The sequence below is a fragment of the Candoia aspera genome, chromosome 3, assembly GCF_035149785.1.
Source record: "Candoia aspera isolate rCanAsp1 chromosome 3, rCanAsp1.hap2, whole genome shotgun sequence".
Classification (NCBI taxonomy): domain Eukaryota; kingdom Metazoa; phylum Chordata; class Lepidosauria; order Squamata; family Boidae; genus Candoia; species Candoia aspera.
Genome location: NC_086155.1, coordinates 70,953,223 through 71,097,401, shown reverse-complemented (window position 1 = coordinate 71,097,401; position 144,179 = coordinate 70,953,223). Strand labels below are relative to the sequence as shown.

The 144,179-nt window shown below is 38.7% G+C and overlaps 2 protein-coding genes across 2 annotated transcripts; both read right to left on the bottom strand.

Annotated features, from left to right (window-relative positions):
* Nucleotides 1–996: 996 nt before the first annotated feature.
* DYNLT5 (dynein light chain Tctex-type family member 5) lies at nucleotides 997–9,287 on the bottom strand. Its single transcript, XM_063300143.1, has 5 exons — nucleotides 9,226–9,287; nucleotides 7,074–7,191; nucleotides 5,295–5,386; nucleotides 2,132–2,256; nucleotides 997–1,453 (listed from the first exon to the last, which is right to left on the bottom strand). Exons 2-5 carry the CDS (start codon nucleotides 7,184–7,186, stop codon nucleotides 1,250–1,252), a joined length of 534 nt encoding a protein of 177 aa, XP_063156213.1. The 5' UTR covers nucleotides 7,187–7,191; nucleotides 9,226–9,287; the 3' UTR covers nucleotides 997–1,249.
* A 13,444-nt stretch (nucleotides 9,288–22,731) lies between these two features.
* Nucleotides 22,732–135,844, bottom strand: SGIP1 (SH3GL interacting endocytic adaptor 1). Its single transcript, XM_063299857.1, has 25 exons — nucleotides 135,834–135,844; nucleotides 134,348–134,506; nucleotides 122,146–122,170; nucleotides 114,333–114,410; nucleotides 110,630–110,686; nucleotides 107,694–107,748; nucleotides 106,621–106,796; nucleotides 100,079–100,090; nucleotides 97,400–97,411; nucleotides 96,424–96,448; nucleotides 92,844–92,895; nucleotides 90,196–90,281; nucleotides 89,152–89,244; nucleotides 79,667–79,741; nucleotides 77,031–77,486; nucleotides 70,662–70,786; nucleotides 68,757–68,883; nucleotides 61,825–61,884; nucleotides 35,159–35,270; nucleotides 33,484–33,639; nucleotides 32,940–33,072; nucleotides 32,571–32,773; nucleotides 25,601–25,665; nucleotides 24,323–24,487; nucleotides 22,732–23,337 (listed from the first exon to the last, which is right to left on the bottom strand). The coding sequence occupies exons 1-25, from the start codon at nucleotides 135,842–135,844 to the stop codon at nucleotides 23,315–23,317; spliced, it is 2,541 nt and encodes an 846-aa protein (XP_063155927.1). The 3' UTR covers nucleotides 22,732–23,314.
* Nucleotides 135,845–144,179: the final 8,335 nt, after the last annotated feature.

The following is a 144,179-nucleotide window of genomic DNA, read 5'->3' as shown; positions in this document are numbered from 1 at the left end:
TTCCAGATGCATCTTGGGGGGGCGAAATGTTGCATCCATTGGCCCACTGATTTCAGATGATGACTGTGACATCACTAATCATAAGCAACACAGGTTTTGTGTATGCCTTACTGGGATTTCAACAGTTCATGCATGAAATTTAAGTCAGCTTCAAATCAGTTGCTATAGTCTGGGATACTTACTCTTTGTGTCCTGATCTTTTAAAATGATGTGTCATGTATTTATTAATGGGAAAATGTAAACACAGATAGCCAAAAGATAGCCATAAATGGTTCCTTGGCATTTTTGATTTCAAATTGAATCTTTAGAATCTTTCTTTTCTGAAAATGTATTATTAGGTTTTAACAGATTTAACAAGTGATTTCTTTACATTTTTTTCTTTATATTATTTAGTTTCAGCCATTGGGTAGGCTGCCTCTTAGGAGGTGGACTTGCTTCTTTACCTAATCATGTCCATATCTAACCATTTTACAAAAAGAAAGGGAACAACATGTTAATTACTAGGGCTATTATCTAATGTGTATAATATAGATAATTTGCCATTGCCTTTCAATTATCACTTGAACATTTTTCTGCAACAGCTAAATTGCATTCTAGTTAAAAGGATTAGAGTACCTTTTGAACTAATTAATAAGTACAAACAAATCTGCTTATTACACTTATTATACACCAATCGTTATTCAAGAATGTACACATAGGTAATTGGATCTCATATTCATACCTATTATCTTATCACAGATAAATCTCAGGGATACTGAATCTTTTCTTGGTAATGTACAGAGGTGCTTAAAAGTTTGTGAACCCTTTTGGATTTTCAATATTTCTGCATAAATGTGACCTAAAATGTGATCTGTCTCCACACAAGTCCTAAAACTAGATAAAGAGAACCCAACTGAACAAATTAGTCAAGAACATTATAGTTGTTCATTTACTTATTGAGGAAAGTGATACAAAACTACATATTTATGTCCTATAATGCAGAAATATTGAAAAATCCAAAGGGTTCACATACTTAAGCACCACTGTATTCCGGACCAAACAGTACAATTCTATGCCAGTAGCTGCAATTGCAACAGTGGTATCTCAAAAAGTGATTATTAATATTTTTGTCCACAGTGATAAACTATTTAGCAAACATAACAATTCCTTGCACATTGATTCATTAATACAACCTATCATGTAAATGTGCAGAGAATTGTAATTCAAAAACAGGATTGAGTTTGTTTTTCAGCTCACATTTTTTGCATCATCATTCAGAGTAAAGTGCATAGACATTTGCAAGAGCAAACAATGATCTATTTTTAAAGGAGTATGAAGAAAAAGTATCACTTGTAGTGTCCCAAAGGCACCTGCTTCCAATCTGCATGCTCTGTTTATCTAGCTGTCCAATATATATAATCACAATAATTTTATATCTTGGTATCATCAGGTCTTTTATCCGAGCTTTTATTACCTAGGGGGAAAAATATACTTACTTAAAACTCTCAGTTACTGTTAAGAAGTCCTTAGAATATAGTACAAATCTGCTTATTTAATCATTTCATTCTAATTACAATAACATATTATTATTTAAATTGGTTTCATTATTCCAAATAATTTAGAAAATCAAGAATAATTGGTTAAAAGTCACAAAAGCTGATTCTACAGTTATTCAGAGGAACTTCTTCCTATGTTATAAACAGGGTCATAAAGTACTGATCTTCAGTTGATCCCTCCCACAACAGTGATGTCATACTCAATATTATGGGAAATATACAGAGGCATATAACAGAGAAAAAGTACATTCTGAATAGCCTGAAAAGTTGTTTGTACTTTCTTCTCTATTCTACAAAAGAACATAAGTACCACTAGGAGCTTCTCAAGAAGTAACTTGAGATATAAAATCATAGCTGAAAAAGGTTGTTTATTTGAACAAGTCCTAACATATAGGCTAACGTGATTATCAAACATTTTTACGGATACCTTAATATGTCACTCTTAATGTTCCTCTGTTGAATCTGGTGCTGAAAAACAGTTGAAACCTCCTTCAAATTAAATTTAAAATAGGTTCCCTCCAATCTACACTGTGGGGTTTCTATAAGGTCTATTCCAATACTGATTTTTAATTCTTACTTTAGTGGTAATTTTGTACCTCAGATATAGTTTTTGTCATTTGCCTGCACAACTCTGCTTCATATTGTTCTTCCTGTAGATAACTTATTACCACATCCTTCAAGATATTATTCACGGCAGTGACTGGAAAATACTTTTTAGGATCTGAGAAGCAGAGAGAGAGTACACAGCATTATTCCAGAAGGCTCTAATGTGAAAAGAAAACCTTGGCATCCATTATAATGATTATAAAGAAGAACCAACAAAAGAATATTTATTTATTTAATTCATGTTCTTCCTTTCTACTCAAATTAAAAGGTGGATAACAATGATTAAAATGGGAAATAGAAAATATGTATAAATTGAGTTTAATATTAATCAACAGTTAAAATTCTGACAAAAGAGATCCTTTTTTACAAATTTGCTGAACATGGAGACAATAGGGGGCTAATGTAATTCCCAAGGAGGTGGATTCCACAGCCTGAAAAGACACAGGAATAGGGCCATCTGGCACATGAAGTTTAGTTATCTTCGCAAAAGGAGAATATTCAGAAATGCCTCTCCTCTTAATGCCTGAACAGATTTACAATCAGACAGGTTGTCCTTCAGACAGTTGATCCTCAGGCTGTTTAGAGCAGGGGTTCTTAACCTTTTTGTGTCATGGACCTCTTTGAGAGTCTGATGAAACCTGCAGATCCCTTCTCAGAAAATTGTATTTAAATGATTAAAATTAAATACATGGATATAGATTGTATTACAAAGAAAATTAATGATGCTCAAATACAGTTAACAAAATATTTTTAAAAATAATATGCAATATAGTAATATGTGGTTCTTCATTAATGCATTAAATCAAAAGCAAGACAATAAATATATTTAAAAGATTGGCAATATAAAATTTTATTTTTTAAAAAGACATTTCAGTGCAAAGATTGTTGTTTAGCTTGAATAAGAAAAGTAAATTGTGGTCTTTGATAAGGCAACATGCATGTCATGTTGAATATCCAGTTGACTTCGATTTTTTTGTTTTGAAAGTCACAAGTGTTGAAAATCCTCATTATTATTATTGTTGTTATAGGGTATAATTTAGATAGTGAGATTTACGGAAGTTAACAAACATTATTGAAGTCTAGACGCCATAGATTACTTTGTTGTCTACATTACCGCATGAAAAGCTAAATTTTAGTTAGAGATTAGTAGGAATAAAATTGTAATTTCTTTTGCATCCATGTTCATGGACCCCCTGAAATCTATCCATGGATCCCAGTTAACAGTCTCTGGTTTAGAGCTCTAAAGTTCAATTCCAATGCCTTAAACTGTACCTGGTAAGAAATTGGCAACCAGTGCAGATCTTTCGACATAGCAGCCTAGATTCTGTTTTGCACATATTGCAATTTCCAAACATTTTACACAGGAAGCCCCGCATAAAACATATTCCAATAGTCAAATGGGATGTAATCCTTACACCGATGTTAGGAATGGTTGCAGCTGTCACACTAGCTATAATTGTGCAAGCATACTCCTTGCCACAGATGCCTTCTGTAAATCTAATGACAACTGAAGATCAAGACATATTCCCAGGTTGTGGATCTGCTCTTCTGCAAGAGGGCAATCCCATCCAAAACAGACACCACCTTGATCCTCAAGATATTTTCTATTTACCATCAGCATTTCTGTCTTGTTAAAATTGTTTCTCCCATTCAGCCCATTATCAAACTCAGAAAATAGTTTTTTTGGAATTGGGTAATAAGGAGCAATAATGCTAGGTATTGTTGACATATTGATGGTACCTTACTCCAAAGCTGTGATCTCCCAAGTGATTGCACGTAGTTGTTGAACAACACGGAGGGCCAGATGTAATGCTTGGAAACAAAACAGGTGAATGATCTATGATTTTGAATGGTAGTTCCCTGGCCCTTCCTTCTCAAAACCAACCAACAGAAAGGAGTTACATTGCAGAAGTGTTGCATGCTTGAATTATTTGGAGCTACATATTTTGCTAGCAGCTTTCTCTGTTAAATGTGCTTTTTGCTGGTCCCTCAGGTTGGATGGCGACTCTATGTTTTAATGAGCATCTCTCTGAAATTTTGAATATGTGACCACATTAAAGTGGAATGCATATTTTTAGTATCTGTAAATATCATTTTCCTACACTGGATGTAGGATGAAACTGTTGCTTTTACAAATAGATTGAATGATAGCATTTTTAAATAGGGTAAAGAACTATATTATTATGACTTAAAAACAAACTTTCCATTATTTTTAGTATAACTATAGATTTGTCAAGGTATGCTACATAATAGTTTTGGGAGATTTTTTAAATCTATTTATTTCCAAACTATATGCATGAAATTATAATATGAAATAATTCCAAATTGACATGTTTGACAGCTCTGTACCAAAAAAAGATTGCCAGCAAATCATTCATAATCTCAAAACCAAAAACCAAAAACCAATGTCTCAATAGAGTTATGAGCTAGTATTTCCTTCCAGCAGATGATTTTCTGAACTGTATTCTTTATCTGTACTGCATCTATGTTTTCCATTCCCACCCAGTTTGAAGCAGAAACAGAAGTCTGTTTTGCACTAAACTGTTTTTTACCCTGTTGAAATTACCAACAAAAGATAAAGCCCGTCTTAAAGACATTACTATTAAGTATTATGTACGATTCCATTTCCACCCTCAAGTCCTGCTATGTTGTATCATCATTCTAGGAGGGGCATTCCTGGGGGCGGGGGGAATGAGCAAAGAATGCCTGGGTGCATGCTACGAGTATATACTCCCAGCAGGGTCACTCAAGGCACGAAGCTCATCCCAGCTTCCCAGCTAAAGTGAGCAGGCACCTCTATCAGGCAGCAGTGATATAGGAAGATGCTCAAAGCAGATAATCACTTTAGAGGTTTATGAGTTTGACAGTCAAATCTGAAATTGACAGAACATGCAAGCAAGATATACTGCTTGTGATTGGAGACTGGAATGTCAAAGTTGGAAACAAAAGGAAACAGGATAGCCCAGAAACAGGAGAATTATATCTGGTTATGTGATACCTAGGAAGTTCCTACTGCTAGGTGCTACCACCTTTATTAAATATACTTGTTCAGTCATCATCCTCAGTCTTCCATCAGTCTAGCCCTAGAGAATACAGTAACTCCTAAACATCTTACATGTGGGATTAGACTATCAATATGAAAATTATACTTACCTAATCGGTATGTGTTCTCCATCTGAATAGCTGGACGCAGACTATCCTCTTGGTGGCCAGGTTCATCCATATATGAAACTGTACTTATAGAGCTAAACATAGTAACCAATAATAACTGCATTCATTGCCATATTAATAAAAAAATTAATAACCTGTGAAATACCATCTAGGAGTGCAGGAACTAACCGAGCAGGGATTCTTGATATGTTAAGCCCCACTGATTTTGTAATGCACCATTTTTAGGAAGACATAATATTAAGTACAGCCTTGATATAAGAATTAAAGAATTACCCTCATACTCAGAGAAGTGTGTGGGGTGTGTGTATGTGTGGGTGGACCAAATGAAAATCCTTCAGAATGGTTGCCTCCATTCTTTGGAACAGCCTCCTCTAGAAGTGTGGGCAGGTCCTGCCTTGTTAGTATTTTTAATATTTTGTAAAGAAGTAAAAGCCATGTTATTTCACTGAATTTTGGCCCTAGTTGATGTGATTGATGGCATCCATCACATGTTTTTAATTAGAAGATTTTAGTTTCAGACTGGTTTGTAAATTTTGCTTTTATGCTGCCCAGAGTCCTCAAGATTGGGATGGGTTATAAATATTGTTAACTCAATCATTCAATAAGTTAGAGGTAGGCGATTTTTATTCTTCCATATGCTGTTGGGCCACAGTACCTGTTACCTTTCACTGGTAATCATACTGACTTGTGAGATGAGTTCAACAATATTGAGAGGCCAAAACAGATGATAGTACTCACAGATAAGCAACATCACAGAAATTGGTATCGAGTTTGAATCATTTTCTGCGGTACTACTGGCTACCTAAACATTTAAACAAATCAGGCAGTGCTATTAATCTAGGTATTATGCTCACCAGCTTGGAGGTGAGTACAACTAGTGGAAATAATTCCTCACTTTTTATGCATAGGACTGTGGGCTACAAGCGTACTCATGTCCTTGGTGAAAATACTGCTGTTCCAAAGAACCATAGCAGCAAAAGGGTCTTTAAAGATAATCCATTTCCTGTTCAATACAGTGTTACAGTGTAGGATGCTTCTATAGCTTCACTTAAAGGAAGCTTTTCAATCTCTGTTAAATACTTCCGATGAAGAAAACTCCACCATCTCACAAAGAAGTCTATTCTACTGCCAAACAGTTCTCAGGAGAAGGACATTTCTAATGTTCTAAAGCCAAATACACTTCCTTGCCATTTCTACCCAACAATCTTTATCTTACCCTCTAGAGCAGTGTTTCTCAACCTCAGCTACTTTAAGAAGTGTGGACTTCAACTCCCAGAGTTCCCCAGCCAGCAAGGGCATCCAGGCTAGGGAATTCTGGGAGTTGGAGTCCACACATTTCAAAGTTGCTGAGGTTGAAGAACACTGCTCTAGAGCAACTCTGACATGCTTTATTCTTTGCATGACAGTCTTTTAGTTATTTGAAAACTGTAATCCTGATTCCCTTCCATTCTTCCTGCTTCCTCTTCTTTTCCAGTCTCCTCCTGCAACAGGAGCAGGATTTCTGTGCCTGCCCGATCATGGCAGAACTTACGCTATGAAGCAAATGTAGAATCCCACATCATTCTCTCTCTTCAGTATGACTCTCAGAACAGGACAGCTTCTAAAAAATAGCTAAATGTAGGAATTCTCAGCTATCACCAGGAACTTCCATGGCTAAATATAAAATAATTTTAATCTCACTTTGCCCAAAGGAAATAACCCAACAGAACTCCCAAAGAATTAACAGGATGAAAAGTCAGAATATATAACTCTGCTACTTACTCTTTGTTTCTTCCAAGGAACTCTTTTGCTCTGATCTCATGGCTCCCCAAAGAAGATATGCTGCCTCTGTTCTTGGCCAAACGGGTGGCTTTATCCTTCATGACCTCTGACATATTTACTAGACAGGAATTACATTTTTAAACCTAACATTGAGCTGAAAAGATACTGGCAGCTGATAAATGAATGCCCATTTTACAAAACCAAGTAATTGAAGAAGCAATTATAAATGTACACTGCAACAGCCCTTTAAGTCTTTGGGAAGAACAATTATGTTAATTACGGAATTTTTTTCTTTTGTAACCTGCAAAGTGGAACTGAGAACCACCTATGATTACCAGATGTAGATTCACAACTCCCTACTTTTCAATCAAAATGACAGGAAAAGGGCACTAACAGGAATCAAGAGTACTTCAGAGAAGGTTGTTATGGCATAATTCAGGGAATCAGAATCCACACTTATTAGCATGGCCAATAGTGCAGGGTCCTGGGAGTTGAAATTCAGGAAAATCTGGTAGTCCACAGGTTTTCCAACTTTGGAGTACTTGTTCTGCTGCATTATTTTAAGGAATGTAATGTGATGGTACTCTCCTGACCCTCCATCTTCCATTGGTAACTTCTTACGTTTTCTGCCACTTCTGCCTTTTTTTTCTTCTCAAACTCCATTAAGGGAGGGAAGAGGAAATTGCTGGTTATACCTTTTGGCTAGAGTGCCAGGAGAAACCTAACCCACCCATTGTTTCTTTATGTCATGGTTCCTGTTCCAATGTTCCTGAAACATCGCAACGAGTTCCCATGCCATGCTGGTGCTGACACATGTTGTACAGGAGGGGGCTGCTACTGTTCCTTGGTGCCAGGCAGCAAGCTGGATGATGCAAGTCTAGAGGAATGCACGTTTGGGCTAACTTGACTGGCCAAGGACGTTACCCCAAAACCGCCAGCAACCCTTAGGAACACCTGCAAGGGGATGGAATTATACTGACTTTGGGGGGAGGGGTTGAGATTGCTTGTGAATTAATTGGGAGAAATCCCGTGCTTTTGGTATTCTCAGCTTTGCCTGTGTTTCTGCATACTATTCATTATTAAATTAGATATCCACAGAATACCTGTGTGAGTCTGATGGTTATTTTGAATAGGCAGTCTTTACAACTTCTGGGCAACTCAGAACTTTCTATGATGTGGTCTATGTGTGCAAATTGCAGCCATATAAAACAGCTCTGGGGCAAAAAGAAAAGGAAGGCATCCAAAATTTTTCAGAAGTGTTAACAAGAAGGCTCAGATATGAAGTTTGCTCTCCATCTACAGAAGTGATACAATTAACTCCTTTTGCTTCCTGGCAGGACAGGTGCTCCCTTCAATAGGTATGACAGAAAGAAAATCCAACAAGTGACAAGTACCTTAAATCAGCAACTTCATTCTGGGGAAATCCCACAGCCAGTTACACTTCTATCATACATTTAAGTGTGTTATCAAGGGCCTTTTAATACTATAAGAAGCCACAAGTTGAACATTCAACTCATGCTCCATCCCACAAACTCTTCTCAGGAGACACCTTACTGATTTTTTTTCCCTTCTGTTTTTGTCCATTGAAGTCAATGGCTCAATAACTGTGAATGCCTGGAGAAAACCAAAATCTTGACATAAACAAGTGGTAAGTTTAATGCCTAGTGAAATGAAATCAGCGATCCATGAAATTATTTCAAGCGCCATATTCTACTTTGAATTAAGCCCCCAACCATGTCCGGGGTCCGCAAAAGTAAAAAGGTAACGCTTTCCCAGTCGAGTCCAATTTCTACCGATTGCCTGGAGAGATCTAGGTGTTTTCGTGGAAACGGTGCACAAGTGGTTTGCCATTGCTCTAATCTGGGACGTTTTTCGGTTTCCCAATTTCCGTGTAATCGCACCAGTCGAACCCAAACCAGTGCCAACGAAAGCCTAGTCTACCATATTAACCTGATTCCGGGGTTCCCTCAACCATGAACAACAGCTTCCCTCCTAGAGTCCCCTAGATGCCTACCCAAAGCCGCCATATTTCGGCTGCAAATATCCGAACGACCACTAAGTGGCAGAAAAGTGAGAAACAAAATTTACTCCGTGCTGCATTTGCTGGTTATCCGGAAGTCTGCGCCTGAGATATGATAACCGTGGTTCTTACCGCTCTCGCTACAGCAGCCTGGCAAAGCCGGAGATGTTGCTGGTTTCCAGGGCGACAACTTAGCCCCAAGATAGCTGAGAAGGAAGGGCGGCCGTAGCGTTGCCCCCGCCTCCACGAGCGGCCGTGCCGGAAGGGAGCGGAACGACTCGCGGCGGGGGAAAGGAAGGCGACCACTTGTTGCTTCGCGCGCCCGTCCGGAGGAGGAGGAGGAGGCTGCTGCCCGCTGGCTGTGCGCAGCGCGCAAGAACGCGACTAAAGAGCCAGCGCTGACGAGCCCCAAGCCGAACAGGAGATTAGAGCGAAAGTCCCACGCGCGCATCCTCCTCTCCGGGTCCTTCCTGAGCGGCCTCTTTAGACGGTCTGTTTCCCAAGTTGAGCGCTGGTTCCCGCTCCCATTTTCTCTCCCCCCTGCGGAGCAGCTTCCTTTCGGAGCCTTGCGCGCTCGGGGTTCTGGTTGTGTTTTAAGAACGCCGGCGGGACAAGGAAAGCGCAGCTGCCTCTGCCTTCCTCCAGGCTCCCCGGCAGGGCCGCAACTAGGGTGTGTGTCACCCGGGGCAAACATGGATTCCTCGTCCGCTTTGGCGCCCCACCAGCCGGCGCCCGGGGCACATGCCCCGGTTGCCCCCCCACTAGTTGCGGCCCTGCTCCCCGCACCCGGTGGCTTCCGAGTACCTTGGAGTTCAGCTCCCCTAATTCCTCAGCCAGCAGTCTTTTGGCCACTGAGGAAAGCTGCTTAGTACTTTGTTGGCCCATGAGGAGACCTTGGCTTCCTGGGGATAGGGAGGTACAGCATTTGGCTAATAACTGGTCAAGTCAGGCTCTAGTTGATTTTAGTCTTCAGCTATAACGTGGGCTGGCCGGGCTTTAAATGACCATGCTTTGTTCATTTGTGTAGCAAACGTTTCTCATTTCTTCCTCCACTGCCATTCCATCCCTTTAGGTAGCCTTATAGCAGAGTGGCTAAACTGAAACTTTTTGCCAGCCCTGTTCATTAATACCTGAGAACATCATAATTACAGGTTTCCTTCTGCTGTCAGGATGCTAAGTGCACTTCCTTGAAAGCAAACACCATTTTCTTTAATGAGGGGTAATAGAGATTTTAAAGTACAAATCAGAATGGATGTCTGTAACCGCAGACTTGCCCAACCAACTGCTACTGTACCACAGAATGCTTTTTAAAAGAGGAAGGTGGGATTAAAGCTATCTGTCAGACCTTCAGGGTAGACCAGACTAGGAAACCAATGCCATGTCAGTCAGTACTACTTTTATTGAAAGCTTTAGTAACAGAATCTTGCAAGTATGAATGTGCTTCCCCCTTCCTTCCCTTTATCTTTGTGTGAACTAGGGAAGGGCTTGTCTGGCACGATTACTCACATTACATTCTTGGCCTCAGCTCCGACCCCTTTATCTGTCTGTTGCCCTGGTAGTTGCTCTTCCTCCTGCCCTTCAAGGCCATTCTCTCTGCCCAATACACCAGCACCATCTGCACTAGCATTTGCATGTTCAGGTTGGGCTCTGCTGGGCTGCAGGGCCCTAGACATTGGCCCTGAGATACTGTTTGAATTGCAGCCCAAGGCAGGCATATCAACCTTTTCAACGTAATGCTGCCCTCTGAATGAAATCAGTAACTTTCTATTAATGCTAGAAAACATTGTTTTACCACTTGCAGCTGCTGTATATGGCAAAGAAAATAGAGGATGTGACTTCAGTTTTTTAATTAATTAATTTTCTTTTGTTTATATCCCACCACAACCCTGAAAAACTCTGGGTGGAGAAAGCATACAGTATAAAAGAAGGAACACAGATTTGATATTAGTATATATCGTAACATGATGGGCTACTTTCTTTCAAATAAGCTGGTGACTCTTAAATATTTTTCAGGTGGGTTTTAAAAGTGTATGGTAGCTACTTTTGCTACCTTATCAGATAGACAAGCAGGTTGCCTCTTTTTTAAAAGCTTGGGGATGCATTTTATGCTCCCAGACATTCATTTTTATGGATAAACCGCAAATGACACAGGCTCCCTCCCCCTCCCCCCCACAACTTCATTGAATCAATCAATATCTGCAGGTATATTGGAGCTTTCTGAAAGAAAAAAAGAAGCTTGGCACATTCCAGAGAAATTCCATAGTTGCTTGTGTTTCAATTTATGAAAATCTTTTAAATACTTGATAGAATGAGATTACAATTATAGATAATTGCCCCTTCTGTAGGAATACAGGTGGCCAAATTTTAGACTGAAAAATGTAGGTTCTTTTGGTCCAAGAGAATACAGTTTTTGGACACTGAAAAAAAAGTTTTGTTAAGCTCCATCTATTGTTTAGAAGGAAATTTCTGTAAAACAATAGGCGTTATGATAATCATTGTTAAGAACACTATCATATCATAGATAGATACATGTTTATGGTCTGCATCATTAAGACTGATTTTGGTATAGGAAGTAAACTAAAAGGAATCCATTTTTTTCTACCTCCGCTCTATGTTTTTAAGGGGCAGTTCATGAAATGCATTCTATAAGTTGTTCAAGGACTATTATAAAAAATGTTGGGAAGCTGAAATTAAAATGGAAAGTATTTAGAAAAAGAGGATCCCTAATCATTTGGTGCATGGGCATGAGTGATTTTAAGACAATGGATGAAATGTTGAAAACTTTTTAGTGATTAAGGAAGTTGGGGGAAGAAACCCTAACATAGTGAAAACTGGGTGCACATGAAGATAATTTTAAGGCCTAGATGAGTTTTGAGGGGGAAAAATGGACTGGAACACAAAACAGATTGCCTATCACTCAAGGATTTTTTCCCGTATGTGCCATTGGATGTGCCCTTATCAACTGCATGGAGCTCAGTGAAAACTAGTGCTAGTACATTGAAAATTGCAAACTACTCTGATTGCTCTCTGGCCTCTTGAAACCTCTTTCCTCCTCTTCCTACAATGGAAAAATGGATGGTAAAGTTGATGGAGTTGGCTGAGATGGCAAAACTGACAACTTTGATTAGAGGAAAAGACATTGACTAATTTTATGGCGAATTGGAAGCCCCTTTTTGACTTTTTGCATGAAACAGAAAAGAATGTAATTATGATATATGGATTTGACAATAATGTTAGTTGACAATAGAAGAAATGGAAGTTATGTTGTAATCTTAGAGTAATGTGAGTTTTACCTATTTCTGTTGTAAAGGAAGTTGGGAGTTACTTTTTCTATTTCTGATCTGTTCTTTTTTTTCTGCACTTCTGTTCTCTTTATTAGTTTCTGTTAGATTTTATCTCTTTGTTTTAAAATTTAATAAAGTTATTATTAAAAAAACACTTTTTTCTTCTCTGTGTGTTCCTGTGTATTTCACATTTTTTTTCATTGGAGAGAACTGGCTGACCACTAGACTCTGACTTCCCAGTTAGGATTTCACACTTATTTAGCTACTGTTACTGAGCTCCTGAAAATGTGTATGATTTGCTTAAGACAAAGTGAAGGAAAAGTATGTTGGGTTTACATTGCCTTGATTACCAAAAGGGTTATCTTGCATGGCTTAAGTGTTATCTGCTTCTTCTCCCTCCATGTGAGGATTGAAGCAGACTATGAAACCAGTAGGGTTGCGAAGAAACATCCCAACTGATGTGCTGTCTGGGCTGGTGATGGCATGTCTCTCACATTGGCTGATCTCAGAAGCTAAGCAGGGTCAGGCCTGGTTAGCATTAGATGGGGATCATCTGGAAATGCCAGCACTATGGGCTGGGCTGGGAAGGTAAAAAACCATCCTGAAAGAAGGGAATGTATCTACCTACTGATATGTTAGTACCTTCACCATAGCAAAAAGCTCCTTTGATAGTTTTAACACAGTGGAATCACCTGTCTCTAACACTACTGAATGGATACTGTCAGAGCCCAGGCCTGTGACTGCTTCCTCTGCCAGGATGAGGAGGCAGCCTCAGACCTGACATGAATGTGCTATTCCAAAGTGATTCTGCCTCAAATAAAAAGCATGTTTAATTGCCAGAGCTTTTGAAAACCAGTGGGGGAAGAGTAATGCCAGCATCTTTGTAATACTCTTTGGAGCATCATGTGTTTCAGACACCCGTAAAAACTAATTGTACATTAGTTATCATTAGTGTCACCAATATTACTAATGTTAAGAGAGTATTAAATAGAACAATTCAAGTAATGCAAATCTGAACAAACAAAAAAAAGCCCAAACAAAATGCAATTTTTAGATTTGTCATTTATTTTCAAAGGAAAAGAAAGTCACATTTAAATTACAGCTCAATCGTTATTTAATGTTCTCCTTATGTATAGAATTTCATAAAGTTTGTTCTGAAATGGAGACCCTATTTGTATAATATGTATGATAAATAATTGCATATTTTGGGATTTTGTGAAATGGATGTTTAAGGGAAATTATGAAGAAAAGCCATTTATAAAAATCATTATTTACAAAAAATAGACATTTGTTTTCTAATCTATAAGGAAAAGAAACATTGAAAATATGTGGTTTTATGATTATCTTCAACAAGTCAATACAACATTCATATTACCAGTGTCAGATTCAGAGCTTTGCTGCATGGTCTCTGATGCAACAGACTTTTTCTACAATTTACAGTTTTTCTCTGATATCATCATGTTAGCAGCAAAGTTTCATCATAGACGAAGCAGTAAACAGCCAACTAGACTAGAAGGATAGTGTATTTCATTTCACACAAAGTCTGAGATGTCCAGACTTAAACTTCAATGTTTAAAAATAGACGTGTATTTTGTGTCCACAAATATCTATGAACAGTTTATACACAGGTTTTTAAAATATAAAATGATACCATATGATATCTGATAAAACACCATGGAATCTATTTCAGGATTCAGATATCCTTTAGAATTAGGATCCAGGATCTGCAAATGCTCAACTGCATGCCAGTAAATAATGCTTTTGAACATACAGTGTACAACAGTTTTAACAGGACTGAAGTTTAGTATCTAGTTTTTCTGAGCCTTTAATCCAAAATACATGCATGCCTACAGTTTATCAGCCATTAAAACATACCTTCAGAAAATTAGCATCTTCTAATGCCCTAGTATGACTAGTGGGCTGAGGTGTCCAACTGTGTTTTTTAGACCCACAGATTGAAGGTAACCGTTCCCGTATACACATTAAACTGAATCATTGATCACAGTTATGCACTGTTTAAGATTTTAATGTCGCTAAAGGCTGATTTTAGACTTCCATAGATTGCTTGGTCTGCACTGAAATAGTGCTCACAAACCTTTTAATAACATCAACATTAATCAGTGCCAGTGTGGTGTTGGACTGGTACTGAGATTTAGGTTCTAGACCACTTTTACCTACAAGAGTCCATTGGGTGACTTCAGACCAGTCACAGTGGTGAAAGTGGCATTGAGTGTAAGCTCCACGCCTTTGGTGGGGGGTGTGATGTGATGAACATAGAAAAGAGGGCTTGTATTGCAATGCTGCTTGTGTTATTCTGACACACATACCCTGCCTTGCTCCCCCCATGTGGATGTTGATGCTTAAGACTGTTACAGGGAAAAATGGGAGGAGGGATGTCATGTATGCCACCTTGAGCTGAATGAAAGACGGGATATAAATCTAATAAGTAAACATGCTAACATTTGAAGTCTAAAAGAAGCAACCACCTCCAGCCATAGAAAATCCCTCTTGCCGCAAGAGAGAAATTGTTCTGAGAGATTTGTATTTCTAATGATGCTATGGGGCAATTGCGGATTAGTTTTAGATGGTTAGTATCACTGGAAATGGCTCTTGCATCAGTTGATTAAAGAAAAGTATGTTGCTTCCACTGTCTGCCAGGAGTGGAGTTGTACACGAGGAAGCAAAAACAGATGATAGTGCATTCTGAAGTAATCAAACATGTTGGCTATCATGATAAGTTACCATGGTAAATTTCTAAATTAGGAATTTAAAATGGGAAAATTGGACACAAACTGCATATTTAAAAACCAATGTCTGCATTTCAATATATTGAACTGACTCAATACCCAAATAGATCTTAAACATGTGACTGAGACAGTATTATTATGTTTACTTTCTTTTAAAAAGTTAACTTTTTCTAGACATTGGTATTAACTTCTAATTATGTAAATGCAGAAATGCTTGGGTCCAGTTAAATTACTGTGAGGATGGAAAAGGACAGTGCCTCCTTGCTATTCATTAAAACATCTGTATCTTTTTTCAGGCTTCTATTTGAGCCGAAAAAAGGTGCTGCTGTTTTAACAGGCACATTAAACCACACGGTTTTCATGATTTGATTCATGAAGGAAGCCATAACCTTTTTCAGGCTGACGTGGAAGCTTGTAAAAAGATGTGCATCCTTTAATGAATAGCCAAAAGGTGCCATGGTTGCTCAAAATCCAAGTCACTTATTTGGAATCATTTCTGGAGCATGCACAGCCTTAGTAGATAAGATGCCCTCAGTTTCTCTAACCCAAGATGCACAATCTTGAGAATGCCCCCAAATACTTCTGAAATTTGCCACAGGATTGGAATTGTAATGAAATAGGAGGAAATGATTAAATACATGGGAAATAATCACATAAACTATTATTTTCATTTAATTAAATTTAGGTCAAATTAATGCCTAATTCTTTGTCATGGCTCTGCCTACTCCATAGAAAGCAACTGCAGCATGCCTTTCAAAGGTTAATTGCAGACCTTACCTCCTTTCAAAGAAGCTACGTGCCACTGCTTTAAACTTTTAATTAATATATTTATTTCAGTTTTCTAATTAGCCTGTTTAAAAATATGGATCCATTTTATCGTAATCTAGCCATTAAAAAATATCAATCTAAAGTAGAGATTATTTACTTATTTCTTACGCTGGAAGTATCTTATGAAACAACATCAACACATTTGTATTGTGATAATAAAAGGTGACTTTCCCTCCTGGTAGCTTCTTCAAGATAGCAATAGTAGTAGGGTTGATTAATAGGCATCAAAAGAGCCAGATTAACAAGATCCAAGTTAGATTGTGCAGACCAGGTTTTTTAAAAAAAATCCAGGAGAAGACTCTTTGTGGCACATTGAACACCACTTATGAAATGCTTCTTACAATGTAAACAAATAATCAGGTAGAGATTAATATTAGAGACTATTGTCATTAACATTTGATATTCATTTGACCAAATGTATATCTAACAAATATTCTAGTTTCAGGTTTCATTTACCTTCTTGCATAATGAATGAATGAATGAATAAATGAATAAACAGATATATTTAATAATTTGAATTTAGGTACCCAACTCTTGGTTGTGTTCAGGTAGTTGAGCGAATTGCAATTTCAGAATGCACTTGTCTATAGCTCTGATAAAACTCAGTGCAGCTAATTTTTTTTAAGGCAAACAGAAATAGGTCCTAATCAATTAATATTTTTTAACAACACCTTCTGTGACATACCATTTCTATAACCAGTAGCTAAAAACAGGAAAATGGCTTGCTCATAAATTCAGTGATAATGTTCATAAATTCAATGATAATTCAATAATAAACCCTAACCCTTCATGTCACATTTTGGATCATCAATTAAGAAAACAGCTAATATAGAATACAAATAAATTTCTGAGCAGACAAGCCTTCAACCCCAAACTAAGTTCTTAAATTATGGATTCCTTAGCTAATGTGCTTGCATTCTAAGAAATGTCTTCCGCACAGATCAATTAGATAATACATAATTCATAAACATACATAAAATGAGCATTTGGTTTCTTTATAAACTAGATGTGATGGTTGACATAATGATAAAAAGTAGTTCATGTAAGTCTCTGATGGAACACCAGGCAGAAGGATTACACTCACATATAACACATACAAACACCCTCAACAGTAGGTACATTTTATTTTGTATGTTATAGAGTAGATGTTTCCATCCTCTGTAGGAGGAACTATCTTGACACAGGGTCAGGATATCCTAAGATATATAGATATATAGCCTTTTCTCAGTCTCACATCCTGAATATGTATTGGACTAAAGCTCTCCAGATTCAGAGCTAGCATTGGCAATGACTGCTCTACCTAGGAATCAAAATAGTAAATCACACCTGGAGAGTGCCAGACTTGCAAGATTTTAAAACTACTGGGAGAGTGCATACCCAAGAACAAGATTGGTTCACCATGTGTATAGTCTACTCACCAGGATCAAGAAGAAAATTCAGCTTACTATTTTATGAATCCCTACTATGTACAGGAACAATTGAAACACACATCCCTTTGTATACAAAGATGATTTCTTTTTGCAAGGTACTTTAATACACTTATTAAAGCTACACACACACACACACACACACACTGTGTGTGTGTGTGTGTGCGTGTGTATAGTCTCTCATCCTTAAACAATTAAAATATACACTATCTGAAATGCTACAGGTGCTCTGCAGATGATATGAGCAGTACTTGAGAAAACTCACTGCATGGCATAGTGAGCAAAAAATTGGCTGAATTACTTCTTAAAATGAAAGCAATTTATTCAAACAGAGCAGGCACGTCGCCAAAGAAATTAAATTAGAGGAAAACATTGATGCGTGCAGTAGGTAGCAAAAGAGAGTCAGAGTAAAATAATGGTTAGGGTGCTGAACTAGGGACAGAGAGATCCAGGTTCTAGTCCTTTCTTAGGCACCATAGCCAGCTAGGAGACCTTGGGCCAGTCACTCCCTCTCAGCCCTAATCAGTATCTGGCTCTGCAACAAGCTAGGTGAAAAACTATGCCTCTTGTCCTATCATGATTGATGAGCTTTGCTAAGCCGTCTCAGTGCAAAACCAGCAAATGCTGCAGCTAAGTGGGAGAAACACTAAGAGCAACAACAAGTAGGGAGCAAAAAGACCTTTTATATTCCAATTGCTTTCTTAAATTCACAAGGAAAGATAGGTCCACCAGACCTAGATGGCTACCTAACTAGTATAAATGATACTCATTTTCTAAATGGGCCTAAAACCAATTTTACCTTTTCCTGATGTTACTGAAGCAGTTTAAATTAGCATAATAATTTTTGCTGGCTTGGCTTTTAGAGGAAGCACAACCTCAGTTCTCTCTCTTCTCCTATTCAACATCTACATGAAACCGCTGGGTGAGATCATCCGTCTCCATGGGATGAGGTATCATCAGTATGCTGACGATACTCAGTTGTAGACCTCCATCCCAGGTGAGGTAAGTGATGCTGTAGCTGCCCTTTCCAGGTGCCTGGGGGCTGTAGGGGCCTGGATGGGGAACAACAGCCTTCAGCTGAACCCTGGTAAGACAGAGTGGCTGTGGGTTAAGGGCTCTTCCGTATCTGGGACTTTGTCATCTTTGGTTCTGGATGGGGTTACACTGCTGCAGACAGACCTGGTGCGTACCTTGGGGGTCCTCATGGACTTATGACTCCTGCTCAAAGAGCAGGTGGCAGCTGTGGCCAGAAGGGCCTTTGCTCACCTTTGGGTTGTGTGCCAGTTACGCTCCTTCCTGGATCGGGAGGCCCTTCGAACAGTCACTCATGCCCTTGTTATCTCCCATATAGACTACTGCAATGTGCTCTACATGGGGCTACCCTTGAAGAGTATTCGGAAGCTTCAGCTGGCCCAGAATGCGCCTGCGCAGGCTATTTTTGGCGCCCCTAGAAGGGCGCGCATAACACCTTTGCTACACAAGCTGCATTGGATATCAGTCTGCTTCTGGGTCCAATTCAAGGTGTTGGTTATCACCTATAAAGCCCTACATGGCACGGGACCAGGTTACCTAAGTGACCGCCTCTTCCCCGTTTCATCAGCCTGCCCCCCCCCCCCGATCATGCAGACAGGGCATGCTACGGACCCCGTCTGTAAAAGAATTCCATCTGGCGGGGTCCAGGAAGCGGGCCTTCTCTGCAGTAGCACCCGCCCTCTGGAACATCTTGCCCCCAGAGGTGAGATTAGCCCCATTGCTCCTAGCCTTCTGGAGGAAGTTGAAGACCTGGCTCTGCCACCAGGCTTGGGGCAGGGAGGAGAATAGTCATACTTGGGGCTGGCTAGTGCCTTGAAGTGCCCCTCCTATACAATGACTGAATGAAACCATAGCCATCTGGATTTTATTATATTTGGTAGCTCTGTGAAATTGTTTTATAGTGTATTTTATATTGAAATTTTATCATATATTTATTGTTTTATATTGTAAACAGCCCAGAGTTCCTCCGCTTGGAGAAGATGGGCAGTGACAAATTTGATAAATAAATAAATAAATAAATTTTGTATAGAAATATTTTTTTAAAAATTATTTCTTCCATACAAAGCAAACTTGAGCCTGATCCTATGGATATTTGCAGACAGTCCCACAGATCTGCTATGAGACTTTCTCCTCATTAAGTGTGCATAAGAGCATGGCTCTACTTACAGCTATAATGACTACGAGATCCATTTGACAGGTTTTGCACACAATATAGGCAGTTGCTTCTCATCATAGCTTGCTTAAAAGGCATACTAAATATTTGATTTTTTGTTTTATGAAGCAGGCCTTCCTGAATATGTGTTTTATGAAGATGACTCATCTATCTGCAGCACAGAGTTTATATATCTGTATGCTTTCCCTGCTGATTGATATTCTTACTTTTAGCTAAATATTTCCCAATCTTGTCATCAGTTATGAAATATCAGGATGGATATAAATGGCAGTTATAACCTGAATTGGGTTAAAAATAGTTTACAAAGTCCTTCCCAGTTTTACAGATCTCAGTAAGCCTTCAGCTTAGAATAAGATCCTGTAGTAATCATTAGACTGTGGGGCTTCAGGAGTAAAATATTCCCATTTAATCCATAGCTTTGTTCACATAAAGCCAGGAGAGGGATTTTTGTAAGGAATAGGTAGTATCACTAAGAAAGAGCAATAGTTAAGTTTTTGTCTGTTGTTATGTTGTTACTAAGGAAAAATTACTTTATAGCTGCCTTTTTATTTTTCAGTATGTCCTTTTCTCTGCTGAATAACTTACTTTCCAGATTTTAAAGGCTGATACATTAGATCTGCCAATTTCAGAATGCCCTGCCAGTATAGCCACAAACTATGCTGGGTAGGAATTCTGTGGAATGGACATCTGGAGGGCACCAGGTTGGGGAAGGCTGAGCTAAGCTAAACTTCTGCTTGAAAGTTTACTTTTGGTAAATAAGCCCAGAAACAGGTTACAAGCAGAATTTTAAAAAAGAAGCTGTCTTACATTGAATGATTCATATTTTTAATAATCCTAATTAATAATTATAATTGTACTAAGGAAACAGGAATCAACAACAAAAAGCCTGTAGCTGTATGTGATGAAACAGGTATAAAAATGAAGATTCAGTAAGAGTTTGACTATTAGGACCTGGCAAAATAAATTGTACTCAATTGTTGAGTCATTGTTGAGATGGGCAGTGGAAAAATGCGATAAATAAATAAATAAGTTGGCTGAAGATTCATTATTTTCCTTTTTTCAGGAGTAAATCAGGACTTTCAACAGAAATATCGGCGAATGTATTTCTGGCGTTTAACCTGCTAAGTGTGACAAGTTCAACCCTAAGACTTTTTTTTTTTTGGCTGGGATGCTATTACTTTAGATGCAATATAAGGCCTATATTCCAAAGCAAAAAAACAAAAACAAAACCCAACCCTACAAATGATGTTGTTTCTAACATCTTTCTTGGAATCCATATAATCTTTCTGATCTAATCTTTATGTTTCAGACATGGCAAATTCCTTTGATTTAAACTGATCTTCCATTTCATATATTAATCAATGGAGAGTTTAAAGATTTTCATTCTCCTTTATTAGCTGTAATGTTATATTTTGGAAAAATGGGGGGGAGGTTCTCCACATTTGAAAAACTACTTGCAAGTAAATTCTTGCCTTTGCATAAAATTAAGCTTTTAGTTCAAATCAGAATGCATGAAATTTCACTAATTAGGAAATGCACAGATATCTGAAATGACCAATAGAGACCTAATTTCCTGGTAACTGGTATGCACTGTAAAGCAAAAACAAAACAAATCCAGAGTAGAAAAAATCTCTATTCATTAAAGAAGTAGAAACATGCTTCCCTTTGTCTAGCTTTTGTGATACTGAGCAAAAAATCCTAGCAATAGGCCAATTTCACTTTCACAGGAAAGAGCAGACTTAAGATGTATAAGAATGCAAAGTATAAACACAAAGATAAATTTTCCATTTCAAACCATGCAGAGCTCTAGCAAAAATCAAGGTTTATCATATTTACCAGTGAGACAGAGAAGCCAGTGAAGCCTAAGGAGGGAAAACATTTTTCTGGATTGTATATTATACTTTCCACAAAATTAGCTCTACAGTTTTCAAATACAAGACTCATACCAAGAGGAATGAACAAAAAATGTATTTGATGTATGTAGAATTTCAATTTCTGTCACTGCAGGATATATATTTTCCATACTTGATGATAAACAAATATATTCATGTCCAGATAGAGCCTTTAATTTTGTCTGCTTGTTTTAATGCAGACATAGCTGTTTGTCAAGCACAGCTATTTTCACATGCAAGTGAGACAGTTGGATGCCAACCTAGTTACCCACAGTTTATAAAAATACTAGTTGTAAGCACAGAAAATAGCAGAATAGATACTCTGCACCTCTTTACAAGGACCTCTCTTATTCTTTATTCCTACTGTATTCAGCTACAATTTGAACTACCAAATGAACTAATAGGTGGGCAGCAGCTGTGCATACCTAGCATGTTAGCAATGGAGAATCCAAACATTTTGTTTTTTAAGCTATAAGAAATTATTCACCACTGACTAGCAACTTGAAACCTATTTGGAGTAGAGTATCCTGGCATTTAAATAACGGAAACAAACATCCAGCAGTATTCTTGATTATTTTGTCAGCCAATGGCTTATTTCTTTCCTTTTTTAGCTTTCAAATACAGATCGGCCTGGCTACAAATCTTGCTATGTATCCTTTTCCCCCACAAGTAAGTTAGAACCTAACTGAAGAACAAAAAGTTGCTCAGAGCCAGTTTTTGGCATACAAGTGGTCCCGTAAAAATAAACAAGCACATCCATGAAATCAGAGGCTTGCTCAGGTAAAAAATAAAGCAAAACAATCACCAAGGATTTCTCTTTACCCCTAGTTATTTTAGTTACACAGTCAGCTTCCTCTTGCACCAACCTTAGTGAAAACAATGGGAAGTGCCATGCTGCCTTTTCTGTGCTTTCCTTCCTTTCTCTAGGCCAGGCTCCCCCAAACTGGTGCCCTTATGGCAGCTGATGCCCAACGTATCTGCCAGGCACCAGGATGGGAAAGGCTGCCTAGAGGTTGCATAGCAGGAGGATTTCCAATCCATTGTGCTCTTCCTTTGTCTTCATGTTCACTCACGTTAGACTAACAACAAGAAACCGCTATCTCAGGACAAGCTTTATCTCAGCCAAAGTTTCTAACAGTTATCCAAAAGCTTCTTCTTTTTTAAACTTTAAATCGTGTTCAGACATGATGGGAATATGTAAAAATGTTTGAAGTGAAAAAATACATTGGTACCATAATCACCTCAACATTTACTCTGAAGTGTTCTGAAGTTAAACCAATTAAATAGTTAAAGACAGATCTTTTTATTTATGTAACTATACTTGTATGACATATGCTACAGGCTGAAGAAATAATCAATGAATTGTAGGTCAGCTAATTTTTATGTTCTTTCTGAGGCACTCCCTTTCTCACAGATGTTAGTGTTGTGTTCAAATTGTATACATTGGCAAAATGCATCTGCCTCTGAAAGCTTGTCTCATTCAACATTACTACTATTAAATTTATATACCACAGTTTATATTATGCCCATTTGTTGAACGATAAAATGCTAAAACTCAAGTGTCTAACTGCCAAAATACAGCCTTACTAGAATGAGTACAATTTACAAATACAATAATTACAATTTAAAACATGAACAATATTACATCTAGAAGTAAATACTGTAGGGCTGATCAACATGGCATTTTCTGAGGGAGAAATGTTGAATTGCTGATGCTTCCAACAGAAATGTCCTGAATACAGGATTCAGTTAGTTTCCCCTCAACAGCATATAAAAGCCATCCAACCACTGCAGTTCTCAGCTATATGGATTTTCAATATACTTGCATATACTTCAATTAGTTATCTGCCAGGTATTTTCCTGTAAAAATGATTAAAGACACGTAAAAATTAAAGTTTATGACAGTTGTAATGCTTAGATTTAGTTGGTGTCATATATTATCAATTAAATTATGAGAATCAACGTGAGGCCTAAATAATTGATGAGACCATTATGAAATATGAACTCAATTGCACAGCTTTGTGGTGCAAACTGAACAATTATGGATTTATTTATTTATACAGTTTTGAGGCTGACCAACTCCAGATGTCTCTGGGCATCTTACACTTTAGAAAAGAAAGAAGCAAAAAGTAGAAAAGCAGATAATATCTGTCTACTGGCCGGGGGCGGGGGAATGATATGCATCAAGCAAAAAAGACTTAATCCAATAATAAAAGGTCCATTTTTAGCACTAATAAATGTCTTAGATAAAAATTGCCAAGATGGGACCTAAGTCTGTATTTCTCCACATGGTATCTGTCCTATGTGTTGACCAACATGTAGTTACCACACAACTGGAACTACAGTGGAGAAGATTGGCCCGGTTCTTGATTCAACAAATTATATAAAATTAATATTTTAAACTACTGATCCTGGTTGAAGCATATAATCAACCAACTATCTGACAATACATTGCTCTTTAAATCTTTAGTCAGCTACTTCACCTGCTTAACAGGCTTAGGACAAAGTGCACGAGAAGACAAAGTGGAAAATAACCAGGAAAGAGAAGTTGTAGTTTGCCTGCACATGTGTAGTTCAGTGGAATTTGAATGACTTGATTTTCTTGGTTGAATTATAAACTAAAACATGTGGCTGACATTATCCCTGAAACCTTAGTTGGCAGATTGGCCATGAACCTTCTAACACCTGGAAGACTAGCTGCAAATAACACTGAAACCGCACTCATCACCTCTAATAATCCAGTTTTCATCTTGCTGATACACATTTCCATTATTTAATAAATTATTATTATTATTACTACTACTACTACTACTACTTTGGAAAAGAGAATTTAGGTTGTCCTTACCTGCTGCAAATCTCTTTTTAATAAGTGAGAAACGATACCCAGCTCCAACAAGTTCGATATCACAGCTGGACAGAGTGCTTCCTTCGCTGGTGAACTGCACAACCAGGGGTGAAGGTTTGCTTGGTCCATCAGATAATTGGAATCGTGCAAGCAAGGAACCCACCCCTTCAGACAGAAAATTCATCAAAGTACATTAATATAGAAAACAATAGAAGGCTTATTAGCAAGATAGTGGTGTACTGAAACATTTTGTTAGGTTTGGATTGCATCTTATTCCTTTCACATCATGAACTTATACTCTGAGATGATTGAAGGTTGAAAGTATCTGGTAAACTTTGTTTTGAGGGGATGACATGGGTCACTTAAAGTAGTCAAACTTTAAATCAGCTTATTACAAATCAGACTTTAAGCCACCTGAGCCACTACTTGAGGAATTTAAACTGCTCTAAATTGCAAAATGGCAGTATATTCAATTAACACATCTTTTGAATGCACAAGTTGTCCCAGATGCACTGACTGAATCTAAAACTCTTGTATTAGTATAACTATTAGAACATGTTTTAGTTATACCCAAACCTGCATCAAATTTTACGAAGAATAAAAGTTACTACTATGGTAAATTTAGCTATTTTTGAGAACTTTGGAATGAGCTAGAATATTCAGTATCATGGAATCAGTGCGTGGTTCAAAAATATTAAAAATATCTCTTGTGAGGTTAAGATAACTGTAATTCAATGAAAGTTTATTTTTCATGTCTATTTAGGCACTCTCATAATATTGGCTTATCCAGTTAGGGTTCTGTTTTGGTTTAATATTAAAAAAATGTTATTTTTGTGTTACATCTGAATATGTTCTTTAATTATATAACAACAGTTTGGAATCTATTATTATGTAATGAACTCTGGCTATATTGTTCATGAAGGATAGCAAAGACATCACTTGTTTGATGTTGGAAAGAGAGTTATTTCAGACTTACAATCTTGGTCTAGAGATCGCTTCTCCCTTTCCAGTAATGACCTCATCCTCTATGAACACAGTGGAAAGACTGAAGAATGTTATTCAATGTAAACACATTTAATGATTTATTGCAAAATTTGTCTGACATACAGTATATTGTTTGTATGTAACATATATTTTTCTATGTTTTCTCTTCAAATCTATTTCTAGTTGAATGCCTTAACTATTAGACTAATTGGACCTTGAAAAGATATGTGTGATTACAGAAGGAAAGATGAAAGAGAAGGAAGTTTTACAGGGAATATAAACTTGTATTATTACCTCCATTTTCAGATTTTTGTGAAATATCAGGAATTCTCCACAATATCCTTTGTTGTTCAGCATTCCTAAAAATATGAAAAAATTGCTCAAGATAAAGAACACTGAAGAACCCTTCCAATGAAATTCTACAATACACAATAAGCAAATTTAATTATCACCCATCTAATTCAATTCTATTTATGTCATATTTTCAGTTAATTTTTGCCTGAATAAGAGGCTATACACAAAATGTTTGAATGGGACATGTTTCAAGCCTGAAACTGATTGTTTTAGCTATTCTGGAAGTGTTCCTTGCTCAAAATGGCCTGGTTTTAAACTCAGAATAGAGGTGTTTTCATCTTAAAATACTTCCAGAATGGTCAGAACAACTTATTTAAAACTTAAAACATTTTGAGTTTGAAATGTTTAGCAAGCCTAAAATGAGTATGTTACACTTGTATATAATTTGTTTTCTGTATTTTAAGCTTAATATTAAAATGCTGAGTTAAGAATTCAGGAAGTTCCATACCCATTTGCATTCTGTACATATATCTGAATCAGTAACTCCTGATATAAATAGGACCATAGCAGATATGACAACAATAGACCCATTCTTGTCTATTACTTTCCTGCAATTAAGTCTACAGTGAGATTTGCCAAGGGAAATCTAAAAAGAAAAGAGATGGATAGGTAGATAATCCTTTCTGTTTCCACAAGGACAAACCCTATCTTATTTCTCAGCAATCTGTCTGCTAATGTGTTTTTTCCCTTGCTGACGCATTGGGAGAAGCATTTTTAAAACACACACTCATCACTGCTACTAACTATAAACTCTTTAAAGCAGGGACCAAATATAAAAAATCATATTTTTTCAAAAATAGGCTTATATTGGAACCTCTAATGTGGCCCTAAGTTGCCTCATTTACCAACATCGGTAATGATCAAAGTCAAATGATCATTACTATAGCAGCTGGGAAACCCAATGTTGATGAACTGCAGTTCCCAGGAGCCCCAATGAGCAGCCCAATTTGCAGGATGCTAGGAGTTGCATTTCACCAGATCATGGTTCTGCATCCTTGAAATCAAAGGAATGGGAATATCTTGTTTTCTATCTGTACTAAATATTTGGGTAATCTTCTCATACTGAAGCTTTTTAGAAATATTTGGCTACAGTTCCCATCATTCCCAACTCACAGGTGTTTGGACAGATAGGAAAATTGGACAGATAGGAAAACCTGGACACCAAGTTGGGGACAGCTTTCTCCAAGTGAAGGGGAAAATACTGGTTTTATGATTAAGAATTTGGTGGGAAAAAGCCTATTAACCTAGCTTAGACTTCACTTAACATTTTTTTATCCATTCAATTGTGTCTGATTCTCAAAGACTGCCTGGACAAGTCCCTGAAGTTTTCTTGGCAAGGTTTTTCAGAAGTGGTTTGCCATTGCCTTCTTCCTAGGGCTGAGAGAATGTGACTGGCCCCAGGTCACCCAGCTGGTGTCAGGCCCAGCCCAAGAACGACAAAGAATCAGTCCAGCCAAACTCCAGCTCTTTATTTGCTCACACCATGTGGACAGAATCTTGCCAGTTTGAAGCCACTCCAGCTCCCTAAAGGGAAATAACCAGGGGAAGTTCTAGAGCGGGGCTATTCTGAACCTCTCTGTTTTCCCACAACCAATTCCTGGACTATGTTTCCTCTTAACTTGTTCCCCTTCTTGGAATGTGCTCCCTCCTTCCTGAGAAACAGCAGCATTACTGAAATCCACCACAGCTGGCTTCGTGCCTGTGGAGGGACTAGAGCTCATGGTCTCCAGTTTCTAGCCTGATGCCTTAACCACTACACCAAGCTGGCTCTCACTTAGCATTAGTTAGCCATTTAAACCTGGTATCTGCTGATGAAATGTGATCTTGGCTTTTAAAATCTACAGACTTTGATGATGAACACATAAGGCATCACTTCTGAAAGTCCGTCCCCTTTCCATATAAACGTTACATTAATTTGTTCTCCTAAGCTTTGCCATATTTAGAGAAAAAACACATCAGTTTGCTTTTGTAAGACTCTTTCTGTATTTACAAAAAAGGGACTTTCCTGTTTTCTCTGAATTACATTCTTTATCCACACAGCAGATATAGGGGTTGTCCTAAAATGAGGCTTCAGCAAAGGATCATTACCTTGTCGTGGTGCTGGAGCTTGAGCAATGATGCCATAAGCTAAACCGTGAAGGGCCACCCAAGACGGGAAGGTCATGACAGAGAGGTCAGACTAAATGCGATCCTTGGGGAAGGTAATGGCAACCCACTCCAGTATTCTTGCCATGAAAACTAAATGGATCAGTACAACCAGAGATATGTCAGTATACCATCGGAAGATGAGACCCCCAGGTCGGAAGATGGTCAAAATGCTACTAGGGAGGAACAGAGGATGAGTTCAACTAGCCCCAGACGTGATGATGCAGCTAGCTGAAAGCCGAAAGGACGGCTAGCAGCCGATGGTGCTGGTGGTGAACGGCAAATCCAATGTTCTAAGGATAAACACACCATTGGAACCTGGAATGAGCCAGGGCAAATTGGATGTGGTTATTGGTGAGATGTCAAGATTAAAGATAGACATTTTGGGCATCAGTGAACTGAAATGGACTGGAATGGGCCACTTCACATCAAATGACCACCAGATCTACTACTGTGGACAAGAGGACCACAGAAGAAATGGAGTAGCCTTCATAATTAATAGTCAAGTGGCTAAAGCAGTGCTTGGATACAATCCAAAAAACAATAGAATGATCTCAATTCGAATTCAGGGCAAGCCATCTAACATCACAGTGATCCAAATATACGCCCCAACCACAGGTGCTGAAGAAGCTGAAGTAGAGCAGTTCTATGAGGATCTGCAGCACCTACTGGACAACACGCCTAAAAGAGATAATTTCATCACAGGAGACTGGAATGCTAAGGTGGGCAGTCAAATGACACCTGGAATTACAGGTAAGCATGGCCTGGGAGAACAAAACGAAGCAGGACATAGGCTGATAGAATTTTGCCAAGACAACTCACTCTGCATAACAAACACTCTCTTCCAACAACCTAAGAGATGGCTTTATACATGGAGTTCACCAGATGGACAACACCGAAATCAGATTGACTACATCCTTTGCAGCCAAAGGTGGCGGACATCTATACAGTTGGTAAAAACAAGACCTGGAGCTGACTGTAGTTCCGATCACGAACTTCTTCTTGCACAATTTAGGATCAGACTCAAGAGATTAGGGAAGACCCACAGATCAGCTAGAGATGAGCTCACTAATATTCCTAAGGAATATGCAATGGAGGTGAAGAATAGATTTAAGGGACTGGACTTAGTAGATAGGGTCCTGGAAGAACTCTGGACAGAAGTTCGCAACATTGTCCAGGAGGCGGCAACAAAATATATCTCAAAAAAAGAGAAAACCAAGAAGGCAAAATGGCTGTCTGCTGAGACACTAGAAGTAGCCCAAGAAAGAAGGAAAGCAAAAGGCAACAGTGATAGGGGGAGATATGCCCAATTAAATGCAAAATTCCAGAGGTTAGCCAGAAGAGACAAGGATTTATTTTTAAACAAGCAATGCGCGGAAGTGGAAGAAGACAATAGAATAGGAAGGACAAGAGACCTCTTCCAGAAAATTAGAAACATCGGATGTAAATTCCAGGCAAAAATAGGTATGATCAAAAACAAAGATGGCAAGGACCTAACAGAAGAAGAAGAGATCAAGAAAAGGTGGCAAGAATATACAGAAGACCTGTATAGGAAGGATAACAATATCGGGGATAGCTTTGACGGTGTGGTCAGTGAGCTAGAGCCAGACATCCTGAAGAGTGAGGTTGGATGGGCCTTAAGAAGCATTGCTAATAACAAGGCAGCAGGAGACGACAGCATCCCAGTAGAACTGTTCAAAATCTTGCAAGATGATGCTGTCAAGGTAATGCATGCTATATGCCAGCAAATTTGGAAAACACAAGAATGGCCATCCGATTGGAAAAAATCAACTTATATCCCCATACCAAAAAAGGGGAACACTAAAGAATGTTCAAACTATCGAACAGTGGCACTCATTTCACATGCCAGTAAGGTAATGCTCAAGATCCTGCAAGGTAGACTTCAGCAATTCATGGAGTGAGAATTGCCAGATGTACAAGCTGGGTTTAGAAAAGGCAGAGGAACTAGGGACCAAATTGCCAACATCCGCTGGATAATGGAAAAAGCCAGGGAGTTTCAGAAAAACATCTATTTCTGTTTTATTGACTATTCTAAAGCCTTTGACTGTGTGGACCATAACAAATTGTGGCAAGTTCTTAGTGGTATGGGGATACCAAGTCATCTTGTATGCCTCCTGAAGAATCTGTATAACGACCAAGTAGCAACAGTAAGAACAGACCACGGAACAATGGACTGGTTTAAGATTGGGAAAGGAGTACGGCAGGGCTGTATACTCTCACCCTACCTATTCAACTTGTATGCAGAACACATCATGCAACAAGCTGGGCTTGAGGAATCCAAGGCTGGGGTTAAAATCTCTGGAAGAAACATTAACAATCTCAGATATGCAGATGATACCACTTTGATGGCTGAAAGCGAAGAGGAACTGAGGAGCCTTATGATGAAGGTGAAAGAAGAAAGTGCAAAAGCTGGCTTGCAGCTAAACCTCAAAAAAACCAAGATTATGGCAACCAGCTTGATTGAGAACTGGCAAATAGAGGGAGAAAATATCGAAGCAGTGAAAGACTTTGTATTTCTAGGTGCGAAGATTGCTGTGGATGCTGACTGCAGTCAGGAAATCAGAAGACGCTTAATCCTTGGGAGAAGAGCAATGACAAATCTCGATAAAATAGTTAAGAGCAGAGACATCACACTGACAACAAAGGTTCGCATAGTTAAAGCAATGGTGTTCCCTGTAGTAACATATGGCTGCGAGAGCTGGATCATAAGGAAGGCTGAGCGAAGGAAGATCGATGCTTTTGAACTGTGGTGTTGGAGGAAAATTCTGAGAGTGCCTTGGACTGCAAGAAGATCAAACCAGTCCATCCTCCAGGAAATAAAGCCAGACTGCTCACTTGAGGGAACAATATTAAAGGCAAAACTGAAGTACTTTGGCCACATAATGAGAAGACAGGACACCCTGGGGAAGATGCTGATGCTAGGGAGAGTGGAAGGCAAAAGGAAGAGGGGCCGACCAAGGGCAAGATGGATGGATGATATTCCAGAGGTGATGGATTCATTCCTGGGGGAGCTGGGGGTGTTGGCGACCGACAGGAAGCTCTGGTGTGGGCTGGTCCATGAAGTCACGAAGAGTCAGAAGCGACTAAATGAATAACAACAACAACCTAAAATGAGGAAGCAATTCAACAAGGTAAGGTCCTAAGCAATACATATGGGTCTCAGGATTTTATGTAATAATGAAGCACTCACTTATATCCAAATGCAGGGATTTCAGAACAGAGGCCTTTTGAGTTACTGCAAATGCAAAATAAGTGATTTTGGTGTCCTTCTATTCCCCCATCATGCTGACTTACAGTATATATAATACAGTATTATGTAAGACTACTCACTTAGATTTTGTCCTATGTTTGTTTTAACCACAGTATTGTAATTTGGCAGTATTTTTAATTTGTAATGTGATGACAGCAATCAACTGACTGATTTCCATATAAATTAAGCTAAATTGCATTATTATCTCATCTGGTGTGGAGTAGTGAGTAATGTTGAACTGGGAGTGGGAGGAATTCAGGTTCAAATCTACCCTCAGCCACTGATGATCACTGCATGACAGTCACTACCAACCCAGCCTATCTCACAGAATGGTTGTGGGGGAAATGGGAAGAGGGACAGCTACATATTCTGCCTTGAACTTCTGAAGGGAAGGCAGGATAATAGATAAATATTTCTTATAAATAATTAAATAGAACAAGTTCTAATAACAGTGTTTTATGCTGAATGTATCCGTTTTGCCTTATCAGGAAATATCAGGGCACGTGGCCAAAGATTTCAGTAGACTGGAAACCAGTAGGTGTAGCTGCATAAAATTTTCCACTACAAAGCATCTTTCGACAGGCTGTGCATGCTTTGAACATGATTTGGAAAAAGTGCCTCAGATCTCACACATGCACGAGCACAGTGCCTCTTTTTTATTCATTAAAGCAGTGTTTTTCTCAGGACCCTCTCTCACTTTTAAAAATTACAGAGGATCCCCAAAGAGCTTTTTTTTTTTTGAATGGGTTATACTTATTGATATTTACTATACTAAAAATTAAAATTGACACATTTGCTGCTGCCATCACTTCTCATGATTGTTTGATGGGATTTAATATTGTATTATTTTTCAGCATAGGCCAGCAAATAATTTTTATTTCATGGACCCCCTCAAAGGGTGTTGGGGGACTCCCGGTGTCCTCAGACCACACTTTGAGAAACACTGCATTAAAGCAACCATGTCTTCTTTGAGGCTTCTGCACAAATCTGAAAAAAAAAGAGGTGGCTGTTTAAAAGTTGCACTGAAGCAGTGGCATTTTTTTTTTCCAGGCTTGTGGAGAAGCCTGGTAAAAGGCATGGCTGCACTAATGAACTGCAGAGAGGTGCTGTGCTTGCACAAAGTCTGAAGCACTTAATAATAATCTATTAAATTTATATGCCACCCAGCTCCTAGTGACTCTGGGTAGTTTACAATTATAAAAACATTTAAAACCAAGTAACAATACAAACAATACATTCAACACAAAAATACCCCCCCCCCAAAAAAGGAACAGAGATGAGTTATCCCCTCTCTCTTTCTCATCATATACAGATATACATATACTCAAAATGTTAAATACTTATACAAAGTTGTGCCACGGTTTTAATAAGCATATAGTTTGCTATAGTTTGCTAATACTATTTCAGGCTCCCCAAAGGTTTTGCTCAACCTCGGTTACCAAGAAAGTACATGGCTGGAATAAGGAAGGATCAAAGACCACCTCTGGTTCATACCAAATTGCAGGTGGAAGCACAGCTTGTAGTTTTGTCACTCCACCATCAATGGGAACAAGAAACTGCACATTGTTTAAAGCTACTGGTGTAGTCATTGCCTCTACATTATACTTGTAGTCAATGCGTAGATCTGTGCTTGTAGGTTCACACCGCCAGTTCACTGCAAGATTCAGCGGAGTAGATTGAATACCCTGGGCTGATACCTTGTAAGACAGAAAGAACATTTAGTATCTGTAAGAGCCAACAGAGGGAGGGAGGGAGGGAGGGAAATCTAATGTTTTCATGAACACCTGAAAGGTTTATGATCACGCTGTAACTATAGACTCTGTGTTAGGTTCCCTTTCTGCAAGATCAGAAAGGATGTCATACCTGGTATTTAAGCATATCCACATTATAGTATGTTGCTTGTGGTTTCTGTTCAGATACTTTCTTCAAGTGAGTCATCAGATTTGGCATGTTTACCCAGAACTCCTTTGTGTTGGCATCGGCTTGTGTGCTGTCACTGCATTATTTAAAATAGGAGGAACACATGCCATTTTCATCAGTATAAAATATGTGTCAGTTTTGTATTAAAATTATACTTAATTCCAGCTGCACAATTTCTCTTTACGCCAGGGGAGATAAATGCCACAATGTGTGATCCAGTGGTTTAAAGAAGATGGGCCTATGTCACAGAGCCTTGGGGGGGCAGATTGCTTTCTTCTGGGTTTTGAAATGGGTGTGGTTCATGCTTTCTAAAAACTAGATTTTAACTTAGTTTGGTCTGGGAGTCTTTTCAAAGAACAGCAGAAGAAAAAGGTTTAAATACAACTTAAAAATCAATAAATCAACAACCTAAGTCATAAACATTTCTCATGCAAAAGTTGCACAAATTACTATTTCCTGTAAAAAATATTTTCACAATGATATTTACCAGCAAAGAAGTTGAGGATTTGGCAAAACATGTTCCAATCTATTGTAATTTGTCACACGAAATGTTAGAACAGCTGGAGCTGGGTTATTGGCAAAATGTCTAGTAATTCCCGCAGGAAATGACAGCACCATTTCTCCAGTAATCTTTACTATGCATCTTCAAAATCAAAAGAAAGGCAGACAGAGGAAAAAAGCACACAAGTTAAGCACAACTACCCAGTTTTGAATCAAAACATATGTATATATAATTTGATTTCTTATTTTCAGCATATTCTATTCCAGCTTCAAGCAGCCATATATAACTAATTTATCATACCCTCATTTGGGGCCAGGAAAAGTGGTGTTTAAACAAAAAATGTTTGTGATATTGTTAAAAAGAATGCAAGGACTTCAAATATGTCAGAAAGACAAACTGAATTACGTCCACAATTGTCATCTTAAAAAATTGTTCTACAGGTAGTCCTCTACTTACAACCACAATTGGGACCAGAACTTCCATCACTAAGCGAGGCAGTCATTAAGTGGGTCATGCCTGATTATATGACTTGTTTTGTTGTGATCATTAAGCGAATCACTGCAACTGTTAAGTGAATCACGTGGTCATTAAATGAATCCAGCTTCCCCCATTGACTTTGCTTGTCGGAAGCCAGCTGGGAAGGTCGTAAATGTTGATTACATGACCCTGGGATGCTGCAACCATCATAAATACATGCCAGTTGCCAAGCACCTGAATTTTGATTCCGTGACCGCAGGGACGCTGCAACAGTCATAAATATGAGGACTGGTCTCAAGTCACTTTTTCCAGCGCCATAGTAACTTTGAACAATTGCTTAATGAATGGTCGTAAATCGAGGACTACCTGTACTACAGAGTGCTTTAGAAAATTTTAAGAAAGCAAGATCAATGGGTAGGAAAAATGTATGAGGCTATATTCTTTGATTTATTATGTTCCTCTGAATTACATGAATTACCTTAGCATGAATAGGACTTATATATGCTATAAAGATGAAAATATACACTTAAGGTTATAACATATGGACTGAAGTAGCCCTATAATATATTTATGCTGATTTTGGTGATTCTGAAAATGTGGTACGAAATTAAGGAAACTATCTCTGGGTTGAATCTAGAGTTGCATAGAGTAGAATTTCACTAAATGTACTTCTGGGGGCAGAAGACCGAAGAAGAAATATGTTACTTACTGCCTCCTTCCACTTGCAGCTCCTATGCATTGAACATTTACTCTGGAAGATTTCCTGGAGTCTCTGATAGCATTGGGGGGTAGGAGAAAATCTCTAGAACTATTCGTTCTCTCCTTCCACTCATGGGGAACTTCATAAAGTACTGTATATTAGATCCTAATCTGTCAGCTCTGGACATTGTTATTGTATATATACAGTAATTCTGACAACATGGATAGCATTAGGAAGAATATAATTTAATCTTGGAAGCTGAAACTATAATTTAAAGGGCTCTCTCTTTCTGAAAAACGCCAATGTCCCATTATCATTCCACATTTATTCACTAACGTACGTGTCAGCTGAGAGTAAATATTTTCTCTAGATTTGTTGCTGTATTTTCAACATAACTATTCCAGAGGAAGTGGATAGTATAAGACCAATCCTGAATTGCCAACTAAATGGGAAAAGGAGGGGAACAAATGGTACAACACTTACTTGTTAGGATCAGCTCCTTTGAAGTACGCATTAACAGTTTCAGTGAAAGCTGCAGCTACAGGGAGAGTGTCTTGTGCACCCATTGTTAAGGGACTGGGTCCTCGAGAAGAGCCTGCAACCAATGAAACCCAGACAGTCTTTCTCTCACTGAAACCTTTTTTACTTTTTTCAAATCAACATTAAAAAAAGATAAGAGGTGGAGTTGAAAGGTAAAAGCAAACTAGTTGTTCTATCAAAATGTCAGTCTACGGATATATACAATATTTACACATTTCTTTAAACAGCAAAAGCCAATGTGATTTAAACAAAACCAAAACAAGAGGAATATTTGACTGATTGAAACATTTTAAATAAAATAGTCTTTTGTGTGGTTGTACAGTATGACATGACCATTTGGGCCATTCATTTGAGGATCCACGTAATGGCAGTCTAGTGGTAGTTTAATTTAAGATCATAATGATCTACTTATAATGGACAGCAGAATAGTCAAAGAAATGTTGCTTAAACGACAATGTATGCGAAGGAAAAAAGGGGGAGTCAACAAGAGAAAACTTTAGGGACAAATGTGTGCTGGTGGCTCAATGTGATTAGCCAAAGAAGACTGGATGTTTAATTGATCTGATTATAATGTCCCTAAACATGGGAGAACGACAGGAGAATGACAGGAGGGAACCTTGGCTGGAAGGAGGAATAACCACACTAAGAAAGGTAGCCTGTATTGCCACTCCTTCCCCTTCCCCCAATTTAAAACAAGTGCAGCACCAAGGTAATGGTATGTGGGAAAGACCTTGGGAGATGGGGTGAAGAGATTCTGTTAATGTAGCTTTGCAATAAAGTAGAATTAGTGTATCTGGTTGTTTTCCTGTCTGGTCTACATGGGAAGGCTGACATCAATCTTGCAAGTCTGAAAGTACAATTCTCCCTGTCTCCTTTACACACTGAGAAATTAGGGAGGGTCTCTTCTGAGCCTCTTGTCCAGCCCACTATCCAACTGCTGGCTATGCCCTCTCTTATCTGACCATTCCCTAGGCAGCATTTCCCAAGGTCTTTCCCACATACCATTACAACCAAATTGGCTGAGTTTAGTATATGATTCTTAAAAAAGGAAAAATACTGTATATTCCAGGGGAAATTATTTGAGACCAGCAATTGTGCTGGTGTTTGCTATGGTTAGTTTTTGTTTTGTGAACCTCTGAAATAAGCTTGGGAGACATAAAGAACTGAGAGCTGCCTTCATCAATCTGGTGTCATTTAGTTTATGGCTAGAAATCTAGAAATTGAAGTCCTAGCATATCTGGAGGGTTTCCAGTTTGAGAAAGGCTGATTAAATAATTACTCATATGTATTATACTAAAAGGACATGTATCAGATGCATTATACATAATTGGAACTTTTTAGTAATAGTGTCTAAGCTATAAGCAATTGTTGGCAGCTAAAGTCTTAGATGAAATAAATGAAAAGCACTAGATACAGATACAGTTTGCAGATGAAGTCCATATTATTTTCCTATTATGTTTGATTTGTTACTAGAACAGTGAGAAACTGAAGGTCACATGTTCCCCTCCCCTCCCCTCCCTGGGGTACCAATGATTGCAAGAAAAAAAAAAGTGGAATTTTTGTGTATTCGATCTTCCACACAAAAGAGCAGCAGGGATTTTGTGCCCCCATTAATTTTTGTCTAAGATATTGCTCAATGAAAATGGCAAAAGATGAGAATGCTATTAATTGATAGTCTTCTACAAACCACATAAGCAAGAACGTGCTCCTTCTGGCAGCCTGCACACATTTTAACTTTCAAAGAATACACTGGGATAAGCAGAAGCAGAAACCTATTCAGGAAGAAAACGTATAGGTTTATTCAGAACCCATTATGGATTTTGAATCCTTGCTAATGATCAGGAAAAAGCTATACTATGATGTAAACTAAAGCTAGAGGATGATGATGTGATACTTTATCTAGGTTGGGTTCAAGTAAACTGACATGGCAGTGAAATAGACCTGAATATATTATCCAGTTGTGAGCAGGTGTTTTGTGTGGAGGAAGTGACCACGTTTAGTAGTCAGAGAGCTTCGAGATTCAACCCAATATTTAATTGCTCAAGAAATTTTCAGCAAGCCTAGGTTGCACAGAAAAAAGGAAAGATCTGTGTGAGTGCCTGTAAGAATAAAGAATAAAGCATGATTGCTCATTTTTCATAGGAATGTAACTCTTCTCTACAAGTTGGAAATGCTTCATGCTAGCTACCTATTAGAGTTGAGCAGCAGATGTTGCTGAGAAGTACTAAGCACAAATGGGATGCCCAGATTAAATCTGTGGCTGTGTGAACATGTCACAGCTATCTCTGCAAAGCAACCCTCCAAAACCTGGGAACTATGAATCCTTCAGCTTTACACAGTGATGCAGAAAGGTAGTAACTGAAAGCTTTCTAGATCACCATCTGTTTTACAAGCCTTTAGAATACAGTTTAAATGAATTCAGAATACTTATTTGTCTTTACTATTTTCAGATCTACAGGTAGTCCTCACTTAAAGACCCTAATTGGGACTGGAATTTCTGTGGCTAAGCAAAGTGATCATTAGGTGAAACATCATGTGACTGCACCACTTACTGATGGCAGTTCTGGTAATCTCAGTCGTGACTGTTAGGTTAGAACTGCTCCATTAGATGAGGATGTCACGCTTCTCCTGCCCCTGCCATGCTCACTTCCACTTCAATTCCCCCCACCTGCCTTTCTGCCCATTTCTGCCCTTTTGGCTGCCCTGCACTCTACCATCATCACCTGCCCCTGCCGCCCCCTGCCAGCCCCCTCTGACCTTCACTGTCTTCTTCCTCCCACTGCTGATGAGGCGTGCCCAGCCAAGGCAGCTGCTGGCCCTTTATGAGGCTTTTGCAAGGCTATGCGAGGCCTCCCCAGGTCTCTCCGAGGCCTTTCAAGGCCTCCATGCTGTCCTATGAGGCCTTGGGGAGGCCTTGTGAGGCTTCATGAAGGGCCAGCAGCTGCCTTGCCCAGGCAAGCCTTGTCAGCAGCAGGAGGAAGAAGATGGCAAAGGTGAGCAGGGGCTGGCAGGGGGCCGCAGGAGTAGGTGGTGATGGTGGAGTGCAGGGCAGGCAAAAAGGCAGAGATGGGGGGAGATAGTCAGGTAGGGGGAGTTGAAGCGCATGCTGTGGTCATAAATGTGGGTGGGCTGCCAAGCACCTGAATTTTGATCACATGACTACGGAGGCACTGCAACAGCCATAACTTTGAGGACTGGCCTTAATGACCATTTATTCAGTGCTGTCATAACTTTGAATGGTCGCTGAATGAATGGTAGTTAAGCAAGGACTACCTGCATGCACCTTATAGTCTGCAGGAATATTCCAGGGCCATGCTTTGGAAAAGGATTTGCCTTAAACAAACAGGACATACTAATAAAAAATAGATTGAGTGCTCATTGTAATGTATTTGCTCATTCTGAATGGCCAAAGGAAGCCATTGGAGATATCTGTAAACCAGAATAATTTGCCATTAGTGAAGATCAGCTGGTTTATGTTTTAAAGGAATTGTCCTCAAATCAAAATATTTACATACTGTAAATATTGTTCTTTTCAGCAAAAACCCATCTATTTACTTTTCTACGTACATTATTATACACAAATTAAAAGATAATTTAAAATAACTTATTTGTTCCTTTTTAATAATAATCCTTCTTCCCAAGCTCTTAGTTAGAGCCCAAATCATCAGAAAAGACCCAGTCCAAAGACTTTCTTTGTTGGACAGATAGATAATAATGTACTGAACTGATTTGTATTTTTGTCATGCAAGGGAATGGAACAACTGGACCTCAACAGGCATTAAGACTAAAGTAAAAAGTAAAAAAATTTGGCCAGATCCTTGTCCCACCACAACTATGGACCACCCACCACTTCTTGAATGCAGGAATAGATACCATCTTTCACCAACTCTCAGCACAGATACATGCCCTGCTGATGTCACATCACAAATACATGCCCTGCTCATGTTTTGAAGCTCTCCTTCAAAGCTATTATTTCTATCCTGAGCAATCTTAAGGTCTTCCAAGTGGTTGGTCTATCACACTTCATTCCAATCTAACATATCCCCAGCACCACTTGGCTACAGCACCTTGCATGCTCCCCACCCCCCCAAGACCTAGTCTCTGCTCTCTGTGGCCATTTCATCCTTCAGCTTTCTTCCTGTTCTTCCAGTTGATTCAATGATGGCCCATAAAGGGGATGAAGTCCAGTAAAGTCTTCTGGCCACCATGTTTTCCCTATCTTTGCAAGATACCTTTGTTCCATCTTTACATTTCCAAGTGACCATAATTTGGTTTTTGCCTGGGCTGGTTGAATCATACCCGTATTTCTTTCCCACCCTGTGTCCACTGTATTGCAATGGCTCCCTCCTCCCATCTTTTTTAAAGTCTTTAAGCTGAAGTGTGGGCATCTGGAATAAAACTACAAAGTTTCAGTGAATGATATTTCTTTGCTTCCATGAATCTGAATCATCAGTTTTTCAATGCCACGAAGTTTATATGGCCCTATATGGAATAAACAAAGGAATCACCTGGTATAGAGATCAGGGAGCTGACTTTGAGGGAAATAGGCAGGAACTGTTATATAAGCAAAGAGGGCTGAAACATTCCTTAAGTCCTGGGAAACAAAGTAATATTTGGAAAAGACTCAGGCAGGCTTCTCCTTGATTCATTGGGATATAACAGGATGGGGAGGAAAAGCACAACCAGGCTTGCATGATTCTGTTATTAGAGCCTATCTCAATGAAGTATTCATGGAGAAAATCTGTCTGATTGCTAGGAGTTGAAAAACGACTTGATGGACATAATCAATCAATCAATGAATCAAGTGCAGTTCTAGTCTTGCAGGGTTGATTTTCTGGTCTGATCTACCCCGAAAGGCTGACACTTGTTCCCATTGCTTATTACTGTAGCATCAGAGCAACAATGGTACAATAAGGGCAGGGGGAGGAGAGAATAGGTTTGTGTTCATGTCAACTAAGAGAACACGGGAAGGGTTTTGAAAACATCTGTGTGTGTGCAAACATCTGGGAAAAGCACAGGAATAGAACAGGGAGCAGTAAGGAGGAAACAAAGGAAAAGGGTCCTTCCCACAAAGGCCAGACAATGAGGCCTTATGTGCACAAATGAAGAGGGCAAGAAGGAGGGGAACAATCAGGTTCTGTGGTACCCCTAGACTGGTCGAAGCACCAGCCTGATCCCACTGCCAAACCACTGCAATACAGAGTGGAATTTGTCAAGCTGGCTTCAGGAATGGCCAGGAGCAGCGCAGGAGACAGGCGGCTCAGACTGCAATGTGGAATTTTGTCTAGTTCATTAGGAACTATAGTAAGCAGATAGAAGTTGCTATATTATAAATTTATAAACACTTAACACATGCAGCAAGCAAGGAATTAAACCTTTTCATTTAATTTCCTATGGATAGTCTTTTATCTTTTTGAATCAACTCCAGTTTACATATATATAGCCTTCTATATTTGACCTTAATAACAACAAACATTAAGAATTGTAACACGCTTTTATTAGTTTAGCACCCTTTTTGTATTATTAAATGTATTCCTATTTATTGCCTGTATTTTTAATTACATGTAAAAAGGGGAGGAAATATTTATTCAGCATGTTTATAGGGGACAGATGAATGTCAGATTATGAGACTGAAATAAGCAGGTCTAAATAAACAGGGGAACAATTTTTAAGTAAGAGGAAAAATAACAAATATTGAGGGCTTAAATTATAACAACTCATCGTTCATAAAAAGGTTACAATAGCTAATAAATACAATATCACAAGTTCAATTCAGCTTTCTGTCTGTCTGTCCCTCTCAGTGTAGTGGTTAAGGCACTAGGCTAGAAAATGTGAGACCCTGAGTCCTGAAACCATCTGGGTGACCCTGGGACAGTCATTTTCTCTCAGCCCTAGGAAGAAGACAATGACAAACCACTTCCGAAAATTTTGTCAAAAAAACTGCAAGGACTGGTCCAGGCAGTTGCCAGAAGTAAATACTAACTTGGAAAAAAAAACCTCTTCAGGTACCTAATGGCATATAGTGCAGGAAATAGAATATATTTATCTTAAGGAGAAAATAGAAATGAATTTTTGGAATGCACTGAATTGTGTTGACTTTGTACTGACTTGAACATATTGTCAAAACACGGCAATACATCTGAAATGACTCAGGTCTGTTTTAATATTTTTCTTGGTACACATGCAGACAAACATTTTTTTTAAAAAATGTATTCAGTGCAATGCTCGTCTAAAAACCAGCATTCTGCCAATTTGTCAACATTTGGATCTGAATACCTTGTTGAATATGCTACTTGCAAATAGAATCAGGACTTTTTTTCAAAAGATTAAAAATGTTCTGAATATATTTCTGTGTAGAAATCATGAGTAACAGCATATGGATACATCTATTATGTAAATCAGTTTCTAGTCTGTGTCACTCTTCTCACCCAGATGCACAGATGTGTCTCAAAAGTGGAAAGCTTCATTTTCCAGAATAAATGCATGCAGAACTGCCATTTAATCCAGTGCATTTATGTTTCAGGATAAATATTACTGTCTACTCAATTAGCATTAGTACACAAAATATTTTATTATATGTCATACTGCAGAGATTTCTTGAGAGCCAGTTTGGCATAGTGGTTAAGGCACCATAGAAACCAGGAGACTGTGACTTCTAGTCCTGCCTTGGTTATGAAGCCAGTCACTCTCTCTCTTTGGCCCTAGGAAGGAAGCAATGGCAAACCACTTCTGAAAACGTTTCCGAAAAAACTGCAGGGGCTTGTCCAGGAAGTTTCACGGAACGAAGACTGACTTGAAGGCACGCAAAAAAGAGATTTAGTCCTGCTTCTCCCAAATGGCTATGAAACTTTGGTGTTGACATAATTTAATAGGCAGTTGGCTGTGGGTTATTTATTGAATATGCAAGAAGCTAGTGATATAAATAATAATTCCAATGCTGCAGAGAGCAGCTTTTTTCTCAGCAATTCACAATGTGTCATGATCACTCTTGCATTTTAATCAGAAGTGAGCCTGCTTGATTGAAAAATAACATAAAATGGCCAAGTGAATCATTCATTTTAGTTCTAACAGTCTTGGGAAAAAAATCCATCTTTAGATGCACATGTCTGCAGAGGTGGCTGTATTTGAAAGAACTACAAATTTTCTGATATTAATCAAGATAATCATCTCCAAATGTATGATGGAAGCCTTCCTAAGGCAGGAAACACATTCTTAGCTCCCTGAGCTCATTCCTGATTGAACCATACATTTCCTTTTCCTATTTCTCATTGTCCTGTGCCTGACCCATTTTTTTTTTCCTTTCCCCCCTCGCAAAGTGGAGAGATTGCTTAAACAAGCTGTCTCTTCCTGAGTGGCTTTTCTCTGTGGCACAGCGCTTCCTAATAAGTGCTAACCACAAATTAACAAGCTCTGCTCTGTGACCTTAGTTAATTAATTAGTACCTCTGGTGCAGCTGGCTGCAACCTGAAAGTGACAAGACTGTAGTAAGTTACTAGTTGACATTTTTGGCTTCCCGACTGGCTCTGGGCTCATAGCCGCAACCATGCTAGTCAAACATTCCTTTCAATGAGAAACCTGTATTGTGTGCCTATTTACTCATGTGTAATCCCTTCCTCTTCAATGAATGTAAATACAAACATTAATTTCCTTCTTGTTAATCACCCCAGTGTCAGGGTGAGCATTCCAAAAGACAGGGGAATGGGGGAAAGGGCTGTAAGATTTGCCCCGCAAAACCAATTTCCTCATGAGTTGAATTCCAGAGACCATCCTTGCCACTCAGACCCACCGTGGAAGATCAACAAAGGACCCCTGGCACTGTAAGTATATTTGGGGATAATTTATTAATAAACTTTCTTCAAAGTTTGTTGCCATTCTGGCATCTCCCTTGGTGTCCTTGTTCTTTGTATCCATCCTGCAAATTCTAAATTAAGCATTGACGCACAATTTAGTGGCAATGCTCATGTTTAGTTTTCATTCGTTAGGGAGATGTACACTGGGTTGTACATGACATTTCAACTTTGAAATGCCCTTGACCTTTTAATATTCTGAGCTTGAAATAAAGCATGACTTTGGAACAAAAGCTTGGTTATTTTGTGGGTGTCATTTCAAATGTTCTGATGTGTTATTGTTGTCTTGTGGCTTGTGATAGGTTTCTATTTTTCCAACCTCTTTCCAGCCTAGTTAGTCTATTAGCAGGGGCTGGTTATGCCACTTCTACTATTGGCCTAGGAGGAATGGGACACTGTGGGATTCGAGCAGTATTTCTCAACTCAGCAACTTTAAGATGTATGGTCTTCAGCTCCCAGGAAACACATCTTAATGTTGCTGAGGCTGAGAAACACGGATTAGTGTGTTGAGAGGAAGGCAGCAGTTAAGTGCAGACACAGAAGAAATCATTGTTTGCAGTTATCTGGAAAGTTACAGCTGTTCTTCAGAAATCATGGATTTGGGGACAGTTTTAATTTATTTGTCAGATAGATATCCTGTTTTTCCTTCAGGAACTCAAGGCAGTTTTTCTATACAATAAGAACCCAGTGAAGTAGAAGAGGTAAGAGCCAGTGAAAGGCCCAAAGTATCCAGGAAGCTTCCATGGCTGAGGGTGGATTTTAATCTGAGTTTCCTGTGGGTCAGGGCAGGTTGAAGTTAGAATTGATCTGGTTCGGAGAAAACAATGCATGTGCTATATTTAATTTTGCAGACAGGTAATGCAAAGGTATATGTGCACAGGCTTGCACTAATAAGCTTAATAAACAAGTGTGGTTAATGCTGTTGAAGTAACATCTACTGTTGGTTGATCTGTTTGAGTTTTGGTATGTGTGGGTGCATCCTGCGAGTGCTCTTTGATCTTGATGTTCTGTTTCAGAGCACATTTAAAGCTGCAGAGTTTCTGTCTCGGTTTGTGCTGATTCGATGTGATTTGGGATGTGTTTATGCACTGTGTGCAGGTTTTTGAGGCTGGCCAAGTTTCATCCTATTCTTTAAGTCTTTAATGCTGCTCTTGCATAGGGCTTATAGTTCTGTTCTCCAAAACTCTTCTCTTGTTGTGTATGTGTTCCTGATTCCAACTCAGCATATTCATTCTATGCTACTTTGGTGTTGTTGGTGAATAATTCTGCTTTTTTTTTCCTGTACTGTGCTCAACGTCTGTTTTTTAACTTTTGCTGACTCACCTCTGAGTTAGTGGGTTTGCTTCTTTTCTTGATCACTATTTGGCTATATCCGTAATTTTTATTTATTAATACAACTGTTACTATTTATTAAATATGCCCAGGTGCAAAATTACTTTTAGTAATTCTTTGAAAACAGGAAAAAAAATCCATAGCACAGAGTGTAATTTAGCTGACTTGGCTATTTCTGCGTATTCTTTTCTGGGAGAGATGTGGATTGCCTGCTCCTGCTAAGTCATTAAAGCTGCTAAGTAAATTGTAATTGAAAAAATGTTTGTTAGATAGATTAGTTTTCTTTGTTTATGTGCCTATACGCTGTGTGGGCTAAGTGCCATGGGGATTAATTTAACAAACTGAAACACTCTCTCTGTTGAGAAGGGAGGGGGCTTTCCTGATTACTGATTCAATCAATTCTATTCCTCAATGGATTTTTTTAGTGTTTTGAAACAATTTTTAAAAATAAACTAATTGACATTATTATTATTTTGCAATTTGGGCATTGGGAACTAGTCATCATGAACTGTTCCTTATCTATTCCTGCAGTACTGAGGTGAAAAACAAGGTAGACAATTCCTTGTTTTGAGAATCTATTGGTTCCAGTGGTTGGAATATTCAGATAGTTCCAAGTTTTGTTCCAGCAGAGTGTAGAACACTTATTTTGCTAGATATCAAAGTGGGTCCGTATTGTACCGAGTTCAAGAGAAGACCAAAACATTTTATGCTGATTTTTATTCTATAGGTGTTATACCTACTTATTTGAGACAACAGAGTCAAGATTAATAATGGATCAGTGTCCAGAAGGGTAATGCAAAAGAGGAGATTTCTATTTTTCCTGCATCCAAAACCAATATTTGCAATTATTTTTCAATTCATCCTATATAAAAGAATTTTGAGAGTAATAATTCTGATGATTTTTTTTTTACTTCTCTTTTCTGGAAATCCTCTTGTCCTTTGATGATTATGGAATATAATGCAACCTGAACAAATCCTCCCACATCTAAGGAAAGAGTAGAAAGTATCTTTTTCATCTTTTTCCTTTCAGATAACTTTCCAAAACATGCACAATGTAATTATTTAGGTTGGAATATAGAAATACTGTATGTTAGAAACCTTGAGATTCTTGATCACTTATTATTATTCTAGATCCAGATTTCAGTTTTATTTCTCTCTCTCTCTCTCAGATTCTGTTCTATTAGAAGTGCAGCTACTGTATATATGTGCAGATAAGTTGAGAATTTTAAGTGTCACCCCCCAAAATGAAAGATTTAAGATTATTTGGTGCTTCTCCTGATACACCGTTAAACCTATTGTTATAGCATGATTGACTTTCTTAAACTTTTCTATTGCAAATTTACTTACAAATAGCTGGTATAAAGGACTTCAGTGCAGTGGTAAATAGCCCCAAATCAGTTGAACAAATGGCTCATAGCCTTGTTTCAAAATTAATTGAACAGAAAAGAGTTTTGTATATCAAATGTTATTCACTTCTCATATGAAATAAATTCTGAATTTACATGCTTCTATTCTCTACTCAGAGACTCATACTATAAATATAACTTATGTAATTTATTTAACAGCAAAAGAATATTTGATTATTCAGGTGTCTTAAAAATTAATTTCTATTTTTTAAAATAATAAATTCAAAAACTATTCAAAATCAATACACCACTGCAGATGCTTTAAAATATAATAATAATATAATAAGATATATTATGGCCAGGTCTGATTTTTTCAAGAACAGATAGAATTGAAATACAAGCTTAAGTTGAATAAAAACATTTATTTGTATAACATCTGAGTACAAAGCTGAATCTGGAAGTACAATACTTCCAGATTGGAAATCTGATTTTTGGGGGAGTACTATCTATCCCAAAGAAACTGGAGTTAAATTTCAGAGTCTACCTGACCAGGAGTACTTCTATCTTGTATTGATTAAATTTCAATTTGTTAATTATTATCTAGCCTATTCTGAGTCCAAGTCATAAAAAAGTACTTTGAATAATTCATGGGTCATTAGCTACACACACAGCTCTTGGCTCAATGAAAATAGCACCATTTACACATGCAACATACAGATAATGTACAATATTCTCAAGTCTTTAATGCTGCTTTTGCATGGGACTTGTAGTTCCATTCTCCAAAATTCTTCTCCTGTGTGTGTATGTGTTCCTGATTCCAACTCAACAGCTGCTTTGGGTAAAAGTGCTATGCAGAGGCACTTAGAATGTGATTGTATGTCACTGTTAGGTAAGAAGTATGTCTGTATATGTATCTGGTTCTGGTTCTGGTGGGAGACAGATTTACCTGTGATCAATAGCACAGCATCTGAAAGACATTTTCACTTAATGGACATCTACTTAAAATCCATTCATGTAAGTTATGTATTTCAGATAAGAAGGTGGCAGTCAATACATTTATACCTGCCTTTCTATTAAAACATTCAAAGTGATTTACAGTGAATAATAAAAGTTTATGATATAACAGTGATGATACAAAAGAATGAGAATGAAAAAGGGACAAATAAAAATAATTCATTTACTATTTTATACTGTTACATAATGGCAATGTGGAATCATCAGCACAGGAAGAAAGTTGGGGAGAGAAAAAGCTAATAAGGGATTTTTCTAGCAGGTTAGATGGAAGAAACCCTCATAGGCTAATTGCTAAGAGAGGAAGTTGTGGGATAGCATAGGTGTGCCATTTCTTAAGTAGGTACACCAGGTACCTAACTTTCATAATTCCTGTTAGAGTGGCCAACAAACATGATGATGGATTCCAACTCATCTGGAAGGTATAACTATGAAATGGTCATTCCTCTCTCTTTCATTAAAGCAGTTTTCAAGGAGAAGCAATCTCGACAGGCTCCATCTTGTTGTTGTTTATTCATTTAGTCGCTTCCGACTCTTCATGACTTCATGGGCCAGCCCATGCCAGAGCTTCCTGTCGGTTGTCAACACCCCCAGCTCCCCCAGGGACGAATCCATCACCTCTAGAATATCATCTATCCATCTTGCCCTTGGTCGGCCCCTCTTCCTTTTGCCTTCCACTCTCCCCAGCATCAGCATCTTCTCCAGGGTGTCCTGTCTTCTCATTATGTGGCCAACGTATTTCAGTTTTGCCTTGAATATCATTCCCTCAAATGAGCAGTCTGGCTTTATTTCCTGGAGGATGGACTGGTTTGATCTTCCTGCAGTCCAAGGCACTCTCAGAATTTTCCTCCAACACCACAGTTCAAAAGCATCGATCTTCCTTCGCTCAGCCTTCCTTATGGTCCAGTTCTCGCAGCCATATGTTACTATGGGGAAGACCATTGCTTTAACTATGCGGACCTTTGTTGTCAGTGTGATGTCTCTGCTCTTAACTATTTTATCGAGATTTGTCATTGCTCTTCTCCCAAGGATTAAGTGTCTTCTGATTTCCTGGCTGCAGTCAGCATCTGCAGTAATCTTCACACCTGGAAATACAAAGTCTTTCACTGCTTCTACATTTTCTCCCTCTATTTGCCAATTATCAATCAAGCTGGTTGCCATAATCTTGGTTTTTTTGAGGTTTAGCTGCAAGCCAGCTTTTGCACTTTCTTCTTTCACCTTCATCATAAGGCTCCTCAGTTCCTCTTCACTTTCAGCCATCAAAGTGGTATCATCTGCATATCTGAGATTGTTAATGTTTCTTCCAGCAATTTTAACTCCAGCCTTGGATTCCTCAAGCCCAGCTTGTCGCAGGATGTGTTCTGCATACAAGTTGAATAGGTAGGGTGAGAGTATACAGCCCTGCCATACTCCTTTCCCAATCTTAAACCAGTCTGTTGTTCTGTGGTCTGTCCTTACTGTTGCTACTTGGTCATTATACAGATTCTTCAGGAGGCATACAAGATGACTTGATATCCCCATACCACTAAGAACTTGCCACAATTTGTTATGGTCCACACAGTCAAAGGCTTTAGAATAGTCAATAAAACAGAAATAGATGTTTTTCTGAAACTCCCTGGCTTTTTCCATTATCCATCGGATATTGGTAATTTGATCCCTAGTTCCTCTGCGTTTTCTAAACCCAGCTTGTACATCTGGCAATTCTCACTCCATGAATTGCTGAAGTCTACCTTGCAGGATCTTGAGCATTGCCTTACTGGCATGTGAAATGAGTGCCACTGTTCGATAGTTTGAACATTCTTTAGTGTTTCCCTTTTTTGGTATGGGGATATAAGTTGATTTTTTCCAATCGGATGGCCATTCTTGTGTTTTCCAAATTTGCTGGCATATAGCATGCATTACCTTGACAGCATCATCTTGCAAGATTTTGAACAGTTCAGCTGGGATGCTGTCGTCTCCTGCTGCCTTGTTATTAGCAATGCTTCTTAAGGCCCATCCAACCTCACTCTTCAGGATGTCTGGCTCTAGCTCACTGACCACACCGTCAAAGCTATCCCCGATATTGTTATCCTTCCTATATTCTTGTTATCTTCTATATATTCTTGCCACCTTTTCTTGATCTCTTCTTCTTCTGTTAGGTCCTTGCCATCTTTGTTTTTGATCATACCCATTTTTGCCTGGAATTTACATCCAATGTTTCTAATTTTCTGGAAGAGGTCTCTTGTCCTTCCTATTCTATTGTCTTCTTCCACTTCTGTGCATTGCTTGTTTAAAAATAAATCGTCTCTTCTGGCTAACCTCTGGAATTTTGCATTTAATTGGGCATATCTCCCCCTATCACTGTTGCCTTTTGCTTTCCTTCTTTCTTGGGCTACTTCTAGTGTCTCAGCAGACAGCCATTTTGCCTTCTTGGTTTTCTCTTTCTTTGGGATGTATTTTGTTGCCGCCTCCTGAACAATGTTGCGAACTTCTGTCCATAGTTCTTCCGGGACCCTATCTACTAAGTCCAGTCCCTTAAATCTATTCTTCACCTCCATTGCATATTCCTTAGGAACATTAGTGAGCTCATCTCTAGCTGATCTGTGGGTCTTCCCTAATCTCTTGAGTCTGATCCTAAATTGTGCAAGAAGAAGTTCGTGATCGGAACTACAGTCAGCTCCAGGTCTTGTTTTTACCGACTGTATAGATGTCCGCCACCTTTGGCTGCAAAGGATGTAGTCAATCTGATTTTGGTGTTGTCCATCTGGTGAAGTCCATGTATAAAGCCATCTCTTAGGTTGTTGGAAGGCTCCATCTATCTCTTGTAAAAGCCTGATCTTTCCCTGCTTAAGGCATTGCATCTAGTTTGAATACAATTAAGATAATAATTATCCCTGGGTAATCTTTAAAGTTCCAATCTTTTTCATTTTAGGGGATTTCGTTGCTGATTGCCCAGCCACGAGATCTAAATAATCTTCCCAGAATCTGCTATTGCATTTCCATAACAAAATTCTTTCAAAGTTTTGACATAGGTAGCAGCTTTTACGCTTTTCAATGTTAAAAAGAAATATTTTCAATCTTGGCACAGTCTTGTACATGACTGAGATAGCTTAGGTAATTTTTATTTTCAGAGCCACAGGAGAAATGTTTTCTTGTTTATCTATTGGATCTCTCAAAGCTAATATTATTTGCATGCCTTTTAGTTAAAAGCTCTTAGTTTGTTTGGGTAACCCTTTCAATTTCACTGGTTTTGGAGAGAGGACAAGCCACAAAGTGTCATTAGTGGAAGTGGCGCCTTAGCTTCACAGGATCTGATGTGTAGATATCCAAGGAGCTTGGTTTCTATTTAACATCTATATGATATTGCTGCCTCCAGATAGACAGGCTAGAACCTAATTATTTCATTAAAACATCTGTGGATCCTATCTTATGTGGATAAATGTATTCAGAGCACAATAGTGGCTCAAAGCTTCCTTGCTCTTGTAAAAGTCATATATTTTTAACAGCTGCTCTCTAATTAATGGGAATCTTGTCAGAAATGTAGGAACATATATGGTGAGTCAGACCATTAGTTAAATCAAGCACAGTACTGACTACAGTGTATAGATTCTACAGAGAATGTGTGTAGTCTGAATAGAAATAAGAGCTAAAACATTAAGCTACCACTTTTCCTTAAATTATTCTGCAACCTTTAAACTACATCAGAAATGGGCAGAGTGGGAACCTCCAAATGTTGAAGTCTGATTCTCATCAATTCTATGATGAGACATGATGGGAGTTGCAGGACAACTCTACATACTATACATTTTGCTAATATTGCTCACTCTGATCTAGCACAACGCATTGAACGTAAGACTGGATGTAATTTATAAGCTGTGATTTTCTCAATATGCTGCTGCTTCCCTTCTAATGACCATTGGAAAGTGATGGCACATTCAAACAGCTTTGGATCACAGCAGCGCTGGCTGCCAATAAACTTTATACTTTTTCAGCTTGGGATCAATGTACTGCAGAAAGGGTTTTTTTAAAATCCATTCAGTCGTGTCTGATTCTCAGAGACTGCCTGGATGCTGGCTGTTTTGTTAACCTATAGCATAACCTTCAACAAAACCACCAGTGGTTGTGCTGCCTGAGAGGAATGCCAGTCCAAAAAAGAAGGCTGCAATACTGTAAGGCAGTGTTTCTCAACCTTGGCAACTTGAAGATGTGTGAACGTCATGCTGGCTGGGGGATTCTGGGAGCTGAAACACTGGTGTAAGGGAATGAAGAGAGTCTTCATTTGTCAAATTATTTGGTTCTCCCTCTTTGACTACTGATGATTACCCAACCATTTATTCTACAATATTAATTGCAAAGACAAAATTATCTTCATCATCCCACCAGAGATGACTTGTCATTGTTTATTGCTCAAGTTATACATTCATTCCGACAGGGACGCGGTGGCGCTGCGGGTTAAACCGCTGAGCTGTCGATCGGAAGGTCGGCGGTTCGAAACCGCGCAGCGGGGTGAGCTCCCGTTGTTAATCCCAGCTCCTGCTCACCTAGCAGTTCGAAAACATGCAAATGTGAGTAGATCAATAGGTACCGCTTCGGCGGGAAGGTAACGGCGTTCCGAGTCGTCATGCTGGCCACATGACCCGGAAGTGTCTATGACAACGCCGGCTCCAAGGCTTAGAAACGGAGATGAGCACCGCCCCCTAGAGTCGGATTCGACTGGACTTTACGTCAAGGGAAACCTTTACCTTTACTATACATTCATTCCACCATGCTATAGTGCATTCTTGAGCATCTCTTCTCTAAGGTTCAAGCCTAACTGTCCCCAAATAATTAATCTGTTTCCAGTTATGAAAACAGCCTGTCCAATCATTTAATCATGTCTTTAATCCAGCATTTGATCTAAATAGTTATGGACACTATGGCCTTAAAGAGAGGACCTTCTGGACTTATGGAAGAAAGGATCCAGAATATAACCCTGCTCTGTTTGGTAAGTCAACATCTTCCTCCAAACCTGAAGATGTCAGAATAACTTTACAATAAGTAGCAGAAAGAAATAATAAAAAAAACACAAGGCTATAAAAAGAAACAATACAAAAAATCCCAATCTTAGCAGGAACAAATCTATGCATAACCAGCAATTCCATTATTCTTCCTCTCATATTTTTTCCTGAATAAAAAGTAGCTTTGGTAAGCTAACATTGGATATGAAGGGAGAAGTTTTTTCTTGACCAGCCTGACCCTGTCCCTGCATACCCCATACCCAGGCATAAAGCAGCTGTGGGCAGATTTGAGTACATAAATACAGGTAGTCCTCACTTAGCAACCACAATTGGGACTGGCAGCTCCATTGCTAAGCGATGCAGTTGCTAAGTGAAATATCACACAATCATGATGGACTTTTGACATCACTTCCCATTCAGTCATTAAGCAAGTCACAACAGGTCATTAAGCAAGACATCACGTGACCACAACTTGCGATTTTACTGCCAGCTTCTCCATTGACTCAGCATGTCAGAAGCCATCTGTGAAGCGCACGGGATGCTGCGACGGTCCTAAATGCCTGCTGGTTATGAAGTGCCCAAATGTTGATCATGTGACTGCAGGGATGCTGTGATGGTCATAAATGCGAGGACTGGTCATAAATTTACTTTTTCAGCACCGCTGTAACTTTGAATGGTTGCTAAACAGGGCAATCATTAAGTGAGTTCTACCTGTAATGCAAAAATTAAGACATCCCACCTAAATGTTGCCTATCTGCTACCAACTCCAAGTTCTCATTATCATTGGTTACTTTTGGATTAAAACAAAATGAAATTTAAGGAGAAGAATTACAGAAGTGTCCATTATACATAATTTTGACTTTAGACAATTAATGCACAGCACAATATAATCTACTTCTATATATTCTGTTTTTCAGAATATATTAATTTCATCTCTGATGATGCTAAATCTTTTACATGTGAACAAATTTAATTAATTATAGCAGTCCAAATGTCTTCCTCGAAACCTGTGCTATCAATACAGAAGGTATTGCACCAGTAGCCGGCTACAACTGAAACAGCGGAACTGAATAGCTCATTAACCACTAACAACTGTCTTAACCCCAAACTCTCTACAGAAAGTATTTCAACAAATATGAAAAAGCAATCAGCTAAATGAATGATCAGTTCGAATCATTCAGGATACCAGCTTCTGAAAATGAAACTAATGAAAAATGAAAAACCACATTTAAGGCCATTTGCTCTCTAATAATACAAATTTGAAATTTTATTTTTTTACATTAGTATGTTTTCATTGCCAGTGGCCCAGTTAATTAATGAATATATATATTATAAAAATACCACAAGCTAAATTTTGAATCCTTTCAAACCTCAAATCATTTTCTTATCATTACTACTTGAGCTATGCACAAGGGGAGAAAAACTTATCAAATTTGGTTAATTTCTACATCTCCCCAAATCCAAAAATGGAAGATGCTTTTCTCCTACTCTGAAGCTCCTAAACCATTTCTGTACATATCTATTTCCTTATAATAGGCCAAAGAAGGCTCCAATTGTTGACTAAAGCATCCTAGACACATGGAAAATCTAGTTATTATAATTTCTAAAGATATTGGAATTGGAATCTAGAGTCTAGTTTATGGAATTATGCACAGCAAATGAAAACCAATATTTCTAAATAAATGAATCAGTATCTACGTGGTATAAAATGCACATAATATATAGCAAGCTGCCATTTACATTAACATTTTTTGTGTAATATGGGGGGGGGTCTAATATCTGCAGTTAGTGAGATTAACAATCGTAGCAAAACAAGAGGTATCAGAAGCATAACTTTTTGGAATGGAGGAATAAAATTTGAAGAAAAAAAATCTTACACTTTTGGATGATATATACTGTAGTAGCATTTGAATAGCCATGCTCCTAATGGATACAAATGCCAAAATATAAAAGTGTTTTTGTACTAGTGTGCTATTTACATAAAAAATACAGTCACAAATAGCATAATCTCCATTTAATGGGATTATAATTTAATACTTGTAAGGAATAGTAAGGATTCATAAGGAAAAGACCAAAAATAATTTAAGACAGGATTTTCAAAACCAGCAAAGTAGGCATTCAAAACAGAGAGCAAGCAGTACAACTCACATTTTCTTTAAACTAAATACAATCTATCTCATCCTATATATAACAGTGCTTTCTTTCATGAGAATACATTTTGTACATAGATTAAAACCACAAATGTGGATTCTCCCACTCTCTCTTGACTTCTGTTCAACAGATAATGTTATTTGTTAATGATAGAAAATTCTTCCAGTGTTGTAATGTAAATGTTAATAGAATGGAAGAAAATGAAAACTTGCAACAAAACACAAAAGAATGTTCAAAGAGTGAAACAAATTCTGCCAGTACACTTTTTTCATCCTTCCTGATGGTACATCTAGGACAATTACAAGATGCTACTTCAGGTTCCCAATCCTGTTAGGCTGTGCAGAATGTTACGATGATCAATGGGCATAGTGTTAAAGACTACAAATTATTTAGGACAATTAAAAGGGGTGTATTCTGTCTGTGTATCTGTCCACCAGTATAGCAGATAATGAGGGAAGGCAGCTATAAAAAGAGTTTTATAGTACACTTTATAGTCCTTCTCTCCACATCTACTGGCCTCCAAATAAGACCAGGCATAACATCCCTTCATGGCCCCCAGTCTCCCACTCAAAGATTCTGAAACTAATAAATCAACTGAAAAGTGGGAAAGCCCCTGGCAGCCCCCAAAACCACGTGAGTTGCTGAAAGAAAATGCTGACAGGTGGGCTCCAGACCTAGCCTTCCTCTTTACCCACATCAGCAACACATTCCAGATGCCAGGTGAATGGAAGCAGTCCATAACTCTTCCTATTCCTAAGGCAGGCAACAGTACCAATCCCCTACATTTCTGTCTGGTCAGTCTACTGAGGTGTAATCAAAAAGCTATATGCCCACTTTTTGTACGTACTACAAGCTGCTGGAATAGGAGAAATTCCTGGCAGATGAGCAGGCAGGATTTAGAGAGGATAGATCTAAAATGGGCCAGTGCACCATCTTACAATTCTTAACAGAAAAATACACACAGGGATAGCAACACCCTTTATACATTGCTTTTATAGATCTAAAATCAGCCTTCGGATTCCATCCAAAGAGGCAGACTCTAGGGGAAGATCACCCTGACATCTATTGACTGACAGCTACTGTCACTAATCAGGATGCTTGCATGAAACACACTCACCAAAATTAGGTACAATAAAGCTGGGTATCTTACTGCAGACAACCCAATCTGTTGAGGAGTGAAACAGGGATGCATTTCAGCTCCCTGTTGTTTAATATCTATGTAGACTCTGGCCACTGCTCTTGCTAAAAAAAAAGAATTTCACTCTCCTAAGCTCAGGGATGGACCTTTGGAAATGCTGCTGTTGACTGCCAACACAGCAGTTCTCTCATTTAGACAGGTGGACCTTAGGAGAAGTTTGCGGACCTTAGCATAATTCTGTGGGGAAGAAAGGCATACTATTTATTTATTTAATTTTTATCCTGCCTTTATTACTCCAAGACTAACATTATGGTTTTCCTGGGAAGGATGAGGCAGTACAGAACTGAAACAACCACTTTTAAGCATGTATAGCTTTTTATTCACCTACCTGGAAAAAAAAATTAATTTGAAAAAATTAAGTAGTGCCAGCTGGCTGAATTTTAAACCTAGGCTTCCCTAAAAATTGCAGGTACTTAACATAGCTACAGAAATCTTTCCTTGCTGCCAAGGTAGAATATCTATCCCTCTCTCTCTCTCTCTCTCTCTCTCTGTCTATCATCTCCAGTGCAATAGGTACCTGTGGTCCTCTCTAGATATTGAATTCCTCCTCCTAGCATCCTTATTGACTGGCCATACCAACTAAAGCTGATGGGCATTGAATTTCAACAACATACAGTACACTGGGCTACAGATTACACTTCCATTTAATATTATTTTAAATTATTCACAATAATTTAAAACATTTAATGTATTTATAAGATTTAACCTATAAGATTAAATATCAAATGAATTTGTGTTCAGTTCTGTGCCATAATTTATAATATTTGTGAACAGTTAAAAGTCAAAGCAAGTGACAGCATACAGCTGACCTTGGCTGATCTTGAAAAAATTCTAAACAGGATCAGACTGGTCAGGCCTGGACGAACCACTACCAGGAAATCCCAGGGCTGCAGACAAGATGGGAAATTTTAAAAAAAAAAGTGACCATGTGGCCACTAGGACTCAAGTCAAGATCATTTATATGTTCCTACACATTAGGTGGTGGCATTGTTCTCAGGATACACTGGAGAATAGTAAGAAACAGCAATAACCAAGGAAAAGTGAAAATATGCTATAGAAGTAGGAGCCAAGAGAAATAATGGTGTCAGAAATTATCCAGGTTGTGGGAAGAATGAATATTCAATTTATAATGTTCTGCAGTATGTTCTATCCATGAAAATCAGTACTTTTGGCTTAATATTGGGCAGAACTATTTCAAAATAACTGCATATCATGATCATATATTATATAAAAGTTAATTAATTACCAAAGAGATTGCTAAAGGACTTACTGATAAGATTTATACAATCCATGAGAAAGAAAGAGTAATAGATGTTAATATGTTTTCTACTACAGATTAAGGTTACTATGGTAACTAATCATTTTTGGCCGGGTAAAGAGGTTGAATTTAATTGTCCTCTTTTCGGATGTTAATTTTTGCACCTGGGGAGAAGAACTTGCCTGAACTTGTTTTAGTTTCAGTTTCCCTTCTGTGTAGGCTTGCAGAGAATATGCAGCTGAGAGAAATCTCTCCTTTCAGCAAACAGCCTTTAAATATGTTTGTTTTCTGTAAATAAAATTATTTTTATAGAAATGCCTGGTGTGTGACTTCTCTGATCTCTCCTGGGCCAAAGGCCTTCTAAGCACTCTGCCAACAATAGATATATATGATGTCTTAAAGTTTTCCATATATTAGTATGCATAAAGATAATTTTTGTATGATATTATCAATTGTCTTCCATTACTATATAGGAAGAACAAGTAAAGAGTTAGAGATGAAGAGGCTGGCAAATTCAAACCTGGGACATATAATAAAGTCTCATAAAGCCACAGTCTGTAAGTCTACTACATAATATAGTATGGTAAAGTCCACCATAACCACAATGGCTGCATTTGAAGAAAGCCAGATTAAGAATGTTCAATATATTTTGGATTGCATTTTAAAGCAAACCAATCTGTACTGTAATTTCTCAATCAAAATGTAATTTTTAAAAAGAATGTTGTGTTAAAGTATTCAATTAAAAAAATCCTTCCTAGAGGTATATCAAATGTTATTTATATAAACATTTGTATATCTATATGTTTATTTATGTAAAAGTCAAGTCCATACTAAGTACATATTTAATTTAAAATATGTCCAAAAGCATAATTTGAACTCAGAAGGAGTTTCCAACCTTGAATTGGTATGCTAAAGGACACAAATGGAAAAGATAGTAACTGATTCAAAGAAGATCAAAGAAAGATGGAAGGAGTATACTGAAATACTGTACAGTAGAAATGTCAACATCCAAGATACCTTAGAAGGTATTCCCTATTTACAGTACAAGGACCTCTAGTACCAAAAGATGAAGTTATTGTAGATCACCACTCTGGTCATTATCAAGTCAGAAGACTACAGGAACTGATGGAATACCCACTGAAAATGGCAAACAACCGAAGAACAATCAGCAAAGTTTCTAACCAAGCTATGGCAGCAAATCTGGAGAATGACACAGTGGCCAACAGATTAGAACTGATCAATCTACACTCCAATACCAAAAAAAGGAGACTTTAATAGAGTGTCCAAACTACTGTACAATATCCTTAATTTCACATGCTAGCAAAATAAAGCTTAGGATCATCCAACTCACATTAGAGCCATACATGGAAAAGGAGATGCCAGATGTTCAACCTGATTTTAGAAAAGGAAAATGAGATTTTATTGCTGATGCATGCTGGATAATTGAGAAAGCCAAAGAATATGAAAAAGAAGTCAGTATGTGCTTCATTGATTATAGAAAGGCCTTCAATTCTGTCAATCATGTCAATGTGCTCAGAAAAATGGGAATCCCAGAACATCTAATTGTCCTCATGAGAAACTTATGACCACTGTATTGTGGTCAGGAAGTCACAATACAGACAGAACATGGTGAAATAGACTGGCTCCAGGTCAGCAAAAGAGACAAGGCTGTATACCCTCCCCTTATTTATTCAACCTATATGCTGAATATATATTAAGGGAAGCTGGATTGGAAGAAGATGAGCATGGTTTTAAAACTGAAGGAAGAAATATCAATAACCTGCGCCATGCTGATGACACTATCGTGATAGCCAAAAATGCAAAGATCTGTAAGTTCTAGTAATAAAAGTTAAAAAGCAAAGTGAAAAAATAGACTAAAATTAAACATAAAGAAGACCAAACTAATGACAACAGGTACAGCAACCAGCCTTAGAACTGACAATGAAGATATTGAAATGCTAGATAGCTTCTGTCTTTTAGAATCAACCATCAAGAATAAAGGAAAAAGGCTCAAGAAATACATTGCAGATTAGCACTTGGTAGAGTGGCCATGAAGGACTTGGAAAAGATATTCAGTTGCTGTGATCTGTTTATACCTTCAGAGAATAGTGCAGACAATGGTATACCCTGATACTTTATGGAAGCAAAAGTTGGCCTTTAAAGAAGCCGGATAGAAAGAATATTGATGCTTTTGAACTTTGGTGTTGGAGAAGACTCCTGAGAATACCAGGTTAACAAACAAATGGATCATAAAACAAATCCACCCAGAGTTCTCACTTATCCTACTTTGGACACATTATGTGAAGACCCAGCTGCTGGAGAAGGCTCTAATGCTGGGAAAGGGGGAAGGAAAGAGAGGAGGACGATCAGCACCAAGGTGGATCAACTTGTGTGATGAATGCACAGTGGTACAGTAGTACAGTGGTGATGACCTGATGGGACAGATCGTCATGGAGAAAATCTATCAGTCACTAAAAAGTCAACATCAACTTGATGGCACATAATCTATCAAGCAAAGCACCTCAATTTTTGCATGGTTTTAAAATTGCTTACTTTTCCATAATGTCCAAGGCAATTAAAAACAGTACCATTAAAAAAACCCTCACATTTTCAGATGTGATGTCAAGGACACTGTCCTGTACAGTACATTTTATATTGCATTCTACTGCATTTGTAGCACTAAAGCACTTTATAATTATTAAGCAAGTTTGTGGAAAGTTATCAAATATTTCAACAGTTCAGGAAGCTAAGTTATCATCAATAACATATTCTCAGCCCAGCTTCTATGAAAAGAGTTATAAAGGAAATGAAAATCTTACCCTGAAAGCTATGTGTATGTGATGTTATTGTTTTGAAAATACAATAGGAGATCCCAGAAAGAAAGAGCTGATGAGCACAGGTAGAAGAAGGAATACAGTGATATTGTAATTTTTTTAATGATGGTATATGCATTGCAAATTCCTGTTAGAAACTTTAGCCCCAGTCCCTAGTAGAAAAAATATAAAAATCTGAGATTGCCTGCAACCACCACCAGCATGAATTATTAAACATAATGGAAGATAAGTAAGGAGGCAAATATGGATACTTGGAAATACTCTAATTTGCAAAACTTTGAAACACTCTCAAAGGATCAACCATGCATATGCAAGCACAGGAACAAATTTTTAGAGTGAGATCTGCTGTAAAGTGAACACATGGAACACTGTACCATATCCACCAATCTGCCTCTGCCTCTATCTTAAAGGCTGAAGCCTTGAACATCTGCTAAAACAAAATGAGAATATGACCATTTTAAAGTTAGGTAGGGGACAATATGACAGGAAGCAAGGATATGGGTGCAGATTGACTCAATGTCTGAGTGATTGGAAGAAATGCATGCATTAGGCAATTAAAATTCCTGTTCCATAGGGTTTTCTAGATCAGCACAATCACTTTATTCTGAATGGTTTCCAACCATATAAACTACTGATCACAGAAGGGATATGACATTTATGGTTAGAATAGCTGTACTATGTCTAGTAAAGGTAAAGGCAAAGATTTCCCTTGACATTTAGTCCAGTCGTGTCCGACTCTGGGGGCGGTGCTCATCTCCATTTCAAAGCCGAAGAGCCGGTGTTTGTCCGTAGACACTTCCGTGGTCATGTGGCCGGCATGACTAAACGGAACGCCGTTGTCCTAACAGCCAGGAACCACGCTGAGACAAGGAACAGGTCTCTAGTGTTTTATTGCTGCTACATAACAGGAAAATCCTAACAAACTGAAGAAACGTGGGAAAAACCCAGACATATAAACCCCAAAACTTAAGGCGGGCCCGATCTGTGTCTCTTGGAATGGCTACCTAATTCCTCAGTGCTACGCATGCGCTTTACAGCCTGGATGGGAGCCCCCTGCTCGCCATCCTTACTCATGACAGCCGTTACCTGCCCGCCGAAGCAGTACCTATTAATCTACTCACATTTGTATGTTTTCGAACTGCTAGGTCGGCAGGAGGATGGTACTATGTCTAGGCCTCTAATAAAACACTGAGATGGTTTCCTGTAAGTCAGAAGACTGAAAGTAACAACTATCTGCAATCAGCTTGATTTCTTAGGACAAGTTTAGGCAGAGGCTTATTAACTAGGGAAAAAACCCTTTTTCATATATGTTATATTTAGTGCATAGACGAAAGAGAAATGTTTGATTCCTAAAGCAATCAAACTGAGTTGTTTTTCTTGTAAGTGCATCACAAATGGCAAATTAGATGTAGCACACACACGGAATTACTCAATATTATATTTAATTCATCTTATGAGTTGTTTTTCCTCCATGCCAATATATATTAATTCAATTTTAAAAAGAAAGCACAGAAGAATTACAAGATTTGTCACCAAAGTGACATTCCTCTGCAAAAGTTAATTGGCTTGATACTAAAGGTTCATAGAAGAAGCAATTGGATCCAACAGAACTTCTGCAGGCAGTCAAGGGAAAGTAGTTTTGTCAGTGTCCCTTCAGGCACCTTCTTCTATGCCATCTAAGAGAAGCTCCAACATTCTGGAGCAGGACTTTGTGGAGCTGCAAGATAAAAAAATTGGAGACCCACCAGTACCAAATATGATGGCTGAAATTCTGACTGTTGAATTCTGGATCCCTACAGTGTACATTTGTCTAAGATTTTTTTTAGTATAGATTGAGAAAGTATGCAGAACTAGTATATACCCCATGGATATGATAAATATATAAATACAAGATGTCATAGATTAAAGTTAGATGATTCCTGTTCCAGCTACAACAAAAAGAAATAGGTTCATGAAATGAAACATTCATTATAGGCAAGATGTAAATCTCATTAATAGCAAAGCTGGAAAAAGTCATACATAGATTAAAATGATGAGACTCATTGGACAATGCTAAAGTATAGATGGGGAATACATGATTTTTATAAACTGAACAACACTTAGATTACAGTAAAAGAAAACTATAAATTTTACTCTGAAAAAAATGCTAATGTACGATTCAAGCAGTTCATTAGAATCTGAGGAAACACACACACACACACATTCATATTATTCTGAAATATTTTATTAACTGGGAGATTTTCAGTAAGATGGCAGAGAAAATTCTACAAGTAGTAATAAAAAAATTCTATCTTTGTGTATATAGTGTAATGACTATAAAATGCAAAATTTCTTGCAAAGCATACTAGAAGCCCTGGTTGACAGAGTCAAGTTCCTTGTTAATCAGTAACTGAAGGGTTTTTTTAAAAAACTGTATAATAGCCTCCCTTTTTACCTTTATATGAAAATAATTATAACAATTGAATGGACATGGTAGTATAAACCCAATTTGATAATGATTCTGATTGAGCCTATCCTGTTACCTAAGTAGCCATAGCATTAACTATACTGAAAAGTAGAATGGGTTTCTTTACTTGGAAGAAGCCAGTGGGCTTCTATTAAATAATAAGGAGAAGGACGTTTGAAGTTCCAAGCCAAGATGCTATGTACTACTTACCTTCAAAAGTCAAATAAAACTTTCCTCTGTCAAACCAGACGAGAGAAGGCTGTTCATTCTCTGTATGGCCGGGAGTTGAAGCGGAATGGGAAAGGTTAAGGAGAGGGAGAGAGAAGCACATAAGTGTGAGTCACAAAGGCAGGTTATTAATCTCACTACAGGGGAAGAAGAGGTGCTGCAAGTTGTTAATGTGCAAGAAAAGCTGGAGAGGATTTTAATTGACAGTGTTCTTGTTTTGTTTTGGGAAGAAACAAAATAAGCAAGTATGGAATCCTTCTAGATGGGGGATAACAGTGAACTGCTGAAAAGGTGATTGAGCTCTTTTCTCTCACTTGGTGGGGTATAATATCAACGTCTGGTATCAGTTTAATGTAGTTTAGTTCCAGTAGCTTTGAGTGGAATTTGCCATTTATGTGTCCTTTCCCTTTGAAAGATGATGCTGCAATCTTGGAAAGTTCTTCGAGCATGAAACATCTGAAAATGCCGCACCAAATAATGTTGCACACATGTCTTAAAGCAAAGATCAATCGAGGGGAAGCCTAAAGAAATTGCTGGGGATACATGCACAATTTTTGAAGCTAACATATACTGTAATTCTGATATTATGGATCTTCAGAATGGATGGCCTTCCCAAGGGGACATTAAAATCTGGCTCAGAGTTTTCCTAGTAGCAGTGCTTAACTGGGATTAATAAACTGGTGGGCAGAATTTCTGTGATGCTGGATACATGCATGGTTTTATCCATCCTTTTACTTTATTAAAATTCCAAACTAAGAAACTTTTTAACAGTACACGTCAAAAATTAACAGTTTCTTTGATGTACACCATTTAAGGATTCAGGGAACATAACTACTGGAAGTACATAATTAACTTCTACTACTAAAGTTAAAGCATATCTGGCCCTGAAATTCCTGGAAACAGTGTGTGTGTGTGTGTATCTGTCTGCCTGTCTGAGTTCTTTGGAAGAAGAGCAGGGCATAATAATTAATTTTTTGTGCATAATAGTCCTTAATACGTTTTATTATTCCTGACATATTAAAATGTTGTAAGTCAAACAGTATGTCACCACTCATAAACTCATTGTGGAGAAACTATCATGCAAAAGACTGTATTTTTATGTGCAGCATGAGTTCCTCTATATCAGCTATGCATTTAATGCATTTGACACTCAAGGCCCATGAGGGTGGTAGTGAAGAAAGCATTCAGGTGACAATGGCTTGGATTTTAAATCCAGTTTTTTAAAAAAAAACAACAATAACTGTGCTCGTACAGTACCTGCAGGTGTTTCACAGTGCCTTGCAAACATGGGCAATGTGTCATTATAAGCATCATCTTCCGAAACCCACAAGCAAAAGAAATGCAAAAGAAAAACAATGAAAACACAAATTCTAAATGAAAACTAAGTAGCTCCTTATTAACCAAATCCACAAATATTGCAATAAAAAAAAGATCTTACATAGAAATGATGGATGTAACTCTTTTATTATCAAAATCATATTCAATACTACTACCAACACAAAAACAAATACAAGAAATGACAAAGTAATGAATGGAATCTGTGCCATATTCTTTTGGGCAAAGTATAAACCTATGGGATAATCTTTAGAAACTAAGAGAACAATTTTGGTCTAGTGGTTAAGGTGCTGGGCTAGAAACCAGGAGACTGAGAGTTCTAGTCCTGCCTTAGGCAAGAAAGCCGGCCAGGTGACCTTGGGCCAGTCACTCTCTCTCAGCCCAACTCACCTCACAGGGTTGTTGTTGTGGGGAAAACAGGAGGAGGAAGGAGTATTAGGTATGTTCGCCACCTTGAGTTATTTATAAAAATAATAAAGGCGGGATAGAAAATAAATAAAAAATAAAAAATATATGAGAAAATAATATAAGATTGATAAGTGTAAGTCTCTGTGTTACTTAATATTACTCTTCATTTCAAATGAATGTGTTGGCAAACCCTTCAATTTTTTAGATTCATAGAATTTAAAATCTTGCCCTTCCCATCTACTCCTGCCTATTGCAATCATACCTGATGATATGTTACTTATTTTTATCCAAAACCTTAATAAAATTGTATTTCTCTGTTTTCAAGTATTATATTTCATTCAATCATTCTTACAATTTGAAGGTTATGTCCCAGTGCATATCCTCCCAAATCTGTTTTGCTGTAATTGGGAGTAACTTGCCTGTTTGTGATCCTACTGTAGTGAAGGCCCAGCAACAGGGGGACCTGCTCCAAGGGACAAGTTCCCAGCATGTACTTGTGAACCCTACGTTGATTGTTCAAATGAACGGCCCAAACTAATCTTTGTACAACCAAGTTTGGCTCAACAGTAATTGCTACTTCATCCCCATAATGGAAGCTGCCCATCGTGTTTTTGCCTTGAGCTAGAAACAATTATATGCTAAGCCATTATATGCTAAGCCATTCACAATATTCAGCACACCTTGTGACATTATATGCAATTGGCTAAGCCCATCCCATCTCATCCATTTCCAGACTGCAATATCAATTTTGACAGCAATTTTGACAGAATCAACAGGCTTTTGGGGTAAATGAAGCTTTCAAACCGGCATGGTAAGTATACCCTCTTGTTTTTAGAAGATAGGGGACTAAATTCCATTTATTTTCTTCCAAAGCCAATACATTCTGAAAAATTCCCTGTTTTTTTTTAATATTATAGGAAAAATTGAAGGGAGATTGTTAAAATTAGGATACCTGTGGGAAATACGGTCCTTCCCTCCGTCCCTACTCAGGGAGAGCATGGGGAGAACACAGAATTTGAAAATTTAATGATTGTTTTCTTCATTTGTAACAATGAAACAATTTTTTGAGCACGGCCACAGACATCCAACAATACCAAATGGACAAAACAGGTTGCTATAATACAAAGAAAAAAAACTTATATGCTTGCATTCAATAACACATTAAAAATAGTCTTAAAAATAGTTTGCCTACAATGTGATCATTCCTATGGCTCTCTCTAGAAGAGAAATACAGATTCAACATATTTCAAATATAGAAGTTGAGAAAATAAATTACATTGTGTTAAATAGATCTAGTTGGAGTCTTATTTTAATATTCTGAGCATAAACAGTGCTTAGCTATTTATTCATAACACATAAGTAATCATTAAACACAACAATGATGATAAAATAGGAATCAATATAATTTCTTAGCCATTTTCTTGTGTAATTTTTCCTATCATTTTGTGCTACAACCTATCTATATCCCATTATATTTTTGACAAAATCTCCAAGACTATTAATCTACTATAAACACAACCACTATATTTTGGTAATTTTAATTTCTATAGAAGGTTTCATTAAATATACCTAAGGAGTTCCACTAAACATAGTAATTATTCTAAGCTAAATTGTACATGGTTAATTAATCATGCTTTTGTTTTAACTTTATCAAGGTCCTGCATATTATTAGACAAACAACAACACAACAGAAGTGGTCTTAAGAGAACTTCACCTTTTTACTTATTGTGACTAACTAAAGATTGGAGTTTGCAAGTCCATTGAAAAGCTTTAAAAGTGTACAAAGACTGTAAACATTTCTTTGTTAGACAACACTTTCCTGATATTGCTTGAATTATATTTTAATTGTTGCTTGAACAATCAGGATTTTTTTCAAGTATGGAACTTACAAGTTGGGTAGACTCAGTAAAAACTTGAAAAAATGCAAAATATAATTATTTCTGCACTTTCCATTTCTCCACATAACAATTTAAAGATTAATCAGTTGAGTAACCATATTTCATAACAGTCCAAGAATCTAACTCTGATATAGAAGATTCATTTTCCCTACAAAAGCTGCAATCCAAAGTCAGTAGAAACTATTAATTATATTTTTAAAAAGTAAAACATTTTATGTTACATTTTTCTGAAATATTTCACACTGTCAGAAATAGAATTCCAAAGAAACATAAGCAGAGCCATACTTCTAATCACCAAAGTACTGTATATGACAAACAAACTGTTTTTCTTCAAATGATGTTTGTGTTAAGTAAAGGAAAACTATTATTTCAGTGGAAAATAGGGTCCTTCCTTCTAATCTACTAACCCTTCACAGATCAAGACAAATTCCAATTTAGAGGTTTCACAAATCTCTGAAAGACTGATTTGCAACTTTAATTTTTGAAATACTCTCACTATCTGAAGATTTGACAGCATGCTCCTTAAAAACTATACTGAGTAACATCAATTTCTGACAAAATGCACTAATACATGGAACATTCAACTTCACACAGAGTACAAGCATTTGAGTCACTGATGACAAAGCCTATTAAAGACCACAGTTTGCAACATTAAATGAATTGCTATTCGTTCCAATGATTATATAGACTGATAAAATGCTTGCCATTCTATTGACCAACAGCAAATAAAAACAAATGAGATAAATAAGAATTAGGAAAGAAGTCAGAAAATTGCCTCAAGTGATCTCCCCAATCTCACATGACACATAATAGGCAGAAGTAAATGAAACTGAATTTAGATTTTTCAGAAAGGCAACAAATATTTAGAAGCATCCAATTAAACGTTTAACAAGTTATTAATTGAATGCATGCTCTAGCTGAAAGTAAATTCATTTCCTAATAACAAAAATGAATACATAAAATAATATTTTAGAGTTAAAAGATAAACACTTTCTGTAAAAGGGAAATCATGGTATCATATATTCATCATTTAAAGAGAAATACAAACATTTCAGTTCATTCTGATTTCTCATATTGTCAAGTTTGGTTTATTTTGAAAGACTGATTTCAATCAGAATAGTCAGGTAGACAATTAGAATGCCTTTTCCGTCCACATAGACTAGAAAAGAGTTGAGAGAAAATTGAGGTAAGAGGGGCATAGAACAGGAATGCTGATAAAGCACAGATTAGATTGATACTAGAACGGGTCCAGAAGTATGTAAAACAACAGCAAAGAAAAGAAAGCAGCCTAGCAATAAATGAGAATTAAACGTCACAAAGTTGTTGTGCAGAAGAGCACAAATGTAGATGAAATTAGAAGCAGGTCAAGGGGCAAATCTGAAACTTGCAGCAGAATGAACCACATCTGACACAGAAATTTTTAAAACAGAAAGGTTTGCAAACGAAATTGAGCATGGCAGTGGGAATCGGAATATATGATCCAAGAAGGTGAGAATGAAGACGAAAGTGAAAGAAGCAGCAGCAGAAGAGGACAGGAGGAACAAGAAAGACTAAACAAACAAACAAACAAAAATGAATAAAACAAAACAAAAGGAAAGGATAAATAGAATATTTGTGATTTTAACAAGTACAGTCTACCTTCTACTTAGGGAGGAATAATATTTTCAGTAAAACTCCACATTTCAAATTCTTAGAAAGTTAAATCAGAAATATTTTCAACTGCTTTTAAAGTTTTGTTGTTATTCAGTTTCAGCAGTTCAAAATAAAAAAAAATAGTTCATAACATCACTTTTTTGACAGTCAATATATAGCTCGTTCCTGCTTTCTCTATTAAGAATAATTATGTATTGCATTTTCTTCATTTATTTAGTATAACTATATCTAATTTAGCAATGATTCCTACAGTTATCAAATGGTCAGGCTGCTGTTCTTTTTTTATAGCCTCTTGGGCAAGTATAAGCCTGGCACATTCCAGATTCTTTCAGCTACAAATACTATACTCCTTTGCCATTAAAACTACAGAAGAGAGATAAAATCAAGAAATATCTAGAAGGAACCAAGCTGTCTACCTTACCAAACTAACACAGGGCACTTTCAGACATTGCTACCAATCAACTCATGGAGCAGATTGTAACCTTCACCAAACAAACAAGCTCACTGCTGATGAATTGCACTTTACTTAGATTGGGCTTCCTCCACCTGTGGTCATGATGGTCTATCCAAATGAGGAGTTTCTCCCTGCAGGCAGCAAATGGTGGCAATCCATGTGTTATCTTTAACTGGGCACCCCAGATGGCCAAAAGAGGAAATGCCTGGCAACTCCTCACTGCCCAATGTCTACATTCCCAGTAAGGTGGCAGGGTCGAAGAACATGATAAAAAGACCAAAATCCATAAATAGCCTGACAAGGTATATGCCACCATGATGACAAGATGAGAGACTTCTTTTTTGGTTTTGGAGGGGAAATAGGATTTCTTTGATGATTTACAACTAAGGGGCAAGAAAGAGGCTCTTGGATACTGGCCATCGTATTGACCCAAAAGGGCATGTTCTGATATGCTGTTAGTTTTCTGCAAATGCTATAGACCTGTGGCACAGGGAAGCTTACAGTATGGTAACATTAACAGACAGAACAGCCCTTTCAAGTTCTGTTCCCTTTCAAATGTAAAATCAGAATACTTGGGTGATACAAAGCTGGTTTCCCTTTGTTCCTCCCTCTCTCTCTGTTAAATTGCCAAGATATTAAGGGATATACATGGCAGTTCTATACATACACATGTTCTGAGTATCAGAAAGCACCTTGTTCAATCCATAAACAGTTTCTTCAGGTAAAAGGTATGCTAGTTTTAACTAAGAGCTTTTTAATGGAAAAATCTGACACTGCCTGAGATCTATTCCTCTCCTGCTCTAATTCCTTGCTGGAAAACCTCAGACATAATTAAAAATGTAACTTTCTGAACTTCATGTAATTTGTATGTTGGCTAGGTGTTCTGTCTATATAACCTAGGGGAAAAAAGTGGATTTGCAGGCAGGATATGAATATGGTCCTCTTTAGATCCTACTATCCTATAAAGATATGTAAAAATGTAGTGGTCCAAAGAGAATCACAGTTGCAATTCTCTGTTATGGAGAGTGTTTTTCTCTGCTTTCATTCAGCGTGATCATGACAACGAAACAAAGAAAACATAACCAAAATAAAAGGTTTCAGGCACCAAAGGATTTAAGCCATTCTGCTAATGGAAACTATTGTTCAAAAGAAAAAAAAATTGTTACCAATTGTAGGAGTAGTAGCTGCACTCAAGGAATTGGTGGATGAAATAGAAGAGGTGCTTTCAGCACGTGCTAAAGGTGCTATTGGAGGAGGACTAGATGAGTGAACTGGAGGGCTGAAAGGTCTGGACTATAGATAAACACAAACAACATTAAAAATATATACAATAATCACTTAGTGAACCCACTCAAAAATATCCATAACTCTACATAGTCTTAGATTTTGGGGAATATCAAGAATTAATCCATACACATTATGTAGATGCTTACTCTGATTTTTCAGCAGCCATTTCCTGACTACAACTGATTGCAAGTTTCATCTTTGATTAATATAATCTTTGGTTTGCCAGCTCTCACTCTTCATCCAGGAACAGGGTGAAGCCAAAGATTTGGGCCACTTTTGAATGTTTTTGTTTTGAAGACTGGGGAGAAGTGAAGAAGCACAATGGAGTTTTTTCTTTCTTAAGGGGTAAAACCCTGCATCCATCCTTAAAATCCCTAAACCAATGCCAAAATCATGTCTGGTTTTATCCACTTTTGAGAGGCCAATAGCTGACAGAAGGTACATATTCCAACCTGATCTATAGGTTCTGGATTCAGACTTGCCATTCAGTAAATGGGAGTAATAAGGACTCACCTGACAGGAGGCTGGGACTAAATTGTTAGCTGATTTCCCTTTCCCCCACAGACTTCAACTCCATCTCCCATGCTCTCAGTAGTCAGAGAACAGTTTTTCAAAGGAGCATAGTGTCCTGACCTGCTGGCTTTCAGCAAGTTGTAAATTAACTAGGCATTTTCAGTTAATTTGCAAGACAAGCTGACAGTTTAATTCAATCTAAGTTCAGCCCTAGAATTCTGTCTTAACAAACTGGATTCAAAGGGCAAGATAGGAAATCAAGAATTCCAGCAGAGAAAGGGCCCATGAGAATTGGTTGTAATAGAATTTTTTTCCAGTTTTAACTGTACTTGGACAAAGATTTAATGCTATGAGCCTTCAGATGCCTATCAGTTCTAATTTCAAGTATATATATTACTTGAAGGGCATATATTACTTATAAAAAACCCTGCTCACGCTATGCGCTTCTCCCCACAGATATGGACTTTTCTCTCTAACCTCGAGCTCTGTGCCCAAAGCCAATGATGCTCCTGAGGGCTGGGTGGTCTTGTTTTTGGTGTCTCTGGGGGCAGAGGTTAGAGTAGTGCAATCTAAAGTAAACCTTATAGTGTACTGAATTCTGAACTCTTTGTATCAGTATTGCTAGTTGGGCTGGACTTCTCTGTATCAGCTGTCTAATAATCCCTTCCTATTCCTCCTCCTTATAAAAGGAGGAATCATAGGCTGGAGTCACGACAGATAGGTGAAGATGTTTTAGCAAAAGTCACATCCCAGCTCCATCTTTCAGCCTGTTAAGTAAGTCTGTATCCAATCCTATATTTTTAGTAAACATGAGAATAACTTGTGGAGAAATAGTTTGCAAACAGTAGCAACTGTGATTCACTTGGAAGAATAAAGAACTATAAATTATTATCACTTCTTTGCACGACAAATGCTTGGTAGATGTTCTTGCTAAATTAAGAATTCTAAGAAAAAAGCTTCATGAAAGCCAACAAAACTAGCCCACAATTTTAAATTTAATTTCATTTTAAAAAATCTATCAGTATATTATAATAATCTTCTGTATAGTTTCAAATAAAAGCAGAAATCTAGCTAGAGACCTAGCAACCATAATTTGTAATATATTTTATTTATTTACTTAATTACTCTCATATACCACATACTCACAACAAAGCCAGCCCACAGTAGTTAATATGATATTTGTTCATATCTACAGTATTTAGCTGCTCCATAATAGGTAGAAGACATCCTAATTCAGTGTAGTTAGCAATTTGTAAAAAAGCAAAACATACCACATCAACACCTGGCTTTCCTGGAGGTAACTTTGGGCGTGATGGGGGTCTAGGTGGCGGTGGCGGCGGAGTAGGGCTGCTGCAAGATGTCAGTGGGGTTGCAGGGCGAGCAGGTGATGATGATCCTGAAAAAATGTACATTATTAGTATGGTATTAAGCTGTTCTCATGGCAGTTCCCTCCTACCTTTGATGAATATCCCACAGTATGGAGTAGTCAATCAAGCTAAACAACTGCAAAATCAGCTTTGGATTTAGATCAGGGGTAACTGAGTAAATATGCACATTCATATATGTGGACAGAAATCAGATAAAGTCAGAAAGTTGCTAACCAGATAGGTAACCATAAAATGGAAAGGCTTATTTCTTTGTTTTTGTGCCAGTGTAATTTTCACATGTACATGACAATAAATATACTTTGGCTATATTTGCTTCTGCGGAAACCTTGTGAAGTTTAATTAGAAAGGAACACTGGTTGAACTGCACCCATTTTAGATTAAATGTGGCTACTCAACATTCCAAAGTATTGCCTCCTTTCTTTAGTATTAACTTCTAATAAGTGTTCTTGTTCCAAAAATACAATAGGGGATGCTGCAGAAAGTAACAATGATGAAACTAGATACAGTGCAGACCTACGCATAGTTATTTAGAAATAAATCCAACTATGTTCAGTTGCATGTTCAAATGGATTTGCAACCTTAGTGAATGGTAAGGCAAAGTAAAAAAGAAGTATAAAAAGCTGGCAAATCAGAAAACATCCACAGATGACTAGAATCATGAAAATCTTATGTCACTCTTTGGAGAAAAATGCATGTATTTAAGAAACTGATATAATTCTTACTCCTTCAAGGTAATTTTTCCCAAAGTGTCAGACAATTTTCTGCATTGCCACTGACAATTGTTAAATAAGCTGTTTCATTTATAAAAGAATAATACTGAAACTGATTAAGTCACATGCCAAGGTAAATCCAACTACTGTACAATTTCTTATTTTTATTTTTTTTGCCAACAGACTAGAATGTCTTTTTGAAACTTAAGTATATGAGGTATCTTTAAAAAGTGGCCTAAGAGAACTACAATATCATATCCCAAATGGCTTTCAATGACATCTGAGCTATTACTTATGATTGGTGACATCAAATGTGTGTTTTAATTGGAAGAATTCATGCTGTGCCTTCTTTGTACTCTATCAGTATTCTTCCTGGAAACTAGAACAATTGTAGCATGGGAGGAATCCACAGCATGGACTCCTTGTATACACTGTGAGCATACAGCAGTGATTAGTGAGTACCACAGGAAAGAGTTGTGATGCAGTTGCTCTTTATGCTGCCAAAGGGAGCAATAAAAATGGGCCGTAAAACTTGTAAGGATATATATACTTATGATACTATCCATTCCAGCAGATAGTACAATATATTTCCCCTTTCTCCCAAGATGAAAAGTACATACATCGACAATAGTTAAGTGATAGGGCTGTGCAAAGCATTTGAAAGGGGTGCTTTGTCAAATGTGTGGTGTGAATGAAGCACCCCTGCTTGAAGAGTTAAAGCCGCCACATCCTCCAGAAGGCTTGGAGTAACTGCTTGGAAGGATTTGCCTTACTGTCTGCAGGTACGGTACGCATGCGTGCAATGTCACTTTGTGGGCAGTCTCTGTAGAAGCATTGCCTGTACATGCATACAAATACCCAGGCAGCTAAGACAGCCTTCAGAAGGAAGAGTTCACTTTAATACTTTGAGGAGGAATACTTGGCTTGTGTAACATACTTTGCAAAGAGCCCATTTTAAAAATGTTTGGCACAGCCCATTTAAATGGCAAAGGTTTATTTCAAGTGAATAAAGAAAGGAGGTCCATATTCAACCAATCAGATTTTTGTTGGGTTTTCATAAGTCCTAAAGTGAACCCTTTAGTGTCAAACAAGACATTCTTGTCAGGAGGTTGATTTATCCTATCAGTATTAGTGAGACTTATAAGCACTGACTGATCACATGCTTCATGCAGTCAGTAAAACACTCAGCTGCAAGGAGAGGGTAGATGGATGGAGCTTTAAAATACAGCACCATAAATTATTATGGAATGGTTGTTGCATCAATAATGTCCCATTTGCTAAGCGTGCTCTGAATATTTCGCTTACCCAAGATAAGGTTTTGGGAAAACTCTGACAATTTAGTTTATTTTTTAGTGATCCCATACTGCTGGAGTAGGACATTCTTTGCTCTGAAACTACCCTTCCTTCCTTCCTTCCTTCCTTCCTATCACAAAAAGTATTTCTGAAAAATGATTACACAAATATTAATTCTGTACTGCTGTACAACTCAGGTTTCTCTATTAGTGATAAATGAAAGAAAGAGGGAATGTATAGTGATGAACCCATGCTATGAAACTGATGGAACTTTTATAAGAATACATCTATCTTCTGGAAGCACCAAAGGAGCTTTATATTTAAGGGATGATATACAGTGTTGAAAATGTTTTTACAAAATCTTCAGATAGCTCAATTTTCTAAAATATAATATTTAGGATAGAAATCACCCTCAAAATTAAAACAAGGAATGGACACTTTTTAATAGAACTATCAAATCAGTACCCATGTAATATGTTGAGATTGATTTGACTGACAACAGAAAAGGCATTATTTTGAAACTTCTGATCCAACTCCAATCAATAGTTATGATAATTTTGGTGGTAACTGACATTTCAAAGGGCTAGGATGATTGTTCACCACCACCACCCCACCATGTTTTCTGGATGTGCTTGGTTCTTTTGTTGTTGTTGTTGTTGACTTGGCTTTATGGTTCTTTCCTATCTTTAATTGTAAGCTGCCCAGAGTTCTTTGTAGTTGTGCAGCCTCAATCTAATCTAATCCAATCCAATCCAATCCAATCCAATCCAATCCAATCCAATCCAATCTAATTTCCCTCTCCTTCCCTCTAATTATTAAGCAAATGTATTCATTTTTTATGAGTACTTAACATATATTGCAGAATTCAGAATCACTGGATTAAGTTGCATTATTTTTAGTAGGACTGGTGTCTGAAAATGCAGACCTTTGCTCCAATTTAATCTACACATGAAAACTTTGTGCAAATCTGTTGTGGTAAGTACACAAGAAGAAACTTCCTCAATAGCAATCAACTGTGTCCTTGAAAGTGCCCAAACAAAAATACAACAACCCCAAAATATATTGTGAGAATTGATTTTAGTTACACAGGAAATGAATTTTGAGAGAGGAAGGAGTTTGTGTCTATAGACCCATTTCTGCCTTAACTGTATATATAAAAACTGTAAGAGATGCTAAAAGCCTGATTAACTTCAGTCTTCCAGTTCCAGTTGCTCGTGGAAATAACAAGCCAGATAGATAATGCACAATCTATTTTTACACTTGCTTTTTTTTGTTTAAATATGAATCCTAGATTTCTGTAAACAGATAATAATGCAATTATTTTGTCAACTCATCCCAGGGCTAACTTGTATTTTTCAGGGAGAACGACTTAATCTGAATCAACTATCAAACTTCAGGGAAATAAAACAGTTCAAGGAATAAGAGAAGTCTTTTCCCCCAGATGAATTTAACTTTGAAAGGCTGATTTCTGATTTTTTGAAAATAGTTTAAATAAAAACGGTATTTCTTCCATCTAGGGCATTTCAAACTTTGCATAACAGTTTTCTTATTACAATGCTAAGCTGTACAAAAATGTTTGCACTTACACATCTGCAAGCAAACAACCAAGCTCAGAGAGCACCAAGGGCTCCACTGTTTGCGCTTAGACCAGTAGTTATTCATTCCATCATCCCTCAGTTGGTAGAGTCTGCAAGCTTTAAACTATTCCATTAGTCACTTCTAGAATATATAATGGAGAGCCAGTTTGGTCTACTGGTTAAGGCTCCAGGCTAGAAACCAGGAGACTGAGAGTTCTAGTCCCGCCTTAGGCATGGAAGCCGGCTGGGTGTCTTTGGGCCAGTCACTCTCTCACCTCCCAACAGCAGGCTTGGGTGACAAGCTGGTCCATCAATTCCTCTTGCAACCAACGGATCAACATTTGGTTGATCCAAAAAAAGGCAGACCCTGCACATGCGGGAGAAACTCTAGGAAGAAAAAAAAAATCTGGAACATATAATGCCATTCCTTGCTTTAAAAGGAAATGGTAATTTTAAAGAATAATAATAGCATTTACTTTGTTTGCTAAAAATAGTAATGATGAAATTTGCTATTAAGGAAAAAAAAAATAACAATTGAGGATTTCTAAGACCCCTAGACATTTTTTTTGCCTAAAAATAGGTTTTGAATACACTCCCTCTTTCTATTACCCTCTCTAAAATCCCCCTCTTGCCACACAAGCCATTTTCTTTGAAAATAGGGATTAAGTAAGTATCAGCAAGGAGGGGTTATCTGAGACAAAAGAGAATTCTTCAGTCTCATCTTAACGGAACACATTGCTGATTTCCTATCAGTAATTATGCAATATATAGTTTTCACTTCCTTCCAAAACTGAATTGGGAGCCAGAGAAAAACACAAAGCATATGTTGCCCAAAAGAAGTTACTTGACACGGTCAAGAAATTATTCCCATGTAAGTGGTCTTTGGACAGTAACCTTTGTTTCTAGTTACAACGGGAGATTGTTGGTTGTAGAAATAATAGGATGCATGTTTCACTTCCATCCTTCATTTTTTTTTGGTAAGCTACTTCCAGAATACATTAGGAAACATTAGAAAGTTTTAAAAGTGTAGGGAAAGCAGCCCAAAATGTCCCCCCCGCCACCAAGAAAAGCTTGTTTATTGTTGTACTGAAAACTATAGAGGACTGTACCAAGAGTTTGTCATTTGGCTATTACATTCAAACCCAACTTAAATGTAGCACTTAAAACTGTATGTGTTATTTTTAAAAAAGTCACTTTAAGGGAGGCTTCTTTGTGATGACAAGAGGAGATTTAAATCCTTTTCTATCCTGCTAAATTCCTGTGGAGCGCCTGATAATCCTAGAATAGCTAAAGATATTTTGTCATCACAAACAACAGGAGTTTTCACTGATGTCATTTGGGGCATCTAGAAACCACAGCTTCAGAAGTGGATGAATAGACTTCATGGGGACTAAAATAATTTGCTATGCTACCCATCTTTGTTTCTTGGGCCACTATAATAATCTGCTATATCCATATTTTTGCCTCCAATGAAACAGCATTATGTAGTATTTGCTGTTGGAGTTATTAAGATTAAAGTATGATCTCTCTTAAATTGAGCTCAACTCCTGAGGACTATACGGACCATGAGTTTTTGTCACCCCCCCCCCAATTTCAAATCTAGATGCACAGTGAAGCGGGAAAGAGAAAACTCGCTCTTTCTCTGCTGATTAACAGTATAACTCTTCCATACCTGTTGGCTGATTTTTGGGCTGCTTTTCATGAAGGGTTTAGTGCTATTCTGGAATAGCGCCAAACCCATGTTTAAAAAAAAAGAGCCTGTCAGCTGATATAAGCCAATTGCCAGGCCCCTTTTGAATGCCAATCAAAATGTGCATCCCCCCACATCCCCATCCCATGTTAAGTAGAGCGACTGGTAGATGTTTTTCCACTGGTTGATGATGTTTGTTGGGAGGAGAGGAAAACAAAACCAAGGCTGTCCACCAATCCCTGTCTTTAATGTTTCCTGTATCATTTGCTGGCACCATTCTGTGGCGGGAAAAGGATCACTACAGTGGATACAGGCCTTGAGAGAAAGAAATCTTCCTTCATTTAAGGACTTAATACATACGTATATGCTTATAGTTATGCTTTCTATAAGAAGCATAGGAAGTATTTCCTGGACAAATGTGATCCTTCCTGCTACTGTTTAAGTGATATCAAACTGTTTTTTCATGACTACTGATCATAGAAGTAGCCAGTCCTGAATCGTATAGACGAAGGGGGAAAAGCCTATTAAACTCCTTTTTTCTGCAAAAAGATCAAGAAGAATCTGTGGTAACTTGACAAAATATGAAGTCTTTGGTTATGTTTTCCTCCCGAAGAAGATTGCCAAAAGTAAAATAAAATACTTCATTTCTTGATTCAGAGCTTTGATAAATTTAGAGCATTCCTGATTAAAGATAGTACATTTCCACCTTTACTTGGTACTTAAGACATAAAGCTCTCCATCAACAATTAGACATTCAGCAATGGTAGGAAAATAAAACATACTGTCAAGGATTCACAGTTAAGTTGGATCACAAGAGCACGGAATTAAAAAAAAAGGCCACTGGGCACAGTACAATCAAACAAAAGGGAATGATTGATGCTAAAAGCAAAAAAAACAACAACTAAGTAGCTAAAAGGCTTTTGGGTTCACACGGCAGCATTCATGGCCACACTGAAGCACACTCAAAGCTGTTTAGACATACCACTGGTGCTTCCTGTGCCACCGCCAGAGCTGGGTCCGGGTGATGACACCACTGTCCTGTAGGTAGGAGGTGGAGGGGGAGGTGGTGTTGCTCTCTGTCCCACCCCAAAATCTTTAGGAGATGCTGCTGGTGCTAAGTTATCATCTTTAACGTGGGTCTGCTCTGAAAATTTCTTCTGAACCTCTTCTAAATTGAGTGGAGATGGAACATTGCGAGAGATTTCAGCCTCTGGAGGCTCATCTGGGATTTCTGATGCCACAGGTGGGGACACCACTTTTTCCCTTGAAGTCACCTCTGGAGTTACGTTTTCCGGGGACTGATCAGAAAAACTGATCCATTTATCCGCCACGTTATCAGCAACAGACGTGGGGGATAATACTGGGCCAAAAATGCTGTCCAAGTCATTGATTGATGGTAGTTTGTCACTTTTGACCTCTGTTGCTGTCTGGTCATTTCCTGTGGTCAAAGTAGTTGATTTCAAACTTTAACATCAACTTGTACAGTTAAGTTGTATTAATGCTCTACTTATGTATGGGGCTTTGAAAATTAGCTACATTCTAGCACAAAGACATTTTGATAACATATTTAAAAGGTGCTTTTGAGAACATAGCTTGTGTACAGGTATCCATATAACATGTGAAATGTATGGTATACTTATCTTTGAAGTACATTCCATGTAAATTGCATTCTTCTTTCAAAATCAAATATCAAATGTTATATATTGATAGAGAAAATTACTTAGACAACTCAACTGACACTGTGACTTTATTACTAAATATTAGAAGAAACCCAAAATTTAAACATGGTGAAGTATGTGCACATATGAACATGTATGCTGAAAATACTCCATAATGCACTGGATTATGTAATATGCATTGTGACATTATTTTAGCAAAGCAAAAAGAATATCATTCATAATACATTTCTATTCTTGAGTTGAACTATCATTAATGCCCAATAAATTTTAGTAAATGTAGCAGAACTTTTCACAGCAAATGTGTTAAGGGACAGGAAAAGATTTTTGCTGAAAAAGGGTTTTGTAAAACATTGTATTAAATTAATGGTTGCTATATTCAATTAACTGTTGCATTACTAATTTGCAGTGTTTTGGATAATCTGAAATTAAATAAATGCTTTCTAAATTCTTTTCCTTCTGTGAAAGAAAATGCTTAAAGTTCAGTATATGTGTTAAGCCCTGTAATTAGTCATTATCCAACAAAAGTTAAGCAAATTTAATTCCCAATGACAACAATAGATACCCCCCCTCCATTTTACCAGAAATGGTCACAATTTTGCAAATCTGCATATCTAATAGAAAACAATTCTAGAACTATTTTCTTTTCATAGAAAAGGGGAAGAATATTCCATATGTGAAGAGCTCTGGATCGCAGATATGTTCATTATTGGAACCTAACTTTTGTATATATAACTCTGGTATATATAACCAAAATGCCAAGTTTCTTTAGGAAAGCAAAATTATATTAACTTTTCATTCAATCCCCCACCCCCATTGCAGTATTCCAGATTGGAGAAGGCTACATTTGAGAAACATGATCATTAAATATTTTATTATATTTGTACTCTACTTTTCTTTCAAAGTGTGCCGCACAAGGGAGGTAACCACATACCATAGGGCTTGTAAATAAAAATGAAATGTTGATGAACAGAGAAAAAAAACTCTAATTCAAAATGTTATATATGTTTGTAAAGAAATGTTAAAAAACTGAGTTTGTATGCATGACAAAAAGTAAATGTTATGCTCCATATGCTGTTCATCTGTTCAGAAGCCATCTTTGGAGTCTATGTATAGGTATATATACCTATGAATCCCAGATAATCCTGGTTGGCACCCATTGTTTCCCAGTGAGAACATATAGCTAAATGTTCATTTGCAGTATTTCTTTGAGCCACAGTGGCTGAGATCCTTAGTTTTCATCTAAGATTCTCATTCATAAAATAGGACTTTCCCACCCACCGTTTTGCTCTGCAGCTTCATCATTTCCCAGGGATGGGGACACTTTGAAAATAGTCTGAGGAAGGATTTGTAAAGATTAGTTCCTCCCTTGTGTTACAGAGAAACAGCTTATGATCTTTCTTCTTCCCATCAGATCCCACTATCTTAATTACATTAAATCACTGTTTTATATGAACTGCATAATTCAATGCTATTTTCATTGTACAGCAAGACCTCTTGTTGATAACAAAAGAATCCCTAAATGCATTGAGTTTCAAGACAAACATATTTAAGTTTCCCAACTTCTTTTCTTATACAAAACTGAATCTAGTAAACAAAAGCCTACCGATAAAATTGCCAAAAAACATTCAAATTATGTTTAATACTTAATACAGCATAGGTAACAGAAGTATTTCAAAATTTCAAGGGTTTTAGAAGATAATGCATAATGCTTCATCAGATTTTTTATATCTAAAAAGGAAAATCTGCTTAGAATATTTGGTGAATGGAAATATTAAATGCATAGGTATTATGTATGCATAATATTATTAAGAAATGGTTATGACATTCAGATTCAGTTCATATTAAAGGGTCATAACGTATACTAAACAAGCTCATCATTATTTTGCAGCATAATATACAGGTATTACACATAGTAACTATCTGTGTCAAATATTCTTACCTACTCCAATTGTTAAAGGAGAACCAGTGTGGGGAGGTGTAGCTGGAATGCTTTTGGGTGGAAGTGGTGGAGGTGCTGTAAAATAAAAGGAATATTTTAAAGAAAAGGATGGACAAAGCTCATCAACAAAGAAATTGATAATTCAATCTCATCTAGAGATAGCTGCAATCTAGAGAGTTCATTTCCACTTGTGCAAGACTACCAGTTGTTACCTTCTGCTTCTACCCCTTAAATAACATTCCATAATTTTTTACAGAGTATCTGTACCATCAGAAGTGTTTCTTTGTGGGGGAACAAGGGGAACAGATGTGAAGCAAAAAAGTTATGTTCATTAGTAAAGTACTGTTCATGCTTTTACATATGAACATACGGAATCCATAAAGCTAAGTGTTGTGCAAATTCATTCTTTATGTCTAAGGCAACTTTCTATAATTTAATTGGCATTCAGCTTTGCTTGGACCACAACATCAAGAAAGCTTAACCTGTTCAGTTGAGCATTCTGGTGTTGCGGTCCCAACATGTTGAAGGGCTACTAACTGTGGAAAGCTTTATGAGAGTCAGAAGGAGAGAAAGGGAGGGAGGGAAGACAACAAGCAGAATACAAGGGGAAAAAAAAAAACCTCCATTCTGGAGTCAAATGTAGTTCCATTATTGATATATAAGAAATCTGAAATTTCAATAAGAAAATTAACTGGGCTTTTACGTCAGAGGAAAATGGCCTGTAGCTATTTACTCAGTTGATAGTTAGCACAGCTTGGTGTGTTTGTGTGTGTGTTTGAAGACAGCAGGATTGGGAAAAAAATCAGAAGTATCAACAAAGAAAAGGCTAAATTCCTAGGGACTGCAGAATACTACCAAATATTAATTGCAGATCTGTGTGAAGTTGCCTTTGTGCTACAAGTTAGGGCTACTTTTGCTATTTCAGCATAGAATAATACGTTAATCTGTTAGATGGTGTTTATGGATCAATTGATGTCTTTCACATGAGGAATATAAGAATCCTGTGTTTAAAAGATTATGAAAAATTATATATGTTATTGATTTAATACTTGAAAGAATAATTTGAATAGAAATATCATCTCAGAGAACAAAACAGTTTGCTCAGTCTTCAGCTTATTTCATGACTGAGCCCCCCTTTTTTTTGGCATCTTGCCAATTGCCAGTAATTGTGTTGTAATTCTCAAACAAAATCTCAGTAGGCCATATAAGACTTTTTTCTATATAAGAAGATTCCAAAAGTCAAGTTTTGATATGGGATTTAAAAACCTCTCTGAGTTTAACACTGTAGATCAGAAGAAGAAGCAGGGGGTTAGTTACATTTACTGAAGGCAAAAGTAGGGGGGGGGGAGGTTCTAGAGTGTGCTTTTGTCTAAATTAGGCAACAACTGGTTCCTGAGCTGAGATGGCTGGGGCAAGCTGACCAATGTGAAATGGTATGTGAGAAAGACCTTGAGAACCAGGGCGAAGAGATGCTGCCTAGGGAATGGTCAGATAAGAGAGGGCATAGCCCGCAGCTGCATAATAGGTGGAGAAAGAGGCTCAGAAGGGACCCTCCCTAACTTCTCAGGCTGTAAAGGAGATGGCAGGAGATTTGTACTTTCAGACTTGCAAGATTCTGTTAAGGTAGCCTTACAATAAAGTAGAATTTGTCCTAACAGCCAAGAACCACGCTGAGACAAGGAATAGGTCTCTAGTGCTTTATTACTGCTACATAAGACAGAAAATCCTAACAAACTGAAGAAGCGTGGGAAAAAAACCAGACAGGTAAACCCCAAAGGTTAAGGCGGGTCTGATCTGTGTCTCTTTGAATGGCTGCTTAACTCCTCAGTACTACGCATGAGTTTTCCCCCCTGGATAGAGGCCCCCTCCTGCTCACCATCAGTATTCATGACATCACCCTCCCCTCCAGATTCACATTCCATTTCAACCCCCTCCCTTCCAGATGTCTCATAAGAGTCCATCTCCCCCTCTAAGCTCCCATGGGAACTGGGCAACGATGGAAATTCTTCAAAGGAAAACTCCTCCAAGGACGAATCAGTGCTGCTCTCCAGGTCTGATAACGCTTCTGGCCCAGGTGGCTGCTGCTGGAAAATAGCTAGATAATTAGAAGATTCTTCCCCCCTCCCCCTTGGGAAATGCAATCCCGAGGTGGAGGGCTGCGGCTCTCCCTCCTCCACTGTCTCTGGCCTCAGAGCCTCAGGCGGGGGTGGAGGTTGCCAACTTACAAACTCCTCTGCTTGGGATTCCTCTGTTTGCTCAGTCAAGTGAGGAATATCTGGTAGAGTGCGAGGCTTGGGCTTGTGAGGGAAAAGCTGATGGAATCAATGAACCAGCGTTGGTGCATGCACATCTCTAGCATTCTCCCACGTGCACTCTTCCTCAGGGTACCCTTTCCAGTGTATGAAATATTGGATGCCCCTTCCCCTCCTCCTAGAGTCCAGAATTTCCATGACTTCGTATTCCTCCTCCCCCTCCACAATTACTGGAGGGGGGGGGGCATTTGCGATCATAAGGTACTTGGGGGAGGGTTTTTGGCTAGCAAGGCTCTGTGAAAGACTGGATGGATTTTCATGGATGCTGGCAGCTTTAAGCGATAAGCCACTGGATTTATCTGCTGTACCACAGTGAAAGGGCCCACAAACTTAGAGTCCAACTTCTTGGAGGGCCTGGTAGAGGTCAAAAACTTGGTAGAGAGCCACACTTTGTCTCCTACCGCAATTGCTGGCCCCTCTTGTCTGTGAGCATCTGCAGCTCTCTTGTAAGCACTCTTTGCCCTGTTCAGCTGCTCCTTTAACAACTCCTGTGAGGCTTGTTGCTCTTTAAGAAAATCAGCCGTGGCTGGAACGGTTCCCTGCTGGGAGGAGGTGGGCAACACCTGAGGGTTAACCCCATAGAGTGCTTGGAAAGGAGACATCTTGGTAGAGGATTGCACAGAGTTGTTATAAGTAAATTCTGCCATGGGGAGCAGGGCTGGCCAATTGTCTTGCTGATAAGTGGTGTAACACCTGAGATACTGCTGTAACCATTGGTTAATTTTCTCAGCTTGCCCGTTATTAGCCGGATGATGCAATGATGATAGGTGGATCTGGACCCCTAATGACTGGAAAAGCGCCCTCCAGAACCTGGAAGTGAACTGAGGGCCTCTGTCACTCACCAAGTGATTTATCATGCCTCTATACCTAAAAACATGGTCCATGAACAACTGCACTGTGGCTTGCGCAGATGGGAGGCCCTTGCAAGGAATAAAATGCACCATTTTTGTGAAAAGATCCACCACCACTAGTATGGAAGTCAGCCCCTGGACTGGGGGTAAATCAGTGATGAAATCCATGGAGATTGTATCCCACGGCCTACTGGAGGTGGGATAGGGGTTGCAAGAGTCCTGTGGGCTTCCCTGGGAGAGGTTTGGCTCGTCTATAGGTCTGACAAGAAGCCACGTAGCCCTTTATGTCTGCAGTCATCCTAGGCCACCAGTAGTCTCTCAGAGCTCTATGGAGAGTTTTGAAAACACCTCCGTGGCCTGCCGTTTGATGGTCATGGCAAAGTCTCAGTACTTCTTCCCTCAATGAGGGGGGAATGTATAATCGCCCGCTATGCCAGAGGATTCCTGCCTCCACATTAAAGGGGGAGGCAGTGTCTTGCGGGCCCCTCTGGAGGTCATCCATCCTGGCCCTGGTATACGGGTCCTGTTGCTGCTGAGCTCTGACTCTTGTAAATAGGTCCTCTGCTTGTCTGCCTGCTGCTAAAATCTCTGTCTGGTTCCCCCTCATAGACTGCTGAAAGTTGTGAGGTTGTAATATAGTAGCCTGCACCTCCTGGTGAGTAGCAGGGGTTGCCTGAATGGATCGAGACAGGGCATCTGCCAAACAGTTCTGCGCCCCGGGAACATAAGAAATAACAAAATTGAAACGGGAGAAAAACTGGCTCCATCTGATTTGGCGTGGGGTGAGGGATCTGGTGTTTTGTAGAAGCTGTAAATTCTTGTTATTGGTGCAAACTTTCACAGGAAAGGTTGCACCTTCTAGCCAGTGCCTCCACTCTTGAAATGCTGCTTTAATTGCTAGCAACTCGTTGTTAAAAACATCATAGTTTCTCTCTGCTGGTGAGAGCATGCGGAAAAAAAATGCACAAGGAAGCAATGTATTCTCGGTTTTGTTTGTATATTGCAATAAAACCGCACCAATGGCAATATCTGAAGCATCTGAATGCATTATGAATTGCTTCGTGGGATCAGGGTGCTTTAAAAGTGGCTAGGATGCAAAGAGTTGCTTAAATTCTTGGAAGGCTGCTTGCTCTCTCTCCCCCCAAATGAATTTTGATCCTTTCTTCAAAAGCTGTGTGAGGGGTTTAGCCCTGTCACTAAATTTATTTATGAATCTCCTGTAAAAATTGCAAAACCCTAGAAATCTTTGTACCTCTTTCACATTTTGGGGGGGTTGCCAAGAGAGAATTGCCTGGACCTTAGAAGGATCCATGGATATGCCTTCTCTTGATATTTTATAGCCCAGGAAATGTAATTCAGTTAAATCGAAGGCACACTTCTCTAGCTTGGTGAACAGCTTGTTCTCTCTCAGTCTTTGTAAGACATTACGTACATGGGTTACATGAGTTGTAGCATCGTCAGAGAATATTAACGTGTCATCTAGATAAATGACTAGATACTTATCTAGTAAATCAGAGAAAATTTGATTCATAAATCGGGAAAATATGGCTCCTGCATTAGACAAGCCAAAGGGCAAAACAAGGTACTCAAATTTACCAAACCTGGTATCGAAGGCAGTCAGATATTCATGCCCCTCTTTCATCCGGATCAGATTGTACGCATTCCTGAGGTCCAACCTAGTAAAAATGCGTGCTTTCTGTAAGCAATCCAGCAGATCAGATATTAGTGGGAGTGGGTAATTTTCTTTTACCGTGAGTTTATTGAGGGAACTGAAATCGTGTACCACTCTCATGGGTGCCTCCTGGTTTGCCGGTGGCAACGGGTCAGGCTTCTTTGGTATGAAGAAGGTAGGAGCAGATGCTGGGGAAGTAGATGGTCAGATGAAACCCTTTTGGAGATTAGAATCCAAGTAATCCTTTAAGGTGGCTAGTTCCTTGGGGGACGTGGGATATTGTTTCCTTGCTGGAATCTTGGTTCCTGGTATCAACTCAATGGTGCAATCACAGTCCCTATGGGGGGGGTAGTGCTGTGGCCTCTTGTTGGCTGAAAACATCTGCGAAATCTGCATACTTGGCTGGCAGCTGGACCCCCCCTGCTTCCATGGCTTCGTTGGTTGCTGGAGAGAGGAGAGCGGCTTGAATCTTATGGTGCTGGCATTTCTTAGCTGGGAAGGAGATTGCTCCCATAATCCAGTTCAACAATGGGTTGTGGATCTTCAGCCAAGGTGTGCCCAGGACTAAGTGATGCAGTAACATAAAGTTGGATCCGCTCAGTGTGGTCTCCCGTTGTTAGTTGCAAAGGTTCTGTGAAACTTCTAATTGGCCCTGCCTTGAGGGGCTGGCCGTCAATGGTCTCAACTTCTATGGGACGTGGCAATTCTATGGTTGGGATGTTGAGGTCTTGTACAGTCTGTACATCAATAAAATTGGTGGAAGCTCTGGAATCCACGAGGGCCTCTAGCTTGACCTGGTGCTCTGGGTTTACGTGCATTATGACTGGTAAGTAGTAAAAGGATTGCTTGGAATCCTCGGAACGAGCCCTTCTTAATTGATTGATGGTCTCCCTGCTGAGCTCTGTGGACGGAGACCAACGGAGTTTCCCTGGTTGGAAGTCGAGGTGGAGGTGGCTCTTGGTTCTGCTGCTTGCCCTGGGGCTCTTACGGAATTTGCTTGGCTTCTTGCTGGGCAAGCTCTCACCATGTGCCCCTGGACTCCGCAGTAAAAACAGAGGGCTCTCTCTCTCCTTCTCTGTCTCTCAGCCTTGGAAATAAGCCTCCTGCTTGCCCCGATCTGCATCAGCTCCTCTGGTCCTGAGTAAAGAGATGCTGTGGAGAGAGCTGGAAATCCTGGAAGCACCCTGAGGCCCCTGTTTCTCCCCAGCTGCATCTGTCTGAGCTCTTCTAGCCTGGCGTCTATGACCACAGACAGCTGATATAAACCTTCTAGGGTAGCTGGTGTTCCCTGGCACACTAATTCATTTTTAATTTCTTCATCCAGCCCCTGTTTGAATTGGTCTTTCAAGGCACTCTCATTCCAGTCCAGATCTCCTGCTAACAGCTTGAAATCAGCAATGTAGATTCCCACTCTCTTGTTGCCTTCCTTGAGCTTCTGAATTTCCCGGCTGGCAGTGACCTCTCTGATCGGGTCGTCAAAGTGTGCTCGGAACCCTGCCAGAAAATTGTGGTAGTCGTTGAGAATTGGGTCGTTGTTCTCCACCATGGGAATAGCCCATTTGGCTGCTGGGCCCTTTAGCAGACTTAAAATGAAGGTGACTCTGGTTCTGTCTGTGGGAAACTCTGCCAGTCTGCTGTCGAAAAACATTGTGCACTGTGAGAAAGGTTCTCAACTGTCCTGCTTCTCCTCCAAACTTCTCTGGTAGACTGCCCTGGGATCTCAAGACTACTGGCAGAGCTGCTGCTACTGGCACTGGTTGTGGGTTAATTGGAGCTGGTTGCTGTAACTGCTGTAGCATGGCTGCTTGTAATGTGTTGATCTGGAGATCTACTTGCTGTTGATGTTGTTGCAATGCTGCTGCCAGTTGTTGGATGGCCTGCCAAATTTCCTGGTTCTCTGAAGACATTTTCCCAAATGTCTTCCTTTTTTTTTTTTTTTGTTCCTCCCTCTTTCAATGGGAGTAGGGAGTTTGTTAGGATTGATGTCCTAACAGCCAGGAACCACGCTGAGACAAGGAATAGGTCTCTAGTGCTTTATTACTGCTATATTAGACAGAAAATCCTAACAAACTGAAGAAGCGTGGGAAAAACCCAGACAGATAAACCCCAAAGGTTAAGGCGGGTCTGATCTTTGTCTCTTTGAATGGCTGCTTAACTCCTCAGTACTACGCATGCATTTCCCCCCCTGGATAGAGGCCCCCTCCTGCTCACCATCAGTACTCATGACAGAATTAGCTCATCTGGTCGTGTTTCCTGTCTGGTCTACCTGGGAAGGCTGACACAATGGGAGGCTCAGAGATGGCTTCCCTCTGTGTGTGGGGTGATCTCCTCCTCCTCTTCTCTTCAAGGGGGGAGCACTCCCTGCCTCATGTTTCTCCTTGATGCTCCTGTGCTGACAGTAGCAGGTGCCTTCAGTAGGACTCTGCCACTGCTCAATATGCTACCCAATATTTCCCACCAAAAGTCACGTGGATAGGCCCCCTACCCTAGGAAAAAAATTAACAACCAGTCCTCACCAGCTGGACAGAACTGAATAGGTAGCATCCTGATTTTCCTGGACCGTTTCTATCCAGTGCAACTGCATAAGCCAGTTAGCTACAAGAAGAAACAATTGTGACAACTTGCCTACATCCTTTTCCTGAAGAAATGGAGCAGAAGGAAGCTGAGATACCCAGCTAAGGAAGCATTAGCCTCAAGAAGCTGAAGGTCCACGCTGAGTGAGAATAGAAGCAATGCATTCAACCTGATATCTTTTCAGTGAATCCAAGAAGAGAAGAAGTTTAAATCTTGTCCTCTCTGTCATTCTGGGACAGTGGAGTCAGAATTACGGAAATAATTAGCATACTGGTCTATGAGTTTATTTTGAAAAGAGAAGTTAGTTGAATTGTTTTCTTAAATTGGGAATATACATTAATAGGGAGACATAGAGATTATTATTAAATAATATACATTTTAAAATGAACATAGCCATTTTTATAAATTTGTCTTCTGTTTTTTGATGAATTTCTCTTCTGTTTAACCTCCTGATATGTAATATTGGTAGTGTATTAAGAAGAATCTTTGACTGAAGCTGTACAGTGGCATGGCACGTAGAGATGAAGCTTTAGTGATTTTGCAGTATTTGCCAAGAAAGGATAGCCTTATCATACACAAATTAAGAAGAAACTATGTGGGATTTAATATGCTTGATCTTCAGTTTCTTCCTTGCTATTTTTTTTAAGTTACTACTCCACACTCCTTTTAATATTTTAATGAATGAATGAATTAACTAGGCTTATATACAGCTCCAACTGGCAACTTACTATGAGCAATTTACAGTTCTACCATATGTAAAACAATGAAAAATAACCAACCAAATGAATGACATTCCATAATAAAATATTCCTATGCTGAGTAATCATAAAGACCCATATAAATTAGATGTGCTTACACAGAAGGAATTTCTCTTAATTCATCTCCCCCTTAAAGGTCTGCTTAAATAGTTAGGTTTTAGTTGACATCCTAAATCACAATAATATCGGAGCAAGTCAAATCTCTGGGGAAGATTTGTTTTCAGAAAAGGGGGTTAATGATTGAGAAGCCCTGCCTTCATAATTCTTATAATAATTTTTAAGTCTTTACAGTAAAACATCCAACCAAAGCATAAAGTGCTTTTTAAGCATTTCAAAAGGTCATACTTAAGTGTGTAATCATAATCATATTTATTACAATATTTCTATATTGCCCCCTACCAAAACTACTCAAGGCAATCTTGTGGAAAGAATGAATGCATTGAAAGAAATTATCAGATGTCAATCACACTACGTGTGCTTGCTGCAATCTAAAAGATGCTTAGGATACATTTCCCAAACTGGCTATGGATTATCTCAGCTGCAAGTTATATATCCTGTTACTGCTACTTGTATGTAAAAGGAGAATAACTCAATTTTGCACCCATTCATTGTGATATATGAAACATGCAGTAGACACTTAGGATGACTTCTGTAAACTTTTTATGAAAGACAATTTCATATTCCATCACCAGTGTAACTAGCTTGTATTAAAAAGTGTAACAAATTTTATTCAGCTTTTCATCAATCTTTTGATTTTTATTAGAGCTTATATAGCTATTGCTTACTATACTTGTGATCCAGTTTGGTGTAGTGGTTAAGGCATCAGGCTAGAAACTGGGAGACTGTGAGTTCTAGTTCTGCCTTAGGCACGAAGCCAGCTGGGTGACCTTGGGCCAGTCACTCTCTCTCAGCCCTAGGAAGAGGCAAGGGCAAACCACCTCTGAAAATCTTGCCAAGAAAACTGCAGGGACTGATTCAGGCAGTCTCCGAGAATTGGACACAATTGAACAGATTAAAAAAAAAAGACTGTACTTGTGGCTAGGTGATTGTCTTGCTGATAGGGAATCAGATTTGGGGTTACAAATGAAGATAAGGAGGACAATGTTTGTTCTCTCCTAAGAATAAAAATAAAAACTTTCTCCATACTGAAAGGTGAGTTTTCATTGCACAACTGAACTAATATCTCTGTTTCCACAACAGTATAAGGAGCCACAACCCCTAATTTTATTTATTTCTATTTCTGTATTTCAGAATTTTTGAATTACAAGACCTCAACAAATAGAACCATTTTTTTCTGCAAAGAATTATTTTAACTTACTTCCAGATGGGAAGGGTCGTGATGGATTTGGAGATTCTACACTTGAATCAGCTGGCTGCACAGAACCCCAAACTTCAGGTTGATCTATCGGAACTGAAGCCACAGATATATAACAAAATGCATATAAATCTAGAAGTAACACAAGAGCTTGATTCTTCTTCTTTTCCAGTAGCAGTTTAACTGTGAACTTTAGAAATTACTGAATTACAGCAGCTACTTAAATAAAACAAATAAAAACAGATTAATCCAAATACTATTTTGAGTGTCTGTTTTGCCATGAACATGTGCAGTACAATACTGGGGCTAATGGCTTCCTGATGTATGCATCCAGTACACATTGCTCATTCATCTAATATGGCACACATTTTTAAAAAATCAAAATACTTCTTAATAAAAGGATTCAAACAGGAGCAAAAAAGAAACTTAGCACAGATTTGATTCCATGTTTTCTTAGGTTAGCAACTGAGCACCCCACATGAGCATAGATATACTCACAGTAAGAAAGAAACAGCTATATTTGCAAGGGGTGCATGGGGACAGCACGATGAAACAGCGTTGCAGCGCAAACCCCACCCTTTCCATACCTGCATCAAGATGATGTGTGCATGTACCAAAGGGGCAGAGCTTGGGGTAAAATTTTGCTTTTGTTATTCTGAATAATGCAGCAAAATCCTGTGAACACCCATCTGCTTTTATTTATCTTTTTCAATTTTGTAATCTGTTGCACATCAGACACTTTGGCTAGGCACAATATATTAAACAATGTATCTACTGATTATTTCAGGTGAACCAGCCTGATACAAAGACTACAGAGAGTATGGTGTGGGGTTAAGATATTGAACTGGAACAGGTGAGACCCAAATTCAAATCACAGAAGTTAATTGGGTGACTACCGGACAGTCACATTTCTCAGCAAAATAACATAAGGCTATAGGAACAAATTGAAATAGAGAGATGACTAGATATTCAACCTTGAGCTCATGGAGGAAAGGCAATATATAACTCTAATAAATAAATAAATACAATTTAATAACTAACATTTACCTTCCAACTTCTCTTCCTCAAATGCAGATTCTAGGGGTGGACCAAATAATGGTGCTAGGATGGCAGGGTCTTCTGAAGCTTTTTTGCTACAGGACAATTGATTACTTGATATCAGTAGACATGACAAATGGATTAGATTTTTTTAAAAATTCTTCTTTTCCAAGACAAGGTATCAAACTTTGACATTGCTTGTTATAGATCCGCTAATTTTTTACCATTGCCAAATCTACATAAGGAAAATATTAGTACAGTTTCAAGGTTATACTGGAAAGTTGTCAATGTGGCCATTCAATGTTCAAAATTTTATATATGAACACTATAAAATCTTATATGCTGAAAACAAATTGGGTTCTTGAGTGCTAATCTTTAGGGAATCAAAGAATATCATCCATATTACCAGGCTTGAATAGTACCATGATTTGCACAAATGCAAATGAAATAGCCAACTTATTGACCCCCAATAGCCACTAAAGACTAAGCATGCACACTGACCGAAAATTCTAAGTGTTGGGGGAATGGAATAGAATACAGTATGTCTATAAAGAGTGCTCCCTGAATAGGAGTACTGTTTACTGCATTTTATTTCATGTTATACATGTTACTTTCTATAGCTGTAAAGGGAAGTTTGGGAACCAGCTTTTGAAGTGCTTAAGTTTTAGACAAATGGAGCTCAATTTGACAGAAAATACCATTGTTTCTGGTTCCTCAACAGAAGCAGAGAATCACTCTGAGATACTCAAGGATACTTTGAAAAATATTCCTTAATATTTATAAAATAGCACCCAGCTGAGTTTCAGTTCTGGAGATCTTACCCAGAGCCTTTAGAATACTGTTCTGTTTCTTTAAACATACAGACACACATATACACATACCAACCAAAGATAAAAAAATTCTTCTCATTAGTAAAAACCCAAGGGCTAGGGAATAAAGAAATATTGGAAGCAGCATTTCACAACCAGTAGTGAAAGTCGCTATCTTAAAAAAAAGAGAACCTTATTCAGTTTGTTTGTTTGTTTACAACACAACAGACAATATCATTTAATTTGTTATTAAAAAATTCAGAAATCAAGGGTCAACAGACCAATCAAAGCATACCATTCAAATATATGAATATTTTATCCAAATAATATAATGCGCATAATATTACACCTTTTTGTATGATAATAACCATCAGGATTACAGATATTAAAAGGCATTTTGTTATATCTTCTATTCAAGGATATCAGGATGATAACATAATAGTAGCAAGAAATCCTCTAAAATATATCCCAGTATAATATAATAAAGCAAGAAAACATCATAAAACAAATCAAATGCCTAAAACCTCGATAAGACACTAAAGAAATCTGCCTGATATTTAAAAATGTCTGAGCACAAATAACATTTCAACAGATAATGGCACTAATGGCAGTCAAGCTTCATTTCCCACTGATGTTCCCACTTCTATTCTACATAAAAAAGAAATGGTTTACTACTAAAAAAAGAGAAAGATTTCTGCCTAGCTCCTCTGCAACGAGGTTATGCTGGCAAAAGAATCTGGAACAAAGACCTCAGAAGATCTATACACATGTTGGGATAGAATTGGAATTTAGGGGATAAAAAACTCTCCTCACAATTACTATTCCTTAAACTGAAGAATAAACAATTTGAAATGGTGTAATGCATCTACCATCTGAAATGATTCAGGCAATTTAAAAAATCAAGATATATGTCCCAATGTTTAGCTCTACTCTCTATCTACCTGTTGTGATAGATTGGGTTAGTTAATCATCATCTGTATATTTATGTATCAGTGACTATAAGATTGTTCATGCATTTGGTCCACCGCAGCAGATCGGGATAAAAAAAAAAAATATTTTTCAGATATTTTGATTCAAAGCCATTTGGCACCAGTCATTCCTTGTGTTTGATCCTGGACATATTTGATAATCAAATTATATGAAGGAAATATTTATCAATAGTACTTTTCCTTTTGTAAAACACTGCTGGTATAATTCATTTCTCTCTGTCCAATTTTCTGTCTTAATTAATAGATAATAAATTATACATTTTAGGATAAATACTCAGAAAACACAATTTTAAATAGTAAGTGAGTAAAATAACAGATAACTATATTTTGAATCCATTTTACTTTGCAGGGATCATCCCAGTGGTACTAGGTTTTCAATCTTTGGAGTGTTATTATGGGTATTAATAATAACCATAAATAGCTGGAAAGAACTGGGCCCCAGTACTGTAAGTTTTGTTTACACATTTCTGCTGATAGACTGTCTTAGCATGATTGCCAGATAATATTATCAAATTATCATATCTGTGTAAGTTCACAGTCTGATACAGGTGGATATCCTCCCCAGATCTGAAAAAGCTAGAGAAACAAGTGCATTACAGCATTCTTTTCATACTCAAGAGTCCATACTCCAGATTTTTGTTACAAATAGAAAGGGAATGCCATTGTGCATATAGAGGCACATACAGGGTTGAAAATTGGCCTTAAATTAGCTGAGAGTTTATAATTTTTATACATTTTTGAAGGAAACAAATGTAGAGTTAATCTTTTAAGGCAAAAGCATAAAGACAATAATCTCTCAGCATATGTCCATTCTGGGTATAGGAACTGTGCATCTTTAGGGGTTCAGTTTTACACTAACCTCAGAAGCTCTGGAGTAGGTGTTGAACGCCTGGGTCTTGCTATCTCTTCACCTATCACAAAATATACATTGAAAATTGTTTTCTCAGAGTACAGTGTAGACGGATTGCCTGCACAATATTAAATAAAGTCAGCTGAACATGTGGCATTTGTGCTGATCTGGGATCAGAAGTATACCCCTTTTCCTGTAATATTGTGGCTTCTGTAACCCTTTTGCAGTTGAGGCAATTAATTTTGGCTCAGGTGTGGTGCAGGAGTTATTACTGCAAGATAAGGAAGTGCTTTCTTTCTTTGCTCATAAGGCAAGGCTAAGGACAGGAAGTATGGGCTCCATGTTTGGACAACTGGAAGGAACACTAGTAAAACTGCTGCTGTGGGAAAGGTTACAACAGCCTTGGAGAATATTAGGTTACTATTTAATATCTCCTCCGATGGGAAGAGATGGGCGGGGACAAATTAATTAAACAAACAAATAAATCTATGATCATATAATCAACATTTGTATAATATTAAAAATACTAATGAAAAGTTAGGCAATCTGCACTTTTCTACTTAATGCATATTAACACATAATAAATCAGGCAGAAACCTAACTGTGACCTCTTAACGTAATAAAAGATTTCATAAATCATTTCACAAATGCTGAAGAAGCTGAAGTAGAGCAGTTCTATGAGGATCTGCAGCACCTACTGGACAACACGCCTAAAAGAGATGTTATTTTCATCACAGGAGACTGGAATGCTAAGGTGGGCAGTCAAATGACACCTCGAATTACAGGTAAGTATGGCCTGGGAGAACAAAACGAAGCAGGACACAGGCTGATAGAATTTTGCCAAGACAATTCACTCTGCATAACAAACACTCTCTTCCAACAACCTAAGAGACGGCTTTATACATGGACTTCACCAGATGGACAACACCGAAATCAGATTGATTACATCCTTTGCAGCCAAAGGTGGCGGACATCTGTACAGTCGGTAAAAACAAGGCCTGGAGCTGACTGTAGTTCAGATCACGAACTTCTTCTTGCACAATTTAGGATCAGACTCAAGAGATTAGGGAAGACCCACAGATCAGCTAGATATGAGCTCACTAATATTCCTAAGGAATATGCAGTGGAGGTGAAGAATAGATTTAAGGGACTGGACTTAGTAGATAGGGTCCCGGAAGAACTCTGGACAGAAGTTGGCAGCATTGTTCAGGAGGCGGCAACAAAATACATCCCAAAGAAAGAGAAAACCAAGAAGGCAAAATGGCTGTCTGCTGAGACACTAGAAGTAGCCCAAGAAAGAAGGAAAGCAAAAGGCAATAGTGATAGGGGGAGATATGCCCAATTAAATGCAAAATTCCAGAGGTTAGCCAGAAGAGATAAGGAATTATTTTTAAACAAGCAATGCGCGGAAGTGGAAGAAGACAATAGAATAGGAAGGACAAGAGACCTCTTCCAGAAAATTAGAAACATTGGAGGTAAATTCCAGGCAAAAATGGGTATGATCAAAAACAAAGATGGCAAGGACCTAACAGAAGAAGAAGAGATCAAGAAAAGGTGGCAAGAATATACAGAAGACCTGTATAGGAAGGATAACAATATCGGGGATAGCTTTGACAGTGTGGTCGGTGAGCTAGAGCCAGACATCCTGAAGAGTGAGGTTGAGTGGGCCTTAAGAAGCATTGCTAATAACAAGGCAACAGGAGACGACGGCATCCCAGCTGAACTGTTCAAAATCTTGCAAGATGATGCTGTCAAGGTAATGCATGCTATATGCCAGCAAATTTGGAAAACACAAGAATGGCCATCAGACTGGAAAAAATCAACTTATATCCCCATACCAAAAAAGGGAAACACTAAAGAATGTTCAAACTATCGAACAGTGGCACTCATTTCACATGCCAGTAAGGTAATGCTCAAGATCCTGCAAGGTAGACTTCAGCAGTTCATGGAGCGAGAATTGCCAGACGTACAAGCTGGGTTTAGAAAAGGCAGAGGAACTAGAGACCAAATTGCCAATATCCGCTGGATAATGGAAAAAGCCAGGGAGTTTCAGAAAAACATCTATTTCTGTTTTATTGACTATTCTAAAGCCTTTGACTGTGTGGACCATAACAAATTGTGGCAAGTTCTTAGTGGTATGGGGATACCAAGTCATCTTGTATGCCTCCTGAAGAATCTGTATAACGACCAAGTAGCAACAGTAAGAACAGACCACGGAACAACAGACTGGTTTAAGATTGGGAAAGGAGTACGGCAGGGCTGTATACTCTCACCCTACCTATTCAACTTGTATGCAGAACACATCATGCGACAAGCTGGCCTTGAGGAATCCAAGGCTGGAGTCAAAATCTCTGGAAGAAACATTAACAATCTCAGATATGCAGATGATACCACTTTGATGGCTGAAAGTGAAGAGGAACTGAGGAGCCTTATGATGAAGGTGAAAGAAGAAAGTGCAAAAGCTGGTTTGCAGCTAAACCTCAAAAAAACCAAGATGATGGCAACCAGCTTGATTGATAACTGGCAAATAGAGGGAGAAAATGTAGAAGCAGTGAAAGACTTTGTATTCCTAGGTGCAAAGATTACTGCAGATGCTGACTGCAGTCAGGAAATCAGAAGACGCTTAATCCTTGGAAGAAGAGCAATGACAAATCTCGATAAAATAGTTAAGAGCAGAGACATCACACTGACAACAAAGGCCCGCATAGTTAAAGCAATGGTGTTCCCTGTAGTAACATATGGCTGCGAGAGCTGGACCATAAGGAAGGCTGAGCGAAGGAAGATCGATGCTTTTGAACTGTGGTGTTGGAGGAAAATTCTGAGAGTGCCTTGGACTGCAAGAAGATCCAACCAGTCCATCCTCCAGGAAATAAAGCCAGACTGCTCACTTGAGGGAATGATATTAAAGGCAAAACTGAAATACTTTGGCCACATCATGAGAAGACAGGACACCCTGGAGAAGATGCTGATGCTAGGGAGAGTGGAAGGCAAAAGGAAGAGGGGCCGACCAAGGGCAAGATGGATGGATGATATTCTAGAGGTGACGGACTCGTCCCTGGGGGAGCTGGGGGTGTTGACAACCGACAGGAAGCTCTGGCATGGGCTGGTCCATGAAGTCACGAAGAGTCGGAAGCGACTAAACGAATAAACAACAACATGAAAAATAATGCAGTGAAAATATTTTCATTAAATATATGTATTTTTATTAGATACTGTACATGACAGTACTCCATGAATTGTGATTAATGTTTCACTTATACCCAGAGAAGTATATATTTTGGGTCCTATTGATCTGGCTTATGCAATCAGCTAACTGCAAATTCTCCATGTGCATTTTGATTTAAAATGCCTCATTTTAATTTGAGACCATCAAAGATTAGATGTATGCATTCATATAGAATTTCATAGCGGTATGTAGAAAAGTGTCCTCAATCTGTTTTGAGGACTACATCACTAACTCTGTGAATACAATCTTTCTTGTGAATTAGCTGGGGCAGCTATTTTAGCATATGAAAATTTTGAAAGAAATCTATTCCGTCTATGCATATTTACCAGTTTAAGTCCAACACATTTTTAAAATGATACTTACTAGATAAGTTCCTCTTAATTGTACCCTAAAATTAAATACAGAAAATTACAGTTTAGAATTAAAGGATTGTATTTACATAAATGGAACATTGCTTTGTTTTGAAATATTGAATGGCCATAGATGAAACAAAATATACATTAAATTGGGTTCATACAGTACACTTCGTGTGTTTGTGCAGTCCCTTTGCCAGTTTATTCATTCACCCACATTCATATAAAAATGCATTTTGAATAGAGGTGAATAGTAAGTTACAAATGTATTACACAAGAATTTCAGATTGTTTTAGAACAATTATCACGCACACTCAATTTGCAAAAAAATCCTGAACCTAGACAACCTGTTTACTGCCCTAAAGCTAGATTATACATTCATAAAATCCCATTTGCTTGTACATTGGCTTATGTCTAAATTTTTTTAAAATAAAAACCTAGACTGTAATATTGAGGAAGATAGAAAGAAACCATAGAAATAGAAAATAGAACACTCTGAAAATATGAAAAAGAAACAGTGCGTGTATGTGTGTGTGTGTGTGTATAAACACACACACACATGCAAAGGTGTTCTTGCATGCCCTTTTGATACCTCCTTATATCAGGATAGATGGTGACAGTAGATTGGATCCAGACTGGTTATTCTGTGACACATCCATTCCTGCATGTGTTTTTCAAGACTGCTCTTTTCTCGCTTCCTATTCTTTTCAAATCACATCCCATGGAATATTTTAACACCAGAAAATGAGGCAATTCCAAGGAATAGGGATGATCAAGAAGAACCGAATGATTGTGAGTGCAGTAAGGAAGGTTCTAAAGAGAATGAAAATCGGAAATATTTCTTAGCCAACCTGATCCTTTCAAAGCTTGGCAAGAATTGCTATCTCCTAAACACTCTCTGAAGGATATGTCAGGCATATTCCCCAAATAAATTTAAATTAATCCTATGTTAAATACTACAGTTTCAACATGAATACATGACTTACCGGGCTGCGTCTCTGTGATCAGCAAAAAGGAAGAGAGAACAGACACCTAGTCAGAGAGTGAAAGATCAGTAGTAAAAAATGGCTTTGGATGATATGAGATCTTCTAGCTTCATAAAATGTCAGTTTCAAAACTATTTTTCTTCAGATAGTTCTCTTCCCAATTCCATTTAAGATCTTGGGCCTGTTTAAAGTTCATTTTAAAAATCCTCTTGAAGCTGTTTGCAGGAACAACATCAAGAGAAAATCCAAATTTGCTTATTTTATCCCACATTTTTATTGTTAAAAGCAGTTATAGATCTAAAATTAACTAAACTTAATTAAAATTCAGATTAATTAATCAAGAACCATATCCTCTTTCTTTATAGGATAGGGTTTTATAGGTCTTGGGCAGCTCAGGAGACTGGCCTTTTAATATTTGCAATTACTTCCAGTACTTATTTGGAAATCTTAAAAATGTCTCTGGTTTTTGCTTCCTTTTCATTATCAGTAGGGACAGGGAAAAACTTCACTGTTGAGGGAGGCATATATTGTCAGCTTCTTGTTTTTTTAAAGAATTGGCAAGTATTCCTTGTGTTGGAAAAGGGCAAACTATGGATTAAATATTCTTCTACCTTTTCTTTTTTTCTGAAAAACACAGAGCACACTTTGGATATTGGCAATGCTCATGTATTCATATTATTTTCTCTGGGCTCCATTTAACAGTACAGTAGCTATGCTATCAAATAATGTATATAAAACACTGAGTATTTTGAAAAACTTAAACCTACAGCAAAATAATTCTTAAATGACTGATGGTTGGCAACAGTGGAACTTTTACCATGCTGTTTTCCCTTCAGCAACCCTGTTTCAAAGAAGCTATGGTCCTCACTGGAAGGGCAAAGTATCTATTCTTCTTATCTTTCTCTTCCAACAAACCCAGTAGTAGGTTCATTTCTATTGTGAAAACTGAGTAAGCTTTTTTTTTTCATGCTATGGAAGGAAGGGCCATGCAACAATGTTTGAGAATCTGCAAAACTGAAAAGTCTATCAAATCTCAGAATTGAATCTTCCCAAAGTGCTTTACCGGATTAAACCGGATTAAACCAATTTTGAAAATAAGAATGGGAACTGTATTAATCAAAGTGACCAGAGTGGTTGGCTCAGATAATTCTGAGATTTGATAGACTTCAATTTTGCAGATTCTCAAACGCTGTTGCAGCTTTCTTTCCATACATGATTAAAGCGGAGAGGGCTTGCATAGTGGGATTGGGTGCTTAATACTAACAGGAATAATCAACGAGATTTATACAGGTCTATCGGAATGCTTAGGGAACTGCTGTTCTGCTCTTGATGTGTTCTGTTAGAATTTGTTTACGCAGGGCCAGATTTGTTTTGAAGGAGAGAAACAAAAAGAAAGGAGATTTATGGTAAAAATCTGGTTTACTCTTTGTTATGTGATGTTTTCTTTTCCCCCAATACATAACCTTTTGCTTTATCATTCCTTATGTCTCATTGTATTAATCATATCTGTAGATAAGTTGTTAGTCTCTGTGTCCAGTCTGTCTGAAATTCTTCAGCTCACTGAGACCCCTATTCTCCCAAAATAGGGAGAATCTATTATTTCTGTCTCTTCACTTTATGAGTGTTTTGAGACCGTGTGCTTTGCTTTCAGATTATTCCATATAATACAAACTATCCTTTATAACATATTTCTTATATACAAAATAGTGATAATACATATTTCTCATACCTTTTTAATATTGTTGCATCAATATGAAACGTATCGTTCCTGGAAGAGTCTAATTTTGCCATTGAGCCATGCTAACACATCTCCTAGTCTAGAACAGCATGTGTTTATGAGCGTAGTAAACTCTTCAATCTTTAGTAACAGCTTTTTTTAAAAAAATAATAATTTGGAATAGGACATTTGCTGCATGAATTCAATGCAATTTCTCTATAGGTTCTTTCCTGGACAATTTTGAAGCTGCTGTGCCCTTTCATTTCCTTTCCCTCCTACCTCTGCCTTTAAGGACATTCAGTAAGAATATTACAACACTTTATTGTGTTGAACCTTTGAACCTATCTGGTTGAAACTCTGCATGCTTAATATTCTCTAAAGGATCTCCTATTTGTGCTATTTTCTTCCATTCTCAATGGGAGATTGATGATACTTTGATGCTTCCCCATTATACTGAATGGATTTTATCTTTTATCTTCAAATCTTTTATCAAGCTGAACCTCAAAAGTTCAAAATGAATTTTGTTGCCTTTGAATGTCACATCTCAAATATGAATCTGATCTTGCTAACTACAAATCTTTCCCAACCTCCAATTTATTCCAACAACTCTATAAGGTAAGTTAGCTTGAGAGGTGACACCTGGCCCAAGTGACCAATAGGTCTGCATGGATGACATGGTTCATGTTTCTTCAGGGAAAGCATGTGGTTCAAGTAACATGCAGACATTCTCTACTCTTAAATTCCCATTAATGTTACTGACAATGTGTAGGGAAGAACTGTGCTTACTACTCTTCCCAAACCTGTGTTTGGTTTCTTCCTTCCTGTGAAATGACATGAAGATGAACAACCAGACAGTACTACCCACCCAGATACTACAAAATGTGTGTGTGTGCGCGCGTGTGTGTGTATTACTGTTTACATCCAATAAAATGAGAGTATTAGGGAATAAGAAAAGTTCTTACCGGACTTTTCCTCTGCAAAATGCATTAAGGTAAAGAAGAGAAAAAATAAGCATTTTCCACTGTACAATCCATAGGGAAAAGTAATGAAGACTTCATGAAATGACACATTAAATATTTTATAGATCACTCCTAAAGACATTTATTCAGAAATCTTTCAAAGTTAATTTTAATTAAATTTGGTTCCAAAAATTCCAGTGAAGATAAATTTGTAACGATGAAAAAACTAAAAGTTTTAATACCATACACAAAAGAGAAATTCAGACAGATATGAGCATTAGTAATATGCATAGACTATGCATGCTTATTCAGAAATAAGTTGTAGTAGGATTAAAGAGGTTTGCTATAAATTAGCCTTTCCTAGCCTGGACATTTTCTGAATTTATGGTCTTCAACTCCCAGGATGCCCAGCAGTGGCCAAGGTTGTGGGAGAATTGTGTAAGAAGATGTTTACACCTCTAGATAGTGCTCAGAATAGGGAGGACTATTTTAACATAAGTTTGTATAGAATTATAGCATTAAAACATTGCAAATACCCAATTACTCATTATTGACATACACTGTAATATTTCTCAATTAATGTGTAATTAATTAGCTTAATTACTAATTAAAATCAAATAAATGTGATGGACACTAATGATCTTCTGTAACCCATGAAAGAGACTGAGCATGCTTTTATTATTTTTGTGCTACCTTATCTGCCGCTGATTAATCAGAAAAAAATTGAATTTAAGATGAGTTCAACTGTTATCCATGCATTGTTCTCAGCTTAAGCAGGCTCAGAATTTATGCACGTCTACTCAGATACAAGACATACTGAATTCAGTGAGACTTGCTTGCAAGTAACAGTGCACAGTTTTGGAGTGAGAATCTATTACACAATTTAATTGAGAAGAAAACTTACTGATTATGCATTAGAACAGCACATTTCCTTTGGTCATCAAATAGAATCCAATTACAATTCAACAGAAGGCTCTAAATACTAATTCCTCCACCAGATACAACACATGAAATCTCTGCTGCAGTCTCATTTTCAGTCCACAACTATCTGTTTGCCATCTGCTTAAGATATGAGATGAGTTAGTTGAGAAGATAGTTCTTCTTTGCCAGAACACCACAAAAGGGTTTAAACTAAACTGTTCTTTTCTGTCATATATCAAATCCTAGCTATTTTTCCCATTCTTTTTACTTTTAGATACTGCAATATCTTAAAAAATGTTACTTTTTCTGTGTTTGAGCAGATGGCCATTGTCAAAAGTAGACTACAGGGTACAGCAGAACATTGCTAAGTCTGTTAGAGTAAGTAGGAAGAATGGAGGGAGGGAGGGAAGAAGAAATGGTTACATAGCCACAGGGTAAAATAGGGCACTTTTGTCTTTTCTTCTTAACCTATCAGGGCTGAATGGTTTGGGCATAAGAATTCTCAATGATGAAGTAATTTTTTTCTAAAGGTTGGCAATAATACCATCTCACAAAGATTATTTTGTTAACAAATCACCTTAAAGAACATATCTTTGCCTCAGATTAAACAACAACAAAACCCCATAAGAACATAAAAATCCACTAATCATGTGAAATACATGAACAGCCCCTCCACATACACACTCATCACAAAAACACACACCATCATCAGGTTTTCTTGGTCAAAAAAAATAATGCGTCACCTCATCCCAAAAGACAAAAATCCAGTTGCTTATAATACCTTATTGTTGGGCTAATCATAATGTTACAAAGAAGAGCAAGAATTGCTATTATTGCTATATTTAACATGTCTTTGGTAACATTTAAAGTAAACCATGCACATGCTATAGCCAGTAATTCATGATATTAGAACAATGCATGTTCGAGGCAAAATTTTAAAATTGACTTATATTTCTTGTTATCCACATAATAAATTCAACAGCAACAATGCCTGAACATAGTTTTAAAATACTGTAGCTCTTCTGCTCTCTAATCCTCATTCAGAAAGACATGATAAATTCCATTATAGAAAGAAGATTTACAGCCAACTGATATGGTACAACCATCATCCATATGTCCACCTCAACTCATATAAAGTGGGGATGGATTCTTGTTTAATAACAAAAGGAACAGAAGATATGCTTTGCACCAGCCTTTACTTTTATGTTTTAACAGGGCAAATGTTCTCCATTTCTGTCCTAATACTGGACAAAAATAGCTGGAGTAATTTCAGTTCTAGTGTTGGTTTGGCTCTACTTCTTTTCAGGTGCTGCTCTCTGGCAAGAAACAGATTAGCAGTGGATTTTCAGCTCATGGGCCACCTGAACCCTGGTAGCACCACTAATAATCATATATTCAGGAGCATGAGAAGCAAATGCTAGTTACATAATCAGCTCTATGGGGCAAAACAACACTTTGGATTACAGTATTTCATCTGGCTCCAAATAATACACAGCACTATGAAATTTAAGTTGGTTAGATCCAGACCTTTGTGAATGACATGGCTCTATTTCTGAAAGAAACTAGCATCTAGAAAGGCTTTCTGTTTGATAAAAAGGTGAGATGATAATTTTTGGACATTTCATATTTCCCCTACTGTATTTTTCTTATGCTGGTTTAGGTAGCCTTTCAACTCTCTGGAGCAGTTTTAGAGGAGGCTGCAGGGAAAGGAGAAATCAGCAAAAAAGTCTTCCTTTTTCCACATGTATGAAATTCTATTTAATGTATATCTGGTCTAAACTCATTAGTTATACATATGAATGATACAAGCACACTCTCCCATATATATATTATACACTATATATTCATAGCGTGTAATTCTTTCTTGCTAAGTCAACTAAAAGTAAGCTGGCTACTAGAGAGAGAGAAAAAACAAACCTCTTCTGAAATATTTTTAAAAGGGTGTCCTTTCTCCTGAATTGTACTGCAACAGTTAGAATCAGCATCTATACTCATACAGTTGTGAAGAAGAAAACTGCTCTAAGAAACAAAAGAAGTTCTTTAAAAACCTCATCATATTCTGACTGGAAATACCAGAAAATATAAGGATTTCAATCCATCAAAGCAGTTTAGCGCTTGCCAATTTTTCTCATATGAACTAAATTTCAGCCATGAAACTAAAGGACGTTCATCAGTGTTATCAGTGATTTGGGGAGTAATCAATCCAATTATTAATTAATTAGAATTTATTAGCCGCCCAACTCTAATTGACTCTAATCATGGATTGATCACATTTTCTTATAAACAGTGCAATAGAAAATGGAAAAGGTGGCACCAGAGGATTTCTTACACAGAATGTCCAGTTATGACAATACAATATTGTCACAGGGAATTTTCAGTATGACAAATTCTCTAATCAAGGTAGCATGATGGAGAACAACTCATAGGGACTTTAGAAAAACCCTCCTTTTTGCCAAAAACAGAATTCCAAAATAAATGTATAAGGTTTTTGCACATAAGATTGAATTCAAATGCTGCTAACTAAGGGATGTTACTTCTATTAGTCAAGAAATTATAGCATTTTGGTTTAAAAGCAAACTATGATTAGCTTATCATACTTTGTATGATAAGCTAATAAGAGATTTTAGCTTATCGTACAAACAGATATATACACAATACATCTCACCAATATAAAGTGTACCCCACTCAATTTAAAGGAATGACACTATATATTCTAGGTTTTCTTTTCCGTAGTATAGTTATAAAGCTATCTAAGTTACTCTTTTCAGCATCCTGTGTTCATGAAAAGCATTACAGCTCTAGAAGCCTCCTTTAATTGTATGGAATCAGTTGATTAGGAAGCTGTATTCTCTTAAATGTAACAAAGTCATCATTCTGATTAACAGCTTCCATGTCTTCCACAGTCCAGGAAATGAGTGTTACAAATCCCCTCTTGAACTTGATTTCCATAAACTACAATATAACACACTGTTGTCTCCGAACCCAGCTGCATCAGCCTTGTGACTTCATAATGACTGCAATGCTGATTTACTGAAATAAAGACCACCAAACTACACACATACACAACACATAAAAGTCGGAACTTCGTGCAGTCATAAATTACGAAGACATAGATGTTATCCCAAACACTACGTTTCAAACAATTTGCATGATTTTAGTTTAGCCAAATTGTTTCCAGCTCTGTATTACAAGTATGTTGGTAGATTCCATGTTAAAGCCAAATGATAGAAGAAATGCAACTGCTAAAACAAAGCCATATATTTTGTTCAGCTGGAAATTCAAAAGCATTATGCAATTATGTCACATAGAACATTATTATTTACTACTAATCATTTCTTATAAATTGTGTTACTAATAGTACTCAGGGACCATTTGTGGTAATGTTGCAATTATCCTCTTTTTATACTGCAGTATGCATCCTGTCATGCCTTTTCCACACAGAATGGTAAGGATACTACTATTTTGAGTGTGATAAACTTGTAGACTTCCAATTCATTTACATAATTTTTGCAAAGTGGGAACACTATTAAAATGGTTCATGTCTAAAGTAGATATGTAAGTATCTACCTGATGAAAAAAAATCACCCCACTGAGACATTCTTGAGGCAATTAGAAGTTAACCACCAGTGTGGGGTGAAAATAAGTACTATTTAGTGTTTAATGAATTAATCATCAGATGAAGCAGAAACAAATCCCAGTGAAAAGTCCTGTGTCAATCTACTATTCTACTAGCTCTGTTTGGACAGGGAAACCTTGACTGGCTGTAATATAGTTCATGCTCAGGTGTCTGCCAAGAACAAACTCTCTGTAAGAGGGTGTTCTGACACAAGACTACTGGACCTATACCTCCCGTTCACAACTGAATCATACTTATTCATGTGCCTTTTTCCAGGATGTCAGCCATGTGCTGCATTGGAGAAAGAGGGCATTACTTTGAGGAAGAAGAAAAATTTCTTAGGATGAGCAGACACCCATTTCTGAAGATGGGGTTCTTGATAGTGATAGAGTCATTACAGATACAGAAACCTGGGTGTATGAGGAGCATGTGGGTCACTTGGCTACCTGATGTAAGGGTGGAAGGCTATCGCATGCCATCTAGATAAACTTGACAGTGTTCAGAAGTGGTGATCATGATGCACAACTCTACTAATGACACTGACACACTACCAATGTTCTCATGCAATTCTGGAAGCCAAATGTACTGTTGATAGGTAATTGGAAGTTGAAAGGCAGGACCTCTAAAGTTGTTTTCTCTAAATTGCTACTTATTCCATGTACAGGGCTAACTAGATATTTTAAAAATTCTTAATTTTTAAATTAATATCAATGGTTTGATAAGAAAATAATGTATGGAGTTGGATATCCAATTTGTTAGGGACAGAAAACATTTTGGGATAAGCAGTAGCCATGCAAAAGGGACAGTTTCCACCTGAACCAAAACGGAATAAGATAATTCGTGATTAACATGAAAAAGGTGACACTGCAGCAGCTTTTAAGGTGCCCCCTATAGGCAATTTCATCTCCAGTTTGAGATGAATCTCTTTGGAATCGAAGAGAGAAAACTAATCACCCACATGGGGTCAGTAGGTAATAGGCCACAAGCAGAGAACATATAGTCAGCTAGAGTGACCAAATAGTTATATGGAAAACATGTGTTCCTAAATGTACTGGGATAGGGACAAAGCTAGCACAGGAACACAAATGGTCTCTACCTCAAGCCAAGATGGGAAAACTGAATGCTTAATTTTAAAGGAGAACAGAGATACAGAAGTCGTAACAAAAACCACAGAATACAGTCGTCTCTGAACACATAAGCTAAAGAAAGGACATACTGAGACAGTGCTATGAAAGAGAATACCAACTCACTCTAGACATTTCCAACAAATTGGACTTCTCACAGAATTTGTCTGGCTGAAAATATGAGGTCTTGAGAATTCTTCTGATGTTAAACTTGTAGGAATAAAGCTTTGCAATATTGAAGGTAAAAGGTATTATTCAGGTCCAAGTGACAGAGTGATGCTACTGATTACTCCTGCATCTCATGAAGACTTAGATCTCTCATCTCTGACTTCTGCAAATTTCTAATGATGTTCTTCATCTCCCTATCCCTGGATCCCTTTTGGTCCACCCCCAATTTACAATAACTGGTATAAAAACAGGGAGAGCAAAAAATTCAGCCCAGTGTAAAAAAAGTTTAAAATCCAGAGATTTTAATTGTGGCCATTGCAAGACTATTTTGAATACATAAGTCATTGATAAGTGGCCTCTTATTTCTCCTGCAAATGCTTTTGAAAATACTTTTTAAAGTATAGATCACATCCATGCCATTTATTCATTTCAAAAACCATTACAGCAGCATGCACAGAAAATTGCTGTAACTTCTTTAAAATGTTCTTTAAAAGAGCTGTCAAAAATGCCAAGCAGCTATAGAAGTCACAGTATTTTTGTTAACCGTAACTTGAACCTAAAATAGTTTCTAGGAAGCCCTGATGCTGTGAAATACTTGACAAAACCAAGTTTTGAGGAAATGAATAACATAAACCAGTTGTATGACCACCTGGAAAATAAGCAAAATACAATTTGGGAATTCTAATGAAGTAGCAAATTAAAAATACTCTGCTTACCACTGGAGAAGGTGAAAGTGCAATATTGCCTATAGAAGCTTTCAGTTCATCAACAGTTGCTGCACTCTTAAGAGTGTCTTTAGATTGCAAAGGTTTAATCTTAATATTGAATTTCTTATGTGCCTCCTCTTCCTCTTCAGATTCACTTGAAGAATAAAAGTGCTTTCCTTTGGTAGGTAGATCACAGTTAAAGAGAAATGCAATCAATCCATAGACTACAATGCAATATTATTCAGTTTCAGGATAGACGTATAAGGCATAATTTCTAAATGAATGGCACCATTCCAGAGGTCATAAAATACATTTCAATTCTACCCACTGAAGTTGGAAACAAAGCTCAAAGGAGCCCGAGAGAGCCTTGGATACAGGTAGTCCTCAACTTATGACCATTCATTTAGTGACTGTTCGAAGTTACGACAGTGCTGAAAAAAGTGACTTACAACCGATCCTCGCACTTATGACCGTCGCAGCATCCCCAAGATCATGTGATCAAAATTCAGATGCTTGGCAACAGGCATGTATTTACGATGGTTGCAGTGTCCTGTGGTCATGTGATTGCCATTTGCAACCTTCCCAGCTGGCTTCCGACAAGCAAAATCAATGGGGAATTGCGTGATTCACTTAATGGCCATGTGGTTCACTTAACAACTGCCACAAAAATGTTGTAAAATCAGGTGTGGTCACATGATGCCTCGCTTAATGACTGCACCACTTAATGACAAATTTTCTGATTTCTATTGTGGTCATAAGTCGAGACATATCGGTATGGCCCATTGTGGAGAGCTGTCTATTATGGGAGCAGATGGCAGCTGGAATCAGGCAACCTCTTACCGGTGGCACAATACACATTTGCAAGGAACCAAGGACTAAAAATGATGACGACATTGGATTCCCACACTTCCTCCTTCTGCTGGCCTTTAAAATAATTATTGCTCAGTATCAGAGAATGCAGACATTGGGAAGATTACATGACTGAATTTTGAGAAGGGGCTGGGAATTCTGGAAGTTGTAGCCAGCTCATTTGGGAGCTACCAACCTGAGGAAGGAAGTTGAAAATTAAAAATAAAGGATATAACCTGGTTCTTCTGGTCTGATGCTGTATCCTTCTTCATCAAGTTCAGGTGAGTTCTGGTATGGCAAGTACAGTGAAGTATTTAGAACTTGCAAAACATAAAAATTCTTTCCTTTTTCCCCTTTTCCAGAAAATCTCATTAATGAGGCCATTTATCTATTTATTTCAAGCATTTATAAGGCCACTTAATTCAAACAATTGTGTACAACAAAAATAAACATCAGAGAAGAAACCAATCATATATTATTAAAAAGTAGTCCAATACATAAAATGGCGAAGCAATTTTTTCTATTAAGCATTTGATGTATGTAATAGTTTCCAATGGTGAGAGCTTATCCAGGAAGCTATTCTTGGCCATATTATAAAATAGCTCTATTAACTGCTGCAGTTTCTGCATAGAAGGAGGAAGGTGAACATAAATCCTTTGATTACACAAAGAACTAGTCAATAAAAGAGAATTGCATTTGTAGATTTTTGGGCCACCCAATTATGGACTTTGCATTTCTAGTTCTTAATGGGGTTGCACTTCCCTAGACAGAACCAGAATGCAATTTGAGGGTCCTCCTAGACTCCTGGCTCCTTCCTGAAGAACACCTCTGCACCCTTTCATCTTATCTGTCTTTCATGCTTTAGTGACTGTTATTTGGACTGTTGCAATGAGCTCTATACGGGACTACCCTTGAAGACCATTTGGAAGCTACAGCTGGTCCAGAATGTGGCAGCAGGTAGTTATGGCTCCACCTCAATAAATCCATGTAATACCACTACTGTGTTAAGTGCACTGGATACCAGTGGGTTTCCAGATGTAAATCAAGGTGTGGTGGTTATCCATAAAGCCCTACATGGCACAGAAATTGGTCATTTGAGGGACCATTTGTCTCCAATTATTTCTGCTCAACCTACAAGATCTGAGAGAGTTGGCATATTCCAAATCCCATCAAATAAACAGTGTCACCTGATGGAACCCAGAAGCCGTATGCTACGGAACAGCATCCCTTCCCTGACCAAGATTTAGCTGGCCCCAACCCTGTTAGTCTTCAAAGACTTGGATTTTCTTTCTGGCACTGGACCACCCAGAGACACTCTGCAAGTAGGTGGCCACATACATTACATACACACACACATACATACATAATTTTACTATATGTCATTCAATTTATAGACAGTATATATAAAAATAATATTTTAATCCAAACATCTAACCTCCTAAAGGATATCTTGCAAAGTAGTGTTAATATGCATCTATAGTGTTTGTGATGCACAGATATTTCTCTATCTAACAAAATAAAGAATACACACAGGGATAAAGACATATAGGATGAGGGGTTAAACAAAGGGACATACTGTATCTTGCCTAATTCAGCTCTGCAAATACTAAAGTAAAAATTATAAGCATGTGTATATAAATGTTTAACTTCTTTTCAATTTAAGTTAACATTATTTCAGGAGAAATTTTAATTTCTTCTATGTGGATGTCTTTCATACTAGCAATATAATCTGTCTGAAACTGAGCTCTCTGTAATTGCTTTTTAATGTTTTATATATTTCATTTTCAATTTGTCTGAGACAAATTTGTACAATCTAATTAACACAATGATATAAATATATTCTAGCATAGATATGGAGCCACTGTTCAAAGCAAGGGGGCTTAAATAAGCAAGCTTTTCTGCTTCTGCATAAATGCACGGAATTGAGATAGGAGACACACCTACAGCAACAGAAAATACATGAGCAGAACAATCCAAATGGATGTGATGGAGAACACCACTTCAGCGCCTTGCTGGTTTATTCTAGCCAGGGCTAGGGTGGATGCATGGATTTTCTCTGCAGTTAGGAAAAGGAGCTCACATACGTGATTGTTAGTATGTCAGCATTAGGAATTTGGAGGACAGCTGAAGATTGCTGCCACAGTGAATAGGAAAGCTTTGACATTTTTTAAGTGCACTTGTTTATATTGTTTTAGCAGTCCACCTCCCCTCATGCAGCTTCCCCTCAAACAATTGTTTTGCAGGATTTTTTGTTTCCAAATCAAATGGGCCAAATGTTTACACATATATGCACACAAACCTCATAAAGCATAGGACAGGGGGAAGACTAGCAATTTATTTTATTTTCTGTTTCGGCAGAGAAGAAGGGATATTCTTTACAGACATGCATCTGATGAACCGAGAAATGGACAAAGTCCTTAGTTATTTCCAGCTTGGAAGGATAACAAGTGAGTAGTGATCAGTTGGCAGTTTTCTTTGCTCAGCTTTTGGCCAGAGAGGTGAAGCAACAGTCGGGTGTTCACTCACAAAGATATAAACACGACTGCACTTGTACTGCACTGATGTCCAAATAGATCTTAAATCAGTGAATACAACTCAAATCAACCCTGGGCACATTTTATACTCAGTTGAGTAGGGATGGGAGACAGAAAGCTGATTACCCGGAAAAGTCCTACATTTCTGCTCAGGTGAAGATAGATTTATTCATTTATTTGGTAAATGTATATAGCCACCCATCTTACATATGTGATTTCAACTCCTTCTAGCCTTAGGTTTTGCTGGAGGGCTCAGAAAGTAGTTGGCCAGCAGTTTGGGAAAGGATAATCAATAGAAATATTCAGTTCAGGACCCTCTCAATATGTCAATAGGTGGAGATTATTAGCAAGGGCAAAGATAGTGGCTTATCTCTTCTGTACATAGCCTATTATTTTCAGGGAGGGAAAATCCAGGCCAACTGTAGGGATGCATCAGGTAAGTGGATGTATCAGCAGCATACTTTATATTCAGGTATTGTTACTAATTTTGTGCTGACGTGATAGGGTAAGATAAAAATATAATTCATAGTCACTATGACACAATAATAAGCATGCAAACAAGTAACCAGCTGTCACTTAGAACAAAGAACATCTTAAAGGACTGCTGTTAAAAGTTATTATTATTTTTTACTTACATATCTTTCCCAGTCAATCTCTGAATAAAATCCATTTGGAGCACCATTTGATCTCTTCTGAAATATATAGTTTAAACAAAAGTTTTTGTTTTTGTTGTTACAAGAGGAAAAACATCAAAATGCTCTAATTTCTTAGAAGTCATGAAAAAAACCAGTGTTTTCAATGGGGAATGCCCCAAGACCTATCACTCCATCATTAATAACTAGAAAGGTGATTCCAGGTTCTTTACTTCTCTTCTGGAAAGTAACTTTCCGTATTTGAACTCCTGAATATTCAAAAGCTGAGAACCAGAGTAGGAATTGCAAGGAAATATGATAATTCTCATCAGGAAAGGACAGTATAATGGTATAAAGACAACTATGCAAGGGATGATAACTCAGTGGCAAAGATCCCAGATTTAGTCCCTGGCACCTCCAGTTGTAGGGTCATATAGCAGCCTTGTAGATGTCTTAGCCTAAGACATTGAAGAGCTGAAGTCATTGAGAGAAAGAATGCTGAGTTTAATGGACAAATAGCATGGCCTGGAATACAGCAGTTTCCTAGGTAACAAATAACAAAGTCAAACAGATAAAAGCAAAGAGTAAAATAAATATTCTGTATTTAAATTTAGTAAATTTTAACATTAAAATAGAAAGCTCTTGTTATGTTTTATTTCCAATGCCTTGAAAAGCAAAGTTGTCACTTGACCTAATCATATCATGAATCGCTCACAAAACCCAGCAAATCACAAAAATCACAAAATCATTGGGGAAAAACAGCTTCCTAATGAAACCACAGAATCACTGATTATGTGAGTTGGAAGAGATGTGTTGGTTGTTGGATTACTTCATATGTCCCTATAGTTTGAAACAAAACTATCGACGAGCACCCTTTGGATGTAGTAGTTCAATGAATTGCCAGGCCACTTGACTGAGATATTGTCTAGCCCATATTTATCTATTTAGCATTGTCAAAGGTATACTACATCCACAACATTCCCTTGTTCTACCATACTACTTACTGCCATAAAACAGATACATTTAATCTGACATGGCTTGTTTTGACAGATCCATGCTGGCTATTGGTAATGATAGCATTCTTTTGTAAGTGGTCGCAGAGATGCTGCTTGACAATCTGTTGTTCTACGTTGCCCAGTACAGATGTAGTTTCCTGGAACCTCTCTCTACCCCTTTTTGAACAATGCTTTTATCTTGGTTCTTTTCCAGCCTTCAAGCAATGGTTCTCCAGGAATCAGAGTCAGCAGTTCTCTGCTGTCTTGGCCCTGAGACTTGAATTCACTTAAGATAGCAGTTAAGATGAGATTCTTATTATGACTTTATTAATCCTAAACTGTATCCTCCCCACTTTCCCCAATCATATTAGAAATGTCTCTTTCTTCTGATGCACATAGAAGATACTAAGCAGTCTGCCTTCTTATTCCTATTATTATTACTACCCCACCTTTCCCATGAAACAGATCAACAGCTTACTTGACTATTCCTTTACTTCAGACATATCTGGAAAACTCATTTGAGTATATTTTGCATTCTTGGCAGCCCCATTTCATTCTGAGATTTAGTCCTTCTGATTTCATCTCTACCATCTCAAGCTATCAGTCGGTACTCCTTTGTTACAAGGCCTAGCTCCCACTTCCTACACACCTCCTTTTTGTTTTTCAGCTTATCAGTGAGCTATTTACCCACAGAGGCCTCTTAAACTTTTCCCGTTTTTCTTTCTCACCAGGTATGTTTGGGTATGTGCTTTCTGTAATTTGTTTTTCACGGTATCCCATCCCTCTTCAACTTGTTAATCCTTTAAGATTCAAACCATGATACATTGTCCACCTTTGCCTGAGTTCGTGATAGTCTGCCTTCCCAAAGTCCAATGTATGGACTGACTTCTCTCACATTTTTCTCTCCTAAATGTCTTGGACTCCAATAAAAGGTGGTCACTTTTTCCAAGGGGCATGACATCTTTAGTCCACTGACCAATTCCTCTCTACTGGTCAGACATGCATACAAGATAGTAGAGCCCCTTCCAATTTCTGAAAAATGAAACTATTAGCCAGAGACCTCAGAAAAATTGTATGTGGAGACCCCATTCCTATTCATGTTGATTTTCCAGTAGAGCTCACGATAGCTGAAGTCTTCCTTTTCTCTTCTAAGAACTCAGTAAGTTGATTAAAAAAGGCATTAATCCACATCTTCTGCCTGGATCAACAGTCCATGGTAAAATCCCACAACAGTGTCATGTTTGTTACTGAAATATTTTCAACTTTCATAGTCAGGGAGATGACTGTCTTCCCAGGCCTAGGGTTTCTCACACAGAAAACCAGTCCACTTTCCTTTTCTTTTGACCTACTTCTTTGAGTAAGTAATATCGTTCCAGTTCTATCTTCTAATCATGACTCTTATCTCATCATGTCTCTTTTACACCTATCAAGAAATATTAGCTTTCCCATGTTAAGATTCCTAAATCCCCGTTTGCTACATATGCTCTATGTACTGGTGTATAGACTCTGGAAACCAGGGGTATCACAGTTTTGTGGTCTTCTTGCCATGTGTTGAAGATTTCTGAGGACCCTTTCCTGCCTTGTACCTCCTCTATGGTTTTCTACAACCATGTTCCTGATGCCAGTGCTTCTTTGCTTGAGCTTGCGCCTGTCTCCCACTCTAGTTTAAAGCTCTCTTGATAAGGTTAGCAGGGCTCTTGCCAAACAATTTTTCTTGCTCTTCAGAGGTGTAGCCCATCTCTTTCCAAGAATCCCCTAAATTAGTGATGTAAGCTATGGCCTGGAAATCTAATACTTTTTTTTTAAAAGCACCATCTTTTTTGTCAGCTTCTCACTTCCAGGATCCTGTTTTCTCCTCTTGTCCCTTGACTTTCAAAAGTGGTTGCAAAATGATTACATACTTACACAGATGCACACATTTCAACGTTATTGTTCAGAGTTTAAGGAAAGTTCAATAATGTTTACAGCACAAGAATCTTTAAGAAATGAGAGCCAGTTTGGTGTAATGATTAAGGTGCTGAGCTAGAAACTCAGGAGACTGTGAGTTCTAGTCTGCCTTAGGCATAAAAGCCAGCTGGGTGACTTTGGGCCAGACACTCTCTCAGCCCAACCTGCCTCACAGGGTTGTTGTTGTAGGAAAAATAGGAGGCAGGAGTATTAAGTATGTTTGCTGCTTTGAGTTAAATATTAAGGCAGGATAAAATAAAATAATAATAATAATAATAATAATAATAATAATAATAATTCTATAATATTTAAAAGTTTTTTGCATAAGATGTATGGAATCATCATGCATAATTTCATTTCAGAATATGTATTATTAACATAATATAGCTAGGTTTTTTTTAATTAATATCATTTTTAAGCCAAGCTTCACAAACAAGACAAATATTCTGTTTCATATCTAAGTTACTTGAATCAACATCAGTTAATCCCCTCCAAAATCCTTCCATTACAAAACACTAATTAGGTATGTATATGAACATGCAGTAGAAACACTTAAGAACCATGTGTGTGTGTCTGTGTTGTGTAAAAGTGAAGAGTTAGGCATCCTATCTAGAGCACCAGTGGTGAAAGTACATTGAAATAAGTAACATGTGAAGAATATCAAACATGCATTGGTGTATTTTAAAGAAAAACAAAAGTCCTGCAGCTTAAACATTGTTCCAACCAACCCACTTGAAGCTTTAAGCCAATATTCACATTCTTACCGAAACCGATTTTCCGCCTTCCTGTGCACATTCTGGTTTGCTATTGGAGGATGGATCATGAGGATGAGGGCTGGGTGGCTGGAATGGATTTTGTTTTTTATAGAAAAAGGGTTAAAGTGTTTGGTGGTTTAACTTAAAAAAAAAACACATGAAACTACATGGAGTAAGCAAGCTGAGAATGCACTTTATGAAGGCATTATTTGCCAAAATGATGTTGCTATCAGCAGACTATTTTGGAACATACAGTAGCACTCCATTCAGCAGAAATTAGACCTTGTAAGGGAGTTCAGCTGACAGTTATCATGATTTTAAAGACCATCTCATAGTCTATTAACAGAACATTATATTGCTATGTATTTCAAAATCACACCTTCCCCCCCGCTTTAATCCGTCAACAGCCTTTTCAAGTTTTGTATTTCAATGCAGAATAACTTTTGCAATTCAACTGGACAGACCAATCTTAGGAATAGTTTAATTAAGCAATTATTTAACTATCCAAATGGAATGTGATCCTAAATTCATCCTGTTTTGTACAAGAAAAAGATCAGTAGCATTTTGAAGCTAAATAAGTTTTGAATAGTTGCAGGAAAGACGGTGTTTGAGGAAATGCAGCCTCTCCTTATTACGCAGTTTCTTAAGGCTAGGGTCATAAAAATGTTTTGCCATGGATTGTATTGGGTGACACCAAGGTGGGACAGAATGTTGAGAGTTTGTCTCGTAAACAACAACAACTTACTATTCTTACCTAGGGTCTTGCATAATTCTTCTTTTCCTATAAAAATGCCCCACTTGCTCACAGCAGTGCTGGGCTCTTCATCCAGGAGCCACTTCTCCTGCAGTGCTTCTTGGAATGATCATGCACTTACATGATCAATTAGGGAGCACAAAGGGAGAAGCCGTGTCCCGAAACTTGCAATTAATCCTTGATTTTACAAAATAAACATCCCTCCCTAGATTTAGGATTATGTACAATATCAAACTTTTAATCTATGGACAAAATTCAGCCTTCCAGGGCTCTCCATCCTGCCACCATGAGCTCTGCAATGGTTCTGCGTGCTCATATAACAAAGTGTTCCATTGTGGCCACCCTAAAGACATGTCCAGCTTCACACATACATGCCTCCCACTTACCATTACATGTAAGGATGTGTGGGTATATGGACAGGTGACAGGAAGGTTGGTAGTCCATTGACTTTGGCATGTAGCCTCCATCATTATAATCAGAGTAAACGTGTCCCACAAAGCAAGGAAAGTTCTTACACCACTTTATGAGAACTGAGATTTAACACATATTCCATGACCATGGAATAACTAATAATGTCATTTGAAAGAATGCAAAATTATTATATAAGAATAATCTTCAGCTTCAGGCTTCAGCAGTACTAAAAACCAGAAAAAAGAACTAGGTGTCACAGTGAACACACCAGGCTAAGGGTAGTAATGGTGAAGGCAGAGCCAGGAAACAGAAGGGAGAAGTTATAAGGAAGTTGCATACTGGATAGTTCCCTTTGTTATTTTAAGCTTTCCCGAAATAGGATTTTGCTTGAAAATGGAAAGATGGGGGGAATGGAGAACTATACAAAGACATTATCAGTATGGCTGATTTAATGGAAACCATAATTGTGTGAGTCAATGCTGGTCTATGACTGTAAAAAGATGTGATTTGATTTGAACTGTGTGAGTCAAACATGGAAAAATCATGATCAGGTTTCCTTTTTGTTGTTGTTAAAAATCGTCTACTAAGCAAAATTGCAGAAAGTGGGAAGGAAAATGGATCAAGACGGAGTAACGGCAGGGGAGATTTAATCTTTTCCCCCTTTTATTTCCTCAATATAAACTGCTTCTCTCCCCAAGCCGCTAGTAAGACATGGAAAGGGCAAAACACAGATACCAGAGTGGGTATCTGTAGTGGGGATAAGGAGGGCAAAGGACAACACATCTGTCATGACATCCTCATGCATCTTATCTATTTGCATCGAACACTGAGATCCAAGAACACATCTGTGTGACAATGTCATGGTCCACATGCTATTTCTGATGTTGTTCTGGGTTGTTACAAAACCTACGGGTTCCACTTTCAGAATGACACAGGAAAGCTGGAATGTGTTTAAAGAACGAAGGGCTGTATTTTGTCTCCTCCATGTCTAATAGCAGCTCTAGGAAACCAATAAACTCTTCCTTGTGCCTAGATCAGTGGTTCTTCAACTGGGGGCAATTACTCAAGTGGGTAATTTGGCATATCCTGGGGATAACAGAGCAATTCGTAATTGCTTGTTTGTGAGTTGAGGAACTGGACTGGGACTGCTACTGTTGAGATGCTTATGTAAAACAACAGAGCCTGGTTTTTTTGTGAGGGTAACGGTATCATGTTCACTGTTTCAATGTGCACTGTACATCATAACATTTCACATGCCATGGTGCTGACGCGCATTGCTGTTGGGAGGGAGCTGCTGTGAAACCTTGTGCCAAGCTCTGTATCTACGTTCATTTCAATGGAATGTGTTTGGGTTATGTGCTCTGCTCAAGGACTTTTCTGGTGGACCATCAGAAGCCGTTAGGAGCACCTGGGATTGTGAGCCTGGGAAGATTCTACGGGGGAAGGGATTTTGTTTGTACTGAGGGTTTTTTAGTTTGCATTTGGCGCGCTTTTTCCATTCTCAGCTTTCTTTGTGATCCTGCATACTATTCTTTAATAAATCAGATATCTTTATGATCCTGTTTATGAGTCTGATGGTGTTTTAGAATAGGCAATCCTTATATAAAGCTGAGAATCACTAAAGTTGTACCGTTAGCTCCTACCAAGATTAGTTTCTTGTGAGGGAAAACAGTTAACGATGGCTGAATCCAAGCTCACGACCGAGAGACTTGAGGAGCCGACTGGCGTGATGCCCGAGTCAACGGTCAGGAGCGGAGAACTGAGCCTCACCCCAGAACCTTCAGGTTTCCAGCAGGATTCGAGTTCCAGCCCTGAGGTAGAGGAATCCGACGATGGGAGAGCACGAGAGCAACCAGCACCCAGCGAATCGCCCACAGAGTTGATCACCTGGGACGAAATGGGAGAACCCCAGCCAGGGACGTCCCAGGCATCCTGGAAGTATCGGTTCCCGCTGACCCCAAACGTAGAATCTACCACGGTATCAGCAGGGAGACAGCTTAACACGCGAGGGAGGGAGGAATCTCAAACCCTTGAAAGGCTAAGACTGGTAGAGGCCAAATTAGAATCGATGGAGTACATGCTAAAAAAACTGTCTCTGTCATGGGGGGGGGGGCAGCCGAGACGCGAAGGAGATTCCAGCTCCACGCAATCATCCTCCATCCCCTCACCTGGACCGCCAGCGGAGTGGGGCCGGAGATGGCACCGGCATGAATCTCCACCTCGCAGAGTTCGACCATCAGTGTCCCCACCCCGAGGAGGAAGAACTACTGTAACCTGGGGCCCAACCACTCAAGCAGCCGCTAATTCAGCTCCAACAGGAGCGGGGGTGAAAGACTTTTCTGTCAAGTTTGATGGGGATCCAACTAAGTTGTCTTTCTTTCTCACTAATGCTAAAAGTTATATGAGGCAGTTTGGAACATGCTTCCCTTCCGAAGAGGCTAAAATAACTGCCATTGCCACCAAGCTGAAGGGACGAGCGGCTGACTGGTATGTTCAATTAAGTGAGGCTGACTCCCCTGAGCTTGAGGATTTTGAGGAATTCATGTGGGCGTTAAAGTTGCATTTTGAAGATCCTCTAGCCAAGGCAAGGGCTAAAAAGGCACTGAAGGATCTTACCCAGGGCCAACTGTCTGTAGCTGATTACACCCTGGAGTTTAAGGCTTTAGCTGGGAAAATCCCCGACTGGTCTCAGTCAACCTTAATAGAGCGGTTTAAAGAGGGGCTCAACAGGGACATCCTGCAGTAGGTGTTGTGTAGAGACGACCCAGAGACGTTGTACAAATGGATCTGTCTGGCCGGCAAAGCTGAGCATGCCCAGCATACCTACATGCAAACCAAACGACCTGAAAGACAACCAGCCACCATGAGGGGACCCCGAAGTGCCGCAACTGCTACCCGGCCAGGCTATAGAGCCTGGGAAGAGGAGAGAGATCGGCGCTATGCGAGGGGTCAGTGTCTCCGATGCGGAAAGGAAGGGCATCGAGCAGTTGATTGCCCAAAAGCCAAGGCTGGAGACCGAGCGGGCAAGCTGCCGGCCAAATCGCCGCCCCCCTTGCAGCGGATGACAGCAGCCAAGGAGGCAGCCGACACTGAAGAAGTACTCTACTTCTTGGGAGAGGCTGAAGACGACTCTAAAGAGCCGGCGGGAAACGCCAGCCACCTGCCATGAAAAGTTCCTGCGGGCAGGTGGAGGAAGATGGGCGCAAGGATTCTATGGTGAGTGCTGACTGTCCCACTCTAGCAGTGAAAGTGAAATTGGGCTCCTGCACAAAGACTACAGAGGTCTGGGCTTTAGTTGACTCTGGGTGTTCCAGGTGTCTGATTCACCCTGATCTGGTTGCTGCTTTGGACCTTCCTAGCTTCCCCCTCCAGCAGCCTTTAATCTTCACACAGTTGGATGGTTCAATGGTGGAGGGGGGGGGGGCGGCGACCCATTTCACTGGAACTGTCGCAATGCAAATGGGCAGCCACCGTGAGACTTTAAAATTTATAGCAGCACCTGTTGGCAACCCCTTGGTAATTCTGGGGATTCCCTGGTTGACCTATCGAAGCCCACATATAAATTGGGAACACAGAACTTTGACTTTTAAGGATGGGTTTTACCAAGCCCCTACTGCGGAGAGGGCTTCAAGAACGGGGCCTGGAAGGGCTGCAATTGCCATGCCGCGCCCTAGTTTGGCATGTTTAGAAGGCTTGCCTGATCTATACCAAGATTTTGCAGACGTCTTTGGAGAAATGGAAGCAGATCAGCTACCCCCCCATCGGAAAACTGATTGTGTCATAGAGTTGATTTCTAACGCTCAATTGCCCAAGCCAAAAATTTATCCAATGACTCAGAAGGAGCTTGGGGCATTACGGGACTTTATCGACAAAAATCTGTCAAGGGGGTTTATTGAACCTGCAAACTCCCCAGTTGGGGCCCCTGTGCTATTCCAGGAAAAGAAAGATGGCATGCTTCAACTCTGTACGGACTATCGGGGGTTAAATTCCATCTCAATATGCAACAAATATCCTCTGCCGCTAATGAAAGACATGTTAGCTCATTTGTCAAAAGGCAAGATTTCCTCCAAGCTCGATCTTCGTGAAGTCTATTTTCACATCCGCATACGAGCTGGAGATGAGTGGAAAACTACTTTTAATTGTCCACTGGGTTCATTTCAGTACAAAGTCCTCCCTTTTGGGTTAGCAGGGGCGCCCGGGGTCTTCATGCAATTGATTAATGAGGTATTACATGATCATTTGTTTAAAGGGGTCCTGGTTTATTTGGATGATGTGTTCATTTACACTGAAACCGAGGAGGAACACGAACGCCTCCTCAAACAGGTGTTAAGTAAGCTTAGAGATGCCAAGCTTTATGCCAAGCTTTCCGAATGTGAGTTTCACAAAACCCAACTTGACTATCTAGGCTATAGGGTATCTGACAAGGGCATTGAAATGGACCCTGAAAAAATTCAGGCGATTTTAAGTTGGGAACGCCCCCGCACCCAGAGGCAATTGCAAAGTTTCCTAGGGTTCAGTAATTATTATCGGCAATTTATCCAGGGGTTCGCTGCGATTGCTTTGCCCCTCACTGACTTGCTACGTACCAAGGGTTTGGGGGAGACACGCAAGGTAAAAAACCCTGGGGCAGTGCTGAATTGGACGCCTGAATGCCAGGCAGCATTCGAGAAGTTAAAAACCCTTTTCACTGCGGATCTACTGAGGTTTTGAACTCTGCCCTTGAACAATTCCTTAGAGCATACATAAATTCTTACCCAGGGCCAACTGTCAGTAGCCGTTTTCAAGTGAAAACCCTTTTCACTTTTCACATATTTTTCATTCATAATTGCTTGTTTGTGAGTTAAGGATCTGGACTGGGACTGCTACTGTTGAGATGCTTATGTAAAACAACAGAGCCTGGTTTTTTTGTGAGGGTAATGGCATTATTCAAGACTGCGAAAAGAGGTAATTGGGTCAAGCAGTTCAAGAACCACTGGTTTAGACTATCAGTACAGAGTCAACTGCGGTACAAATGGGACCCGAGGAATGAATCGGCCTGCAAGTTTGGAAAGTCTATGTCTTTTTTTCTTCTGCTGAACAGAGCTTTGACCCAATTGTTAAACAGAAGTGTTCCAAGTATGGTCTGCTTTTGTTTCAAAACAAAAAAGAAACCAAACAAATAACTAAAAGCGCTTAACTGGACACAATAGGGATGCAAGAGGATGTGTAGCTGCCAGCATTTTTCAAACTACGATTGCAACTACAAGCATTTCTACACAGTTCAGTTCTTCTGAAATCACTGCTATTGGGCTGGAAAGGAATTACGTTAAGGTTGGAGGATCAAGGATCTTGGGTCAGATGTTCAAAAAGTTAGGCTAGCAAATATGTGTATTTGGGCCTTTCCAGAAGACAAAGCTAGCTCTAATCTAAGAGCAGTAGTATGAAGTGTAGCTGTGAGGGAGCAAAGAGTATCTTGCCTTACAGAAGACACTTTTTAAAAAGTGGTTCGGAGGCATAACCTTCTAAATTAATACAACCGTCTATACTAAGAACTATATTAAAAGAAGCCCTTTTATCATATAACATTACTTGAAAAGGAAATAAAAACATACTTTATGTTTTCTACTTCTTAAAAAGGCTAAATACATGAAACTATGCAGAAGGGATTACACAAACTTTTTTTAAAAAAAAGGGGGGAAAGCTTTCAATCAGAAATCACAATCAAAGAATAGCTGGGGTATGCTGGTCATTAATGATGACACAGATTATATATGATTCCGTCCACAATTCAACCAAAACAGCATTCCCAAAAAAGCAAGAGGGATATGCAGGTTAGAAGAACCCACATTTTCTAATGACACACAATATGCTTGGAAAATGCTTTTTTCTGGACACCAATTGGACCTCATGAATCCAGCTGATAACCAGTATAATAGAAGTTCATTCACTATTCAAAAAAGTATCATCTGGAAAGGCCCCTAGGACATATAATTTCTGGGTCTTCATTCTATTTGTGAAAATCAGTTAAATAGCACTAGTCAATAATTACCCCCATTTTTTCTTAGCCTTTTCACCAGATAAATTTAAGGAAGTCTTCTAAAAACAGGAATCAAAATAAAACAAAGTTAAATTTATATCTGAGCCCAACATTCTTTATTGCAAACGTAAAGTCTAATAGCCAAGAGGTAAGTTTCTTTCTAAAATTAGTTCTAGCAGAGATGAAAATCCTGAAACCATAAATAAAAGCAACAATAATTTAAAAGCAACCCTCCTCTCCTATTTCTATTTTCTCCTGGTTGTGATTATTTTCAGTTCATTTCCTCAATTGCAGAAACTGATTTTCCAATTTTAAATCTTGATATGATAAATATCTTAAACTTTTTGTATAGTTGTTCAGTGTGGTAATTATTTTATATAGGAAGCATTTTGTGAAGAAAAAAATACTGCAAGAAACAGATTTGCCTTTTCACAGTCTTCGTGTTTGAGAAGAGGAGCAAAGGCCTTAGACTGGATTCAGGTAAAATCAGACATATATTGAAAATGATAATGTTAATGTATTTGAAGTATTAAAATAGAAATAGGGCAGAGGATTTAAGAATTCTTAAGGGATCTTTTCTGTTGGACACCTCTAATTTAAAATTAAGGCTAATTTCAGAAAGAAATATGTTTAAAACTTACAGTTCCATCTCGGTCTGGTGATCCTCTGCAATAAAATGAAAATATGTTCCATTACTATAAAGAATCCAAAAACCTACATTGGTTTTTTTTAAATCACCAACACTGCTTGATAAAATAGCTGTACCATACTTCTTAAAATCTTATTTTTGCTTTAAATATTTCCAATTTCTTTGCCTACTACTTGGTTTCATACCCTTAATAAATGAAGATAAAGTCTATATAAAAATTTAGAATTGATACATACTATAAAAATTTAGAATTGAGAAAACCATGTAATACAAACAAAAGCAGGATAGAGGCTTAGGGATACAAAATTTGAAATGTTACTTTGAAACTTTTCACTTAAAATAATTAGTTCATATTACTAAGACCTCAAATACTATTCAATTCATACAACCTGCAATGGATTTTTTTGCATAATTATGGATGATCTCTGGTGGGAGCGGGATGGTGGCAGCGCATCCATCCTTGCTCTTCTTGACCTCTCAGTGGCTTCTGATACCAATGACCATTGTATCCTTTTGGGGTGGCTCAGGGAGTTCAGGGTGGGCAGTGTGGTTTTGTGCTGGTTCACCTCCTTCCTCCAGGGCTGGTCCCAAACGGTGGTGATAGGGAGCGAGATATCTGACCCTTGAACTGTCGTTTGTGGGGTACTGCAGGGTTCGGTTCTCTCTCTGCTCCTTTTTAACATCTACATGAAACCACTGGGTGAGATCATCCATCACCATGGGATGAGGTATTATCAATATGCTGATGATACTCAATTGTACATCTCCATCCCGAGTGAGGTAAGTGATGCTGTGACCTCCTTCTCTCAATGCCTGGGGGCCGTAGGGGTCGGGATGGGGAACAACAGGCTTCAGCTGAACCCTGGTAAGACAGAGTGGCTGTGGGTTAATGGCTCTTCCATATCTAGGACTTTGTCATCTTTGGTTCTGGATGGGGTTGCACTGCCCCAGACAGACCCAGTGCGTAATCTGGGGGTCCTCCAGAACTCACGGCTCCTGCTTGATGAGCAGGTGGCAGCTGTGGTCAGGAGGGCCTTTGTGAAGCTTCGTGTTGTGCACCAGTTATGCCCTTTCCTGGATCGGGAAGCCCTTTGAACAGTCATTCATGCCCTTGTTATCTCCCATATAGACTATTGCAATGCGCTGTACATGAGGCTACCCTTGAAGAGTATCTGGAAGCTACAGCTGGTCCAGAATGCAGCCATGTGGGCTATTTTTGGTGCCCCTAGAAGGGCGCATATAACACATCTACTACGCGAGCTGCATTGAGTACCAGTTTGCTTCTGGGTCCAATTCAAGGTGTTGACTATCACCTTTAAAGCCCTACATGGCCTGGGGTCAGGTTACCTGAGAGACCGTCTCTTCCCCGTTACATCAACCCGTCCCACCCGATCATGTATAGAGGGCATGTTGTGGACCCCGTCGGTAAGAGAATTCCGTTTGGAGGGGTCCAGGAGGCGGGCCTTCTCTGCAGTAGCTCCCGCCCTCTGGAACATCTTGCCCCCGGAGGTGAGGTTAGCCCCATTGCTCCTGGCCTTCTGGAGGAATCTGAAGACCTGGCTCTGCCACCTGGCTTTGGACGGGGAGGGGAATAGTCATGTTTGGGAATGGCTAGTGCCCTAGAGTGCTCGTCACACACAAGGACTGAGTTAGATCATCTGCCATTTGGATTTTATTTTTATTTTTATTTATTGTCTATTTGTGTGTTTATTGTTTTATTGATTACTTCGTTGTAAACTGCCCAGCGTCCCTCTGGTGGGAAGAGATGGGCGGTGACAAATTTGATAAATAAAAATAAATATAATAAAAATAAAATAATTCAGCTCTCTCTCTTTAACCATATTTTCTAGCTGTTGATGCAGATTTTTTCTCTCTCTCTTCCTCTCAGAGGCATAAGCTATAACATAACCTCACATACAGGCCTTATATGTGCAATACAATGTGTAGAGTGGATAAATCTAATTTCAAAAAATTGTAAGGTTAATCTGATGGAGTGAGCTGCAGCTCGTGAAAGCTGATGTCTTTTTAATAACATTTGTTATCAGAAAATGTGCTCCCAGATTTCTGATTTTTTTCAGCATTTTATAAAATTCTTACATCAAATATAATACCCTCTATGGAAAGAGGATTTGGGATCTGAACTCAATGACCATGTTTAAACAAAGATGCTAATCCCTGACTCAGGTTTATGAAATACAATTGCAGTATTCAAGGAACTTGCTATGTCTTCTTTGTTGTTTATTCGTTTAGTCGCTTCCGACTCTTCGTGACTTCATGGACCAGCCCACGCCAGAGCTTCCTGTCGGTCGTCAACATCCCCAGCTCCCCCAGGGACGAGTCCGTCACCTCTAGAATATCATCCATCCATCTTGCCCTTGGTCGGCCCCTCTTCCTTTTGCCTTCCACTCTCCCTAGCATCAGCATCTTCTCCAGGGTGTCCTGTCTTCTCATTATGTGGCCAAAGTATTTCAGTTTTGCCTTTAATATCATTCCCTCAAGTGAGCAGTCTGGCTTTATTTCCTGGAGGATGGACTGGTTGGATCTTCTTGCAGTCCAAGGCACTATCAGAATTTTCCTCCAACACCACAGTTCAAAAGCATCGATCTTCCTTCGCTCAGCCTTCCTTATGGTCCAGCTCTCGCAGCCATATGTTACTACAGGGAACACCATTGCTTTAACTATGCGGGCCTTTGTTGTCAGTGTGATGTCTCTGCTCTTAACTATTTTATCGAGATTTGTCATTGCTCTTCTCCCAAGGATTAAGCGTCTTCTGATTTCCTGACTGCAGTCAGCATCTGCAGTAATCTTTGCACCTAGGAATACAAAGTCTTTCACTGCTTCTACATTTTCTCCCTCTATTTGCCAGTTATCAATCAAGCTAGTTGCCATAATCTTGGTTTTTTTGAGGTTTAGCTGCAAGCCAGCTTTTGCACTTTCTTCTTTCACCTTCATCATAAGGCTCCTCAGTTCCTCTTCACTTTCAGCCATCAAAGTGGTATCATCTGCATATCTGAGATTGTTAATGTTTCTTCCAGAGATTTTAACTCCAGCCTTGGATTCCTCAAGGCCAGCTTGTCGCATGATGTGTTCTGCATACAAGTTGAATAGGTAGGGTGAGAGTATACAGCCCTGCCGTACTCCTTTCCCAATCTTAAACCAGTCCGTTGTTCCGTGGTCTGTTCTTACTGTTGCTACTTGGTCGTTATACAGATTCTTCAGGAGGCATACAAGATGACTTGGTATCCCCATACCACTAAGAACTTGCCACAATTTGTTATGGTCCACACAGTCAAAGGCTTTAGAATAGTCAATAAAACAGAAATAGATGTTTTTCTGAAACTCCCTGGCTTTTTCCATTATCCAGCGGATATTGGCAATTTGGTCTCTAGTTCCTCTGCCTTTTCTAAACCCAGCCTGTACATCTGGCAATTCTCGCTCCATGAACTGCTGAAGTCTACCTTGCTGGATCTTGAGCATTACCTTACTGGCATGTGAAATGAGTGCCACTGTTCGATAGTTTGAACATTCTTTAGTGTTTCCCTTTTTTGGTATGGGGATATAAGTTGATTTTTTCCAATCTGATGGCCATTCTTGTGTTTTCCAAATTTGCTGGCATATAGCATGCATTACCTTGACAGCATCATCTTGCAAGATTTTGAACAGTTCAGCTGGGATGCCGTCTTCTCCTGCTGCCTTGTTATTAGCAATGCTTCTTAAGGCCCACTCAACCTCACTCTTCAGGATGTCTGGCTCTAGCTCACTGACCACACCGTCAAAGCTATCCCCGATATTGTTATCCTTCCTATACAGGTCTTCTGTATATTCTTGCCACCTTTTCTTGATCTCTTCTTCTTCTGTTAGGTCCTTGCCATCTTTGTTTTTGATCATACCCATTTTTGCCTGGAATTTACCTCCAATGTTTCTAATTTTCTGGAAGAGGTCTCTTGTCCTTCCTATTCTATTGTCTTCTTCCACTTCCGCGCATTGCTTGTTTAAAAATAATTCCTTATCTCTTCTGGCTAACCTCTGGAATTTTGCATTTAATTGGGCATATCTCCCCCTATCGCTGTTGCCTTTTGCTTTCCTTCTTTCTTGGGCTACTTCTAGTGTCTCAGCAGACAGCCATTTTGCCTTCTTGGTTTTCTCTTTCTTTGGGATGTATTTTGTTGCCGCCTCCTGAACAATGCTGCCAACTTCTGTCCAGAGTTCTTCCGGGACCCTATCTACTAAGTCCAGTCCCTTAAATCTATTCTTCACCTCCACTGCATATTCCTGAGGAATATTAGTGAGCTCATATCTAGCTGATCTGTGGGTCTTCCCTAATCTCTTTAGTCTGATCCTAAATTGTGCAAGAAGAAGTTCATGGTCTGAACTACAGTCAGCTCCAGGCCTAGTTTTTACCGACTGTACAGATGTCCGCCACCTTTGGCTGCAAAGGATGTAATCAATCTGATTTCGGTGTTGTCCATCTGGTGAAGTCCATGTGTAAAGCCGTCTCTTAGGTTGTTGGAAGAGAGTGTTTGTTATGCAGAGTGAATTGTCTTGGCAAAATTCTATCAGCCTATGTCCTGCTTCGTTTTGTTCTCCCAGGCCATACTTACCTGTAATTCGAGGTGTCATTTGACTGCCCACCTTAGCATTCCAGTCTCCTGTGATGAAAATAACATCTCTTTTAGGCGTGTTGTCCAGTAGGTGCTGCAGATCCTCATAGAACTGCTCTACTTCAGCTTCTTCAGCATTTGTGGTTGGGGCGTATATTTGGATCACTGTGATGTTAGATGGCTTGCCCTGAATTCGAATTGAGATCATTCTGTCGTTTTGGGGGTTGTATCCAAGCACTGCTTTAGCCACTTTACTATTAATTATGAAGGCTACTCCATTTCTTCTGTGGTCCTCTTGTCCACAGTAGTAGATCTGGTGGTCATTTGATGTGAAGTGGCCCATTCCAGTCCATTTCAGTTCACTGACGCCCAGAATGTCTATCTTTAATCTTGACATCTCACCAATAACTACATCCAATTTGCCCTGGCTCATAGATCTTACATTCCAGGTTCCAATGGTGTGTTGATCCTTAGAACATCGGATTCGCCGTTCACCACCAGCACCGTCGGCCGCTAACCGTCCTTTCGGCTTTGAGCTAGCTGCGTCATCACAACTGGGGCTAGTTGAGCTCATCCTCTGTTCCTCCCCAGTAGCATTTTGACCATCTTCCGACCTGGGGGTCTCATCTTCCGATGGTATACCGACATATCTCTGGTTGTACTGATCCATTTAGTTTTCACGGCAAGAATACTGGGGTGGGTTGCCATTACCTTCCCCAGGGATCTGACCTCTCTGTCATGACCTTCCCGTCTTGGGTGGCCCTTCACGGTTTAGCTCATGGCATCATTGAGGTGCTCAAGCTCCAGCACCACAACAAGGTAACGATCCTTTGCGGAGGCTATGTCTTCTAGAAATCTTTATTTGGTCAATGACCAGCACAAAATAAACAGAGACAGACAAATAAAAAACACAAAGCAATAACCCCAGTCCAAAAACATCTCAAACAGCAGAGGGAAGTAGCATACATAATAGTATATTATGACATTAAAGTGTATCTCTAAGACCACAGAAATTCTCAAGAATGTAATATTTTTAACATTAAAACTACAATCTATGAGACTAAAGCATAATGAAACTAAAATCATTCTAAGATATTTTCTAAAACCAAAAAGATAATATTCTAACAGTATAAATATCTATCTATATACTACTAAAACTCTTGTGTCTGTTTGTTTGTAACTTTCAGTTGAGCGAAATGGTGCATCATAGGGCAACAATTTTTTAACCAAGGTACAAATGGGCTAACCAAGGTACAAATGGGCTAACCAAGGTACAAATGGCTAACCAAGGTACAAATGGGCTAACTTACAGAATGTGTCCAAAATCCAGGACCCATTACTTCCATGGGATTGAAATTTGGCAAAGTTGTGGCCGCTTCAGCCCCACCACGCTCCCACCGCTTCAGTACCATTGCACTGCTGCGGTAAGCTGCAGTTGTCAGGGTCAAGCCTGCCTCTGACTCAGAAAGTGAAATTCTTTTCTGGTCAGAGGAGGAATTGGAAACTTACTGGGCTGAAACCGGGAAAACAAAACTCCAGGATGAGTCAGCAGCGCGGGAAGAATCCATGGCGCTGATTGTAAAAGATTCAGAGGAGGAATTGAATACTCCAATCAGTGCGCGCCAATGACAAGTGAAAAGCTTGCTCAGGAGAAAGCAACCTGATAGGCTACAGAAGGGTCCAAGCGTGCCAAAGATTGGAATAAAAGGCAGCCATTCGAAGAGCAAGCTGCCAGAGACAACCGATCCTCCAAGCCTGCAGCGTCTGCAGAAGAGTCCCTACCAGCATCGGAGATGGCGTCTCTTGCCAAAGAGGAACCAGTGCCTTTGTTTCGCTCCGAAGAGGACTTGCATCCTGCGTCTGCTGCCATCGAGGATCCTTTGCTCACCAAGCCCAGCAGTCTCAGTCTTGCTTTCAGCCTTGAAACTCCGCAATCTTCCAAGCAGCTTCTTCCTGCCTTGAAACTCCAGTGCCACCATGTGTCCTTGCCCCCATCCTGCCGCACTTCGTGTGCTTAGCCATGTTCAGGTACTGCACCCCTATCTTGTTCTGGATCTATGTTCCAGTTTAGTCCAGGACTTCCAGCCAGGTCCAGTCTTACTCCCAGTTTCCAGCCTTGCTCCAGGTCTCCAGTCCAGAGAATCCACTCTAATTCGGGGCTTCCAGACTAGTCTTGTTTCCAGTTTCCAGCCTTGCTCTAAATCTCCAGTCCAGGGAATCCAGTCCAGTCCGGGGCTTCTAGACGAGTTCAGCCTTGTCCCAAGTTCCAAGCCTTGCTCCACGTCTCCAGCCCAGAGAATCCAGCCTAGTCCGGGGCTTCCAGCTGAGTCCAGTCTTGTCCCTAGTGTTCCAGCCTCGCTCCAAGTCTCCAGTCCAGAGAATCCAGCCTAGTCCACGGCTCTCAGCTGAGTCTAGCCTTGCTCTGAGTTCCAAGTTCAAGTCTTCAACCCAGTTCATGGTTCTAGTCAAGCCCAGCCTTGTTCCCTGTTCATAGTCCTGCTTCGAGGTTCCAGTTGCTGCTTCCAGTCCAATGCAAGTCTCCAGATATCCAGAGATCCAGCACCAGAGCAGCTCCAGTGTTGTTCTAGTTCGAGACCTATTGCCTCCAGCACATGGCGTTCCAGTCACATCCAGCCTACAGTTCCAGTGAAAAGTCCTGTTCCGCTGCCTTGTTGTAGCCCAGTTGGGCTCGTTGAACCAAGTCTTCGTATATCAAGGATTTAATTATTGTAAATAGTTATTTAATAAAGAGTATTTTTATATTACTTTGCCTGGTTGCATAGTCTGAAGAGAACAGCGATCATGTGATCATCATTTCCAATGCTCTCTGACAGCTTCCCAGAAATCAATGGGGAAACCAGCAGGAAGTCTAAACTTGATCATGATTGCTGACATTCCCTTCCAGCTTCCCACAAGCAAAGTCAGTGAGGAAGCCTGCAAGAAGTTGCAGGTCCAAGGCTAGCAGGCAGGTAAGTGGCTGCCTCTGGGAGGGGGAGGGAGGGAGTGAGCGGGTGTGTGAGAGGTGCGGCGAGGGTCACGGAGGATGCGCGGGGGAGTGTAATATCATATGTATACACACTTTACTATGGTCAAAGTCCAGCAACAGAAAAAGTAGTAATCTTTTCTGTAAGAATTATGTCAATTGAAATAGTTCTAGATTGTGTTACAGGACTGGTTAAATTGATACATATTACCAACTCTGGTGGCAAAAGTTAAAAATTAATTTTTATCAAATGTTTTGGAGGAAGTTGGTAATCAATTTTACTGTAGGTTTATTGGTCATATGTGTAAACCATTACAACGGAAGATTTTTTTTTCCTTCTAGATGCCAGATTTACTATTTTAAAACATGGGAAGACCAAAGCACATACAGTATTTCCTTGGATTAGTGTATGGGAAATCCCTCAACTAAGGAGTGGTTTATTCAGATCTGGTCTTCCCCTTTGTATAAATAAACTGTTAGAAACTACTTTATTGACCTAACTAAAAAGTCCTCCTAATAGAAATACTAAATATGAATGGTTAAGAGAATTGTATCTTTCTTAAGTTTACAAATATATTTTATATGCTCTGAAATTATGCAAGTTCTTTAACATTTGCTTCTGTGTAGTTGTTTGATCTGGACCGTTTTCTGTCCCTCTGGATTAAAAAAAATCTTTATTGCTAATGAAACACTATTCTAATAAAGAAAAGAAGCAACAAATGAAAAGAAAATCAAATTATTAGACTGTATAGCTGTTTCCATACATAAATTACATAGGATTCTTCCTCACTGCTACCTTAACATGCATTCCTCCTATCCTTAATTGGCAAAAAATATACCAAGGTACATTCTGCCACCCCCACAGGTTAGCCATATGTGCCTTAGCATCTTCACTAAGTCCTTATCAGCCTTGTCCAAACTGGAACTTCCCAATGGACTTCAGCTTCCAGAATTCCCCTGCAGCATGACCGCTATTGAGAATTCTGAGTTGAAATCTACAAATGTGGAGGATGTCAAAATTGGGAAAAGCTGGTCAATGCACATATGCTTTCCCTTCACATGCTCATGTATGGAAGACTAAGGAACTGCATGACCACAGAGATAGGATAATCACTAGAGGTGGGGCAGCATGAAAGTAATTTATTTATTTATACAAAAGTGTGTATGTTGCTACTTCACAGGACTCAACAGCATTCAGACAACTTGCAAGTGAAGAAGCCCATATATTAATAACCGAATTAATTGCTGTAGCAATAAAATAGAGCTACCAATGCAAAACCTCTACAATTTTCTGTTTCTTAGAATGCTTGGAAAAGGTCTTTTTCACTTAATAAAAACTGTTATTTTGGTCTACCTCTACATATATTTATCTCAGAATTCATGCTACAGCATCACTGAAGAGAAATGATGATGATGATGATGATGATATAGTATAAAGTGCTTGTGCAGTTAATCTCTTTGTTAATTTATCTGTTTCTAACCTATATTTTGACTAGCTCATTAAAATTACACACCTCTATTTCCACTTTATTGTATTAGTGGTCCCAGAGTGCTTATAAAAGGTCATTGTAAATTATTCATAATAATGCTAGCATTTGGCTTGATATAGCTACAAAGCTAGTTGTCATCCATCAAGTTCCTCCATTTAAAATTTCTGTTGCTAGATTGCTGTGATTGAATGTCGACACTGTTATGAGGTCTGTGTAGGCCAGTGTGACTGTTAGGCAAACATCTTGATAACTGATAACACAAGTAGATTCATCTTTATATCTCCTATCCAGATGTTTTCCTGTTCATGTATAGTCCATATTCCCCTTTAACATAATTCAGCCTAATCCAGTTTGGTTCCCTGACAGATGTGTCGGATTACAGTTTCAACAATTCTCAGTGAGCATGGCCACTGTTGGGGAATACAGTACTGTATGTCAGCTAAAGGACTTTTCCTTGTGACCACATCAATATGTGTTCTTCCAGCCCTTTAAAAATATATGCCAGCATAATCTGCACTGCCCTGAAGTCTGAAGTCTAATCTATCTCACTAAAGCTTGTCAATGGATCTATCCTTACAGGCTTACTGTAAGATAGTTGAAGGGCAGTGACTGGTCAATTCCATTGGCTTTGTTTCTCTTCCCATGTAGTGTCAGCAGCCAGCAGGAAAGAACAGCATCAATTGTTCTCCTTTAAGTGTGCCAGGCAGGCATGGGTGAGTGTGGCCAATTACCAGGATGAAAGCTTTGGCCACCTTTCAAGTTGCGTCAATGACAGGTCACTGGTGCAGAGATTCTTTGTGTTGGTAACTTGTTACCTATGCTGCTGCTGAACACAGATCTACCGGTCTTCTGGAAAACCAGTTGACCTATGTCCAAAAATGCCCAGCCGACAAGTTGGTGGGACAGAGGACAGTTTATGTTCTGACTATGTATATTTAAATTCATCACAAACATTCATTTAGATAAATTCTGCTGAGTGCCCCAGCCCACAGTCTGTTTTAGGGATGTAGATAACCCACCCCAACTGTTTTGTGGGCCTCCCAGATCTGATGCTGAGAAACGGCCTGTCTCCTAACCCCAACTGGACATTTGATTTCTCAGCTGATTTCCCCCCACTGGATTCCTTTTCTAGTTCACACCTATACACATGCAAACATACAAACACATACCCACTTTCTGTCTCTAACTTACTGCCCATACTCTCAATAGGCTGGAAAGTACAGAAGCTTCAATGCACTTAATGGGGCTCCCCCTTGTCACTTTAAGTGGATCTTATGAACAGCTGCAAGCATCTTCCTCTAGCCTGTTACTAAGGAACCCAGTCAAACCAAGTCTGTGGTAGAGTATTACCCCTTGGGTGGAACTTGGCTTCACATTTTGGGCAGGACATAAAAGTACTGCTGGTAAATTATCTGCCTTTTTCTCCTTTGTCTTTGAACTTCTTCTGCTTCCTCCCTCCTTTCTTGTATAAACATATCATTAGATTTGTTGGGAAATTACTGTAGTTAATTTCCAGTTTAGGTTGCACCCAGTACATTCCCAGTCAATCCCTTTATCCAGATTAGAGCAAGCGCACCTGCCACTTAGTTCAGCTAGCAAAAATATAGTGCGCGCTCTCTCTCTCACACTTATATACACACTTATATACACATATATATACACACACACACCCAGACACTTACATATCTACATATTTACATATATACATACACACACTAGCAAACATCTAAAACAGTTAACTGGGAAAAAGACAAGCAGAAGAAGGGAGGGAGGGAGAGAAATGAACTATAGGCAAGAATTTACATTATCTACTGTATATCTATCCATCTCTAAATCAAAAAGTCACAGAACTTTCCAGAATCATTGAAAACAATACTGTCGGTAGTTAGCATGGACAGTTCCAAAGGGATTATTCCAGCATTTGATTATTCCAGCTTTAACCCTTGTATGTAGTTAACATAGCAAAATAGAGATGGAAAGAAGGCCTCCAGGTGATTCCTCCTCTATTCTGCACATGAAAGACACAATTTAGTGGGCAGGGGTGATGTATCCAACAGATTTCATAAGCTACTCCACAGTTCTAAGCCACTGAAATTACGTTATTTTATACATTATTCAAATACATTGTTTAAATTGTCTCAAGCACAATTTAAAGGAGAGGCACTTGATCAGTAGTAATCACAAGCACCCTAAAAGGTTGGAACAGGATGATCAAAGGCATGTTCACACATGTCAAAAGTTCTTGTGAATTTCCCTGACCTTCCCACTTTCCAATTGTTCAGCTTTTCTGATTCTGATATTTGCTATGAAACTTTTCAGTTTTTTAATTCAGTTCTTTAATTCTACTTATATGGGGAAAAATATCTTCCAGAAACAGAAAGCAGCAAGATACTTAAAATATTTTTTCTCACACATCATCCAGGAACTGTTAAGCACTGGATCTTGGAAAATAGTTTCATTTCAAAACCTGTTCATCAATTCCATTATGTTCTAAACCAATGATAGAATCCTGACACTGTGAGGTACAACTGAAAAACCAAGACAATTCTTCACAGACATCTAATATCAGAAAAGCTTTCTTTTTTGAGGATTTGGACTCCACCTCCAGTGAGTCTCTCAGAGTTGAATGAATTCAATCAAACTTGTAAGCCCCATCTCTCTGGCAGTTTAGAAAAAATATACCATTTCCATATTATCAGGGAATCAGCTTTTTGAGAAACAAGCAACTCATTTTTCATTGCTTGTGTAAAACAGCATCATTCATGAAACAGCTTTATTTTTGTATTTATTTGTTCATTTATACATCATATTTATAGGCCACCCAACTCAAAATGACTTTGAGTAACCATTAAAAACAAATCCAGTACAATATAATCACAAAAAGAAGAGAACGACCAGCAACTAATATGACCTATACCATAATAAAACTCCCATCAAGGGACATATTCCCAACCCAGCACCCTGGGTCAGCTCAAATACTGCTCCAGAGGCCAGGTACCATGAGACAGGAGGCAGACCACCTGGTTCCCATCAGATGGCACTGTTTTATGGATGGGACTGGAATCAGGCCAACTCTCTCTGATATATTCTTCAGCCTTTCCATTCACTGTACATACTTACGTGGAATCTGTATCCTTTTCTTTCTTCCGTATTCCGAAGGCTTTCCTTGTACGTTTTTTCAATCCTGTGGAGACGAGAGAAAAAATATTGGGTACGTGAGGCAGCTTTGCACTGGTAAGATTTGGGCTAAGTAATACAGTAGATGGTTTAGGGGGCAATCTGATAAAACATACTTGGAAGTAAGTCTCACTGAACCAGATAGTGAGTTGTGTTTTTAAAAAATAAACAATATATATACTGAATAAAGAACTATAGAGGGCTTTATATTACGATGCACAATTAAAGCATAGGATGTAAAAGATTTTTTTTCCCCCCAGAAAAGGAATTATGGCATAGTTTATTGTTGAGTTTTACTAGCTGAATAGATAAACATGAGTGAATAATGTTTCTGTTTAGGACTATATTATAAATGGCAAACTCCCCCAGCAGAGTAAATAAAAACTGAATATTTCAAGAAGATCTAGATAAATAGATAAAAGATCTATTTTTGCTGTTTTTACAAGATGTTTAGAAAATGAAATTTTGATATACCTGTTATAAATTTCTACAGTAATAAATTCTGACACACACACACACACACATCCATTATAAAGGCAACAGTTTTGATTCACTGACTTTTTTTATATCCCTTAAATGCTGAAGAGAACAATATTGAATATTTCCCCTCAGAGAAGGTAGGAAAATACATAAAATAGGCAATAGGTAGCTCTGGAGACTCTGGAGAAGGAAAGATATAAGTGGTATATCCTAGACCAGGGCTTCTCATGCTGGCTGGGGAATTCTGGGAGTTGAAGTCCATACGTCTTAGTTGATAAGGTTGAGAAACCCTGTCCTAGACAAATTTGGGGGAAAATTCTTGTATTTCTCAGCATTCTAAAATGGTTCCATCTGCCCCCTTGGGCTAAGTCTCAGCTATACACCTATTTCTCCTTGCAGAACAAGGCATATGAAGACCCCAGGGGAAGTAAGGCATGCCACTTGGCTACACCTCTCTCTTTACGCACTGACACCAGTAGTGATCCTATTACTACAGAGAAGCAAGGGCTCTTGTTTGAAAACAGTCTCCTCTTTAAACCATGTGGAAGTTTTTGTCTATTTCCTAAGACAACCAAGGGAAAAGTTAATGTCATGAGTAAAATATATGAAGGACCTTTCAGAAACTGGTTGCATATTAGTAACGCTGCACCAAAATACCTTGGTCCTTTCCTGAATGTTTTCTTCCTCCACAAATGGGGTGTCAACTTTTTTTTAAAACCTTATCCTCAGTGTGTTTTAGATTCTTTGATTATGATAAATCCAAGAAGCAAGAACCACACAGAATTCAGAAAGGCCTCTTTAACATTAGTCAGGGATAAAAACATTATCTTGAAAAAGCAGGCAGCTTTACAGCAAGTCAATTAAGGCAGAGTCTCTTGGAAACATCCCTTTCCCATAGTCCCTGAATCTGCCTGGGCTGCCTCTTCTCACACCAGCCTAACTCCCTCACCTGCTTCTCATAGTTACTTACATGTGTACTGGTCTAAGACCACAATAAATTATGAAGAAGTTATTTACATGTTTTGAGGTGGGAGGTTTCTGTTTCATCCCTCTCTAACACTCTGCAGCCTCCATGACTGACCCTGCTTTCCAACCTGGAAAAGGCTCTGAGAAGTCCTGTGTGCCTTTCTTAGAATTTAAGCGAAATCTTGAAAGCCAGGGAGGCTGCAGTTCTGCACAGTGGCATCTATGGGATGTGTGTGTCTGCGGGAGGGTGTGTTTCTACAATTTCAAGATGGTGGTTGCAGCCATGCAATTGAAACCTTGCCCTTTGATCCATGTACAAAAAGAATGAGCTTTAATTATACAGTCACACCACCATCTTGGTTTTTTTTTAAACCCACCCTCACCCCCAAATCTCATCCTAGTTTTTGATCTGGATACAAATCATCCACTTGACTGTGATAAACTTTATCTGCATATCTACCTCAAGTTCGTGAGCAGAGAAATTAGGTGGATGACTACACTGAATTTTTCCACAGGAAAAACAATTCTCTAACAATTTTCCAAAAGTAGGACTCTCCCTGATAACACTATTATTGAAAAAGCCATTGGTAGAGATCTTCCCTTGGGAATTAATTGAAACCTGGGTACTCAAAGAGGCTGTAGATGGCTGGAGAGAAGATTGTACAATTAAAGGCAGGAGTCCTTTGGGATTGTGGTAGTCTATAAATATGATTAATAAATGAATAAATAGATAAAGAAGTGCATGGGTATTTCTCTGAACACTGGGAGATAATCCTGGGAGCTAATTTCTACACTTCAGCAAAGGATCGTTACCTTGTCGTGGTGCTGGAGCTTGAGCACCTCAATGATGCCATGAGCTAAACCGTGAAGGGCCACCCAAGACGGGAAGGTCATGACAGAGAGGTCAGACTAAATGCGATCCCTGGGGAAGTTAATGGCAACCCACCCCAGTATTCTTGCCATGAAAACTAAATGGATCAGTACAACCAGAGATATGTCGGTATACCATCGGAAGATGAGACCCCCAGGTCGGAAGATGGTCAAAATGCTACTGGGGAGGAACAGAGGATGAGTTCAACTAGCCCCAGACATGATGACGCAGCTAGCTCAAAGCTGAAAGGACGGCTAGCGGCCGACGGTGCTGGTGGTGAACGGCGAATCCGATGTTCTAAGGATCAACACACCATTGGAACCTGGAATGTAAGATCTATGAGCCAGGGCAAATTTGATGTAGTTATTGGTGAGATGTCAAGATTAAAGATAGACATTTTGGGCGTCAGTGAACTGAAATGGACTGGAATGGGCCACTTCACATCAAATGACCACCAGATCTACTACTGTGGACAAGAGGACCACAGAAGAAATGGAGTAGCCTTCATAATTAATAGTCAAGTGGCTAAAGCAGTGCTTGGATACAATCCAAAAAACAATAGAATGATCTCAATTCGAATTCAGGGCAAGCCATCTAACATCACAGTGATCCAAATATACGCCCCAACCACAAATGCTGAAAAAGCTGAAGTAGAGCAGTTCTATGAGGATCTGCAGCACCTACTGGACAACACACCTAAAAGAGATGTTATTTTCATCACAGGAGACTGGAATGCTAAGGTGGGCAGTCAAATGACACCTGGAATTACAGGTAAGTATGGCCTGGGAGAACAAAACGAAGCAGGACATAGGCTGATAGAATTTTGCCAAGACAACTCACTCTGCATAACAAACACTCTCTTCCAACAACCTAAGAGACGGCTTTATACATGGACTTCACCAGATGGACAACACCGAAATCAGATTGACTACATCCTTTGCAGCCAAAGGTGGCGGACATCTGTACAGTCGGTAAAAACAAGGCCTGGAGCTGACTGTAGTTCAGATCACGAACTTCTTCTTGCACAATTTAGGATCAGACTCAAGAGATTAGGGAAGACCCACAGATCAGCTAGATATGAGCTCACTAATATTCCTAAGGAATATGCAGTGGAGGTGAAGAATCGATTTAAGGGACTGGACTTAGTAGATAGGGTCCCGGAAGAACTATGGACAAAAGTTTGCAGCATTGTTCAGGAGGCGGCAACAAAATACATCCCAAAGAAAGAGAAAACCAAGAAGGCAAAATGGCTGTCTGCTGAGACACTAGAAGTAGCCCAAGAAAGAAGGAAAGCAAAAGGCAACAGTGATAGGGGGAGATATGCCCAATTAAATGCAAAATTCCAGAGGTTAGCCAGAAGAGATAAGGAATTATTTTTAAACAAGCAATGCGCGGAAGTGGAAGAAGACAATAGAATAGGAAGGACAAGAGACCTCTTCCAGAAAATTAGAAACATTGGAGGTAAATTCCAGGCCAAAATGGGTATGATCAAAAACAAAGATGGCAAGGACCTAACAGAAGAAGAAGAGATCAAGAAAAGGTGGCAAGAATATACAGAAGACCTGTATAGGAAGGATAACAATATCGGGGATAGCTTTGACGGTGTGGTCAGTGAGCTAGAGCCAGACATCCTGAAGAGTGAGGTTGAGTGGGCCTTAAGAAGCATTGCTAATAAGAAGGCAGCAGGAGATGATGGCATCCCAGCTGAACTGTTCAAAATCTTGCAAGATGATGCTGTCAAGGTAATGCATGCTATATGCCAGCAAATTTGGAAAACACAAGAATGGCCATCAGATTGGAAAAAATCAACTTATATCCCCATACCAAAAAAGGGAAACACTAAAGAATGTTCAAACTATCGAACAGTGGCACTCATTTCACATGCCAGTAAGGTAATGCTCAAGATCCTTCAAGGTAGACTTCAGCAGTTCATGGAGCGAGAATTGCCAGATGTACAAGCTGGCTTTAGAAAAGGCAGAGGAACTAGAGACCAAATTGCCAATATCCGATGGATAATGGAAAAAGTCAGGGAGTTTCAGAAAAACATCTATTTCTGTTTTATTGACTATTCTAAAGCCTTTGACTGTGTGGACCATAACAAATTGTGGCAAGTTCTTAGTGGTATGGGGATACCAAGTCATCTTGTATGCCTCCTGAAGAATCTGTATAACGACCAAGTAGCAACAGTAAGAACAGACCATGGAACAACGGACTGGTTTAAGTTTGGGAAAGGAGTACGGCAGGGCTGTATACCCTAGTATTCAACTTGTATGCAGAACACATCATGCGACAAGCTGGGCTTGAGGAATCCAAGGCTGGAGTTAAAATCTCTGGAAGAAACATTAACAATCTCAGATATGCAGATGATACCACTTTGATGGCTGAAAGCGAAGAGGAACTGAGGAGCCTTATGATGAAGGTAAAAGAAGAAAGTGCAAAAGCTGGCTTGCAGCTAAACCTCAAAAAAACCAAGATTATGGCAACCAGCTTGATTGATAACTGGCAAATAGAGGGAGAAAATGTAGAAGCAGTCAAAGACTTTGTATTTCTAGGTGCAAAGATTACTGCAGATGCTGACTGCAGTCAGGAAATCAGAAGACGCTTAATCCTTGGGAGAAGAGCAATGACAAATCTCGATAAAATAGTTAAGAGCAGAGACATCACACTGACAACAAAGGCCCGCATAGTTAAAGCAATGGTGTTCCCCGTAGTAACATATGGCTGCGAGAGCTGGACCATAAGGAAGGCTGAGAGAAGGAAGATCGATGCTTTTGAACTGTGGTGTTGGAGGAAAATTCTGAGAGTGCCTTGGACTGCAAGAAGATCCAACCAGTCCATCCTCCAGGAAATAAAGCCAGACTGCTCACTTGAGGGAATGATATTAAAGGCAAAACTGAAATACTTTGGCCACATAATGAGAAGACAGGACACCCTGGAGAAGATGCTGATGCTAGGGAGAGTGGAAGGCAAAAGGAAGAGGGGCCGACCAAAGGCAAGATGGATGGATGATATTCTAGAGGTGACGGACTTGTCCCTGGGGGAGCTGGGGGTGTCGACGACCGACAGGAAGCTCTGGCGTGGGCTGGTCCATGAAGTCACGAAGAGTCGGAAGCGACTAAACGAATAAACAACAAACAACAATTTCTACAACAAATTCTTCCATCAGCAAGTAACTAGCAAGAAAAAAATGCAGAAGAATTTCCCAGCCTGGTATTAATTACACAGTGAAAGAAAGGATACTCTCTTTTAAAAAAAGATAAACAAATGAGAACGTTCTTTCTTTTTATCAAATTGGATGAGAATAATAAAAGTAAAATATAGAAGACATCCTCAGCACAGCACTCTTCTACAGCTAAAAAGTTGTTTCATGGATCTGTAATGCTATAGATATTTTTTTTAAATCTGCCTGCAGCAGATTGTTATTTAGTCCTTTTCCTATAGATCTGTTTAGCTACTATCAGTACAATGCTGGGTGTTGAAGAAAAAACGCTGAGCCAGGAATGAAGCTCTAGTCTTTATTGTTTCTACCATGCAAACAATCTTGCCAAACAGAGCAAAACTAGCAGGTTCTGAGGGAAAAACTCCAGAAACTCTAAGGCGGGTCCTGCCTGACCTTCTTGGCCAGGTGCCCAAGGTCTTCGACACTGTGAGTGTGTTTCTCCCCCTGGAAGGCACCCCCTCCTTCCTTGCCTGCAATCTCCGTAACATCAGGAGAATAAATGTTTCACCAGTCTCCACCCAGCTTAGGGCTGCAAGCTATTCTGTAGACTTTCCCTGTGGTGAGATCCATCTCCAGTTTCAATCCTTAGATGCAAATGAAAGCCCCAACTGAAGTCCCCTTAAGCATGATTATATGAACATTATGTAAGTCAGAAGAGAATGGCTTCTCTTATACTTTCTAGAGCTAGCTCACAACTTCTTGTTACAGTGATGCCCACCCATTTAACCTCCAGAGGCCAAACTAATAATTGTCTTGCTGCAAAAACACACCTACATTTCCTGATAGTATCTTTAGAGAGTAGAGTCTGCACAACTGTGTTATTTTGCTGGGGCAACGGGGTCATTCGAAGGACAGATACCTGAGGACTGAGAGGTGAGGCAGAGCAAATAAATCTGATACCCTAGGCATTATGTAACCAGGCCAGGCTACTGCAAAGGTAAAACTGAAACACACATTTTGAACTGTCCTTCTTTCCAACTACAGGCTACATCACAGATTATAAGGAGACAAATCTAAGTCTCCTGTGGAATTTGTTATTCATGCCAGCCAGCAACAGCAGTTCTGAGTCTTTGCTATATAATAAAAGTGTTTACAAACACACTTGACACAGCATATTTAGGAGGAATAACAACAACAGTAATAATTACATCTAAAATATAAGGCAGCCTCATATTCCATAAGAGATATTTTACTATAAAATGCAGTTGCATGACAAATTCCTACTAGAAACCTAATATATAATAATGGTCTCTCTCATATACTTCCCTTCATTAAGGATACTTACAAAATTCTAAGCTTGCAGTAAGACAGGCAGTCTAGGCAGAAAATAGATAAGAAGCCAGAAGTAAAGCTTAAGACTAAATCTGGATATTCTAAAATAAAAATTATATTGTCAAAAAGCATACTGAAATGTCTGTACTTCTGTTTTATATATAAGGTATTGATGCATCAATAGGCAGAAACACACATGTACTTTCTACACATTATGTTAGTATCCACAGTTAAAATTAAACAAAGTAATGTATGTTCCCATAATTCCTAGTCATCTCAGGCACTACAGTTGGGGAAAGTTGATTCATAATATCAAAATGGAATTTTAGAAGAATCTTTCCACCAACATAATCAAGAGCTGCACTTTGTTATATAGTCTTATGAGCTTTCTTATCTTAACAGAGAGCAGTAATAAAATGAATTTATACATATTTTCTGTTCTGCACATTTTGAAAGATAAAATTGGAGAAAGCAGACTATGTCCTATGTAATTCATTCATTTTTTTAGGAATAAAAATCACTGAGTTTCAATCTTAGTCTATACTCTACAAGGTGCAAATATACATTAAATACTTTTTACTCTTTGAAAGCATCACTGTATATGCTGATCATTCAGCTTAGGAAAATCTGAGAAAGATAAAAAAAGATTTTAGTGCAATAATTTCTGATTCTAAAGGGCACTCATAACATTATGTTTCTACACTAAATAGTTCCATTTATGCCATTCTGTATGGCAAAATTATAGTGGCATAACTACTGTAACCCCGATAGAGAGTCTTATGGTCTTGAAAGTATACTGATTATAGTTATTACTTTGAATATCCACAGTTAACTATAAACAGGAAACAAAAATTAACCATACTAATTCTGGAATGAGCTTTGGACACACATGCTCCCTCCCCCCTTCACTTTTATCTATAGTGCAACTTCATTCTTCCATAGCTTGTGTGACAAACAACACTTTGCAGTTATCGCTGTTTGCTAGTTCAGGTTAACATTAAACTTTGCTGCAAACAGAAAGGAGAGGATGGAGAATGTGAATATCTGGCCCATTTCAGCTTGTTAATTAAATATACTTTACTTCTTGTACAAGGTACTACATCAGCTTGAATTGCATACAGCAATCCAAGTATTTAAAGCATTCCCAATGTTTTTAGAACTTGAATGACACAGAAATAACTTGATGTGAATTTAGTGTGAAGTCAAATAATGCTTTGTATTTTTCTGACTTCTTCAATATATTTCATTGTTGGAAAAGAAGGAGGGGAGAGAAATATCTTCAAAGACACAAGAACAATTTGATTGGTTGGCATGACAATTTGATATGCTCATTAATATTTTACTGAACTGACATACAAGAAAGAATTGCAGATGTCACATAGAGGGGACTAAAGCTTAAATGATTAGAAATGCTGGCATGAGACAATGGTTTCCTAGTACAAAGTACAAGATACATAACTCTGAATCTAGGTTAGAATATTGGAAAGCATGGGTGACTGGGCAGCCTCGTGTGGCGCAGAGTGGTAGGCGGCATTATTGCAACTGAAAACTCTCCCTATGATCCAAGTTTGATCCCAGCAGAAGCTGGATTCTCAGGTAGCCGGCTCAGGTCGACTCAGACTTCCATCCTTCTGAGGTCGGTAAAATGAGTACCCAGCTTGCTGGGGAAGGTGACGCACCCAGCTATAGTCTGCCAAGAAAACATTGCAAAAGCAGCATCCCCCCAAAGGGTCAGACATGACTCGGTGCTTGCACAGGGGACCTTTCACCTTTCACATGGGTGACTGGATGGCCAGCAGTTTAAATATCGAGGAGTTTTAAAGAATTATAAGTAAACACAATGAGAGCCACTTTCATGTAGTGGTTAAGGCACCAGGCTAGAAATGGAGAGACTGTGAGTTCTAGTCCTGCCTTAGGCACAAAGCCAGCTGGGTCACCTTGGGCCAGTCCCTCTCTCTCAGCCCTAGGAAGGAGGCAATGGCAAACTAATTCCAAAATCTTGCCAAGAAAACTGCAGGGACTAGTCCAGGCAGTCGCCAGGAGTCAACACTGACTCCAAGGCAACCAAAGGAAAAAAAGTAGACACAACATAGTTGCAGTAGAACGTCCAAATTAAGCACAAGTTAATACCCCTCCAGACCTATCAGATAACTTTTTTGATATTATCAAGTTGTCAAAGATTTATTTATTTATTTATATTTCAAATTTCTATCACTGCCCATCTCTCCCGAAAAGGAGAGATACCATCAGTAGTGAAACATTATCACCATCTCTGTGTTTCCATAAAGGCAGGTGGTCAGTTTGCAATGGATTCTCACACGCTTATAAGAGGAAAACTGTTAGACTGAGAATTAGTTCAAAGAAAAGTGATAAAGTATTATTTTTAAGTTATCAGGCAACCACCCCTCAACTAAAATATTGTAGCAGAGCTGTAAAATACAGAAAAAAAGAAATACAGATGTTCAAAAACTCTTCCAAACAGGGATTTGCAACCCACTCTTGATGGATTGCAGCAATATTGCCATATTGTTCTTTAGAGTCAGAAAAAGCTAGAAGAGCTAATTTCTAGGCATCTTATTTTCTTTTATTGTATTATGCAGTTATCAGTCCACAATAATTATTCCATATTATTTCAGGCTGGAAATAGAGGAAAACATTTTCATGATATTCAAGTGGAAGCACAAAATGGATACCGTTATTTATGGTACATTTACTCATTCCTCTGCTCTCTGCAGACAGCTTTACATTTTTATATTGCTTCCAGAACTATTGAATAAGAGATGAGATATGGAAACAACCTCTCCCCTCAGAAGGGTATCCCGGTCTCTTGTGATTCAACTCCAGAACATGCAGGTTGAACTCTCTGGAAGAACTGTGATTGTTCAGGACAACTGGGGGTGTAGAAAATGCATATCTTAATTTTCTACCTTTCCCTCTGCAGATGCTGTACAAATCATGCATTTTTT

Coding starts and splice junctions, on each gene's coding strand:
- DYNLT5 (XM_063300143.1), bottom strand. CDS start 7,186: ATGTCAGAGGTCATGAAGGATAAAGCCACCCGTTTGGCCAAGAACAGA. Junction 2,257..5,294: donor GGAGAACACATACCGATTAG/GTAAGTATAATT, acceptor TCTGCTTCTCAG/ATCCTAAAAAGTATTTTCCA. Junction 1,454..2,131: donor TGACAAAAACTATATCTGAG/GTACAAAATTAC, acceptor TTTTCCCCCTAG/GTAATAAAAGCTCGGATAAA.
- SGIP1 (XM_063299857.1), bottom strand. Junction 106,797..107,693: donor CAGACCAGAAGAACCAGGTT/ATATCCTTTATT, acceptor ACTGTGATCTAC/CTACCAAAGGAAAGCACTTT. Junction 25,666..32,570: donor GTGCTTCCACCTGCAATTTG/GTATGAACCAGA, acceptor TCATATTTTTAG/GAATGCTGAACAACAAAGGA.